Source organism: Urtica dioica, chromosome 1, assembly GCF_054948205.1.
Source record: "Urtica dioica subsp. dioica isolate 48M chromosome 1, U.dioica_male_clone48M_v1_H2, whole genome shotgun sequence".
Classification (NCBI taxonomy): Eukaryota; Viridiplantae; Streptophyta; class Magnoliopsida; order Rosales; family Urticaceae; genus Urtica; species Urtica dioica.
In genome coordinates this window covers 32,417,412-32,561,590 of record NC_142756.1, presented here as the reverse complement: position 1 = coordinate 32,561,590, position 144,179 = coordinate 32,417,412, and positions in this window count along the sequence as shown.

Genomic DNA, 144,179 nt, shown 5'->3' with positions numbered 1-144,179 from the left:
CTTTTCATTAGTGTTGGGGATCGTGGGTTACAAACAACAAGTATAACCCTCCCACTTAGTTTTTGGAGTTGGTTCATCGACTCTTATAAGTTCGGAAACAAATTTCCTAGTTACAGAGCGACAAAGCGGACAACTAGAAGAGAATCCTAGATCGACATGTTCAGAGCAGTATTAGTGCATAAAGGCACAAGGTACATACTCGATCTTTTCCTATTTTCTATTCCGGGAAAGTGCGTGAGGGAAGTGTGAACTTCAACTCACTCGAACACTTGAAAGTTTGAGATTACACATCTTTTTATTTTTAGGCTTGTCTACAAAGAGACCTCCCACTCAAATTTTCAAGAGCATATAGATTTTGAACATATGTGATATAGATATAGTTTTGAAAACATTTTGAAAACTTATTTGATTTGGATGACAAAATATTTTCAAGTTTGAAAGTGTAAACGGTTTTTCAAAATTAAAACTAGTTTTGTAAAAACTCAATTTCAATTAATCTTTCAAAAATCAAAACTTTTTAATCTTACACAACATGTTTATAATCTTATGAAAAACATTTTTGCTCCAGAAAATTTTCTCATTAGAGTTCTATAACTCATGGTAGTGGGGTTTGAAAATCCGGATTTCTAAAAAACTGGAGTTTCATACAGCCGCGCACCTCGGAGTAAAATCGCCATATCTGGCGGCTCCGATGTCTAACCAGAGAGTACAGACAGAGCTTTAATTTGATTCAAGAATCATTAAATTTCGATTTCTAACCAGAGAGTTATGCCGCTTTCAATGCGGGTTTACTCCAGCTCGAAGAAAAAGAAATAATTAAAGCTTGGTCCTTTTTAGGTGCGAAAAAGAATGGAGTGTAACGGAACGTTTTATGAAGGTTGTTAAAGCTTTTATTTGTGTTTTATTAGCAAGGTAATAACAAGGCATATAACACGATTCAAGTAAAAATAAGAAACTACCAAGATAACAAAACTAGTCACAAAATTTTACTCGAAAAATCTCAAACCTTTAAAACACGTTTTTCAATATAAAAAATTAAAAACTTTTAGAACTGATTCTAATGTGTTTTAAAAACATCCCAAAATCATAGAAAAACAACATGGTTTTTAATTTAAAGACATGAGCAATAAATTAAAAAAAAATCTAAGATAACAATTCTAACTTGTCACAAAATTAGTAAACTTTCGAAAACGATTTTCAAGCTCATATTTTTAAATACATGTACATGCTAATCTTTGACCATAGCTCTGATACCATTTGTTGGAATTGATCTAGGGTTTAAGAAAAAGATTAAACGCTTCGGGAAGCGGTGGAATTTTAAAAAATTTCTTTACAAGTAAAAACAGTTTTTACTAACCTAGACAAAGAGCAAGTACATGTAATTAAAAACCAATATGAGCTAAGAGTTTACTAACCTTTCTTGAAGCTTGAACTTTGAAGAAGCTTTTGGAAAGTTTGCAACGCTCGTCTCCCCTCGTAGCACGTCTCTCTTTCTTTCTTCGGCACCTCGAGCAACCACGAAAGTTTCTATCACTAAATCACTCGAAAAGAAGGAATCAGTGAGTGGGCACTTTTAAACACTACGACTTAAGAACGAGTCTCGAAGTCGCAGAGCTAAACACTAGGTCGAGTGAGGACCTAGGTGCCAAGACAAGAAAAAATCGAAAATAAACTAGAGAGAGAGAGAGAGGATTTTCGGCCATAATGTCTAGAGAGAGAGAGTCTCTCAATCTCTAACTTGTGTGGAATGAATGGAATGAGAAGAATGAGGCTCCTATTTATAGGAGAGGTCTTACCTTCAATAAGGTAGTTTCCTCTTCTATAGAATATCACATATTCATGAGCAAAATAACCCTTATTTCTTATTCCATTTGGGCGCCCAAGGCAGCCTCCTAGAAGGCTAGGATATGTTTCCTTTTTTGTTCCTTGGCTTGCCTATTATTCTCTTGGCCGAAATACCTTGTGCATCCTTATGCTAATTTGTTTCCTCTTTTTTTTTTGGCAAGTATCTAAATACATTTATGCACAAAATAATTTCCCTTTCTCTTTGGGTAGTGGGCGCCTATTATGTCTAGAAAAAGGCTTCTAGAATTTTCTTCACTTGTTCATGACAACATAAGAAAAGGCCCATTTAGAATTTTCAATAAAATTCTTATGAAATGAAATTAATTCACAAGGCCCAATGATCAAGTCATGGCCGAGTGACATTAAGTCATCAAATGAACTTGTCAAAAAATTTCTTGACATTCATTTCATCCTTTGTCTCAAAAGACAAAAATACCCTTTTAACTATTTTTGTTCTTGTTTTGATTTAGCTTCAGGTTTAACTATTCCTATCGATGTGATTCGTGTCAGTGACCTCATGGACCCAAATGAACAAAGCTTGAGCTAAACACTTGGACTCAAAAGTTCACAAACCTTTTCCAAGTTTAGCTTAATGCCAACTGACTCCACTAAAGAGCTGACACTGAAAATCTCTCGGTTCAAATGAATTTATTTTCTACTCAAGAATTCGACCTAATTATGATGAGCGGATCCACTGAATATTATCTATGTTTACCCTTCATGAATGTCATCAGCTAGTCGGGATTTACTAAATTACTATTTTACCCTTCTAGCTGTTATTTCCTCAACTCCTTTGTCGCTTGTGAATAAGTTAGAAACAATGTATTGACGAGGAGCTAACAAGTCATATTGTTTCATCCAAAAGGGTCAGGACTCAATTTGGACACTGGCCAGTTCATTTATTCACACTCCAAGGAACAAAGCATGAGGTGACATACATTGCATTTCAGCAATCTTGTACATGAATTCCATATCTATGAGAACTTCACAAAGTTACTCATGAGCTTGTTTCCCATGTTGATGATCCCGAGGTTGACCCTACCTGCCCTCTCCCAAATTTTGGGGGGGCGGTCAAGGGTCCCTTTGAGGAACTCGACGGGATTCCCATCTTTGTCGAGGAAGACTCTGGCGCGGCCGACCAATGGCTCGCGGAGTTGGAGACCGATGCCGCGGCGATCGCCGAGCTAGTGGGGCCCGGGAGCGGCCCACCTACCAGGTGCGGCCCCGAAGGGGAGGACGAGGGGTCCGAGGGCCCGCGTTCGTCAAGGTTGGTGATCAACCTGGTTTCCCGCGAGGCGTCCTTTGACGCCCCCCTGCTCAAGCAGTGGGGTGAAGCGGTGATGAGTGCCGAGCTCCCTCGGGCGTCTAACTTGGATGCCTCGGGTGTCGAGCTTGCGATTGTGCCGTCCGAATCTTTCTTGGACGAGATTTACTCCGATGATCCCCAAGGGTCGGGCTCGGAGGCTCATGAGGAGGACCCGGAGGCTCCTCCCGCGAGGGGGAAGAAGAAACATGATGGCGAGGTGTTGGCGACGGCATGGCCGGCCCTTGAGTCAGTGGAGGCTTCGGGCTACACTTACGCCCGATCATTGGAGAGGACTCGTTTGTACGGAGTAGGCGACTCTGTCGCCCCCGTCGGCTTAGACTGCAAGGGAATCGATGCTGCGAGCACGCTCACTTCCCGAGTCTTCAGCACGCTTCGGGAGGCGTATAACATCTCTCCCTTGGTGGGGTTGCTTAGATCTGCTCCCGAGGCCAGGCCTTCCCGCCCGAGGGACGGGTATGCGGCCGTGACGATCGGGAGTCTTGTCTGCGGGTTGCGTCTCCTGTTCCCCGCAATCGTCCAGGAGATCCTGACCCGGCTAGGGGTCCATGCATGTCAGATGAGCCTGGTGTTCTATCACCTATTGGCTACATGTTTCATGTAGTGGCACTGCCAGACGCAGCGTGCCATGACCGTAGACGACTTCCGTAACCTGGTCGCCGTCTTCCCGGCGCCGGGGCAGCCGGGATTTCATATGGCCCGTGCTCGGGGCAACGTGAGGCTGGTCGAAGATTGTGACCCGCCTATCCGCCGGGCGTGGGTGTGGGTCACCTCGGACGCTTTCGGTGAGGCGCCCCTTCACTTTGGTCGCATGGCCGACTTTCCAGCGGACGAGGGGGTAGCGGAGCTCCCCTTTGTGAGAGAAATATCGGGGATGTCGGAAGCCCGCAAGGCTGGCGAGCGGTTCCGTTCCCCCGAGCTGATGGCGCTCACCGGGTGGTTCCCGCCCTTTGCTCCGGGCACCGAGGAGGCACTCCGGGCGAGCAGGCCCCCGAGTCCCGAGGCTCAATCAGTCGCTCCTGCTTCCCGAGGTATCTTTATGGTTTTGTAAAACTTGTTGTTTTGACAGGAACCTGACCTTTGTCGTTTTGTTTTGTGTAGCTGCAAGGAGGCGAGCTAGGAGGCAGGCCCTCGCTTCTCGGGACCCCGAGTCAATGGCAGAGATTCTCTCTAGGGTCGCTGACCGCAAGGCAAAGGGAGAGCTCGTCGAGACTATCGGTCTAGTCGAACCGGAGTCTCGGGCTTCTTTGAAGAGGGCATCGACATCGGCACCTCCCGATGAGCGTTCCGAACCCAAGAGGGCGAACTCGGCGGTGGAGCTGGAGGCGATAGAGGCCCGAGGGGACTGTTTTTGCCACCTCGAGGGATCCCCACTATCCTGGTGGAAGGGCGTGCTGTCGAAGGGCGACATCGCCTTCTTCCAGGCGGGAGTTACCGACACTCAGAGGGTCAGTACTTGTTTTTATTGTAAGTGTAGGTTTTTAGTTTTAACCTTTGCTTCTTTGTCGTCGCAGGCGTATGCAAGGGCCGTGCGAAGCGACAGGATTTTGCATGATTTCATTCGGCGCTTAGGGCCATCCCAGGAGGAACTCGCCCGGACAAAGGCTAGGTTGGCTCAGGTAGAGCGAGGTTCGCATTCGGGGGCGGAGACCGAGACGCTTCGATACCAGCTCCGTGAGGCCAGGGTGGAACTCTAGATCGCACAAGGCCAGTGCGACGGAGCTCAACTATCAGTGGCCAAGATGGCGGGCGAGCTCATCGAAGAGCGGCGAGCTTGCGATGTGGCGACCCGATCAGCGGAGATTTTTCGCACTGAGGTTACCGACCTTCGGAGGCAGCTGGACTCTCGATCCGACGCCTTGGAGACGTCGCACCGCCCGCTTACTTCGAGCGAGGCGGCGCGAGTTAGGGCGGAGCGCGAGCGCGACTCTCTGGCGGAGGAAAACGCTCGACTCTCGTCCCAGATTGCTGAAGCGGAGCGGAGAGCGTCCGACTTGCAGGATGACTACGACATAGGGACCGAGGAAGCCCGTCGTGCCGGAGCAGTGGAATGTCAAGACACGACCGCGGCCGAGAACGAGGCCCGAGGGGTCACTTTTGACTTCTTCGACACCTTGTTCCCTCTGTTGGACGAGGGTGCTCCTTGAGCCGAGATGGCTTTCTTTTTCCGCGCGTATGTTTAGCGCTTTGTTCTTTTCTTCCCATTTCTAGGATTTTATTTTTCACGCACTTTTGTTCAGCACGTGTTTATCAGAGCCGTGGCTCTTTTTATTTATGAGACATTTTTGTTGCTTTCATGTTGAATGCATATCTCATTTTTTGAGCACTTTTTTACTCGCATGTACCTTCTTTGTGGGCTTACCGTGGCCCAGTGACTTCGCTTCGTGCCTTTCGGCAATCAAAGAGGTCGTACCGGGTAGTCCCCGGGCGCTTTGCATCCGTGCCATTGGCGACTGGACGTGTAAGTCGCGCCGGGTTGGGCCGACGTCTTTTGGAGCCCGTACTTTTAAGCGACCGAGCTCGCCGGGTTAGGCCGGCGTTTTCGAGCTCGCGCTGTTTGAGCGACCGAGCTCGCCGGGTTAGGTCGGCGTCTTTGAGCTCGCGCTGTTTGAGCGACCGAGCTTGCCGGGTTAGGCCGGCGTCTTCGAGCTCGCACTGTTTGAGCGACCGAGCTCGCCGGGTTTGGCCGGCGTCTTTGGGTTCGTGCCCTGAAGCAAGCGAACGCGCTTTGCGTCGGGTTTAGGCCGACATCTTTTTAGTGTTCGCGCCCTAGAGCGTCGGAACATAGGTGCGCCGGGTTAGGCCGGCGTCTTTTTAGGTGCTCGCGCCCTTGAGCGTCGGAACATAGATGCGCCGGGTTAGGCCAGCGTCTTTTTAGGTGTTCGCGCCCTTGAGCGTCGGAACATAGGTGCGCCAGGTTAGGCCGGCGTCTTTTTAGGTGTTCGCCCCCTTGAGCGTCAGAACATAGGTGCGCCGGGTTAGGCCGGCGTCTTTTTGGGCTCGCTCACCCTGGAGTGAGCGAACGCGGGTGCGTCGGGTTAGGCCGACGTCTTTTGGGCTCGCTCACCCTGGGGTGAGCGAACGCGGTTGCGCCGGGTTAGGCCGGCGTTTTTTACTCAAACCACATGCGCCGGGTTAGGCCGGCGTCTTTTGGTGTTCGTGCCCTGAGGCTAGCGAACCTTAGTTTGGCTCAAATCTGGCCTTTTTTCGGGTTTGAGGCAGCGCCTTTACGCGACTTACATGCGTCTCGGAAGACGTCTTTCACCTGCGCCTTTACGCGTCTTACGGCACGCCGGGAAGGCCGACGTTTTACTCGAACTCGTATGCACGAAGGGCCGTCGGGATCCGAGCTTCATAAGTTTGTGCCCCCGTGGGGGACTTAGGCCTTGTGCTTCGGGTTAGGCCGACGTCTTTTGGGCCTGCTCACCCTGGGGTGAGCGAACGCGGTTACGCCGGGTTAGGCCGGCGTCTTTTGTTCTTTTGAAGACTCGGCACGAGGAGTATCAATAGACTCGTAGACTCGGGGCTCGACTCGAAGGGCGAGCTCGATTCGAGGAGAGAGCTAGACTCAAGGAGCGAGCTCGAATTGAGGGGCGAGCTCGACTCGAGGAGCGAGCTCGATCCGAGGAGCGAGCTCGACTCTTGGAGATGCGTAGGTTTGGCGCGAGGAGTGCCAGCCGACTTTGCGGACTCGGAGCCCGTCCCGAGGAGCGAGCTTGACTCGAGGGGCGAACTGGACTCAAGTAGGGAGGTCGTCTTGAGGAGCGAGCTCGATTTGAGAAGCGAACTTGAGCTCGACTTAAGGAGCGAACTCGACTTGAGGAGCGAACTTGAGCTCGAGGAGCGAGCTCGACTCGAAGAGTGAACTTGAGCTCGACTCAAGGAGCGAACTCGACTTGAGGAGCGAACTTGAGCTCGACTCAAGGAGCGAACTCGACTTGAGGAGCGAACTACGCTCGAGGAGCGAGATAGACTGGAGGAGCGAGCTCGACTCGAAGAGCGAACTTGAGCTCGACTCAAGGAGCGAACTCGACTTGAGGAGCGAACTTGAGCTCGAGGAGCGAGCTCGAGCTCGACTGCAGGAGTGAGCTCGACTCGAAGAGCGAACTTGAGCTCGACTCAACGAGCGAACCAGACTTGAGGAGCGAACTTGAGCTTGACTCAAGGAGCGAACTCGACTTGAGGAGCGATCCTGAGCTCGACTCAAGAAGCGAACTTGACTTGAGGAGCGAGCTGCGCTCGAGGAGCGAGCTCGACTGGAGGAGCGAGCTCGACTCGAAGAGCGAACTTGAGCTCGACTCAAGGAGCGAACTCGACTTGAGGATCAAACTTGAGCTCGAGGAGCGAGCTCGACTGGAGGAGCGAGCTCGACTCGAAGAGCAAACTTGAGCTCGAATCAAGGAGCGAACTCGACTTGAGGAGCGAACTGGGCTCGAGGAGCGAGCTCGACTGGAGGAGCGAGCTCGAGTCGAAGAGCGAACTTGAGCTCGACTCAAGGAGTTAACTCGACTTGAGGAGCGAACTTGAGATCGACTCAAGGAGCGAACTCGACTTGAGGATCGAACTTAAGCTCGACTCAAGGAGCGAACTCGACTTGAGGAGCGAACTGCGCTCGAGGAGCGAGCTTGACTGGAGGAGCGAGCTCGACTCGAAGAGCGAACTTGAGCTCGACTCAAGGAGCGAACTCGACTTGAGGAGCGAACTTGAGCTCGAGGAGCGAGCTCGACTCGAAGAGCGAGCTTGAGCTCGACTCAAGGAGCGAACTCGACTTGAGGAGCGAACTTGAGCTCGACTCAAGGAGCGAACTCGACTTGAGGAGCGATCCTGAGCTCGACTCAAGGAGCGAACTCGACTTGAGGAGCGAACTTGAGCTCGAGGAGCGAGCTCGACTGGAGGAGCGAGCTCGACTCGAAGAGCGAACTTGAGCTCGACTCAAGGAGTGAACTCGACTTGAGGAGCGAACTTGAGCTCGAGGAGCGAGCTCGAGCTCGACTGGAGGAGCGAGCTCGACTCAAGGAGCGAACTGGGCTCGAGGAGCGAGCTCGACTCGATGCCGGCCTCGTTGACCTTACTCTGGTGAGCGACCGAGCCCGCCGAGTCAGGTCGACCTAAGCCTCATCCCGGAAGTGGGGAGCTCAAGGTTTTTACCTCTTTTTTTTTTTTTTTTTTTGGCCGTGAATTCTTGTATGTCTCAGGACCCCTTAGCCCCCCAAGTTTTTAGTTTACAGGCCGTGCCATGATGACTAAAAACTTTTTTTTTTAAAGTGGGTAAAAGAGACCGCAAACTTTATTTTTTATTGATTATTGCTAACAGGTAACATCCTTGAACAGTGGCACATAGGCCTTTATTGAATAAGGGAAAACAGAGCAATAATGGGGGGACTTGATCACTGGTGGTACAGCCTCAAGTGTTCGGCGTTCCACGGGTGCCGGATTGGAGTTCCGTCCGTGTGCTCGATGTAGTAGGTCCCGTCGTGTATGACTTGTCGGACTCTATACGGTCCTTCCCAATTTGGGCCTAGGACTCCGGTGCCTTGCACTTGTGTGTTCTAGAACACGCGTCTGAGTACAAGGCTGCCGACGGCGAAGATCCGCCTTTTGACTTTGGCGTTGTAATATCTCTCGACCTTTCGTTTTTGTGCAGCGAGTCTGGTGAGAGCCTCGGATCTTTTCTCGTCGATTAGATCCAGTTCGAGGCGCATGGCTTCCTCATTTTATTTTTCGTTGAAAGTGTCAACCCGATAGGTGGGGACTTCCATTTCCACGGGGACCACCGCCTCAACCCCAAAAGCTAGGGAGAAGGGGGTCTCTCCGGTGGCGTTTCGAACGGTCGTTCGATAGGCCCATAGGATGAAAGGCAGTTCTTCAGCCCAGGCGCCTTTTTTGGATTCGAGCTTTTTCTTGAGGTTGCTCTTAATTGTCTTGTTGACGGCTTCCACCTGGCCATTAGCCTGTGGATGTCGTGGGGATGAGAATGTCTTGCTTATCCCTAGTTGGGCGCAGATCTCTCTAACCCTCGCGTTGTCGAACTGCGCGCCGTTATCGGTCACGATTGACGCGGGGATGCCGTGGCGGCATATTATGGACTTCCAGATGAAGTTCGTAGTGTTGGCCTCGGTGATCCTGGCCAGAGGCTCGGCTTCGACCCACTTAGTGAAGTAGTCGCTAGCGACGATGGTGTATTCGTATTGCCTCGGGGCTTTGGGAAGCTTGCCGATAATGTCTACGCCTCATTTTGCGAAGGGGCGTGGAACAACGATGCTACTTAGGGGAGATGGCGGCTGTCGTGGAACGTTGGAGAAACGTTGACACTTGTCGCACTTTCTCGCCCAGTCGTAGGCGTCTTTTTTCATCGTTGGCCAGAAATAGCCTTGTCGAAGCGCTTTGAGCGCGAGGGACCTTCCAGCGGCGTGGTTTCCGCAGACGCCTTCATGGATCTCGCGGAGGACCTTGGTCGATTCGACGCTGTTGAGACATCGGAGCAGCGGAGTTGAATACCCGCGCTTGTATAAGGCTTCGCTTCTCAACACGTATTTGGATGCGAGGGCTTTTAGCCTTTCGGCTTCTTTGCGGTCTTCGGGAAGTACCCCTCTTCGCAAGAAGTCCGTGAGCGGGGTCATCCAAGTTGGATGAGTGGCGCTCTCAATCGTTCCCACCTCGTCACGTGAGACGGATGGTCGCGAGAGAGACTCGATTGGGATGGTTCCCAACCCGTCTTCGGCGATACCGGATCCGAGGCGAGCTAAGGCGTCAGCCTCGGAGTTCTCTTCTCGTGGGATCTGGATGATCTCGAACCAAGAGAAGGCATCTAGCTTGGCATTTGTCTTTGCCAAGTAGGCGATCATGTTAGGTTCTTTGGCAACGTAGTCGCCTTTAACCTGATTTACGATTAACTGCAAGTCACAGTGTATTCGTAAATTTCGTACGTTGAGCTTTTGAGCGAGCTCTAGCCCTACGATGAGGGCTTCGTACTCGGCCTCATTGTTGGAGGCCTGGAATCCGTAGTGGAGGGCGTAGCGTAACTTTTTCCGGTCGGGGTTTGTCAAAATCACGCCGGCGCCTGCTCCTTGGGCATTAGATGCTCCGTCTACGTGTAGTTCCCAGATGGGACCCGTAGGGTCGACCTTTCTCTTTCGAGCCGACAAGTCGTCGGTCGAGCCGTCTTCTGCTCTTCCCATGTCGGGAGTGTAGGAGAATTGTGCCACGAAATCAGCTAAGGCTTGAGCCTTTATTGCCGGCCTCGGATGAAACTCAATCCCGTACTCGCTCAATTTTTGGGACCAGATCGCCATGCGAGTCGATGTTCCGTTTTGAAGAGCCTTACCGATTGGGTGTCCGGTCCGGACAACGATTGGGTGAGCTTGGAAGTATGGGCGTAGCTTTTTGGGAGCTATGAGGAGAGAAAGAGGGAGCTTCTCTATCTCTGTATAACGCGTTTCGGCGTCAAGTAGGGCTTTGCTTATGTAGAAGATGGGCCATTGAGCCCTATCTTCTTCACGGATCAGCACAGCGCTCACAGCTCGTTCGGAGACGGCGAGGTAGATGTAAAGCGTCTCGCCTTCTTTTGGCTTGGAGAGGAACGGAGGTTTCCCGAAGTAGGCCTTCATTTCTTGGAAGGCCTTTTCGCACTCGTCCGTCCATTCAAAGCCGTCCGTCTTCTTAATTGATTGGAAGAACGGTTGACACTTGTCGGTTGCTTTGGCCACAAAACGCGCTAGGGCGGCAATCCGACCGGTCAGACTTTGGACTTCCTTGACACGTCGCGGGGACTTCATGTCAAGGAGTGCCTTGATTTTCTCGGGGTTCGCTTCGATACCTCGACAGCTAACTATGTAGCCAAGGAACTTCCCGGACTCGACCCCGAACACACATTTGTTGGGGTTGAGCTTCATTTTGTACCGGCGGAGGATTAAGAACATCTCCCTCAGGTTGTCTACGTGGTTGGTGGCCAACAGGCTTTTAACGAGCATGTCGTCCACGTATACTCCCATAGTCTTTCCGAGTAGGTCGGCGAAGATCCGGTTTACCAATCGTTAGTAAGTAGCTCCTGCATTCTTAAGGCCGAAAGGCATGACCTTGTAGCAGTAGAGGTCGCGATCAGTGACAAAGGCTGTCTTGATCTGATCGGGCTCATGCATTCGTATCTGGTTATAGCCTGAGTAGGCGTCCATGAAACTTAGGAGTTCATGTCCTACCGTGGCGTCGACCAGTTGTTCGATGCGTGGCAGTAGAAAGCAATCTTTCGGGCAGGCTTTATTAAGATCTTTGTAATCTATGCAAATACGCCACTTCCCGTTGGGCTTTTTGACCATGACCACATTGGCCACCCACTTTGGGTACTTGGCTTCTCGGATGAAACCAGCGGAGAGAAGTTTTTCTACTTCCTCGTTTATTGCAAGGTATCGTTCGGGGTTGAACGCACGTCTAGCTTGTACCTTTTCAGCGATGGTTTCATCGTCATTCAATCGGTGCACAATCACATCGGGGTCTATGCCGGGCATGTCTGCATGTGTCCATGCAAAGACATCCTTAAACTCCCGAAGGAAGGACGCGAGTTGAGTTTTGATGGCGAGAGGGAGTTGTGCACCGATCTTTACTACCTGGTCAGGTTTAGCTTCGTCGAGAACGATCGAAGTGAGATCATCGGGGGTGTCAACTTTCAACCTCTCGATATCGTCGCGGGGGTCTAATTCCCCGAGTTGCCGTGCGTCTTTTTGATCACACGGGTAGTCGTCTTCCAATTGGTAGATCGTGTTAACCCTTTTTTCAGCAGGCTTGTCGTCCACGCCTTGGACGTAGCATATCCTCGCCTGGGTCTGATCACCGGCCATGACGCCAATTCCCTCTTCGGTGGGGAATTTCACTAGCAGGTGATAAGTGGACGTGATAGCCCTTAGTCTGTTCAACGTGGGTCGCCCAATGATAACATTGTAGGGCGACTCCTGGTCGACCACAAGAAAGGGGACCATGTGAACGACTTCGATGCCTCCGGCAGTTCCGAAGGTGACTGGTAAATCAATGATTCCTTCAGTCATGACCTTTTTCTCTTGTGAACCCAAACAGGGGCGTCCGAGTTGGGACAGGGCGGAGCCCCCCGAGCTTCATGCGCTCGAGGGTGGTCTTAAAGATTATATCGAATGCGCTGTCGTTATCAATAAGAACTCTTTTTACCAAATTGTTGGCCACCTGGGCCTTGAGGACTATAGTGTCATTGTGCGGGTGCACAACTCGCTTGGCCTCTTCATTGGTGAATTGTATCGTCTCATAAGGTACGGACGGAGGTTCCTCGTAGGTGAGGTTAACCTGCCCGGCAAGGCCTTCATGGGAGGCAGCTCTGAGGAGCTTTTTCCTTTGCCGGGCCGAGTCCCCGTCTTGCAAGCCACCTAGTATGGTGGTGACGACGTGGAGTTACGCATCAGCCGAAGCTGTGACCACCGTGCGGTCGGTGTTTGGGTTGGTCCCTCCACCCTTTTCAGGCTGTGGCCTGTTGTCGGTGGGGGCTACCGCTCCTACCAAGCGAAGGACAAACTCTTTGAGTTCTCCCTTCTTGATTAATGTCTCAATTTGTTTCCTAAGATGGAAGAACTGAGCGATCGTGTGACCGTAATCCTGGTGGAACTCGCAATAGCGGGACCGGTCGCGAGACGCGGGGTTGCCTCTTATTGGAGCCGGAGCGACGAACTTGTCACGCGCCACAGCGTAAATTTGCTCTACCGGGGCGTTCAAGGGGGTGTAACCCGAGTAGTCTCTAAACTTGCTCGCAAGACGCGGCTTTTGAGACGTAGGGGGTCGGCTATCGGAAGCCTGACCTCCTTTGTTTATCCTCTTACGGGGATTGCCAGGCTCGTTGCCGGACTCGTCCCGACGGTGGGAGCTTTTGTTGCTGTTCCTGCGGCCGTCGAGGTAATCTTCTACCCCCATAAAGGTTTTGGCTCGGTTCATCAACTCGGCCATCGTAGAAGGGACTCTGCCGATGACGGACTTTAGGAAGTCTCCAGTGCGTAAGCCCTCGATGATGGCTGTAATTGCGTCACTATTGTCAAAGCGGTCGACCTTGTTCGATTCTGTGGTGAATCGAGTGAGATACTGTCTCAAGTACTCGTTATTCTCTTGCCTGATTGACCATAAGTACATCTTGGTCTTCTTTTGGACCATGGATGTAGCAAATCGTGCCAGGAACATGTCCTTCAGGTCTTTGAACGATTGGACGCTCCCCGGTCCTAAATTCTTAAACCACTCGAAACCGGGTCCGGTGAGGGTAAAACTAAAAGCTTGGCATAGAGCCCCAGGTGAGACGCCCTGCATCGTCATCCAAGTTTCGTAATGTTGGATGTGATACGTGGGATCAGATTTCCCATTGTATGGAAGGAGATTAGGGAGTTTGAAGTTTCCCGTGCACACCTCAGCAAGGATTTGGGCGGAGAAGGGAGAGGAATGTTCTTCCATGACCCCGTATGTATCACCGGCCAAGCCGCCTTCGCGCAGGTCACGCACCTCGTTACAAAGATTGTGAATCATGGTGACGACGTCGAGGCCAGTGTTGGGGGTCGCTCCTTGTTCAGGAGGAGTCACCTGTCGCCTTTCATTCGACCCTTGATCCGTGCGAGGGTCCCCATTGATTGGGGCCGTAGGGTTATATCCCTTACGAGCGCTCAGCCTCTCCCGGAGGTCTTCGCCACAGTTGTTCCGTTGGGCCATAAGTCGATCTCTAAGATCCGGCCCGGCGGTATGAGGGTGAAAGCTGTTGGAATCGATCTAGGGTTTAAGAAAAAGTTTAACGCTTCGTTAAGCGGCGGAATTTTAAAAATTTTCTTTTTAAGTAAAACTAGTTTTTACTAACCTAGACAAGAGCATGTACATGTAAATAAAAACTAATATGAGCTATTAAAGTTACTAACCTTTCTTGAAGCTTGAACCTTGTAGAAGCTTTTGGAAAGTTGCAACGCTCGTCTCCCCTCGCAGCACGTCTCTCTTTCTTTCCTCGGCACCTCGAGCAACCACGAAAGTTTCTATCACTAAATCACTCGAAAAGAAGGAATCAGTGAATGGGCACTTTTAAACACTACGACTTAAGAACAAGTCTCGAAGTCGTAGAGCTAAACACTAGGTCGAGTGAGGACCTAGGTGCCAAGACAAGAAAAATCGAAAATATAAACTAGAGAGAGAGAGAGGAAGGGGCGGCCAAGTCTAGAGAGAGAAGCTCTCAATCTCTAAAACTTTGGATGAATGAATTGTGAGAAAAAGGGGCTCCTATTTATAGGAGATGTCTCACCTTCTATAAGGTAGTTTCCTCTTCTATAGAATATCACATATTCATGAGCCAATTTCCTCTTTTCCCACTTGAGATGCTCGGCCAAGGATGCCTTCTAGAAGGCTTGGATTTGTTTCCATTTTTGTTCCTTGCCTTGCCTTGTTCTCTCTTGGCCGATTACCCTAAAGCATCCTCATGCAAATTTGTTTCCTCTTTTTCTTTTGGCAAGTATCTTGATACATTTATGCACAAAATATTCTCTCTTGGTTGGGTATGTTGGGCGCCTATGTCCTTCTAGAATGGGCTTCTAGAAGCTTTTCCATTTGTTCTTGACAACATGAAAAAGGCCCAATAAGAATTTTCAATAAAATTCTTATGAAATGAAATTAATTCACAAGGCCCAATGATCAAGTCATGGCCGAGTGAAACATGTCATAAAATGACCTTGTCAAAAATTTATTGACATTCATTTCATCATTTGTCTCAAAAGACAAAAATACCCTTTTCACTATTTTCGTTCTTGTTTTGACTTAGCTTCCAGTTTAACTATTCCTATCGATGTGATTCGTGACAGTGACCTCATGGACCCAAATGTACAAAGCTTTAGCTAAACACTTGGACTCAAAAGTTCACAAACCTTTTCCAAGTTTAGCTTAATGCCAACTGACTCCACTAAAGAGCTGACACTGAAAATCTCTCGGTTCAAATGAATTTATTTTCTACTCAAGAATTCGACCTAATTATGATGAGCGGATCCACTGAATATTATCTATGTTTACCCTTCATGAATGTCATCAGCTAGTCGGGATTTACTAAATTACCATTTTACCCTTCTAGCTGTTATTTCCTCAACTCCTTTGTCGCTTGTGAATAAGTTAGAAACAATGTATTGACGAGGAGCTAACAAGTCACATTGTTTCATCCAAAAGAGTCAGGACTCAATTTGGACACTGGCCAGATCATTTATTCACACTCCAAGGAACAAAGCATGAGGTGACATACATTGCATTTCAGCAATCTTGTACATGAATTCCATATCTATGAGAACTTCACAAAGTTACTCATGACAGACTCACAACTTAGTACTTCACCAATAGGCCTTGTTCGGAATCACATAGTGAGTCCAAACTTTGACTTTCTCAAATGAGAATACTAAGGTGTGAAATGGCATGTCTCATTTCAGGATTAAGGTAAGCATGATGCAATTCATACATAGTGACTTCGAGACATAAGAGGTTAAATGGTTTGTTCTTATATTGTCTCTAGAAGTGCACTGGTCAATTCAGTATCTTCGGAAGATACCTAGAAGAACTATAGAGTCCCAAAACTCTCAATGCCTCATAACCAGACATCATATATTCTTCTAACAATCATACTGAGGTCAATAGTCCTTTGACCCTAAGATTGCGAATATATCGTTTTAAGCAAACTACGAAGAGTTTGTTCATGCAAATCTACATTTGTCTCTTCGTAAGTTGTTAAGTTTGTTTATGGACTAAAAGACTATGGTTTTATCATAAAGCTTCAGACAAGGAAGATTGAATGAACGTTTCAACTTTATTAATGAATGAATAGGCAATTACAAGCAAGAGTCTTCATGAGACTTTATTACATCAAATGTTCAAAATAAAGACTATAACTCTTCTTGTGGGCACCATTGACAACAAACTCCCACTTGACTCAAAGAAGGTGTGTGTAGTCCTTCATGCCTAATCCCTCACGATGTTGGTCGAAGACCTTGTTCGCTAGGCCCTTGGTGAATGGATCTGCGAGGTTGTCCACCGTTGAGATCTTCTTCACTTCCACGTCTCCGCGCTGCACGATCTCTCGAATCAAATGGTATTTCCTCTCAATATGCTTAGAGCGCTTATGGCTTCTAGGTTCCTTTGAGTTAGCGACAGCCCCACTATTATCACAATAAAGGGTCATTGGCTCGTCGACGTTTGGAACAATTTCCAAATACTTAAGGAACTTTCTAAGCCATACAGCCTCTTTGGATGCTTCACAAGCAGCCACATATTCTGCTTCCATTGTGGAGTCAGCAATGCAAGATTGCTTAATACTTCTCCACAAAACAGCTCCACCATTAAGGATGAACACAGATCCCGAAGTGGATTTCCTGGAATCCTTATCCGCTTGAAAATCGGAGTCGGTATATCCCGTCATAGTCAGGTCAGTACCTAAGTATGTAAGCATCAAGTTCCTAGTTCTTCGAAGATACTTAAGAACATGCTTAACAACAATCCAGTGCTCGGGTCCAGGGTTGGATTGGAAACGGCTAACTACGCCAACGGCGAAACAGATGTCAGGTCTAGTGCGAAGCATAGCATACATAAGGCTTCCTACGGCAGAGGCGTAAGGAATTTTCCTCATGTCTTCAATCTCTTGTGCAGTCTTGGGAGACTGGTCCTTAGAGAGTGAAACTCCATGCCTAAAGGGTGTTTGACCCCTCTTGCAGTCTTGCATCGAGAAGCGATCCATCACCTTATCAATATAAGATGCTTGAGAGAGCGACAGGGTCCAGTTTTTCCTATCTCGAAAGATTTGGATCCCCAGAATGTACGCGGCTTCTCCTAGATCCTTCATATCGAATTGCTTTGCTAGCCAGACCTTAACCTCAGATAACTTACCCACGTCATTACCAATGAGTAGTATATCATCGACATATAGTACCAGAAACACAACTTTGCCTTCGTGTATTAACTTGTAAACACAAGGCTCATCTATTGACTGTTCAAAGCCGAAGCTCTTTACAGTTTCATCGAATCTAATATTCCATGACCTAGATGCTTGCTTTAGTCCATAAATGGAGTTAAGCAACTCACAAACCTTGGTCTCTTGACCTTTATCCACGAAACCGTCTGGTTGAGCCTTGTAAATGCGCTCGTCAGGATTGCCATTCAGAAAGGCTGTCTTGACATCCATTTGCCAGATCTCATAATCGAGAGCTGCAGCTATGGATAGGAGTATGCGGATGGATTTAAGCATCGCGACTGGCGAGAAGGTTTCTTCATAGTCAATCCCTTCTTGTTGGGTATAACCCTTCGCCACAAGTCGTGCTTTGAACGTCTCGACGTTCCCATCAGGACCCCTTTTCTTCTTGTATATCCACTTACACCCTACGGTTTTAATCCCTTCAGGAAGGTCTACAAGTTTCCAGACTTTGTTGACATACATCGAGTGCATTTCAACTTTCATGGCGTCAAGCCAAAGGTTTGATTCAGAACAAGCCATCGCTTGGCTATAGGAAACAGGGTCATCCATGTCGGAGACGGCTACAAGAGAGTCTCCATAAGACATGTACCTGTCAGGCTTTTGAGTAGCCCTCCCACTACGTCTAAGTACTACTTGACGAGATTCTGATGAGTTAGGTTGTGTTTCAGTTGGGGTAAGAACAGTTCTTACAGATGAGGTAGAAGCTTCCTCACCCAACTTTTCTTCAAGCACAATTTTGCTTCTAGGTTTCGCATCCTTCATAAAGTCATCCTCAAGGAAACGAGCATTCGTGCTAACGAAAGTCTTATCGTCCTCGGGACTATAGAAAGTAAAACCTTTGGTTTCCTTCGGATATCCTACAAACAGGCACAATTCTGACCTACTAGCCAACTTGCTAGTCTTTTGCCTCAGCACGTGTGCAGGGCAACCCCAAATTCGGATGCGGCCAAGATTCACTTTACGGCCAGTCCATCGTTCATAAGGAGTACCAGGAACCGTCTTGGACGGAACTTGGTTCAGAATGTAGGCGGCTGTTTCGAGGGCATATCCCCAAAAGGAAAGCGGGAGTGATGAGTAACTCATCATCGATCTAACCATCTCCATAAGAGTTCGGTTTCTTCTCTCTGACACTCCGTTTTGTTGAGGTGTGCCAGGTGCGGTAAGCTGAGAAGCGATACCTTCTTCTTTAAGAAAGTCATCGAACTCTCCAGACATATACTCACCACCTCGATCAGATCGAAGGGTTTTGATCACTTTGCCAGTTTGCTTTTCCACTACAGTCCTAAAGACCTTAAATACGTTAAAGGTCTCGGATTTGTGTTTAAGCAAATAGACAAACCCATATCTTGAGTAATCATCAGTGAAGGTACGAAGTATTCGTATCCTCCACGTGCCTGTTGGTTGAGCGGACCACATACATCAGAATGTATTAGTTCCAGCAACTCAGTGGCTCTTCGACCCTTATCGGAGAAAGGTCGCTTAGTCATTTTTCCTTCTATGCAGGATTCACAAGTAGGTAGTGAACCTATTGCAGAGGCTTGGAGTGGACCATCCCTCACAAGTCTCTTAATCCTATCTAGACTGATATGACCAAGTCTTAAGTGCCAGAGGTATGTTGATTTTGTTAGATCGGAGGATTCAGAAAGTTTGATCCTCTTTGGCTCCCTAATTAGATCGTTATCTATTTCGGTGTCTAAAAGAGAAGGTTGAGTGGGATAGATGTAAAAAAGACCATTCTTCATACATGCATCAGTGACGAAAGAATTAGAAAAAGAAATACGAATTCCATTCTTTATAAACTTTAAATAATAATCTTGCTCGAAAAGTTGAGCAACAGATACTAGGTTTTTCCCAAAGGAAGGACCATAATAAACATTATTCAAATTTAAAGTTCGATCTTCAAAAGATAGCGTCACGGATCCCACAGCCTTCGCAGACACCACGCTCTCATCACCCCACTTGAAGCAGAAGTCGCCATCCTCTAAGCTTTTGCTTTTCCTAAAACCAGTCAAGGAGCAGCAAATATGATTAGTAGCAGCGGAGTCAATAATCCACGATGATACATTATCAGCTACTAAACAGGCTTCAGTAACAAGTACAATACCTTTTGCTTTGGTTTTGAGGTAGGCAGGACAGTCCCTACGCCAGTGACCAGGCTCGTTGCAGTGGTGGCACTTGTCGTTAGACTTGTCCACCTTTGGAGCCTTTGGCGCCTTCTTCTTCGTGTGAACCTTAGGTCGGTTCTTCTTCTCGGCGTTGCGAGGTCTCTTCTTAGATCCAGAGGTGGAGGCAGTAGCATCTACTTCTCCTTGAGCCCTCTTTTTCTTAGTGAGTGCCTCAGCGGTTTGAAGTTCCTTCATGAGCTCGGTAACAGTGTACTCTAGCTTGTTCATGGAATAATTCAATTTGAAGGTATCAAAGGTTTCGGGGAGAGTTTCCAAGATCATATCTATTTTAGTCTCCCCATCAATCTCAGATCCAAGAATCTCCATCTCGTTGAGATAGCTAATGATCAGCATCATATGATCTCTAACGGGAGTTCCAGCCTTCATACGACAGTTCATGAATTGTCGGACCGCTTGTTGCCTAGCTTGACGTCCTTGCCCTCCAAACATCTCATGGAGATTGTAGACCATATCGGTGGCAGTTTCATAATCACGATGTTGTTGTTGCAACACATTGTCCATCGATGCCAAAATATAGCATCTCGCAATCTCATCGGATCGAAGCCAGGCTGCCAGGACGTCTTTCTCCTCTTGCGTCGAATCATCATTCGTTTGAGGACAGGGGGTGGTGAGAACCCATTTGTGCTTGTCGACAGTAAGGACTATGTCGAGGTTACGTTTCCAGTCGACGTAATTGTCGCCTTCGAGTTTATTCGAGGAAAGAATTGTAGAGAGAGGGTTGAGAGACATATTGCCTATAAAAGTTGAAACAAGTTTATGATTAGTCTTTGGTTTAGGATTTAAGTTTTATTAAGACTTTTGTAAAATCCAAAGGTGTTATAAACCAAACGATAATTTACTCCCTCAAGAGAAGGCCGCAAAAAATCTCCATTTATAAGTAAATGACACATCATTAATGCTAAGCCAAGATGTCAACACATCTATTTTGACTAGCCACCTTTTAAATTGGTTTGATCACTCACATCCTTTCGCAGAGCCTCAAGGGAGGATACTAGGGATTGAGCCTAAGTGTGCAACCAACCACTTAGTCCAAAAGATCAGCTTTGAAAAACAATCCCCCAAGGGGAGGCCTTGCCATCATTGCATCACTCTCGGACGTAGCTCATTGAGCAATGATCGAAGCAATAACGCCTTGGAGTACTCACATTTAAGTGAGGGTCGCAAGAGCGGCTCTTAGTCCCACGTTATTGCATCTTTCACTAGTGTTGGGGATCACGGGTTACAAACAACGAATATAACCCTCCCACTTAGTTTTTGGAGTTGGTTCATCGACTCTTATAAGTTCGGAAACAAATTTCCTAGTTAGAGAGCAACAGAGCGGACAACTAGAAGAGAATCCTAGATCGACATGTTCAGAGCAATATTAGTGCATAAAGGCACAAGGGACATACTCGATCTTTTCCTATTTTCTATTTCGGGAAAGTGCGTGAGGGAAGTGTGAACTTCAACTCACTCGAACACTTGAAAGTTTGAGATTACACATCCTTTTGTTTTTCGGCTTGTCTACAAGGAGACCTCCCACTCAAATTTTCAAGAGCATATAGATTTTATAGGTGTTTGGGAGCCTTAGAAGGTCCCTTTTTCGTCCATGTGGGACTAGGAATGCGTGTGGCATCAAGTGGAGGCGCACGGCGCGCGCGGCGCACAAAGGGCGGCGCACAACGTGCGGCGCGCGGCGCGCGGCGCAGGGGGCGCGGCGCGCGGGTCACCGGGCGCGGCGCGGGACGCGCGGCGCAGGGTGCCTTGACTGGCGCGGCGCGCTGCTTGCTGCTCGGCTGGCCGGCGCAGCGCGTTGCGTGCGTAGTGGGCGGCTCGTCTTGCCGGGTTCTTGCGGGCCTTCGAATGTCATTCTTCTCATGTGAAATATGAAGCTCTCTACTTGATGAGAGTGACTCGATTCGAGGAGCAAGGCTCGGCCCGGCGAGAGCGACTAACGACTTGATTCGAGGAGTGACTCGAGGATGACTCGAGGCTCGACTCGAAAATGACTCGAGGCTCGACTCGAGGAACAATTAAAGGCTCGACTCGAGGAACCATTCAAGGCTCGACTCAAGGAGCGAAGCTCGACTCGAGGAGATTGACTCAAGGCTCGACTCGAGGAGCGAAGCTCGACTCGAGGAGTCAGGAGTTTGGGCGAGGGCTTGAAGATTTGCCGCTCTTCAGGACCTCCGGCCTGACCATCGGCCCTTTGAGCGACGTGCCTTCTTGGCGTCTCGGGTTTTCCGAAAACGACCGACAACATTAGCCCCCCAAGTTCGTCGTTCGGGAGGCGTCCCAGCGATGAACTTTTTGTTCTTCTAGTTGGGTGTTTGAGGAAAATGTTTCCCGTGCCTTGTGGCTCCGAGGAAAGTTTTTTCCTCTTCTCTTTTTTCTTTCTTTCTTTTTTTTTTTTTTTTTTTTTTTTTTTTTTTAGGGGGTGGCCGCGCGGCGCGCGCCCTGGACGGCGCGGTGCGCGGTCTGTGCTGCACGACCCGCGCGGCGCGCCCCGTGCGCGGGGCTGGTTCGCTTCGCGCGGGAGAACTCCGACTTTTTGGAGTTTCTACTCCGATTTTGCTCCTTGTGGGAGTAGGATTTCGACTCCTACCCCCCTAGAAGTCTATAAATAGACCTCTCCCCTTCCCTTTACTCCTCACTTTATTTTTTCTCTTTTCTTACGCTTGTTTTCTTTTTTTTACGCTTGCATTATGGGTGTCCCTCCCCTTTTCTCAGCTGAGAGTCCCGAGATTGATTTCTCTCTCTTGTTTCAGGGTTCTGAACACGCAGAGGATGATCTCTTCGCGGGATTAAGGGAAGTCCCTCTGCACGTGGAAGAAAATCCAAGCGGAGTAGAGCAGTGGTTGGAGGAAGGCGAGCTGGGTGCGACCGTGCCCGCTGCTCAGCCTCTCGAAGGGTGCGCGCCAACTGGGCGCGGTACAGGCGGGGAGTTTGATCGTCCCGCGTCCGGGGAGCCTGCCCCTCGCCTCGTGATCAACTTAGTTGGCGGGGGGGTCCGCGACAAAGTTCGCCTCGACGTGCCGCAGTCTGACTTGGGCTTTCAAGGCGTGTCGGGAGATGTTACGGACGCGGATGCGGTGACTCCGCTAGAGTCGGTTCTCGACGAGATAGACTGCGTGGACGACTTTGGTCCCGAGTCTGAAGATCCCGGAGGTGAGTCAGAGACATGTCCGGGGGCCGAAGGCCTCGCATCGGAGTGTCCCGAGGTACCGTCGGCAGCTGCCACGGTCGTGTCGGAGGGCAGGGACCCTTCCGTGGAGCCAGGGGATTCTCAGCCCGAGACCCCTGACGCGGAGGCGTTGGTATCGGCGAGGTCGCTTGCCAGGACGGAGTGGTATCCCGAGGAGGGCCTTGCTGCTCCCGAGGACTTCGATTGTTCGGGGGTCGATGCTTCGAGCACGCTTACCTACCGGACATTCGTCGGTCTCCGGGAGGCTTTTGCCATTCCGTCATCCGTGGCGCTTCTCCGTCCTTTAAAGGACGACCGTCCTTTCCGGCCTCGTCGTGGTTTCGCCGCAGTTTCAGTTGCGAGTCTTAACTGCGGGTTGCGGCTGCCGTTTCAACCCATCGTTCAGCAGCTTCTCGCCCGTCTGGGGGTGCACGCATGTCAGATGAGCCCGGCGTTCTACCGCATAGTGGCGATGTGCCATATGGAGTGGCATTGCCAGACCGAGCGGGTGATGACCGTGAGTGATTTTCGCAATCTCATCGCGGTCGTCCCTGCGCCCGGGCAACCCAGTTTCTTTGTGGCCCGCGATCGACGGAATACTAAGCTGATCATCGATTCAGAGAAGTACAATCGACGACCGTGGGTGTGGGTCTCGGCGGAGGCTTTTGGTGACGCGCCGCTCCGGTTCGGCCCCTTGTCCGAGTTTCCTGCTAACGAGGGGGCCGACGATCTCGACTTTGTGAAGGAGATCCGGGGAATGTCGGAGGCTCGGAAAGCCGTTGAACGATTTCGTTCTCCTGAGCTGATGGCTTCCACTGGGTGGTTCCCGCCGTTTCCTCAACGGACCGAGGGTGCCCCGAGTGCCGCATCATCTCTCTCGAGCGGCGATCCTCAAGGTATGTTGGCGTTTCGTACTTTTGCTTTTGTTTTTAGCTCAAGGTTTTGACTTTGTCGCTTTTGCAGTCTCTTCGGCTAGGGCGAGGGCTCGGGCTCGTCTAGCGAAGGCTTCCCGGGACCCGAAGTCGTTGGCGGCGGTTCGTCGTCGGATTGCTGCGCGGGATGGTCGGGAGAAACTCGATACCGATCATCGGGCGGAGAGCGGTCCTCGCGCTTCTTTGAAGCGACCTTCCTCCTCGGCTTTGCCAGACACGTCTTCGGACTCTAAGCGCGTGAATTCGATGGTCGACGTGGAGGCCGCGGAGGTTAGGGGGGAGTGTTCCCTGGGCCTTGCTCAATCTTCGATGAAGATGTGGAAGAGCGTTGTGGCCAGCAGTGACGTGGAGTTCTTTCGTCACGGCGTTTCCGATGCACAGAGAGTGAGTTTCCCTTGCCTCGTTTGCGATGAATCTGTCTTTTGCTAAACTGTCTTTTTGCCTTCTCAGGTGCTTGCTCGAGCGACCCGGGGCGAGAAGATCCTTCACGACCTCATCAGGCGGATGAGTCGCGCCCAGGAGGAGCTTGCTCAAGCGAAGTCTCAGCTGGCTCACGCCGAGCGAGGTTCTCACTCAAAGGCGGAGTTTGCGAGTCTCCGCGAGCAGCTTCAGGAGGCTCGCGTGGAATTGGGAGTTACCCGCGGCAAGTGCGACCGTGCTCAGGCAGCGGTGGCGAAGATGGCTGAGGAGTTAACGACGGAACGTCAAGCCCTTGAAGTGGCGACTCGATCGACGGAGGTCTTCCGGAGCGAAGCGCGGGACCTTCGACGTCAGTTGGAATCGCGCACGGAAGAAGTTGGCATTCTTCAGGGCCAGCTTACATCGAGTGAGGCTGCCCGTGTTCGTGCGGAGCGTAAGCGCGACTCCTTGGCGGAGGAGGTGGTTCGGGTCACTGAGGAGAAAGCCGCGGCGGAGCAGCTTGCGTCCGACCTTCAGGATGACTTTGATGTCGGAGTCAAGGAGGCAAGGCACGCGGCGGCGGTGGAGTGTCGGGACGCCACAGCTGCCGAGAATGTTTCTCGGGGGGTCACCTTCGACTTCTTCGACTCGGTTTTCCCACCACTTGACGGGGCCGACCCTGTGGGCGACGATCCCGCCGAGTGACCGTTTTGTTTCTTTATTTTTCCTGCGCAAATGTTTTAGCGCGTGCTTTTTAGGTTTTTTCCGTTCGGCGCACTTGTCTTAGCGCTTGCTTACTAGGATATTTCCCTTTAGCGCACTTGTCTTAGCGCATGCTTTCTTGGTTTTGAGGCAGTTGCCCCTTTCTTTTATGATGAGTTATTCATTTATTTTTATGAGTGTTTTCGCACATTTATCTTCTATGGCATGCATGGACGGTCACTTGTTTGCGTCAATGATTTTGTCCATCCTTTTGTCTCGGCAGGATACTTTTTCAAACACGCCACTCACTTGGATGGTTTGCGTTCTTAAGTATTTTCAACTGCGAGTCAGCCATGTTACGTAGGTGTGTTACGTGTGCCGGATTGTGCCACGTGGGCGTCTCAAATCGCGCCATGTAGGCATCTTGGGTTGCGCCATGTAAGCGACTTACGTGCGCCATGTAGGCGTCTTAGGTTGCGCCATGTAGGCGTCTTACGGGCTGCGCCTTTACGCGACTTACGTGCGCCATGTAGGCGTCTTAGGTTGCGCCATGTAGGCGTCTTACGGGCTGCGCCTTTACGCGACTTACGTGCGCCATGTAGGCATCTTAGGTTGCGCCATGTAGGCGTCTTACGGGCTGCGCCTTTACGCGACTTACGTGCGCCATGTAGGCGTCTTAGGTTGCGCCATGTAGGCGTCTTACGGGCTGCGCCTTTACGCGACTTACGTGCGCCATGTAGGCGTCTCGGGTTGCGCCATGTAGGCGTCTTACGGGTTGCGCCTTTACGCGACTTACGTGCGCCATGTAGGCGTCTTAGGTTGCGCCATGTAGGCGTCTTACGGGTTGCGCCTTTACGCGACTTACGTGCGCCATGTAGGCGTCTTAGGTTGCGCCATGTAGGCGTCTTACGGGCTGCGCCTTTACGCGACTTACGTGCGCCATGTAGGCGTCTTGGGTTGCGCCATGTAGGCGTCATACGGGCTGCGCCTTTACGCGACTTACGTGCGCCATGTAGGCGTCTTAGGTTGCGCCATGTAGGCGTCTTACGGGCTGCGCCTTTACGCGACTTACGTGCGCCATGTAGGCGTCTTAGGTTGCGCCATGTAGGCGTCTTACGGGTTGCGCCTTTACGCGACTTACGTGCGCCATGTAGGCGTCTTAGGTTGCGCCATGTAGGCGTCTTACGGGTTGCGCCTTTACGCGACTTACGTGCGCCATGTAGGCGTCTTAGGTTGCGCCATGTAGGCGTCTTACGGCTTGCGCCTTTACGCGACTTACGTGCGCCATGTAGGCGTCTTAGGTTGCGCCATGTAGGCGTCTTACGGGCTGCGCCTTTACGCGACTTACGTGCGCCATGTAGGCGTCTTAGGTTGCGCCATGTAGGCGTCTTACGGGCTGCGCCTTTACGCGACTTACGTGTGCCATGTAGGCGTCTTAGGTTGCGCCATGTAGGCGTCTTACGGGCTGCGCCTTTACGCGACTTACGTGCGCCATGTAGGCGTCTTACGATTTTTTTTTTGGTGGAGCGTGTTCTTTTGAGAGTTTCCTTACCATAGCTAGCCCCCCCAAGTTTTTTGGGTTATAAGTTAATTGTTCATAACCAGAAAACTTGCATAAAACGAAATTGAAATGGAAAACTTGAGTTTTATTACTTTTGCGAAAAAAAACTTGCGAGAAAATTTAAATCCTAAAACATTGGCTCGTAGGCCTTATTGAAAATGGAAATAAAAGCGATAAAAAAGCGGGGGACGCTAGCTACTGATAGTACTGCCTCAAGTGCTCCGCGTTCCACGGGTGGCGAATCGGAGTCCCGTCCGTGTGCTCGATGTAATATGTCCCGTCGTGAATGACTTTGCGGACTCTGTAAGGGCCTTCCCAGTTTGGGCCTAGGACGCCGGCGCCTTGGACTTGTGTGTTTTGGAATACCCGTCTGAGGACGAGGCTTCCGACGGCAAAGGTTCGCCTTTTGATTTTGGAGTTGTAGTATTTTTCGACCTTGCGCTTCTGTGCGGCGAGGCGTCGGAATGCTTCCGCCCTCTTTTCGTCGATCAGGTCCAACTCAAGGCGCATGGCCTCGTTGTTTTCCGCTTCGTCGAACGTGTCGACTCGGAACGTGGGTATCTCGGTTTCAATTGGAACCACGGCCTCGACCCCATATGCAAGGGAGAATGGCGTCTCGCCGGTGGCGTTACGCGCGGTTGTCCTATACGCCCATAGGACGAATGGTAATTCATCGGCCCAGGCGCCTTTCTTGTCTTCGAGCTTCTTTTTCAGGTTGCTCTTGATAGTCTTGTTGACTGCCTCGACTTGGCCGTTGGCCTGAGGATGTCGCGGCGAGGAGAAGGTCTTGCTGATCTTCAGTTGATCGCAGATATCTCTTACTCGCGCGTTGTCAAATTGTGCCCCGTTGTCGGTCACAATCGAGGCGGGGATACCGTGCCTGCATATGATGTTCTTCCAGATGAAGTTCGTCGTGTTTGCTTCAGTTATTCTGGCAAGCGGCTCGGCCTCTACCCACTTAGTGAAGTAGTCGATGGCGATAATGGCGTACTCGTATTGCCTTGGCGCTCTAGGGAGCTTGCCAATGATGTCCACGCCCCACTTAGCAAAGGGACGTGGGACAACGATGCTGCTTAACGGGGTCGGGGGCTGTCGCGGAATTTCCGCGAAGCGCTGGCATTTATCGCAACGCCTTGCCCATTCGCAAGCATCTCGCTTCATGGAAGGCCAGAAATAGCCCTGCTTAAGCGCTTTGAGCGCAAGGGAAGTTCCAGCGGCGTGGTTTCCGCAGATGCCCTCATGGATTTCGCGGAGGACCTTGGTCGACTCAACGCTATCGAGGCATCGGAGCAGCGGTGTCGAGTAACCGCGCTTATAGAGCGTGCCCTCTCGGAGCGTGTATTTGGATGCTAAGGCCCTCAGTTTATCGGCTTCCTTGCGGTCTTCGGGGAGTTCCCCTCTTCGCAAAAACTCGACAATTGAGTCCATCCAAGTGGGCTGAGATGCCACTTCTATGATCCCGACTTCATCTCGGGAGACGGACGGTCGTGGGAGAGATTCAATGGGCACAGTCCCCAATCCGTCTTCGTTGATGCCAGATCCGAGGCGAGCAAGCGCATCAGCCTCCGAATTTTGTTCTCTCGGGATTTGGTGAATCTCGAACCAAGAGAAGGCCTCGAGTTTGGAGTTCGTCTTAGCCAGGTATGCGACCATGTTGGGCTCCTTGGCGATGTAATCTCCCTTAACCTGGTTTACGATCAACTGCGAGTCGCAGTGTATTCGCAGGTTATGGGAGCCGAGCTTCTGTGCTAGCTCTATCCCTACAATGAGCGCTTCGTATTCAGCTTCATTGTTGGAGGCTTGGAAGCCGTAGTGGAGGGCATATCGCAGCTTTTCCCCATCGGGGTTAATTAGGATTATTCCGGCGCCAGCCCCCCGAGCATTAGATGCTCCGTCTACGTATAACTCCCAGATGGGACCCGTTGGGTCTACCTTCCTTTTCCGAGTTAGCTCGTTATCGTTTAAGTCAGTTTCCGCTCTTCCCATATCGGGAGCGTAGGAGAATTCTGCCACGAAGTCGGCTAAGGCCTGCCCCTTTATAGCCGTTCTTGGGTGGAACTCAATCCCGTACTCGCTCAATTCTTGGGACCAGATCGCCATGCGAGTCGACGTTCCCTTTTGAAGAGCTTTACCGATTGGATGCTCAGTTCGCACCGCGATTGGGTGAGCTTGGAAGTACGGTCGTAGCTTCTTAGCTGCCGTTACGAGAGCCAGAGAAAGTTTCTCAATCTCGGTATAGCGTGTTTCCGCGTCGAGTAAGGCCTTGCTTACGTAGTAGATTGGCCATTGGACCTTGTTCTCTTCGCGGACAAGGACGGCGCTTACAGCTCTTTCAGAGACGGCGAGATACACGTACAGCGTCTCGCCCTCTTTTGGTTTAGAGAGGAATGGTGGGGACCCAAAGTAAGCCTTCATTTCTTGGAAGGCACTTTCGCATTCGTCCGTCCACTCAAAGCCGTCCGTCTTCTTCAGAGCTTTGAAGAACGGTTGACACTTGTCGGTGGCTTTAGACACGAAGCGTGTCAGAGCGGCAATCCGACCGGTCAGGCTTTGCACTTCTTTGACTCGTCTTGGCGACTTCATTTCAAGGAGTGCCTTGATTTTTTCCGGGTTCGCTTCTATGCCTCGTCGGCTGACGATATAACCGAGGAACTTTCCGGATTCAACCCCGAATACGCATTTGTTGGGGTTGAGCTTCATTTTATATCGGCGGAGGATTGTGAACATCTCCCTAAGGTCGCGTACGTGATTAGTTGCCAGCAGGCTTTTAACGAGCATGTCGTCCACGTATACTTCCATTGTCTTGCCGATTTGATCGGCGAAGATCCGATTTACCAAGCGTTGGTATGTTGCTCCCGCGTTCTTAAGGCCGAAAGGCATGACCTTGTAACAGTAGAGACCTCGATCAGTGACAAAGGTTGTCTTAATTTGATCGGGCTCGTGCATTCGAATTTGGTTGTAGCCTGAATAGGCGTCCATGAAGCTTAGGAGTTCATGGCCGGCCGTGGCGTCCACCAGTTGTTCGATGCGCGGGAGTGGAAAGCAATCCTTAGGGCAGGCTTTGTTAAGATCTTTGTAGTCTATACAAATTCGCCACTTCCCGTTGGGCTTTTTTACCATTACCACGTTGGCGACCCACTTGGGGTACTTAGCCTCTCGAATGAAGTTTGCGGTGAGGAGTTTCTCGACCTCTTCATTTATGGCCAGGTATCGTTCTGGGTTGAACGTTCGTCTAGCCTGCACTTTTTCGGCGACCTTTGGGTCATCGTTCAGTCGGTGCACTATTACCTCGGGATCGATTCCGGGCATGTCCGCATGAGTCCATGCAAAAACATCCTTGAACTCCCTAAGGAAGGCGGTAAGCTGAGTTTTGATGGCGAGTGGAAGTCGGGTGCCGATTTTTACAACTTGATCAGGCTTCGACTCGTCCAGGACGATTGGCACAAGATCATCGGAGGTTTCCACTTTGAGTCTTTCGATTTCATCACGGGGGTCAAGTTCTCCGAACTTCCTTGCATCCCTTAGGTTGCATGGGTAATCGTCTTCCAGTTGGAAGATTGTGTTGACCGCTTTTCCCGCGGACTTGCCATCAACTCCTTGCACGTAGCATATTCTGGCTTGGGATTGGTCTCCAGCCATGATGCCAATTCCCCCTTCGGTGGGGAACTTCACCAGTAGGTGATACGTGGAAGTGATTGCCCTTAGCCGGTTCAACGTGGGTCGCCCGATGATTAAGTTGTAGGGCGACTCTTGATCGACCACTAGGAATGGGACCATGTGAACGGCTTCGATTCCTCCAGGGGTCCCAAAGGTGACCGGCAGGTCGATGATGCCCTCGGTCATAACCTTTTCCCCAGTGAACCCAAACAATGGCGTTTGGGTCGGAGTCGGGCGCAGCCCCCCGAGCTTCATGCGCTCTAGGGTGGACTTGAAGATTATGTCGGCAGCGCTGCCGTTATCGATGAGAACCCTTTTCACCAAGTTATTGGCCACTTGGGCTTTGAGCACGATCGCGTCATTGTGCGGATGCACAACTCGCTTGGCCTCTTCATTGGTGAAATACATCATCTCGTGAGGCACGGACGGAGGTTTTTCATATGTGAAGTTGACGTGCATAGCAGCGTCTTCCTGAGACACGGCCCTAAGGAATTTCTTCCGTTGACGGGCTGAATCCCCATCTTGTGGACCTCCCAGTATGGTGGTTACCACGTGCAGTTGTGGGTTGGCGTTGGCAGTAGCCGGGGTTTGGTTGGCAGAGGCGGCCGCTCCTCCTCCTTGACCAGACTGCTGTCTGTTCGCGGTGGGGCCCGCAGCGCCAATCATGCGCAACACGAACTCCTTCAGCTCGCCCCGTTGGATCAGAGCCTCGATTTGCCTTTTGAGGTTGTAGCATTCCGAGGTCAAATGACCATATTCCCGATGGAACTCACAATACCGGGACCGATCGCGAGTTGCGGGGTCCTTCTTCATTGGAGCCGGGGGCGTGAACTTGTCACGTGCCAGAGCCAAGATCCTTTCCGGCGCCGTGTTCAGCGGCGTGAACGACGAGTACCCTTTGAAATTTTCCGCAAGTCGCGGTTTCTGAGGTACGGGGGGTTGGTTGCTAGAAACCTGGTTCCCCTTGTTTCGCCTCTTACGAGGTTCGTTCTGCTCGCGGATAGGTTCTTCTCGACGGCGAGAGCTTTGAGTAGTGCTCTTGCGTCCGTCGAGGTAATCTTCGACTCCCATGAAGGTCTTAGCTCGAGTCATTAACTCGGCCATGGTGGAAGGGACACGGCCGACGACAGACTTGAGGAAGTCACTCGTGCGCAAGCCTTCTATGATAGCGGCGATCGCGTCACGGTCGTCAAAGCGGTCGACCTTGTTTGACTCTTCTGTGAATCGGGCGAGGTATCGTCTAAGAGACTCGCCACTCTCTTGCCTGATTGACCACAGGTACATCTTGGTCTTCTTTTGGACCATAGACGTAGCGAACCGTGCCAGGAACATGTCCTTCAGGTCTTTGAACGAGTGGATGCTTCCTGGTCTTAAGTTTTTGAACCACTCAAAGCCGGGTCCGGCGAGGGTCAAACTAAAGGCTTGGCACATGGCAGCAGGAGAAACACCCTGCATCGTCATCCAGGTTTCATAGTGCTGGATGTGGTAAGCAGGATCTGCTTTACCATCATAGGGAGCGAGGTTCGGGAGCTTGAAATTCCCCGTACAAACCTCAGCCAATATCTGAGTAGTGAAAGGCGATGAGTTCTCCTCAACGACTCCGTAGGCACTTCCACCTATTCCGTATTCTCGGAGATCTCGTACCTCATTTCGAAGGTTGTGGATCATAGTGACCACATCGAGACCGGTCGTTGGAGTAACCCCTTGATCGGGAGGAGTCACCTGCAGCCTCTCGTTAGACCCCTGTCCTGCGCGACGGTTCCCGTTAGTTGGGGCTGCCAGCGGGATGTTGGGTCTAGAGCTTAGTCGCTCTCTCAGATCATTGCCACGCCCAATGCGTTGAGCAGTGAGGTGGTCCCTAAGATCAGGGCTGGCCGTATGGAGGCGCCGGCTCTGCTTGCGGCGGTGCGCTCTCCGCGCGCCCTGACTTTCCGTAGCATTCTCCCTCGGACCTAGTCGGTCGAGGGCCGAACGTCGGGAATTCCCCTCTTGAGAAGCTACCAGCGCATCGCCTATTCGGGGTAAGGGATTCGACGGACCGGCTTCAAACACGGCGGGGAGTCCCCCGTCCTTCGTGAGAGAAGTCTCGACATCCTCCGAGTCACCAGTATCCTCATAATCAGGGTCGCGGCTTTCCTCGTTGAGGTTCTCAGGATCCCCGTTGGGGATCGTCGTGTCACGCATAGGTTGCTTCGCAGCCAGTCGGCTGTGGTACCTTGCGTTTTTCGCCTTCAGTCGGCGGATACTCTCCTCTAACTCCACGATGCGGTTGTCCCTGCTATCAGGAGATGGAGATGGTGAGCGGGTCGAGCTCTCTTCGTGGAGCGACTCTTCGTCACCATGCGCTCGGGAGCGCAAGAAGTATTTCTTGGTCTTAGCGACGTTTTCGGGGTTGTTTGCGCCCTCAGAACGTACGGGTGGTTGGCTACTCATCGTTTCTCAAGTTCGAGAAAGTTGAGTTCGCAGAAGAAAAGAAGATGAATAGAAGGGATTTCGGGCTGAATAGGTCGGGAAGTGCCCCTCCTTCTAGCGCCAAAATGTTGTCGCACGAAAATGAACAACTATTTAAAACCTCGGGCGGTTCGATCCAAGGCCGGACCAAGTGATCGCACCCGGGCCAAGAGTGTGAACTCGATAGTCTCGAGCTAGGGTTCTCTCCGATCAACCCGCCTCTCGGGAGAGGTAGGGGGTGAGGAGGATGAGTGACCGTGCCTTGGTTGTCGGCTGCCTACGTACCCGTGCGTGGGATCAGGTCAGAACGTAGTTCAAGCGTGTGTGACGCAGTATGAGGCGTGGAACCTTGGTGAAGAGGCGTGCTCGACGAAGGAAACGGGGCGCGAGAAGTCCTCGGCAGCGTCTCAGAACTTCGGAGATCGCGTACGCGTCTAGCGTGTTAGACGCGCAAGGGTAGCTCTAGTTGAGAACCCTAGGGCCGTGCTTGAGCACCGGAGAACGTTCGGTCAAAGGGAGCGACGTCCGGGAAGTTCCCGTGAGTGCTTCGGGACCTTTGAGAACGAGGGAGAGAGAAGAGAACCTGCTTCAGGCCAAATATGGCATCCAGAGAAGCAGAGAAATCGAACGTGTCGATAAGAGATGAAGAGAATTATTGGATATTTTTGGATATCTTGGGATGGCTTTCCCCTCAATGAGAGAGGGTATTTATAGGTGTTTGGGAGCCTTAGAAGGTCCCTTTTTCGTCCATGTGGGACTAGGAATGCGTGTGGCATCAAGTGGAGGCGCACGGCGCGCGCGGCGCACAAAGGGCGGCGCACAACGCGCGGCGCGTGGCGCGCGGCGCAGGGGGCGCGGCGCGCGGGTCACCGGGCGCGGCGCGGGACGCGCGGCGCAGGACGCGCGGCGCAGGGTGCCTTGACTGGCGCGGCGCGCTGCTTGCTGCTCGGCTGGCCGGCGCAGCGCGTTGCGTGCGTAGTGGGCGGCTCGTCTTGCCGGGTTCTTGCGGGCCTTCGAATGTCATTCTTCTCATGTGAAATATGAAGCTCTCTACTTGATGAGAGTGACTCGATTCGAGGAGCAAGGCTCGGCCCGGCGAGAGCGACTAACGACTTGATTCGAGGAGTGACTCGAGGATGACTCGAGGCTCGACTCGAAAATGACTCGAGGCTCGACTCGAGGAACAATTAAAGGCTCGACTCGAGGAACCATTCAAGGTTCGACTCAAGGAGCGAAGCTCGACTCGAGGAGATTGACTCAAGGCTCGACTCGAGGAGCGAAGCTCGACTCGAGGAGTCAGGAGTTTGGGCGAGGGCTTGAAGATTTGCCGCTCTTCAGGACCTCCGGCCTGACCATCGGCCCTTTGAGCGACGTGCCTTCTTGGCGTCTCGGGTTTTCCGAAAACGACCGACAACATTTATTACATCAAATGTTCAAAATAAAGACTACAACTCTTCTTGTGGGCACCATTGACAACAAAAGCTTCGAGCAACGCGCCTTACTCGCCGAGTCGTTGTACCTTCCCTGACATTGCCTCTTTGACCGAGTCGGTCATGGGCTGAACGTCGGGAGGTCTCCTCTTGAGAGGAGACCGGTATTGCTTTCGTTTTTGACGGACCAGCTTCGATCTCAACAGGGAGTTCCCCGTCCTTGGTGAGAGAAGTCTCGATGACCGCCGAAATTTCCAAGCCTTCATAGTCGGGGTCATAATCATGTCCCTCGTCCATGAGGTCCTCAGATTCCCCGTGGGGGGCGCCGTGTGCAGGTGCCTTGCCCGCCAGTTGGCGGTGGTACCTTGCATTGGCTATCTTCAGCTGGCGGATTTTCTCTTCCATTTCAAGGATGCGGTCGTCCCGACTGTCCTGAAGAGGAGGGGGCGAGGGAGTGGGGCTCTCGTCGTTGAGAGACTCCTCATCGCCTTGCGCTCGGGAGCGCAGGAAGTATTTCTTCACCGCGGTTGCGTTTTCGGGGTTGTTCACGCCCTCAGAACGAACAGGTGGCTGACCACTCATGTCTTTCTTGAGTCGAGAAGAAAGGGGTCGAGCTGTAGAAGGGATTTCGGGCTGTGTAAGTCGGGAAGTCCCCTCCTTCTAGCGCCAAAATGTTGTCGCACAAAAATGAACAACGATTAAATACCTCGGGCAGTTCGATCCAACGCCGGACCATGTGATCGCGCCCGGGCCAAAAATGGGAGCTCGTAGACCGAGCTGCACCCTCCAAACCCTGAGGTGTGTTTTGGGGGGTGTGACCGTGCCAAAGATTGGTTGCCTACGTACCCTTTAGTCGGGATCAGGTCAGAACGTAGTTCAATTTGTGTGGGGAGGCTATCTTGGGCTCGGAGGCTTTGTGAATCCAAGGCTTTAGAGTAGGACCCGGCTCGTAGCTTCTAGTGAAGACTTTAGAGGGGTCGCATGCTCGTAGCTCGGAGTTCTAGCTCAAGGGCCAAGAAGCAGGAGGGCAGTATATACTGCAGAGGCTCAGGTCGCAGAAGAGGAGCGCGCTCTCTCGTGGAGGGGGGTCCTTGACTTTCTGAGCCGAGGGAGGAGGAGTGCGTATTCTTGGAATGTCACAAGAGCACGAGAGAGGTACTGTTCTTGAAGAAGTATGTATTCTTCAAAAATGTATCAATTCTCAGGGCTGAATCAGCGTGTTGTCTTTTTCCCCTAAGGGGGGGGGGTATTTAAAGTGTTTGAGGGGAGGCCTTGGGCCGGCCCCTTGAGGCCCACCGGGTGGCCGGGAGCGAGGCGCACGAGGCCTTACGCCTAAGAGGGTGCAGGGCGCGTGGGACATGTCGCCTGGACGGGCGCGGGGCGTGCCAGGCACGGGACTCGGCCGGGCGCGGCGTGCCTGGCAGCGGGCGTGCCCGGCCGAGGTGGCCGAGCTGGCGAAGGCGCTCGACCGAGGTGGCCGAGCTGGCGGGGACACCCGGTTGAGGCAGCAGGGGCGCTCGGCCGGGGTGCCGAGGTGCGCGCAGGCCGGGAGGCCAGGGTGCGCGGGAGCGCGCGCGCAGGCCGGGAGGTCGGGGCGTAGGAGTGCGCGCGAGCCAGGCGAGATAGGGCGCGCTGAGGCCCATTGGGCCGGGGGCCTCAGGGCCGGGGGAGCAGGAGTGCGCGCGCGGGCCGTGCCGGGCCGTGGGTGCGTCGGGGCGCTCGGGCCTGGTGGGCCGGGGCCCGTTGGGCTTCCGGCCGGCAAAGCCCGGCCGGCCTTGAATCGTTTTTGAATTTCCGGTGTCCCGAAAACGACCGGTAACACATTGCTCTGATACCATTTGTTGGAATTGATCTACGGTTTAAGAAAAAGTTTAATGCTTCGGTAAACGGTAGAATTTTAAAAATTTCTTTAACTAGTAAAACGTTTTTACTAACCAAGACAAAGAGCAAGTACATGTAAATAAAAACTAATATGAGCATTAAAGATTACTAACCTTTTTAGAAGCTTGAACATTGAGAAGCTTTTGGAAAGTTGCAACGTCGTCTCCCTCGCAGCACGTCTCTCTTTCTTTCCTCTCCAACTCGAGCAACCATGAAAGTTTCTATCACTAAATCACTCGAGAGAAAAAGGAATTCGTGTGTGGGCACTTTTAAACAGTACGACTTAAGAACAAGTCTTGAAGTCGAAGAGCTAAAACACTATGTCAAATGAGGACCTGGGTGCCAATACCCAAAACGAAATTGAATAGACAGAGAGAGAGAGAGGAGTCGGCATAGCTAGAGAGAGAAGCTCTCAAATCTCTAAAACTTGGATGAATCAAATGTGAAGAATAAGGCTCCTATTTATAGGAGAGGTCTCACCTTCAACAAGGTAGTTTCCTCTTCTATAGAATATCACATATTCATGAGCAAATATTGCCTCCTTCCCACTTATGTCACACGGCCAAGGCAGCCTTATGCATGCATGGGAAATTTGTTTCCTCTTTTTCTTTTGGCAAGTATCTTGATACATTTATGCACAAAATATTCTCTCTTTTCTCTTAGGTAGTAGACGCCCATATGCTCTCTAGAAGGGGCTTCTAGAAGCTCCTTCATTTGTTCATGACAACATGAAAAAGGCCCATTAAGAATTTTCAATAAAATTCTTATGAAATGAAATTAATCCACAAGGCCCAATAAAAATGACCATGTCAAAAAAAATTTATTGACATTCATTTCATCCTATGTCTCAAAAGACAAAAATACCATTTTGACAATTTTCACAAAACTTGTCTCGTTCTTGTTTTGACTTAGCTTCTAGTTTAACTATTCCTACTCGATGTGATTTGTGACAGTGACCTCATGGATCCAAATGAACAAAGCTTGAGCTAAACACTTGGACTCAAACGTTCACAAACCTTTTCCAAGTTTAGCTTAATGTCAACTGACTCCACTAAAGAGTTGACACTGAAAATCTCTCGGTTCAAATGAATTTATTTTCTACTCAAGAACTCAACCAAATTATGATGAGCGGATCCACTGAATATTATCTATGTTTACCCTTCATGAATATCATCATCTAGTCAAAATTTACGAAATTACCATTTTACCCTTCTAGTTGTTATTTCCTCAACTCCTTTGTCGCTTGTGAATAAGTTAGAAACAACATATTGACGAGGAGCTAACAAGTCACATTGTTTCATCCAAAAGAGTCAGGACTCAATTTCGACACTGGCCAATTCATTTATTCACATTCCAAGGAACAAAGCATGAGGTGATATACATTGCATTTCAGCAATCTTGTACATGAATTCCATATCTATGAGAACTTCACAAAGTTACTCATGACATTCTCACAACTTAGTAATTCACAAATAGGCCCTGTTCAGAATGACATAGTGAGTCCGAACTCTGACTTTCTCAAATGAGAATACGTAAGCTGTGAAATGGCATGTCTCATTTCATGATTAAGGTAAGCACGATGCAATTCATACGTAGTGACTTCGAGACATAAGAGGTTAAATGGTTTGTTCTTATTTTGTCTCTAGAAGTGCACTGGTCAATTCAGTACCTTCGGAAGATACCTAGAAGAACTATAGAGTCTCCAACTCTCAATGCCCCATAACCAGACATCATAGATTCTCCTAACAATCGTACTGATGTCAATAGTCCTTTGACCCTTAGATTGCAAATATATCGTTTTAAGCAAACTACGAAGAGTTTGTTCATGCAAATCTACATTTGTCTCTTTGTAAGTTGTTAAGTTTGTTTATGGACTAAAGACTAATGTTTTATCATAAAGCTTCAAACAGACAAGGAGGAATGAATGAACGTTTCAACTTTTTATTAGTGTGTAAGCAATTACAAGCAAGAGTCTTCATGAGACTTTATTACATCAAATGTACAAAATAAAGACTACAACTCTTCTTGTGGGCACCATTGACGACATCTACTTGGCTGCAAGCCGTTTTCTACTCCGATTGATCCAAATCACAAGCTCCAAAAAGAAGAAGAAGATGTTCCAGCTAATAAAGGGAGATATCAACGACTTGTTGGAAAACTGATTTACCAAGCTCACACTCGGCCTGATATTGCTTAAGATGTGAGCTTGGTTAGTCAATTTATGCACAATCCTTTAGAAAAACATCTCGAGGCAGTCTATAGAATCCTACACTACCTCAAAGGAAGTCCAGGAAATTGTCTACTCTTTACTAAAAATCATAGCAGACAAGTTGAGGTCTTCAGTGACGCTGATTGGGGAGTAAACTCAGACGACCGAAGATCTACCTCAGCCTATTGCACGTTCATTTCGGGAAATCTTGTGACATGGAGGACAAAGAAGCAGCATGTGATCTCTAGAAGCAGTGCTGAATCAGAATTTAGAGCTATGGCTCAAGGATTATGCGAAGTGATGTGGTTGAGAGGCATCCTGGAAGAATTGAAGATTGGGTTCGAAGCTCCTATGCAACTGTTTTTTGACAACAAATCAGCAATCAGCATTGCACACAATCCAGTCCCGCATGAACGAACTAAGCACGTGGAGATTGATCGTCATTTCATCAAGGAGAAGTTTGAGAGAGGAGAATTTTGCATACCATTTGTTCCAACAACGGAACAACTCGCAGATGTTCTTCCCAAAGGACTCTATCGTCAAAAGTTTGAAGAACTCATTAGCAAGTTGGGCATGATAGATATCTTTGCACCAACTTGAGGGGGAGCGTTAGTCGGTAGAGAATTAATTGTTACTCAGTAGATAATTAGTTGCGTCTAATTTACGAATTAGTTTTAATTATATTATTTGATTTTATTCTGTTTTAACTGTAGCAAATTTTATAGCTTTATTTTAGGAAGTAGTTAACCTAATTGTATTCTATATATTGCCGATTAATGAAAGTATGGAATTCATTCCGCTCAATACTTTTCTTTTAAATTTTTTTAAGACTTGTACGTGTTCGTACCGAAGAAATAGTACGAAATAAAATCCAATAATTATTTTTAACGAGTCTTGAATAAATTAAACAAATAATCCGAAATCATACAAACCGAAAATTCCAAATTAATAAACCAAAATTAAATTCCCGAACATCTTTTAATTAAATAATTAACAATTATTTAAAGCAAATCCAAATCATTAGATTTACGATCTAACTCGAGAGTATTAAATGCTAGAAAGCGATTGACGAACTCACGAGCTAGATCGGGATCTTCTCTTTTTCTGAATTTTATAACTTCCAACTACAAGGCGTTTGGTTCCGCCGAATCTCACTTGTCCCGACTCGATCTGTAAATAAGCTGCAAAGTTCAGAAAATGGGACTCGAGTCAATTTCACAATCCAAACGCAGACTCAAATCCTAAAACCAGATTCTCGATCTCACTTCGAGATCCAAGAAATTCCCGACACTCCGACACTAAACGGCGAACCATAATCCTCAATCAAACAAACCAAATAATTTCCAAACCAAAACCGGACGCGAAACACCAATATTCAAACAAATCAAATTCAAACCACCACTCAAATAATTTTAAGTTCCGTCCAAAATGGTTCCTGGTACTTCTTATGAACGATGGACTGGCCGTAAAGTAAATCTTGGCTGCATCAAAATTTGGGGTTGCCCTGCACACGTGCTGAGGCAAAAGACTAGCAAGTTGGCTAGTAGGTCAGAATTGTGTCTGTTCGTTGGATATCCAAAGGAAACCAAAGGTTTTACTTTCTATAGTCCCGAGGACGATAAGACTTTCGTTAGCACGAATGCTCGTTTCCTTGAGTATGACATTATGAAGGATGCAAAACCTAGAAGCAAAATTGTGCTTGAAGAAAAGTTGGGTGAGGAAGCTTCTACCTCATCTGTAAGAACTGTTCTTAACCCAACTAAAACACAACCTAACTCATCAGAATCTCTTCAAGTAGTATTTTGACGTAGTGAGAGGGCTATTGAAAAGCCTGACAGGTACATGTCCTATGGAGACTCTCTCGTAGCCGTCTCTGACATGGATGACCCTGTTTCCTATAGCCAAGCAATGGGTTGTTCTGAATCAAACCTTTGGCTTGACGCCATGAAAGTTGAAATGCACTCGATGTATTTCAACAAATTCTTGAAACTTATAGACCTTCCCGAAATGTACTCCTATCCATAGCTGCAGCTCTCGACTATGAGATCTGGCAAATGGACGTCAAGACAGCCTTCTTGAACGACAATATTGACGAGCGCATTTACATGGCTCAACCAGACGGTTTCGTGGAAGAAGGTCAAGAGATGTAAAGAGCTTTGGCTTTGAGCAGTCAATAGATGAGCCGTGCGTTTACAAGTTAATGCACGAAGGTAAAGTTGTGTTTCTGGTACTATATATCGATGATATATTACTCATAGGTAATGATGTGGGTAAGTTATCTGAGGTTAAGGTCTGGCTGGCAAAGAAATTCGATATGAAGGATCTAGGAGAAGCCGCATACATTCTAGGGATACAAATCTTTCGAGATAGGAAGAACCGGACTCTGTCCTTCTCTCAAGCATCTTATATTGATAAGGTGATGGATCGCTTCTCGATGCAAGACTCCAAGAAGGGACAAACACCCTTTAGGCATGGAGTCTCACTCTCTAAGGACCAGTCTCCCAAGACTGCACAAGAGATGGAGGACATGAGAAAAATTCCTTACGCCTTAACCGTAGGAAGTCTCATGTATGGTATGCTTTGCACTAGACCTGACATATGTTTTGCCGTTGGCGTAGTTAGCCGTTTCCAATCCAACCCTGGACCCGAGCACTGGATTGTTGTTAAGCATGTTCTTAAGTATCTTCGAAGAACTAGGAACTTGATGTTTACATACTCAGGTACTGACCTGACTATGACGGGATATACCGACTCCGATTTTCAAGCGGATAAGGATACCGGGAAATCCACTTCGGGAGCTGTTGTGTTGAGGAGTATAAAGCCATCTTGCATTGCTGACTCCACAATAGAAGCAGAATATGTGGCTGCTTGTGAAGCATCCAAAGAGGCTGTATGGCTTAGAAAATTCCTTAAGTATTTGGAAGTTGTTCCAAACGTCGACGAGCCCATGACCCTTTATCGTGATAATAGTGGGGCTGTCGCTAACTCAAAGGAACCATGAAGCCATAAGCGCTCTAAACATATTGAGAGGAAATACCATTTGATTCGAGAGATCGTGCAGCGCGGAGACGTGGAAGTGAAGAAGATCTCAACGGTCGACAACCTGGCAGATCAATTCACCAAGGCCCTAGCGAACAAGGTCTTCGACCAACATCGAGAGGGATTAGGCATGAAGGACTACACACATCTTCTATGAGTCAAGTGGGAGTTTGTTGTCAATGGTGCCCAGAAGAAGAGTTGTAGTCTTTATTTTGTACATTTGATGTAATAAAGTCTCACGAAGACTCTTGGTTGTAATTGCTTATTCACTAACAAAAAGTTGAAACGTTCATTCATTCTTCCTTGTCTGTTTGAAGCTTTATGATAAAACATTAGTCTTTAGTCCATAAACAAACTTAACAACTTACGAAGAGACAAATGTAGATTTGCATGAACAAACTCTTCGTAGGTTGCTTAAAATGATATATTCGCATTCTTAGGGTCAAAGGACTATTGACCTCAGTACGATTCTTAGGAGAATCTATGATGTCTGGTTATGGGGCATTGAGAGTTGGAGACACTATAGTTCTTCTAGGTATCTTTCGAAGATACTGAATTGACCAGTGCACTTCTAGAGACAATATAAGAACAAACCATTTAACCTCTTATGTCTGGAAGTCACTACGTATGAATTGCATCATTCTTACCTTAATCCTTAAATGAGACATGCCATTTCACAGCTTACGTATTCTCATTTGAGAAAGTCAGAGTTCGGACTCACTATGTGATTATGGAACAGGACCTATTTGTGAAGTACTAAGTTGTGAAGATGTCATGAGTAATTTGTGAAGTTCTCATAGATATGGAATTCATGTACAAGATTGCTGAAATGCAATGTATATCACCTCATGCTTTGTTCCTTGGAATGTGAATAAATGAACTGACCAGTGTCCAAATTGTGTGTTGACTCTTTTGGATGAAACAATGTGACTTGTTAGCTCCTCGTCAATACATTGTTTCTAACTTATTCACAAGCGACAAAGGAGTTGAGGAAATAACAGCTAGAAGGGTAAAATGGTAATTTAGTAAATCCCAACTAGCTGATGACATTCATGAAGGGTAAACATAGGTAATATTCAGTGGATCCGCTCATCATAATTAGGTTGAATACTTGAGTAGAAAATAAATTCATTTGAAACGAGAGATTTTCAGTGTCAACTCTTTAGTGGAGTCAGTTGTCATTAAGCTAAACTTGGAAAAGGTTTGTGAACTTTTGAGTCCAAGTATTTAGCTCAAGCTTTGTTCATTTGGATCCATGAGGTCACTGTCACAAATCATATCGAGTAGGAATAGTTAAACTAGAAGCTAAGTCATAACAAGAACGAGACAAGTTTTACGAAAATTGCCAAAATGGTATTTTTGTCTTTTAGGACATTGGACGAAATGAATGTCAATAAATTTTTTGACATTGTCATACGATGATAAATTGATTTAAAAAAAACCACTCGGCCATGTTAAAGAATTTGGGCCTTGATGATTAATTTCATTTCATGGAATTTTACTTGAAAATTCTTAATGGGCTTTTCTTATATTGTCATGAACAAAAAAAGAAACATCTAGATGCATGTTCTAGAAGGCCAATGTCGTGCATACCCTAGAGAGAAAGAGGAATTTATTTTGTGCATTGATGTATGAAGATACTTGCCAAAAGAAAAAAGAATAAACAAATTTCCTATACACGGAAAGAGGATTTCGGCCAAATGGGTCAAGGGAGAAGCAAGATAAATGAGGAAACAAATCCAAGGACTTGCTCCTATAACTTGCACGTCCAAGATAGAGAAAGGGAAGCCAATATTTGCTCATGAATATGTGATATTCTATAGTAGAGGAAACTACCTTGTTGAAGGTAATCCCTCCCCTATAAATAGAGGACTCATTCTCATTGTTTTCTCATCCCACATAAGTTAGAGATTGAGAGCTTCTCTTTATAGACATTTTGGCCGCCCATCCTCTATCTCTCTCTAAGTTCTTTTCGTTTTTGTTTTGACACGTAGGTCCAAATTTGACCTAGTGTTTTAGCTATTCGACTTTGAGACTTGTTTTCGAGTCGTCGTGTTTAAAAGTGCTCACTCACTAATTCCTTTTTTCTCGAGTGATTCTTGTGATAGAAACTTTCGTGGTTGCTCGAGTTGGCGAGGAAAAAAGAGAGACGTGTTGCGAGGGGAGACGAACGTTGCAACTTTCCAAAAGCTTCTCAACGTTCATGCTTCTAAAAAGGTTAGTAAATTTATAATTCTCATAATGATTTTTATTTGCGTGTACTTGCTCTTTGTCTAGGTTAGTAAAATCGTTTTACTTGTCAAAAGAAAATTTTTAAAATTCCGCCGGTTACTAAAGCGTTAAACTTTTTCTTAAACCCTAGATCAATTCCAACACGATCAACGACCCGGCCGATAACGCTGTGATCCAGCCAGACGGCAATACAACGGCCCGGTCGGCCGTCCTCCTCGCTCTGCGCACACGACGCCACACTTATAAATAGAGACCCCGGCTCTATTTCCAATGTTATCCGAATTTGAGTCCCGAAACGTTGTCGAACCCCTGAGTCACTCGTTTCACTCATCTTTGTCGTCTAAACACCCTAACCCCTTATCTCTCACCTCAATCCAAATAATGTTGAGGGTCAGAGAGGTAAACAGAGGCAACCCTCTGTTTCCCCTTTGTAGTTCATCGTTTCCCTTTCCTACAAGATCGACGAAGAACAAAAAGGACAATTACAACTAGGAAGAACTGGGGATACCGAGTTCAGGATGCTTAGGATCGAACGCGATCACTTGGTCTTGCCTTGGGTTGAACCGTTTGAAGCCTCTAAATCATTGTCCATAAATAAGCGACAAAAAACTGTTTTATATATTATTGGTTTGAAAAATTGAAGACTTATATGGATAAGACAGTAGAGGCGTATCGAGAAGAATGGTACCAAATGATGTTATACTCTATGAACACGCAAGCCAAAACATCAAATGTATAGTGAATATGATTTAGGTTAACGTTTATTCATTTTAAACACGTTGAATTTAGTTTGGTACATTTAGGTTCGGATATTCTGTCCAACTAGAAGTACGAATTTTAGAATTTGATTTTGGAACTATTGAAAGAGTTAATAGAATTGTTTGAACATTTAATGGTATGTTTGTGTTCGGATTTTGATATACATAGACATGCGCAAGAAATTTTGTTAATATTCAAATTGAATATTAAAAACAATACATTACATGGTGCTTATATATAAATGTCGTTAAAACTGAACAACCACGAGCATGCCACGTCAGAGAAGAATTGACGGCACTTGTCTATAAACTCTGTCTAAATGAATAGACTGCGTTTATCTGTAAACGCCGTTAAAACTCACGAGTCCCAAATCCTATGTGGCATGACTTTAAACTGCTTTTTTAGGCACCGTCTAATAGTTTTAATGTCATGTGTTACGACGCCACCTAAAAAGCGCTTTCAATCAATCATTTTGTAGTAGTGCTACGAAGGGAAAAAAAAAGCCTTTTTGTAATCCACCTTCTGTAAAAGTTATTAATCAATGACTACATTGTCTCTAAAAATGTATATTAATAATTAAAAAGTAAAAGCTTGAAGTAAGACTCATCGTAGTCTGGACGACCATATCCGTAAAAAGCTCAAAGTTAGACTTCTCGTGGTCTGAACAAGTTCAACATAACAAAAATCTTAATGTCAGAACCCTCGTGGTCCAAATAATCTAAACATAGAAATATAAAAGTCAGACCCCTCGCACTTTGGAAGAGCACATTTCCTAAAACACTAAAAGTAAGACCTCTCGTGGTACGGACGAGCTCAACATAGCCAAAAAATCAAAGTCAGACCCCTTGTTGCTGGACATGAACGACTTTATAAGAATCAAAATCAGACCCATTGCGGTCTGGACGAGCGTATCCCCATATGCACAAAGTAAGGCCTCCCATGGTCCAGACAAGCTCAACGTTGCCGAAAGCTTAAAATCAGACCTCCGCGGTGTGAACGAGAACATCAACAAAAGCTCAAAGACAGACCTCTCGCAATTCGGATAGGCATAGTTCTAAAAGGAACACAAAGAAAAAAACCCCCTCAGAACTAACAAGTTTCCTGCACGACAAGTCGCGCACAAACTAGGGTATTAATGTTATGTTGTAATTTTTACGAGGTAAAAACAACACCTTAAAAGCAAAAATGACATGAGACTATTTTGAAAAATTCCAAAACCAAAAGATGCTCCCACCAAAGTTCCTAAAACCAGAAGATCCAAAATGTGAAGTACAAAAGATCCTCCCACCAAATGACCTAAAACCATAAGAGTCTTCCGCCAAAATGCCAAGATCAAAGGATCCTCCCACCAAATGACCTAAGACTAGAAGATCATTCTGTCAAAATACCAAGATCAAATGATCCTCCCATCAAAAGACCTAAAACCAATGATCATTCCACCAAAATGATAAGACCACTCCCTCCGTTAAATGTCTCAAAATCATAGGGTTCCTCTGCCAAAGTTCCCAAACTAGAGGATCCTCCTCCAGAACCCTAAAAAATCGGAGGATTTCTCCCCTAGAACTACCAAATGAGTAAATTTCCTCTATAACCCTCAAAATCAAAGGATCCCTCTTCCAGAATTTCAAAACCGGAGGATTCCTCTGCCATCTTTTCGACTAAGTGGGGCCCACACTCAAACCTCTATAAATACCTTCATTTATCACAATTTTGAGGTAAATCATTCTCTACCTAGGCAAAACTATGCCAAAATCATTTCTCACACTGTCTTTCTACAATCTCACTCTAAGCTCAAATATGAAAGACAAAGACCTCCAACCTCACATTTACACTTATAACTAATGTTAAACGTCAGAGCGCGCATCGGAAAAAAAAACCCTCCGCTCCTTACTAGCTTATTTTCTCTTGCTTTTCTTAGGTGAATGAAAACGAAGACCCATCCATTTGATGAGTGAAGGAAGTAAAGAGAGACGACCACCATCCGATCCCCTTCCCTATGAACTCGCCATGACTTTGGCGTTTCGAGTTCTAACCCAAATTAACTATAGTCCAAGTGATTCGGATGAAAGCGATGCATAGCTCAAGTCACAATCTAAAACCACCAAGAATTGATTTGGATGACAAAACGCGATCCATGTGTCAAGATCCTGCACAACCACAAGTCATGCAAATGCAATCCGAAAATCATGTTACCATTAAGTATGATAATTCAAGGTTTGTATAGTATACTAATTTAATTGACGATTTAAATTAAGTTGCTATTCATATTGTGGTTTCTTAGCAATTTTTTTAGTAAATTTTTAGGTTTTCTTCTTTTTGCAGGTAATATGTAATTATATATGATCTCATTTGTCATGTTCAGTGTATTTTATTAGTTTTGATAGGTATTATTCTTGTTTGTTCGAGCAAATATGTTGAATATATTATAATGTTAATATTAGGATATACACTGAAGTGAATTAAATGTTATATGTCAGTTAATTTAGTTTACATGTTCGTGTACAATAAGTGTGGTCTATGTTATCAGCCCGTCGAGGTCCGACGACGCGATCGACGTTTCGGGCGGCCGGACAAGCTCACCCGGCCAATGGCCGGCTCAATTCACTCGGCCATTGGCCGGCCCAAACAATTCACTCGGCCAATAGCCGAGTGAGCCCTCAGCTGGCCCATCATGCTCACTCGGCCAATGGCCGAGTGAATCTCAGCCGGCCCATCGAGTTCGCTCGGCCATTGGCCGAGTAAATCTCAGCCGGCCCATCGAGATTCACTCGGCCAATGGCCGAGTGAGCCCTCAGCCGGCCCATCGTGCTCACTTGGCAAATGGCCGAGTGAATCTCAGCCGGCCCATTGAGATTCACTCGGCCAATGGCCGAGTGAGCCCTCAGCCGGCCCACTAGGTTCACTCGGCCAATGGCCGAGTGAATCCCCTGACGGCCCAACCAATTCACTCGGCCAAGGGCCGAGTGAAGCCACCTGCCGGCCCAGCACTTCACTCGGCCATTGGCCGAGTGAATCTCCCTCGGCGGCCAGCATTTCATTCGGCCATCGTGTGGTCTATGTTATCAGCCCGTCGAGGTCCGACGACGCGATCGACGTTTCGGGCGGCCGGACAAGCTCACCCAGCCAATGGCCAGCTCAATTCACTCGGCCATTGGCCGGCCCAAACAATTCACTCAGCCAATGGCCGAGTGAGCCCTCAGCTGGCCCACCATGCTCACTCGGCCAATGGCCGAGTGAATCTCAGCAGGCCCATCGAGTTCGCTCGGCCATTGGCCGAGTGAATCTCAGCCGGCCCATCGAGATTCACTCGGCCAATGGCCGAGTGAGCCCTCAGCCGGCCCATCGTGCTCACTTGGCAAATGGCCAAGTGAATCTCAGCCGGCCCATTGAGATTCACTCGGCCAATGGCCGAGTGAGCCCTCAGCCGGCCCACAAGGTTCACTCGGCCAATGGCCGAGTGAATCCCCTGACGGCCCAACCAATTCACTCGGCCAAGGGCCGAGTGAAGCCACCTGCCGGGCCAGCACTTCACTCGGCCATTGGCCGAGTGAATTTCCCTCGGCTGCCAGCATTTCATTCGGCCATCGGCCGGCCGAGTCTCACTCGGCCTATGGCCGACTCAACCTCACTCGGCCAAGGGACCCTCAAAACGTCCCTTGGTCGCCTATAAATACCGGGGTCTCTCCCTCGGTCCAGGTAATCCAATTTTGAGCCCCGAAACGCCGTCGAATTCATAACTCACTCGTTTCACTCATCTTTGGCCTCTAAACACTCAAACCCTCTACAATCTACCTGAACGCTACTAATGTTGAGCGTCAGAGAGGTAAACAAAGGCAACCCCTTTGTTTCCCCTTTGTAGTTCATGTGTTCTCTATTGCTTCTCAGGTATCGAGACGAGGTGAACACCAACCACGGCTAAGGGAAGACTCGGGATACCAAGTCCGACACGCTCGAACCGAAGCGAGATCACTTGGTCCAGCCTTGGGTCTAACCGCTTTCGGTTCCTAAATCGTTGTCCGAAAATGAGCGACAACATTTTGGCGCTAGAAGGAGGGGACCACCGACCTTAGCGCGCTCTCCCTACCATTCCTCACCTTCACTACATCTATGACTCTCGAAACATGAGTCACATTCATACGACCTCTGCGGGCACTCGAGCGACGAGCTCGAGGTACGGTCTCCGAAGTCTCGCTCACCGTCTTGAAGGGCAACCTCGTGATATAGAGAGCCAGCCCCAAGACCCAGCGAGCGACCCCGAGGCCGCGCTCCGAGAGGACACGGCCCGGCGGCTTTAGACCGTCCCGGCATCGGCGGCTCGCTCATCGCCAATCTCCTCGGCTACGACGTCGAGGATAGGTCCGCCCGAGATGACTCCGACCCCGACTATGTGGGGGAGTCAAGGACCGATGAGGCAACACCAAGCCTCGCCCCGTCGCGGTCCGAGAGGGCGAACGGCGACTTGGCCGGACCACCACGGCAGCAGGCATGCTCATATTCCCGGGGACTCGCCCCTTCGGTTTCAAGAGGCGGCCGGACACGGCCCCTCGCCGAGGAGAGAGCGACTCTGGTGGACGATGGGGCCGATAGCCGAAGCGCTCGCCGAACGGTCCGACCAAGGGTGACCTCGCCCCGCCGGGCGACGAGCGTGGACCTTAGAGAACGCCTGAAGGTGTAGAGAAATTCCCGAGGGGAGGATCTCCGCCAAAGGCCCAATTCTCGAAGGGACGCTCTCCCCGCCGTGACTCTCGGCCGACCTCAAGCCAACGCCGGGGACCAAGCGTCCAATGAGCGCCAACAGGCGACTCACGCGGTCCCGGTGGTCAGCCCATCTAACGGGCTTGACATGGTCATGATGATTCAAAGCCACCAAAACCAAATCATCGAGATGAGGGAATCGGGGAGGCAAAGGCCTTACGGAGGGATCTAGGAGTCGTCCATTCCCCCTTACAACGGGCGGACGGACCCGAACTTCCACGTCCAACACTATGAGACGTGGATGACAATGCAAGGACAGTCGGACGCGACTCTCTGTCAAGCCTTCAGCCTGACCCTTACAGGGACGCGATTCGAATTGTTCCGAAGTTTGAGACCGGGGAGCATCTCGTCCTTCCGGGCTCTACGAGAGGCTTTCCTTGCGCGATTCGCCACTCTCGTGGCGCAAAAGAAATCAAAGACCCATCTCCTCTCCATCCGGCAAGGTAGAGACGAGACATTGAGACAATACCTCGCTTGCTTCACCGAGGAGTCTCACAAGGTCGAAGGTTTCGACGACAAGGATGCCATCACGGCAATCACCGAGGGGGTTCGCACGAGCGACTTCCTCAAGTCTATTGTTGGAAAAGTCCCGCGAGACATGGCGGAGCTAATGTCGAGAGCCCGCACGTATATGGGAATCAAGGACTATCTCGATGGCCGAGACGGCCGAAAGTCAGGGGGACAGAGTAGTCGCCGCCGCGACGACCAAGATGGAGATCGCCCCGACCCTTGAAAGAGGAGGAACAAGGGAGGCCAGGCCCCTAACGGTCGCTCCCTCCCCGGGCCGAGACCATCGCATGTCGATAGCTTCCGAAAGTTCTCGACATTCACCCCCCTGAATACCCCACAAGAGCGGATCCTGGCTCTGCACCGAGACAAGCTAGGAAGTCCGGGGAATCCTAATCGAGAATGGAAGCTCCGCTGATATAATCTTCAAGTCGGCGCTGGACAGGATGAAACTATCCGGAATGAGACCGACCCCGATCTCGACTCCACTCTTCGGCTTCTCCGGGGAGAGAGTCATGACGGAGGGAACCATCGACCTCCCGGTAACCTTCCGGACACCAGGGGGGCTCGAGGTCACCCACATCGTGTCGTTCCTGGTCGTGGACCAGCCCTCAGCTTACAACATCATAATCGGCCGCCCGACCCTCAACCGATTGAAGGCCATTACGTCCACTTACCACCTGATGATGAAATTCCCGACTAACAAGGGAATAGCCATGATGTTGGGAGACCAATCGATGGGAAGAATGTGCTACATTCAAGGCATGGACGGGAAAGAAAAGGGAAAGATGGTGAGCACCATCTTCCAGCTCGGGGATGTTGGAATCGATCTAGGGTTTGAGAAAATAATTAACGCTTCGGTAAGCGGCGGAATTTTAAAAATTTTCTTTTACAAGTAAAACAGTTTTTACTAACCTAGACAAGTGCAAGTACATGTAATTAAAAACCAATATGTGCTAGAAGTTTACTAACCTTTCTTGAAGCTTGAACTTTGAAGAAGCTTGTGGAAAGTTTGCAACGCTCGTCTCCCCTCGCAGCACGTCTCTCTTTCTTTCCTCGGCACCTCGAGCAACCACGAAAGTTTCTATCACTAAATCACTCGAAAAGAAGGAATTAGTGAGTGGGCACTTTTAAACACTACGACTTAAGAACGAGTCTCGAAGTCGCAGAGCTAAACACTAGGTCGAGTGAGGACCTAGGTGCCAAAGCAAGAAAAATCGAAAATATAAACTAGAGAGAGAGAGAGGAAGGGGCGGCCAAGTCTAGAGAGAGAAGCTCTCAATCTCTAAAACTTTTTATGAATCAATTGTGAGAAAAAGGGGCTCCTATTTATAGGAGAGGTCTCACCTTCTATAAGGTAGTTTCCTCTTCTATAGAATATCACATATTCATGAGCCAATTACCTCTTTTCCCAATTGAGATGCTCGGCCAAGGATGCCTTCTAGAAGGCTTGGATTTGTTTCCATTTTTGTTCCTTGCCTTGCCTTGTTCTCTCTTGGCCGATTACCCTAAAGCATCCTCATGCAAATTTGTTTCCTCTTTTTCTTTTGGCAAGTATCTTGATACATTTATGCACAAAATATTCTCTCTTGGTTGGGTATGTTGGGCGCCTATGTCCTTCTAGAATGGGCTTCTAGAAGCTTTTCCATTTGTTCATGACAACATGAAAAAGGCCCAATAAGAATTTTCAATAAAATTCTTATGAAATGAAATTAATTCACAAGGCCCAATGATCAAGTCATGGCCGAGTGAAACATGTCATAAAATGACCTTGTCAAAAATTTATTGACATTCATTTCATCGTTTGTCTCAAAAGACAAAAATACCCTTTTCACTATTTTCGTTCTTGTTTTGACTTAGCTTCCAGTTTAACTATTCCTATCGATGTGATTCGTGACAGTGACCTCATGGACCCAAATGAACAAAGCTTTAGCTAAACACTTGGACTCAAAAGTTCACAAACCTTTTCCAAGTTTAGCTTAATGCCAACTGACTCCACTAAAGAGCTGACACTGAAAATCTCTCGGTTCAAATGAATTTATTTTCTACTCAAGAATTCACCTAATTGTAATGAGCGGATCCACTGAATTTTATCTATGTTTACCCTTCATGAATGTCATCAGCTAGTCGGGATTTACTAAATTACCATTTTACCCTTCTAGCTGTTATTTCCTCAACTCCTTTGTCGCTTGTGAATAAGTTAGAAACAATGTATTGACGAGGAGCTAACAAGTCACATTGTTTCATCCAAAAGAGTCAGGACTCAATTTGGACACTGGCCAGTTCATTTATTCACACTCCAAGGAACAAAGCATGAGGTGACATACATTGCATTTCAGCAATCTTGTACATGAATTCCATATCTATGAGAACTTCACAAAGTTACTCATGACAGACTCACAACTTAGTACTTCACCAATAGGCCTTGTTCGGAATCACATAGTGAGTCCGAACTTTGACTTTCTCAAATGAGAATACTAAGGTGTGAAATGGCATGTCTCATTTCAGGATTAAGGTAAGCATGATGCAATTCATACATAGTGACTTCGAGACATAAGAGGTTAAATGGTTTGTTCTTATATTGTCTCTAGAAGTGCACTGGTCAATTCAGTACCTTCGGAAGATACCTAGAAGAACTATAGAGTCTCCAACTCTCAATGCCTCATAACCAGACATCATAGATTCTTCTAACAATCATACTGAGGTCAATAGTCCTTTGACCCTAAGATTGCGAATATATCGTTTTAAGCAAACTACGAAGAGTTTGTTCATGCAAATCTACATTTGTCTCTTCGTAAGTTGTTAAGTATGTTTACGGACTAAAAGACTAAGGTTTTATCATAAAGCTTCAGAGAAGGAAGATTGAATGAACGTTTCAACTTTATTAATGAATAGATAGGCAATTACAAGCAAGAGTCTTCATGAGACTTTATTACATCAAATGTACAAAATAAAGACTACAACTCTTCTTGTGGGCACCATTGACAACAAACTCCCACTTGACTCAAAGAAGGTGTGTGTAGTCCTTCATGCGTAATCCCTCACGATGTTGGTCGAAGACCTTGTTCGCTAGGGCCTTGGTGAATGGATCTGCGAGGTTGTCCACCGTTGAGATCTTCTTCACTTCCACGTCTCCGCGCTGCACGATCTCTCGAATCAAATGGTATTTCCTCTCAATATGCTTAGAGCGCTTATGGCTTCTAGGTTCCTTTGAGTTTGCGACAGCCCCACTATTATCACAATTAAGGGTCATGGGCTCGTCGACGTTTGGAACAACTTCCAAATACTTAAGGAATTTTCTAAGCCATACAGCCTCTTTGGATGCTTCACAAGCAGCCACATATTCTGCTTCCATTGTGGAGTCAGCAATGCAAGATTGCTTAATACTTCTCCACACAACAGCTCCACCATTAAGGATGAACACAGATCCCGAAGTGGATTTCCTGGAATCCTTATCCGCTTGAAAATCGGAGTCGGTATATCCCGTCATAGTCAGGTCAGTACCTGAGTATGTAAGCATCAAGTTCCTAGTTCTTCGAAGATACTTAAGAACATGCTTAACAGCAGTCCAGTGCTCGGGTCCAGGGTTGGATTGGAAACGGCTAACTACGCCAACGGCGAAACAAATGTCAGGTCTAGTGCAAAGCATAGCATACATAAGGCTTCCTACGGCAGAGGCGTAAGGAATTTTCCTCATGTCTTCAATCTCTTGTGCAGTCTTGGGAGACTGGTCTTTAGAGAGTGAAACTCCATGCCTAAAGGGTGTTTGACCCCTCTTGCAGTCTTGCATCGAGAAGCGATCCATCACCTTATCAATATAAGATGCTTGAGAGAGCGACAGGGTCCGGTTTTTCCTATCTCGAAAGATTTGGATTCCCAGAATGTATGCGGCTTCTCCTAGATCCTTCATATCGAATTGCTTTGCCAGCCAGACCTTAACCTCAGATAACTTACCCACGTCATTACCAATGAGTAGTATATCATCGACATATAGTACCAGAAACACAACTTTGCCTTCGTGTATTAACTTGTAAACACAAGGCTCATCTATTGACTGTTCAAAGCCGAAGCTCTTTACAGTTTCATCGAATCTAATATTCCATGACCTAGATGCTTGCTTTAGTCCATAAATGGATTTAAGCAACTCACAAACCTTGGTCTCTTGACCTTTATCCACGAAACCGTCTGGTTGAGCCATGTAAATGCGCTCGTCAAGATTGCCATTCAGAAAGGCTGTCTTGACATCCATTTGCCAGATCTCATAATCGAGAGCTGCAGCTATGGATAGGAGTATGCGGATGGATTTAAGCATCGCGACTGGCGAGAAGGTTTCTTCATAGTCAATCCCTTCTTGTTGGGTATAACCCTTCGCCACAAGTCGTGCTTTGAACGTCTCGACGTTCCCATCAGGACCCCTTTTCTTCTTGTATATCCACTTACACCCTACGGGTTTAATCCCTTCAGGAAGGTCTACAAGTTTCCAGACTTTGTTGACATACATCGAGTGCATTTCAACTTTCATGGCGTCAAGCCAAAGGTTTGATTCAGAACAAGCCATCGCTTGGCTATAGGAAACAGGGTCATCCATGTCGGAGACGGCTACAAGAGAGTCTCCATAAGACATGTACCTGTCAGGCTTTTGAGTAGCCCTCCCACTACGTCGAAGTACTACTTGACGAGATTCTGATGAGTTAGGTTGTGTTTCAGTTGGGGTAAGAACAGTTCTTACAGATGAGGTAGAAGCTTCCTCACCCAACTTTTCTTCAAGCACAATTTTGCTTCTAGGTTTCGCATCCTTCATAAAGTCCTCCTCAAGGAAACGAGCATTCGTGCTAACGAAAGTCTTATCGTCCTCGGGACTATAGAAAGTAAAACCTTTGGTTTCCTTCGGATATCCTACAAACAGGCACAATTCTGACCTACTAGCCAACTTGCTAGTCTTTTGCCTCAGCACGTGTGCAGGGCAACCCCAAATTCGGATGCGGCCAAGATTCACTTTACGGCCAGTCCATCGTTCATAAGGAGTACCGGGAACCGTTTTGGACGGAACTTGGTTCAGAATGTAGGCGGCTGTTTTGAGGGCATATCCCCAAAAGGAAAGCGGGAGTGATGAGTAACTCATCATCGATCTAACCATCTCCATAAGAGTTCGGTTTCTTCTCTCTGACACTCCGTTTTGTTGAGGTGTGCCAGGTGCGGTAAGCTGAGAAGCGATACCTTCTTCTTTAAGAAAGTCATCGAACTCTCCAGACATATACTCACCACCTCGATCAGATCGAAGGGTTTTGATCACTTTGCCAGTTTGCTTTTCCACTAAAGCCCTAAAGACCTTAAATACGTTAAAGGTCTCGGATTTGTGTTTAAGCAAATAGACAAACCCATATCTTGAGTAATCATCAGTGAAGGTAACGAAGTATTCGTATCCTCCACGTGCCTGTTGGTTGAGCGGACCACATACATCAGAATGTATTAGTTCCAGCAAGTCAGTGGCTCTTCGACCCTTATCGGAGAAAGGTCGCTTAGTCATTTTTCCTTCTATGCAGGATTCACAAGTAGGTAGTGAACCTATTGCAGAGGCTTGGAGTGGACCATCCCTCACAAGTCTCTTAATCCTATCTAGACTGATATGACCAAGTCTTAAGTGCCAGAGGTATGTTGATTTTGTTAGATCGGAGGATTCAGAAAGTTTGATCCTCTTTGGCTCCCTAATTAGATCGTTATCTATTTCGGTGTCTAAAAGAGAAGGTTGAGTGGGATAGATGTAAAAAAGACCATTCTTCATACATGCATCAGTGACGAAAGAATTAGAAAAAGAAATACGAATTCCATTCTTTATAAACTTTAAATAATAATCTTGCTCGAAAAGTTGAGCAACAGATACTAGGTTTTTCCCAAAGGAAGGAACATAATACACATTATTCAAATTTAAAGTTCGATCTTCAAAAGATAGCGTCACGGATCCCACAGCCTTCGCAGACACCACGCTCTCATCACCCCACTTGAAGCAGAAGTCGCCATCCTCTAAGCTTTTGCTTTTCCTAAAACCAGTCAAGGAGCAGCAAATATGGTTAGTAGCAGCGGAGTCAATAATCCACGATGATACATTATCAGCTACTAAACAGGCTTCAGTAACAAGTACAATACCTTTTGCTTTGGTTTTGAGGTAGGCGGGACAGTTCCTACGCCAGTGACCAGGCTCGTTGCAGTGGTGGCACTTGTCTTTAGACTTGTCCACCTTCGGAGCCTTTGGCGCCTTCTTCTTCGTTTGAACCTTAGGTTGGTTCTTCTTCTCGGCATTGCGAGGTCTCTTCTTAGATCCAGAGGTGGAGGCAGTAGCATGTACTTCTCCTTGAGCCCTCTTTTTCTTAGTGAGTGCCTCAGCGGTTTGAAGTTCCTTCATGAGCTCGGTAACAGTGTACTCTAGCTTGTTCATGGAATAATTCAACTTGAAGGTATCAAAGGTTTCGGGGAGAGTTTCCAAGATCATATCTATTTTAGTCTCCCCATCAATCTCAGATCCAAGAATCTCCATCTCGTTGAGATAGCTAATGATCAGCATCATATGATCTCTAACGGGAGTTCCAGCCTTCATACGACAGTTCATGAATTGTCGGACCGCTTGTTGCCTAGCTTGACGTCCTTGCCCTCCAAACATCTCATGGAGATCGTAGAGCATATCGGTGGCAGTTTCGTAATCACGATGTTGTTGTTGCAACACATTGTTCATCGATGCCAAAATATAGCATCTCGCAATCTCATTGGATCGAAGCCAGGCCGCCAGGACGTCTTTCTCCTCTTGTGTCGAATCATCATTCGTTTGAGGACAGGGGGTGGTGAGAACCCATTTGTGCTTGTCGACAGTAAGGACTATGTCGAGGTTACGTTTCCAGTCGACGTAATTGTCGCCTTCGAGTTTATTCGAGGAAAGAATTGTAGAGAGAGGGTTGAGAGACATATTGCCTATAAAAGTTGAAACAAGTTTATGATTAGTCTTTGGTTTAGGATTTAAGTTTCATTAAGACTTTTGTAAAATCCAAAGGTGTTATAAACCAAACGATAATTTACTCCCTCAAGAGAAGGCCGCAAAAAATCTCCATTTATAAGTAAATGACACATCATTAATGCTAAGCCAAGATGTCAATACATCTATTTTGACTAGCCACCTTTTAAATTGGTTTGATCACTCACATCCTTTCGCAGAGCCTCAAGGGAGGATACTAGGGATTGAGCCTAAGTGTGCAACCAACCACTTAGTCCAAAAGATCAGCTTTGAAAAACAATCCCCCAAGGGGAGGCCTTGCTATCATTGCATCACTCTCGGACGTAGCTCATTGAGCAATGATCGAAGCAATAACGCCTTGGAGTACTCACATTTAAGTGAGGGTCGCAAGAGCGGCTCTTAGTCCCACGTTATTGCATCTTTCATTAGTGTTGGGGATCGTGGGTTACAAACAACGAATATAACCCTCCCACTTAGTTTTTGGAGTTGGTTCATCGACTCTTAGAAGTTCGGAAACAAATTTCCTAGTTAGAGAGCGACAGAGCGGACAACTAGAAGAGAATCCTAGATCGACATGTTCAGAGCAGTATTAGTGCATAAAGGCACAAGGTACATACTCGATCTTTTCCTATTTTCTTTTTATTTTTCGGCTTGTCTACAAGGAGACCTCCCATTCAAATTTTCAAGAGCATATAGATTTTGAACATATGTGATATAGATATAGTTTTGAAAACATTTTGAAAATTTATTTGATTTGGATGACAAAATATTTTCAAGTTTGAAAGTGAAAACGGTTTTTCAAAATTCAAACTAGTTTTGTAAAAATTCAATTTCAATTAAACTTTCAAAAATCAAAACATTTTAATCTTACACATCATGTTTATAATCATATGAAAAACATTTTTGCTCAAGAAAGTTTTCTCATTAGAGTTCTATAACTCATGATAGTGGGGTTTGAAAATCCGGATTTCTAAAAAACTGGAGTTTCAGACAGCCGCGCACCTCGGAGTAAAATCGCCATATCTGGCGGCTCCGATGTCCTTTTCATCCAAAACCGGTGGCATTGGACAGAGGACAGACAGAGCTTTAAGTTGATTCAAGAATCATTAAATTTCGATTTCCGAGCAGAGAGTTATGCCACTTTTAATGCGGGTTTACTCCAGCTCGAAGAAAAAGAAATAAATTAAAACTTTGGTCCTTTTTAGGTGCGAAAAAGAATCAAGTGTAACGGAACGTTTTAAGATGTTGTTTAAAGCTTTTATTTGTGTTTTATTAGCAGGGTAATAACATAGAATAAAAGAAATACCAACAAGCATAAAACGAATACGGTAAATAAAAGAAACTAGAAAGACAAAGTAACTAGTCACAAAATTTACCGAAAATTCTCAAACCTTTAAAACACGTTTTTCAATATAAAAAATTAAAAACTTTTAGAACTGATTCTAATGTGTTTTAAAAACATCCCAAACTCATAGAAAATCAACATGCTTTTTAATTTAAAGACAAGAGCATTAAATTAAAAAAAAATCTAAGATTACAATTCTAACTTGTCACAAAATTAGTAAACTTTCGAAAACGATTTTGAAGCTCATAATTTTAAAAACATGTACATGCATATCTTTGACCATAGCTCTGATACCATTTGTTGGAATCGATCTAGGGTTTGAGAAAATAATTAACGCTTCGGTAAGCGGCGGAATTTTAAAAATTTTCTTTTACAAGTAAAACAGTTTTTACTAACCTAGACAAGTGCAAGTACATGTAATTAAAAACCAATATGAGCTAGAAGTTTACTAACCTTTCTTGAAGCTTGAACTTTGAAGAAGCTTGTGGAAAGTTTGCAACGCTCGTCTCCCCTCGCAGCACGTCTCTCTTTCTTTCCTCGGCACCTCGAGCAACCACGAAAGTTTCTATCACTAAATCACTCGAAAAGAAGGAATTAGTGAGTGGGCACTTTTAAACACTACGACTTAAGAACGAGTCTCGAAGTCGCAGAGCTAAACACTAGGTCGAGTGAGGACCTAGGTGCCAAAGCAAGAAAAATCGAAAATATAAACTAGAGAGAGAGAGAGGAAGGGGCGGCCAAGTCTAGAGAGAGAAGCTCTCAATCTCTAAAACTTTTTATGAATCAATTGTGAGAAAAAGGGGCTCCTATTTATAGGAGAGGTCTCACCTTCTATAAGGTAGTTTCCTCTTCTATAGAATATCACATATTCATGAGCCAATTACCTCTTTTCCCACTTGAGATGCTCGGCCAAGGATGCATTCTAGAAGGCTTAGATTTGTTTCCATTTTTGTTCCTTGCCTTGCCTTGTTCTCTCTTGGCCGATTACCCTAAAGCATCCTCATGCAAATTTATTTCCTCTTTTTCTTTTGGCAAGTATCTTGATACATTTATGCACAAAATATTCTCTCTTGGTTGGGTATGTTGGGCGCCTATGTCCTTCTAGAATGGGCTTCTAGACGCTTTTCCATTTGTTCATGACAACATGAAAAAGGCCCAATAAGAATTTTCAATAAAATTCTTATGAAATGAAATTAATTCACAAGGCCCAATGATCAAGTCATGGCCGAGTGAAACATGTCATAAAATGACCTTGTCAAAAATTTATTGACATTCATTTCATCGTTTGTCTCAAAAGACAAAAATACCCTTTTCACTATTTTCGTTCTTGTTTTGACTTAGCTTCCAGTTTAACTATTCCTATCGATGTGATTCGTGACAGTGACCTCATGGACCCAAATGAACAAAGCTTTAGCTAAACACTTGGACTCAAAAGTTCACAAACCTTTTCCAAGTTTAGCTTAATGCCAACTGACTCCACTAAAGAGCTGACACTGAAAATCTCTCGGTTCAAATGAATTTATTTTCTACTCAAGAATTCACCTAATTGTAATGAGCGGATCCACTGAATTTTATCTATGTTTACCCTTCATGAATGTCATCAGCTAGTCGGGATTTACTAAATTACCATTTTACCCTTCTAGCTGTTATTTCCTCAACTCCTTTGTCGCTTGTGAATAAGTTAGAAACAATGTATTGACGAGGAGCTAACAAGTCACATTGTTTCATCCAAAAGAGTCAGGACTCAATTTGGACACTGGCCAGTTCATTTATTCACACTCCAAGGAACAAAGCATGAGGTGACATACATTGCATTTCAGCAATCTTGTACATGAATTCCATATCTATGAGAACTTCACAAAGTTACTCATGACAGACTCACAACTTAGTACTTCACCAATAGGCCTTGTTCGGAATCACATAGTGAGTCCGAACTTTGACTTTCTCAAATGAGAATACTAAGGTGTGAAATGGCATGTCTCATTTCAGGATTAAGGTAAGCATGATGCAATTCATACATAGTGACTTCGAGACATAAGAGGTTAAATGGTTTGTTCTTATATTGTCTCTAGAAGTGCACTGGTCAATTCAGTTCCTTCGGAAGATACCTAGAAGAACTATAGAGTCTCCAACTCTCAATGCCTCATAACTAGACATCATAGATTCTTCTAACAATCATACTGAGGTCAATAGTCCTTTGACCCTAAGATTGCGAATATATCGTTTTAAGCAAACTACGAAGAGTTTGTTCATGCAAATCTATATTTGTCTCTTCGTAAGTTGTTAAGTTTGTTTATGGACTAAAAGACTAAGGTTTTATCATAAAGCTTCAGACAAGGAAGATTGAATGAACGTTTCAACTTTATTAATGAATAGATAGGCAATTACAAGCAAGAGTCTTCATGAGACTTTATTACATCAAATGTACAAAATAAAGACTACAACTCTTCTTGTGGGCACCATTGACAACAGGGGACAAGCTCCCATGCGAGATAGAGGAAGGAGGCACCTTCGGAGAGCTAGACCAAAGGGACGATGTCAAGCGTCGAAAGGTGGAGACACCGGACGACCTCGTTCCCGTCGTGTTGGACGACGCCAAGCCTGACCAAGTAGTCAAGGTAGGCGCCCAACTCCCGTCCGAGGTCCGAACACAACTCGCTGCCTTCCTCTGCGAGTTCAAAGATGTCTTTGCGTGGACACACGCCGACATGCCGGGGATCGACCCCGAGATAATGGTTCACCGCCTCAACGACGACAAGAGAGTGACTGAGCGCGTTCAACCGCGACGGGCGTTCAGCGGAGAGAGGTACCAGGCCATTGGTGAAGAGGTTGACAAACTTCTCACCGCCGACTTCATTAGGGAGGCGGAGCACCCCAGGTGGGTGTCCAACGAGGTGATGGTCAAGAAGCCAAAGGGGAAGTGACGGATCTGCATCGACTACAAAGATCTCAACAAAGCCTGCCCGAAAGACAGCTTCCCTCTCCCGAGGATCGAGCAACTTGTGGACGCCACGGCGGGCCACGAATTGTTGAGCTTCATGGATGCCTACTCAGGCTACAATCAGATCCGCATGCACGGGCCAGATCAGATCAAGACAACCTTTGTTATGAACCGCGGACTCTATTGCTACAAGGTCATGCCCTTCGGCCTCAAAAACGCAGGAGCAACGTATCAAAGGCTGGTGAACCGAATGTTCGCCAGTAAAATTGGCAAAACTATGGAGGTCTACATGGATGATATGCTTGTCAAAAGCCTTAAGGCCCACGACCGAGTTCGAGACCTTAGGGAGATGTTCACGATCCTACGACGCTACAAGATGAAGCTCAACCCCAACAAGTGCGCTTTTAGGGTCTAGTCCGGAAAATTCTTGGGCTACATGGTTAGCCGCCGTGGGATCGAGGCTAACCCTGAGAAGATTAGGGCGATCTTAGAGATGAGGTCGCCGCAAAAAGTGAAAGAAGTTCGAAGTTTGACGGGAAGGATCGCTGCCCTGACGCGATTCGTTTCCAAGGCCACCGATAGGTGCCAACCGTTTTTTAAGGCGTTGAAGAAAACCGACGGGTTTGTGTGGACGGAGGAGTGCGAGGAAGCGTTTCGCGAAATGAAAGCCTATTTCACCTCCCCCCCGTTCCTCGCAAAGCCGAAAGATGGCGAGACCTTGTACATTTACCTCGCGGTTTCCGATAGGGTCGTGAGCGCGGTCCTCATACGCGAAGAAGACAAGGTGCAGTGGCCAGTCTATTGTTGGAATCGATCTAGGGTTTAAGAAAATAATTAACGCTTCGTAAGCGGCGGAATTTTAAAAATTTTCTTGTACAAGTAAAAACAGTTTTTTACTAACCTAGACAAAGAGCAAGTACATATAAATAAAAACTATTATGAGCTAAGAAGTTTACTAACCTTTCTTGAAGCTTGAACTTTGAGAAGCTTTTGGAAAGTTTGCAACGCTCGTCTCCCCTCGCAGCACGTCTCTCTTTCTTTCCTCGGCACCTCGAGCAACCACGAAAGTTTCTATCACTAAATCACTCGAAATAAAGGAATCAGTGAGTGGGCACTTTTAAACACTACGACTTAAGAACGAGTCTTGAAGTCGCAGAGCTAAACTCTAGGTCAAATGAGGACCTAGGTGCCAAAACAATAAAATGAAATTGACTAGAGAGAGAGAGGAGAGGGGCGGCCACAAGTTCTAGAGAGAGAGACTCTCAATCTCTAACTTATGTGGAATGAATGAAATGAGAAGAATAAGGCTCCTATTTATAGGAGAGGCTTTACCTTCAATAAGGTAGTTTCCTCTTCTTTAGAGTATCAAATATTCATGAGGAAATAATCCATATTTCCTTTTCTCATTTTGGGCGTGTAAGCCTTGCCATCTAGAAGCAAATTTGTTTCCTATTTTGCTTGCCTTGGCCGCCCATGTCATACTCTCCTATAGGAAATTTGTTTCCTCTTTTTCTTTTGGCAAGTATCTTCATACATTAATGCACAAAATAAACTCTCTTTCACACTAAGGGCTGCACGAAATTTGGTCTCCCATTCACTTGGGTTGGACTTCCAAAAGCCTTCTAGAAAGGCTTTCTAGGTTTTCTTTTAATTGTTCATGACAACATAAGAAAAGCCCATTAAGAATTTTCTAGTAAAATTCTATGAAATGAAATTAATTCACAAGGCCCAATAAACATGTTATGGCCGTGTGATATAATATGTCATCATATGACATTGTCAAAAAATTTATTGACATTCATTTCATGCCATGTCCAAAAAGACAAAATTACCCTTTCGACAATTTTCGTTATTGTTTTGACTTAGCTTCCAGTTTAACTATTCCTAATCGATGTGATTCGTGACAGTGACCTCATGGACCCAAATGAATAAAGCTTGAGCTAAACACTTGGACTCAAAAATTCACAAACCTTTTCCAAGTTTAGCTTAATGCAGACTGACTCCACTAAAGAGTTGACACTGAAAATCTCTCGGTTCAAATGAATTTATTTTCTACTCAAGAATTCAACCTAATTATGATGAGCGAATCCGCTGAATATTATCTGTGTTTACCCTTCATGAATATCATCAGCTAGTCAGGTTTTACAAAATTACCATTTTACCCTTCTAGCTGTTATTTCCTCAACTCCTTTGTCGCTTGTGAATAAGTTAGAAACAATGTATTGACGAGGAGCTAACAAGTCACATTGTTTCATCCAAAAAAGTCAGGACTCAATTTGGACAGTGGCCAGTTCATTTATTCACACTCCAAGGAACAAAGCATGAGGTGATATACATTGCATTTCAGCAATCTTGTACATGAATTCCATATCTATGAGAACTTCACAAAGTTACTCATGACATTCTCACAACTTAGTACTTCACCAATAGGCCTTGTTCGGAATCACATAGTGAGTCCGAACTCTGACTTTCTCAAATGAGAATACTAAGGTGTGAAATGACATGTCTCATTTCAGGATTAAGGTAAGCACGATGCAATTCATACGTAGTGACTTCGAGACATAAGAGGTTAAATGGTTTGTTCTTATCTTATCTCTAGAAGTGCACTGGTCAATTCAGTACCTTCGGAAGATACCTAGAAGAACCATAGAGTTTCCAACTCTCAATGCCTCATAACTAGACATCATAGATTCTTCTAACAATCATACTGAGGTCAATAGTCCTTTGACCCTTAGATTGCGAATATATCGTTTTAAGCAAACTACGAAGAGTTTGTTCATGCAAATCTACATTTGTTTCTTCGTAAGTTGTTTAGTTTGTTTATGGACTAAAGACTAATGTTTTATCATAAAGATTCAAACAGACACGGAAGAATGAATGAACGTTTCAACTTTTTATTAATGAATAAGCAATTACAAGCAAGAGTCTTCATGACACTTTATTACATCAAATGTGCGATATAAAGATTACAACTCTTCTTGTGGGCACCATTGACAACATCTATTACGTTAGCAAGGCGCTCCTCGACGCCGAGACCCGATACCCGGAAATCGAGAGATTGTCCCTCGCCCTTGTCATGAGTACGAGAAAACTGCGACCCTACTTCAAAGTGCACCCCATCGTGGTACGCACAGGACATCCCATCAAGAAGGCCCTGCAAAAAGGGACCTCCTCTCGAATGGCCATATGGTCCCAGGAGTTGGGCGAGTACGGGGAAGAGTTTCAACCGAGAACCGCCATCAAGGGCCAAGCCCTCGCCGACTTCATAGCCGAATTCACAATCGCACCCTCAACTGACGAGGATGAAAAAGACAACGAGAACAAGGAAGACAAGGAGAACGACCACAGCGAGTCGTCGAAGAAGAGGACCAACAGCCCGATAGAGCTGGTCTGGGACTTGCACGTAGATGGCACGTCAAACGCCCGGGGGGCTGGCGCCGGCGTCGTGCTCACAAATCCCGATAGGGAAAAATTGAGATACGCCCTGCGGTTCGAGTTCAAGGCTTCCAACAACGAGGCGAAGTACGAGGCTCTAATCGTTGGCTTGGAGCTAGCGAACAAGCTAGGCGTCCAAAACCTGCGCATCCACTGCGACTCGCAGTTGATTGTGAATGAGGTTAAGGGCGACTACGCCGCTAAAGAGCCAAACATGATCGCGTACTTGTCAAAGACCCAGAGGAATCTAGAGGCCCTGTCTTGGTTCGAGATCGTCCAAGTTCCCCGAGAGGCGAACATCGAGGCCGACGCCCTGGCACGCCTTGCATCTGGCATGGACGAGAAGGGAGAAGGCAGCGTTCCGATTGAAGTATTGACTCGACCCTACATCTCGACGGGCGACGTAGGTGTGGTAGACGAAACTCCGCCCCCCTCATGGATAACGCCGCTCGTGGAATTTCTCAAACGAGGAGTCGTCCCCGAAGACAAAGAAGAGGCAAGAAAGCTGAGAAGCTTGGCACCGAAAATACACAATGAGGGAGGACAACCTGTTCAAGAGAGGCTACTCTATGCCCATTCTCCGCTGCTTGACCGAATTCGAGGCGAAGAAAGCGCTCCGCGAGGTGCATGAAGGAGTGTGTGGGAACCACGCCGCTGGACAATCTTTGGCACTAAAGCTGTTGAGGCTCGGATATTTTTGGCCTACCTTGAAAAAGGAGTCCCATGAGTTGGCCAAAAAATGCGACAAATGTCTAAGATTCGCCCACATCCTGCGCCAAGCGCCGGCCCCGTTATGCCCAATCACCGTTCCGCGACCCTTCGTGAAATGGGGAATCGACCTCATCGGTGAGCTACCCATGGCCCCGAGGCAATACAAGCACGCGATCGTGGCAATCGACGGTTGTCAATGGTGCCGACAAGAAGAGTAGTAGTGTCTATTTTTGTACATTTGATGTAATAAAGTCTCATGAAGACTCTTGCTTGTAATTGCTTATTCATTAATAAAAAGTTGAAACGTTCATTCAATATTCCTTGTCTGAAGCTTTATGATAAAACCTTAGTCTTTTAGTCCATAAACAAACATAACAACTTACGAAGAGACAAATGTAGATTTGCATGAACAAACTCTTCGTAGTTTGCTTAAAACGATATATTCGCAATGTTAGGGTCAAAGGACTATTGACCTCAGTACGATTGTTAGAAGAATCTATGATGTCTGGTTATGAGGCATTGAGAGTTGGAGACTCTATAGTTCTTCTAGGTATCTTCCGAAGGTACTGAATTGACCAGTGCACTTCTAGAGACAAGATAAGAACAAACCATTTAACCTCTTATGTCTCGAAGTCACTATGTATGAATTGCATCAGGCTTACCTTAATTCTGAAATGAGACATGCCATTTCACAGCTTAGTATTCTCATTTGAGAAAGTCAGAGTTCGGACTCACTATGTGATTCCGAACAGGGCCTATTGGTGAAGTACTAAGTTGTGAGAATGTCATGAGTAACTTTGTGAAGTTCTCATAGATATGGAATTCATGTACAAGATTGCTGAAATGCAATGTATGTCACCTCATGCTTTGTTCCTTGGAGTGTGAATAAATGAACTGGCCAGTGTCCAAATTGAGTCCTGACTCTTTTGGATGAAACAATGTGACTTGTTAGCTCCTCGTCAATACATTGTTTCTAACTTATTCACAAGCGACAAAGGAGTTGAGGAAATAACAGCTAGAAGGGTAAAATGGTAATTTAGTAAATCCCGACTAGCTGATGACATTCATGAAGGGTAAACATAGATAATATTCAGTGGATCCGCTCATCATAATTAGGTTGAATACTTGAGTAGAAAATAAATTCATTTGAACCGAGAGATTTTCAGTGTCAACTCTTTAGTGGAGTCAGTTGGCATTAAGCTAAACTTGGAAAAGGTTTGTGAACTTTTGAGTCCAAGTGTTTAGCTCAAGCTTTGTTCATTTGGGTCCATGAGGTCACTGTCACGAATCACATCGAGTAGGAATAGTTAAATTGGAAGCTAAGTCAAAACAAGAACGAAAATTGTCAAAAGGGTATTTTTGTCTTTTGAGACAAAGGATGAAATGAATATCAATAAATTATTTGACAAGTTCATTTGATGACTTAATGTCACTCGGCCATGACTTGATCATTGGCCTTGTGAATTAATTTCATTTCATAAGAATTTTATTGAAAATTCTTAATGGGCCTTTCTCATATTGTCATGAACAAATGTAGAAGCTTCTAGAAGCTCCTTCTAGATGTGAAATGGGCGCCCAAATACCCAAGAGAAAGAGAGATTATTTTGTGCATAAATGTATCAAGATACTTGCCAAAAGAAAAAGAGGAAACAAATTTCCTCTATGAGGAAAGCATAAGTTCGGCCAACACAAGGGAAAGAGAGAGACAAACTAAATGAGGAAACAAATCCAAGGCTTATTGCAGCACATGTTGGACGTGCAAAGCAAGGGAAAAATAGGAAATAAGATTTCCTCATAAAGGCTTGGAAAATAAGAGGAAACTAGTTCTTTCCAAGGCCAACCCTTCTCCTATAAATAGGACCCTCATTCCTCGCATTCTATTCATTCCACATAAGTTAGATATTGAGAGTCTCTCTCGCTAGAACTTGTGGCCGCCCCTCTCCTCTCTCTCTCTAGTCAATTTCGTTTTATTGTTTTGGCACCTAGGTCCTCATTTGACCTAGAGTTTAGCTCTGCGACTTCAAGACTCGTTCTTAAGTCGTAGTGTTTAAAAGTGCCCACTCACTAATTCCTTTTCTCTCGAGTGATTTAGTGATATAAACTTTCGTGGTTGCTCGAGGTGCCGAGGAAAGAAAGAGGGACGTGCTGCCAGGGGAGACGAGCATTGCAACTTTCTAAGAGCTTCTCAAACATCAAGCTTCAAGAAAGGTTAGTAAACTTCTTAGCTCATAATAGTTTTTAATTACGTGTACTTGCTCTTTTGTCTAGGTTAGTAAAACTTGGTTTTACTTGTAAAAGAAATTTTTTAAAATTCCGCCGCTTACCGAAGCGTTAATTATTTTCTTAAACCCTAGATCGATTCCAACAAATGGTATCAGAGCTATGGTCAAAGATTAGCATGTACATGTATTTAAAAATATGAGCTTGAAAATCGTTTTCAAAAGTTTACTAATTTTGTGACAAGTTAGAATTGTTATCTTAGATTTTTTTTAATTTATTGCTCATGCCTTTAAATTAAAAAACATGTTGATTTTCTATGAGTTTGGGATGTTTTTAAAACACATTAGAATCAGTTCTAAAAGTTTTTAATTTTGTATATTGAAAAACGTGTTTTAAAGGTTTGAGAAATTTCGAGTAAAATTTTGGGACTAGTTATATTGTCTCTCTAGTTTCTTTAATTTACTTGAATCGTTTTATGCATGTTGTTATTTCTTTTATGCCTTGTTATTACCTACTTTAATAAAACACAAATAAAATCTTTAACAACCTTCATAAAACGTTCCGTTACATTCGATTCTTTTTCGCACCTAAAAATGACCAAGCTTTAATTATTTCTTTTTCTTCGAGCTGGAGTAAACCCGCATTAAAAGTGGATAACTCTCTTCTCAGAAATCGAAATTTAATGATTTTTGAATCAAATTAAAGCTCTGTCTGTCCTCTGTCTAATGCCACCGGTTTCGGCTCAAAAGGACATTGGAGCCGCCAGATATGGCGATTTTACTCCGTAGTGCGCGGCTGTGCTGAAACTCCAGTTTTTTAGAAATCCGGATTTTCAAACCCCACTACCATGAGTTATAGAACTCTAATGAGAAAATTTTCTTGACCAAAAATGTTTTTCATATGATTATAAACATGATGTGTAAGATTAAAATATTTTGATTTTTGAAAGTTTAATTGAAATTGAGTTTTTTTTACAAAACTAGTTTGAATTTTGAAAAACCGTTTTCACTTTCAAACTTGAAAATATTTTTTCATCCAAATCAAATAAGTTTTCAAAATGTTTTCAAAACTATATCTATATCACATATGTTCAAAATCTATATGCTCTTGAAAATTTGAGTGGGAGGTCTCTTTGTAGACAAGCCGAAAAATAAAAAAATGTGTAATCTCTCAAACTTTCAAGTGTTCGAGTGAGTTGAAGTTCACACTTCCCTCATGCACTTTCCCGAAATAGAAAATAGGAAAAGATCGAGTATGTACCATGTGCCTTTATGCACTAATACTGCTCTGAACATGTCGATCTAGGATTCTCTTCTAGTTTTTCGCTCTGTCGCTCTCTAACTAGGAAATCTGTTTCCGAACTTATAAGAGTCGATGAACCAACTCCAAAAACTAAGTGGGAGGGTTATACTTGTTGTTTGTAACCCACAATCTCCAACACTAATGAAAAGTGCAAGTGTCGCAAGACTAAGAGTCACCCTCGTGGCCCTCTCTTAAATGAGAGTACTCAAGGGCTCTTTGCTCTGATCATTGCTCAATGAGCTACGTCCGAGAGTGAGACGATGATGGCAAGGCCTCCCCTTGGGGGATTGTTTTTCAAAGTTGACCTTTTGGACTAAGTGGTTGGTTGCACACTTAGACTCAATCCCTAGTAATCCTCCCTCGAGGCCCTGCGAAAGGATGTGAGTGATCAAACCAATTTAAAAGGTGGCTAGTCAAAATTGATGTATTGACATCTTGGCTTAGCATTAATGATGTGTCATTTACTTATAAATGGAGATTTTTTGCAGCCTTCTCTCGAGGGAGTAAATTATCGTTTGGTTTATAACACCTTTGGATTTTATAAAAGTCTTAATAAAACTTAAATCCTAAACCAAAGACTAATCATAAACTTGTTTCAACTTATTTAAGCAACATGTCTCTCAACCATTTCTCAATCATCCTTTCCTCGAACAAACTCGAAAACAAAAACTACGTAGATTCGAAACATAACCTCGACATAATAATTACCGTTAACAAGCACAAATGGGTACTCACCACCCCGTGTCCTCCTCTGACGAATGATGATTCAACTCAAGAGGACAAAGACGCCTTGGCGGCCTGGCTCTGCTCCGATGAGATTGTGAGGTGCTATATCTTAGCATCAATGAACAATGTGTTGCAACAACAACATCGTGACATCGAGACAGCCGCCGACATGCTCACCAATCTCCATGAGATGTTTGGAGGGCAAAGGCGTCAAGCAAGGCAAAAAGCAGTCCGACAATTTATGAACTGTCGCATGAAGGCTAGGACTCTTGTTGGAGACTTTATGATATTGATCATTAGTCATCTGAGTAAAATGAAAATCCTATGATCTGAGATTGATGGGAAGAATGTCATAGATGTGATCTTAGAAACTCTCCCCGCATCTCTTGATACCTCCAAGATGAACTACTCCATTAACAAGCTAAAGTACACTGTTACCAAGCTTATGGAGGAACTTCACACTGCTGTAGGTCTCACTAAGAGAAAGAGGAATCAAGGAGAAGCACATGCTACTGAGCACAAAGCCTCCGCCTCTAGAACTGAGAAGGGACCTTACAAGGCCGATAAAAAGAACTGTCCCGCCTATCTCAAAGCAAAGGAACATAGTATTGTACTAGTTACCGAAGCATACTTAGTAGCTGATAATGTATCAACGTGGATTCTTGACTCTGCTGCTACTAACCATATTTGTTGTTCCTTGAATGGTTTCAAGAAAACCAAAAGCTTAGAGGAAGGCGAGTTCTGTTTCAAATGGGGTGATGGGAGCCTGGTGTCTGCGAAGGCTGTGGGATCCGTGACGCTGTCTTTTGAAGACCGCACTTTAAACTTGAATAATGTTTATTTTGTTCCTACCTTTAGTAAGAACTTAATATCCGTTGCTCGTCTTCTTGAGCAAGATTATTGTTTAAAGTTCATTAAGAATGGAATTCGTGTTTCGTTTCCTGATAATTCTTTTGTCACTGATGCATGTATGAAGAATGCTCTTTTCTACATCTATCCCACTCAACCTTCACTTTTAGACACCGAAATAGATAACGATCTAATTAGGGAGCCAAAGAGGATCAAACTTTCTGAATCCTCCGATCTAACAAAATCAACATACCTCTGGCACTTGGGACTTGGTCATATCAGTCTAGATAGGATTAAGAGACTTGTGAGGGACGGTCCACTCCAAGCCTCTGCAATAGGTTCACTACCTACTTGTGAATCCTGCATAGAAGGAAAAATGACTAAGCGACCTTTCTCCGATAAGGGTCGAAGAGCCACTGAGTTGCTAGAACTAGTACATTCTGATGTATGTGGTCCGCTCAGCTAACAGGCACGTGGAGGATACGAATACTTCGTTACCTTCACTGATGACTACTCGCGATATGGTTTTGTCTATTTGCTCAAACACAAATCCGAGACCTTTAACGTATTTAAGGTCTTTAGGGCTTTAGTGGAAAAGAAAACTGGCAAAGTGATCAAAACCCTTCGATCTGATCGAGGTGGTGAGTATATGTCTGGAGAGTTTGATGACTTTCTTAAAGAAGAAGGTATCGCTTCTCAGCTTACCGCACCTGGCACACCTCAACAAAACAGAGTGTCAGAGAGAAGAAACCGAACTCTTATGGAGATGGTTAGATCTATGATGAGTTACTCATCACTCCCTCTTTCCTTTTGGGGATATGCCCTAAAAACAGCCGCTTATATTCTGAACCAAGTTCCGTCCAAAACGGTTCCTGGTACTCCTTATGAACGATGGACTGGCCGTAAAGTGAATCTTGGCCGCATCAGAATTGTGGATTGCCCTGCACACGTGCTAAGGCAAAAGACTAGCAAGTTGGCTAGTAGGTCAGAATTGTGCTTGATTGTGGGATATCCAAAGGAAACCAAGGGTTTCATCTTCTATAGTCCCGAGGATGATAAGACTTTCGTTAGCACGAATGCTCGTTTCCTTGAGGAGGACTTTATGAAGGACGCAAAACCTAGAAGCAAAATTGTGCTTGAAGAAAAGTTGGGTGAGGAAGCTTCTACGTCATCTGTAAGAACTGTTCTTACCCCAACCGAAACACAACCTAACTCATCAGAATCTCATCAAGTAGTACTTCGACATAGTGGGAGCGCTACTCAAAAGCCTGACAGGTACATGTCTTATGGAGACTCTCTAGTAGCCGTCTCTGACATGGATGATCCTATTTCCTATAGCCAAGCAATGGCTTGTTCTGAATCAAACCTTTGGCTTGACGCCATGAAAGTTGAGATGCACTCGATGTATGTCAACAAAGTCTGGAAACTTGTAGACCTTCCTGAAGGGATTAAACCCGTAGGGTGTAAGTGGATATACAAGAAGAAAAGGGGTCCTGATGGGAACGTCGAGACGTTCAAAGCACGACTTGTGGCGAAGGGTTATACCCAACAAGAAGGGATTGACTATGAAGAAACCTTCTCGCCAGTCGCGATGCTTAAATCCATCCGCATACTCCTATCCATAGCTGCAGTTCTCGACTATGAGATCTGGCAAATGGATGTCAAGACAGCCTTTCTGAATGGCAATCTTGACGAGCGCATTTGAATGGCTCAACCAGACGGTTTCGTGGAAGAAGGTCAAGAGACCAAGGTTTGTGAGTTGCTTAAGTCCATTTATGGATTAAAGCAAGCATCTAGGTCATGGAATATTAGATTCGATGAAACTGTAAAGAGCTTTGGCTTCGAAAAGTCAATAGATGAGCCTTGTTTTTACAAGTTAATACACGAAGGTAAAGTTATGTTTCTGGTACTATATGTCGATGATATACTACTCATTGGTAATGACGTGGGTAAGTTATATGAGGTTAAGGTCTTGCTGGTAAAGCAATTCGATATGAAGGATCTAGGAGAAGCCGCGTACATTCTGGGATCCAAATCTTTTGAGATAGGAAAAACCGGACCCTGTCGCTCTCTCAAGCATCTTATATTGATAAGGTAATGGATCGCTTCTCGATGCAAGACTCCAAAAAGGGCCAAACACCCTTTAGGCATGGAGTTTCACTCTCTAAGGACCAGTCTCCCAAGACTGCACAAGAGATTGAAGACATGCAGAAAATTCCTTACGCCTCTGCCGTAGGAAGCCTCATGTATGCTATGCTTTGCACTAGACCTGACATCTGTTTCGCCGTTGGCATAGTTAGCCGTTTCCAATCCAACCCTGGACCCGAGCACTGGATTGCTGTTAAGCATGTTCTCAAGTATCTTTGAAGAACTAGGAACTTGATGCTTACATATTCAGGTACTGACATGACTATGACGGGATATATCGACTCCGATTTTCAAGCGGATAAGGATTCCAGGAAATCCACTTCGGGATCTATTTTCATCCTTAATGGTGGAGCTGTTGTGTGGAGAAGTATTAAGCAATCTTGCATTGCTGACTCCACAATAGAAGCAGAATATGTGGCTGCTTGTGAAGCATCCAAAGAGGCTGTATGGCTTAGAAAATTCCTTAAGTATTTGGTAGTTGTTCCAAACGTCGGCGAGCCCATGACCCTTTATTGTGATAATAGTGGGGCTGTCGCTAACTCAAAGGAACCTCGAAGCCATAAGTGCTCTAAGCATATTGAGAGGAAATACCATTTGATTCGAGAGATCGCGCAACGCGGAGACGTGGAGGTGAAGTAGATCTCTGGCAGATCTATTCACCAAGGCCCTAGCGAACATGGTCTTCGACCAACTTCGAGAGGGATTAGGCATGTAGGACTATTCACATCTTCTTTGAGTCACGTGGGAGTTCGTTGTCAATGGTGCCCACAAGAAGAGTAGTAGTGTCTATTTTTGTACATTTGATGTAATAAAGTCTCATGAAGACTCTTGCTTGTAATTGCTTATTCATTAATAAAAAGTTGAAACGTTCATTCATTCTTCCGTGTCTGTTTGAGGTTTTATGATAAAACCTTAGTCTTTTATTCCATAAACAAACTTAACAACTTACGAAGAGACAAATGTAGATTTGTATGAACAAACTCTTCGTAGTTTGCTTAAAACGATATATTCGCAATCTTAGGGTCAAAGGACTATTGACCTCAGTACGATTGTTAGAAGAATCTATGATGTCTGGTTATGAGGCATTGAGAGTTGGAGACTCTATAGTTCTTCTAGGTATCTTCCGAAGGTACTGAATTGACCAGTGCACTTCTAGAGACAAGATAAGAAAAAACCATTTAACCTCTTATGTCTCGAAGTCACTATGTATGAATTGCATCATGCTTACCTTAATCCTGAAATGAGACATGCCATTTCACAGCTTAGTATTCTCATTTGAGAAAGTCAGAGTTCGGACTCACTATGTGATTCCGAACAGGGCCTATTGGTGAAGTACTAAGTTGTGAGAATGTCATGAGTAACTTTGTGAAGTTCTCATAGATATGGAATTCATGTACAAGATTGCTGAAATGCAATGTATGTCACCTCATGTTTTGTTCATTGGAGTGTGAATAAATGAACTGGCCAGTGTCCAAATTGATTCCTGACTCTTTTGGATGAAACAATGTGATTTGTTAGCTCCTCGTCAATACATTGTTTCTAACTTATTCACAAGCGACAAAGGAGTTGAGGAAATAACAGCTAGAAGGGTAAAATGGTAATTTAGTAAATCCCAACTAGCTGATGACATTCATGAAGGGTAAACATAGGTAATATTCAGTGGATCCGCTCATCATAATTAGGTTGAATACTTGAGTAGAAAATAAATTCATTTGAACCGAGAGATTTTCAGTGTCAACTCTTTAGTGGAGTCAGTTGGCATTAAGCTAAACTTGGAAAAGGTTTGTGAACTTTTGAGTCCAAGTGTTTAGCTCTAGGTTTGTTCATTTGGGTCCATGAGGTCACTGTCACAAATCACATCGAGTAGGAATAGTTAAATTGGAAGCTAAGTCAAAACAAGAACGAAAATTGTCAAAAGGGTATTTTTGTCTTTTGAGACAAAGGATGAAATGAATATCAATAAATTTTTTGACAAGTTCATTTGATGACTTAATGTCACTCGGCCATGACTTGATCATTGGGCCTTGTGAATTAATTTCATTTCATAAGAATTTTATTGAAAATTCTTAATGGGCTTTTCTCATATTGTCATGAACAAATGTAGAAGCTTCTAGAAGCTCCTTCTAGATGTGAAATGGGCGCCCAAATACCCAAGAGAAAGAGAGATTATTTTGTGCATAAATGTATCAAGATACTTGCCAAAAGAAAAAGAGGAAACAAATTTCCTCTATGAGGAAAGCAGAAGTTCGGCCAACACAAGGGAAAGAGAGAGACAAACTAAATGAGGAAACAAATCCAAGGCTTATTGCAGCACATGTTGGACGTGCAAAGCAAGGGAAAAATAGGAAATAAGATTTCCTCATAAAGGCTTGGAAAATAAGAGGAAACTACTTCTTTCCAAGGCAAACCCTTCTCCTATAAATAGGACCCTCATTCCTCTCATTCTATTCATTCCACATAAGTTAGAGATTGAGAGTCTCTCTCTCTAGAACTTGTGGCCGCCCCTCTCCTCTCTCTCTCTAGTCAATTTCGTTTTATTGTTTTGGCACCTAGGTCCTCATTTGACCTAGAGTTTAGCTTTGCAACTTCAAGACTCGTTCTTAAGTCGTAGTGTTTAAAAGTGCCCACTCACTAATTCCTTTTCTCTCGAGTGATTTAGTGATAGAAACTTTCGTGGTTGCTCGAGGTGCCGAGGAAAGAAAGAGGGACGTGCTGCGAGGGGAGACGAGCATTGCAACTTTCTAAGAGCTTCTCAAAGATCAAGCTTCAAGAAAGGTTAGTAAACTTCTTAGCTCATAATAGTTTTTAATTACGTGTACTTGCTCTTTTGTCTAGGTTAGTAAAACCTGGTTTTACTTGTAAAAGAAAATTTTTAAAATTCCGCCGCTTACCGAAGCGTTAATTATTTTCTTAAACCCTAGATCGATTCCAACATCGACTACTTCACCAAGTGGGTAGAGGCCGAACCGTTGGCAAAGATCACTGAGGCGAACACGACGAGCTTCATCTCGAAGAACATTGTCTGCCGCTTCGGGATCCCCGCGTCAATTGTGACCGACAATGGAAAGCAATTTGACAACACGCGCCTCCGAGAAATGTGCGAACAATTGGGCATTAGCAAGACTTTCTCTTCTCCCCGTCATCCGCAGGCCAACGGTCAAGTCGAGGCGGTCAACAAAACGATCAAAGAGAACTTGAAGAAGAAGCTGGAAGAAAGAAAGGGGGCTTGGGCCGACGAGCTCCCCATGGTTTTGTGGGCATACCGAACCACCGCTCGAAATGCTACCGGCGAAACCCCTTTCGCTCTCGCGTTCGGCGTCGAGGCCGTGGTACCCGTCGAGACCAAGCTGCCAACCCTGCGCATCGAGGAATACAAAGAAGCCGCCAATGACGACGCAATCAGGCTCGAGCTAGACCTCATAGATTAGAAGAGGGCAGACGCGCTCACCCGTCTTGCTGCACAGAAGAGGAAGGTTGAAAAGTACTACAACTCGAAGGTCAAGCTGCGAAAGTTCGCCGACGGAAGCCTCGTCCTTAGAAGGGTGTTCCAAAACACCAAATTACATGGGGGGGGAGTCTTAGTCCCCACTTGGGAAGGTCCGTAGCGCGTGCGCCGAGCCATCCACGACGACACGTACGAGCTCGAGAACTTGGAGGGACTCGTGTTCACACATCCGTGGAACGCGGAGCACCTGTGGCAGTACTACCAATAGAGGCGTTGCTTCCCCGACGTTCATTTATTTTCGTCTTGTTTTCAATTTTAGCAACGAACAATTTTCAATTTCAAGTACGGCCAACGGCCTTGGAATGTAATGTTTAACTATTTCGACATAATGATTGAATTGCATTTCACTTCGAAACTTTTACCCAATTGCATTATAATTTCTAGTCTACTCTACGAGTACACAAGAAACTCAGAGGGCTGATAAGGATAATAGGCACATTTTTCGCGCAATGCACTCGCGCGACTCCACGTTTCACGCGCCGAAGGGTAGAGAAACGTCAACAAATCGGATGCGCGCACCGGACCTCTGACCATCACGCGACGCTCTCGCACGATTAGATGCCCCACGTACCGATAGGTAGTTTGGCGTCGGCCGATCGCATCCGCGTACCAGACTGCCGATCCCGGAAGTCAAAACCCAAAACGTGACATGTGTACCGACAGGTGCCGCGCTCACTGGGAACTGCGTTTACAACAAGCCCGTCCCGACGCATAATGCGCACGCCGATAGCTAGCGTACTCGCCGGAAGATGGGCGCAACAGCCACCCAGCTCGCGCACGCCGATAGGTAGCGAGTCACAAATGGAGGGCAAAGAGTTGCGCCCGCCGGGCGAAACTGGTCTAGCCAGCGCCCGCCGGAAACTTCGCCTCCAGGTGTGGCAGTAAGCCATGCAAACCGGTTACGCTAGATATAGTAAGCCGAGTTCGTAAGACGCGCACTAATTGGATTGCGTGAATCGATTACGCTAAAGCATAGCAAGTCGAGAACATAAGACGCATAACAAATAAGAAAAGCTTTAACCAAAGCAAACAATATCACATAAACAACCAAACAAGAAAAACACACCGAGTGTCAAGCAAAAGAAACATAACAAATATCCGAAAGGAAACGTAATGCGAGCGCTAAACAAATACGCCAAGTTGGCTACTCTGAGCCGAAGTCGATCTGCTCCTCGTCGTCCTCAGGATGGGGGGCCCCCGACCCGTCGGTCGCCTCTCCGTCAAGCAGGTGGTTCGTCGACTGAGCCGCCTCCGCGGGAACATGAGAGAGCGGGTCATCCGCCGGTGGCTCATCGTCCAAAGGAGGGAACATGGCATCGAAAAAGGAAAACGTGGTCCCACGAGACGCCTGGAGTTTCTTCGTCTCCCCTAAGAAGGTGTCAGCCGCCTGCTCCGCCTTCTCCCGGGACACCTGCTCGGCCATACGAAGCGCCTTCTCGGCTGCCGATTCCCCGCGAACTCGCTCCAACTCCTCCTCGAGCGCTTGAAACTCTCGGGCAGTACGGACCCCCGCTAGAGCGGCAGTATGGGCGGCCGCCGCGCTCTCCTTGTCCTTCTCCATGATCTGCATGCGCCGTAACAGGTCTCGGAGAATGCGGTCACTTCGCTCTTGGCGAGCGAGCATCTGTGGGAACAAGTGATATACACATAATCAGAATAAGCATAACAATTACACATGAGACGAGCAAACGAATCATACCTTTCGGGTGTCTCCGATCCCGTTTTGGAAATGCTCGAGGTCGCTCGTCGTCAGCAGACCCTTGAAGTCGCGCAGAGAGGTTTCAAGGATCCCTCGAGAGCACTGGTCCCTCAACTCTGCCGCCTCCGCTAGGAGCATCGAATCCATGTTGTCTGGCACCGCCGATGTGTGGGCGCGCTTGTGGCCGGATGGTGATCCGAAGGAGGTCGACGATGATGGTCGCTTGTTGGAGGAGATCGCCTCGTTCCTCGCCCGCGGTGGCAACCCCCCGTGGCGAGCCTCAACTCGGGGACGGGCCACGGTTGTAGCTTCGGCGATAGGCGCCACTCTCGGCACTTGTGCGCGCGATCGATGTCGTCGGGCCATGGTATCTGCAAAGGAGAAAGTGTGTCGGTCAGTTAGAACATAACGATAAGCATAGACAGTGGAAAACAGCAATAGCACGAAGGCACATATACAGTTAGTACCCCCCGCGTCGGGTGGGGGGCAGACTAACCCCCCGCCTTGGACTCAGGATCCTCCACGGCCTCCGCTCCGGGTCCGGAGCACTGAGGATCTTCGTCAACGGGCACGAACCACCCGGTGGTCGCCATGAGGTCCGGGGACTGAAAAAGCGACCCTTGTCGCCATGAATCTGAACTGCTCCGACCACGATCGCAAGTTCAGAGCTCTCGATACCGTGGTCGGCCGGGAAGTTGGCCGCGGGACCAAAGGTGAGAGGCGCCATCCCGAAGGCAGACTCGGACACCCATATCCAAGGGTAGCGATGCTTAGAGGTTAGCTTGGTAAGGATAGGAAACCGCTTCTTGGGAACGTCGAAGACAGCCACGAGGTTCCTGATATCATCAGCCGTCATGGCCCGGCCCTTCGCTCGATGCAGCATCATGTGGTAGGCGGCCACCATGCGATAGAAGGATGGAGACATCTGAGCCGCGTGAACGTTGAGAAAGACCAGGAGATTCTGGATCGCAGGCTGGAAAGGCAGTCGCAGCCCCGCGCGGAGACTCGCCTCGTGAACGGTGGTGTACCCCTTCTGACGGCGAGTCGGGAGATCATCGGGCAATGGTCGTAGTAACAATCGGCCGGCGGAATGCGAAAGCGTTTTCTCAACCCCCTGAAGCTGGCAAACGAAAGAGAACTCGGGAAGTCAATTACGGAGCAGTCAAAACCACCTCGGACCGCCGAATCCCCAATAGGGTGTAGTCAGGCACGCTCCTCCTCTCGTGCGGTCAAGGAACGCCCCCCAGCCGCCGTCAAATGAGGCAAAGGGAGCTCGCTTGAGCCCTCGGGGTTCGTTGGGATCTCTGGGCCCGCGGCCCTTTCGAAACCAGTCGACCTGGTTCCGGCACCCATGCCTGAGCTGACCAGTTGGGCTCCTTCGCCCGCGCTAGGACTCGCCAGGTGGTCTCCCCCCACGATGGTCGGGCCGACCGGGCATGCTTCTTCGCCCGCGCCCGGGTCGGCCAAAGGCTCCTCCTCACCCGCGCCCGGCCAGGTCAAACGGGCCCCTCCGAGCGCATCCTTCCCGGCGAGCCCATCCGGGGCCCCACATGGAGCGCCCAAAGCCATTGGGCCGGCCCCACGTTCACCCGGCCCAAGTGAGGCGCCTCCCTGCGCGCCCGAGTCCCCCGAGCCACCTAGGCTCGCGCCCGGCCCGTTGGCGCACGCGTCCGGCCCAGCAACGCGGCCTTACCCGCGACCGGATGGGCTCCCCACGCGCAGCCCTAGCCCGCCAGCCCATAGGGCTAGGACGATCAGCGCCTCGGCCGCCGCCCCCCGGCCGGCGTCGCCCGGCCGGCACCCTTCGTCTCCGGCGCCGGCACTCCACCCAGCGACGTCGCCCGCCTCCGGCGAACCCACACCAGCACCCGCGCGCTCTGGCGCGACCAGGCCCAAGCCTCCCGGGCCTCCAGCGCCACCGGCTTCCCCGACACCAGTACCGCCCCAGTCGGGCGCGGCTCCCTCCACACCAACGCTGGCCTCCCTGACGCCGGCGCCGCCCTGGTCGGTCCCCTCTGCGCCTTCGACGTGCGCCCCGGCCGGGCTAGTCGCGCGCGGCCCAGCAAGCACTCCTCCGGGGTTGGGCTCAGCCCAGATGGTGCCGACCCAACCAGGCGCGGCCCCCCCGACGCGGGCGACGGCCTGCACGATGCCACCAACGGCCGGCCTGTCTCCCTCGACTCCAGTTTCATCGGAGACGGCCCCCCCGGCGCTGGGTGGCTCCTCGGCGGTCTCCTGGGTGGCTCCCCTTGCACGTGCGGCCTACCCGGCGTGTCCTTAAACCAGGCCGGCCCCGTGCTGGTCGGCCCGACTTTCCCCGGCGCCTGGCGCCACCCGGCCGGCGTCCCCCTAGCGGCTTGGGCCGTCTCCGGCGCGGTTTTCCTCGTTGCCGTCGCCCAACCACGCCTCTATGGAGGAAAATTCACCCCCCGCCATGTTTTTCGCGTTCTTGCTTGGGATGAACGAGGACGAGGCGTAATAGTTGGTCGAAGGAGATGAAAATTGCTCCCAAAAGTCGTCCAAGTCCACGTTTTGATTCCCGAGGAGGGGAAAGAGGTCGTCCTCAACGGACCCACACCCCGACAGGTGGTTGGTGGGATCCATGAGCACGTGCGAGCGAGGGATGACGCCGGAAAATTAATAAAACAATATTAAAAGAGGAGGAAGGCTTACCGGTGCGAGTTAAAACGGTCCGGCGAAACGGCAAGGGGCGGAGCATACTCGGGGGGCTACGCCCGGCGCCAAACTCGGGGGGCTAATGTTATCGGCCCGTCGAGGTCCGACGACGCGATCGGCGCTTCGGGCGGCCGGACAAGCTCACCCGGCCAATGGCCATTTCATTCGGCCATCGGCCGGCCGAGTCTCACTCGGCCGATGGCCGACTCAACCTCACTCGGCCAAGGGACCCTCAAGACGTCCCTTGGTCGCCTATAAATACCAGGGTCTCTCCCTCGGTCCAGGTGTTATCGGCCCGACGAGGTCCGATGACACGACCGACGTTTCGGGCGGACGGACAAGCTCACCCGGCCAATGGCCGGCCCAGTTCACTCGGCCATTGGCCGACCCAAGCAATTCACTTGGCCAATGGCCGAGTGAGCCCACAGCCGGCCCACCAAGCAATTCACTCGGCCAATGGCCGAGTGAGCCCACAGCCGGCCCTCCATGCTCACTCGGCCAAGGGCCGAATGAGGCCTCAGACGTCCCAACGTGTTCGCTCGGCCAAGGGCCGAGTGAAGTCTCCAGCCGGCCCACCATGCTCACTCGGCCAATGGCCGAGTGAGGCCCCAAGTGGCCCAACATGTTCGTTCGGCCGAAGGCCGAGTGAGGACTCATGCCGGCCCAACAGCTCGCTCGGCCAACCGCCGAGTGAGTCTTCTCTCGGCCCAGACTTTTCATTCGGCCAATGGCCGAATGAAACTCACCCGGCGTCCATTCCTTCACTCGGCCATTGGCCGATTGAATCTCCCTCAGCGGCCAGCATCTCACTCGGCCATCGGCCGGCCGAGCTTCACTCGGCCAATGGCCGACTCAACCTCACTCGGCCAAGGGACCCTCAAAACGTCCCTTGGTCGCCTATAAATACCGGGGTCCCTCCCCTGGTCCAGGTAATCCGAAATTTGAGTACTGAAACGCTGTCAAACTCATACCTCGCTCGTTTCTCTCAAGTCTAGGCCTCTAAACACCTAAACCTCTTATATCCACCTCAATCCTGCTAATGTTGAGCGTCGGAGAGGTAAACAGAGGCAACCCCTCTGTTTCCCCTTTGTAGTTCACACCTTTTTGCATACTTTTCAGCTGCACGGATGAGATAGACAACACCTACGGCTAAGGGACGGCTTGGGAGACCAAGCCCGACACGCTCGAGTCAAGACGAGACCACTTGGTCCGGCCTTGGGTCTGACCGTCTGTGACTACTAAATCGTTGTCCGAAAAACTGCGACAACATTTTGGTGCTAGAGGGAGGGGATCTCTCAACCTTGACGACGCATTCCCTCTACCAGTTTTCTCTCCTTGTTCTCACGACTCTCGAGAGATGAGTCACATTCCCACCATCTCCGCGGGTACCCGAGCGACGAGCTCGAGGTACGGCCTTCGACGCCTCGCACATCGTCTTGAAGGGCAACCTCGTGATAGCGAGAGCCAGCCCCAAGACCCGATGAATGACCCCGAGGCCGAGCTCCGAGAGGACACGGCCCGGCGGCTTGCGGAGCTCCTTGACCGTCCCGGCGTCGACGGTACGCTCATAGCCAATCTCCTCGGCTATGACATTGAAGATAGGTCCTCCCGAGACGACTCTTACCCCGACTATGTGGGGGAGTCAAGGACCGATGAGGCAACGCCTAGCCTTGCCCCTTCGCGGGCCGAGAGGTCTAACGATGCTTTGGCCGGGCCGACCCACCTGGCGCGACAGCAGGCGCGGTCACATTCCCGGGGACTCGCCCCCTCGGTTTCAAGAGGCGGCCGGACACGGCCCCTCGCCGAGGAGAGAGCGACTGTGGTAGATGATGGGGCCGATAGCCGAAGCGCTCGCCAGACGGTTCAACCAAGGGCGACCTCGCCTCGCCCCGCACCAAGCATGGACCTTAGGGAGCGCTTGACGGCGCAGAGAAACTCCCGAGGGGAGGATCTCCGCCAAAGGCTCAACTCTCGGAGGGACGCGCTTCCCGCCGCAACTCTCGGCCGGCCTCAGGCCAATGTCGTGGACCAAGCGTCCAACGAGCGCCAACCGGTGACTCCCGTGGCCCCGACGGTCGGCCCTGCTAACGGGCTTGATATGGTCACGATGATTCAGAGCCTCCAAAATCAAATAATCGAGATGAGGGAGTCAGGGAGGCAAAGGCCGTACGGAGGGATCGAGGAATCGTACTCTCCCTTCGCCGCACAAGTCCTCGCGCAACCTTGCGTGGGAAACTTCAAGTTACCGTCCATTCCCCCCTACGATGAATGGACGGACCCCCACTTCCACGTCCAACACCACGAGACGTGGATGACGATGCAAGGGTAGACAGACGCCACCCTCTTCCAAGCCTTCAGCCTGACCCTCACAGGGTCGGGGTTCGAGTGGTTCCGAAGTTTGAGGCCGGGGAGCATCTCGTCTTTCCGGGCCTTGCGAGAAGCGTTCCTCGCTCGATTCGCCACCCTCGTGGCGCAAAAGAAACCAAAGACCCACCTCCTCTCTATCCGGCAAGGAAGGGACGAGACGTTCAGACAATACCTCGCTCGCTTCACTGAGGAGTCTCACAAGGTCGAAGGGTTCGACGACAGGGACGCCATCACGGCGATCACTGAGGGAGTCCGCACGAAGGACTTCCTCAAGTCTATTGTTGGAAAAGTCCACCGAGACATGGCGGAGGTAATGGCGAGAGCCCGCACGTATATGGGAATCGAGGACTATCTCGGTGGCCGAGATGGTCGAAAGTCAGGAGGACAGGGGAGTCGCCGCCGCGACGATCAAGACGTAGATCGCCCCGACCCTCGAAAGAGGAGGAATAAGGGAAGCCAGGCCCCTAACGGTCGCTCCCTCCCCGGGCCGAGGCCGCCACATGTCGATAGCTTCCGAAAGTTCTCGACATTTACTCCTCTGAACACTTCGCCGGAGCGCATCCTGGCTCTGCACCGAGACAAGCTGGGGAGTCCTACCCCTCTCACGAAGGATCCTGCCAAGAGGGATCAAAGTAAGTACTGTTACTACCATCAAGATCATGGGCATCTGATGTCCGAATGCTATCAACTCAAACGTCAGATCGAGGCCCTGATTCAAGATGGGAAACTGAAAGAATACGTCCTCAGAACTATCGGGACGACCGCGGCACACGGAGGCCGCCCGCGGCAAGAAAAGAAAGGTCCGGGGACGGTGACCGTCACGGACCGCGCGGGAAACGAAGAACCGGAGAGCTCACAACTTCACGTCGTGGGCGCAATCTTGGGCGGCCCGGAGTTCGTAGACTCGGCCACGCAAAGGAAGAAGTACGTGCGCGAAGTTTCCCAAGGGAAAATAGCACACTACATCAACCATACGTACGAGGCCCCTCCTCCGGCCCCGTTCGAATCCATGTTCTTCACCGGCCAAGAAGCGGCACGAGTGCTCCATCCACACAACGACGCGATAGTCGTCTCTGCCCCCGTCGCAAACAACCTCGTCCGGAGAATCCTAATCGACAATGGGAGCTCCGCCGACATAATCTTCAAGTCGGCGTTGGACAGGATGAAGCTATCCGGGATGAGACCGACCCCGATCTCGACCCCGCTCTTCGGCTTCTCCGGGGAGAGGGTCATGACGGAGGGAACTATCGACCTCCCAGTTACCTTCGGTACCCCGGGGGGGCTCGAGGTTACCCACATCGTGTCGTTCCTTGTCGTGGATCAGCCCTCGGCATACAATATCATCATCGGCCGCCCGACTCTCAATCGGTTGAAGGCCATAACGTCCACGTACTATCTGATGATGAAATTCCCGACCGAGAAGGGGATCGCTGTAATGCTGGGAGACCAGTCAATGGAGAGGATGTGCTACATCCAGGGCATGGACGGAAAAGGGAAAGGAATGGTGGTAAGCACCGTCTTCCAGCTCGGGGACAAATTCCCCTGCAAGATAGAGGAAGGAGGCACCTTCGGAGAACTGGACCAAAGGGACGATGTCGAGCGTCGAAAGGTGGAGACACCGGACGACCTCGTTCCCGTCGTGTTGGACGACGCCAGGCCTGACCAAGTGGTCAAAGTAGGCGCCCAACTCCCGTCCGGGATCCGAATCGAGCTCACCGCCTTCCTCCGCGAGCACAAAGATGTCTTTGCATGGACACACGCCGACATGCCGGGGATCGACCCCGAAATAATGGTTCACCGACTCAACGACGACAAGAGAGTAACTGAGCGCGTTCAACCGCGGCGGGCGTTCAGCGGTGAGAGGTACCAGGCCATTGGTGAAGAAGTTGACAAACTTCTCGCCGCCGACTTCATCAGGGAGGCGGAGCACCCCAAGTGGGTGTCCAATGTGGTGATGGTTAAGAAGCCAAACGGGAAGTGGCGGATCTGCATTGATTATAAAGATCTTAACAAAGCTTGCCCGAAAGATAGCTTCCCTCTCCCGAGGATTGAGCAACTCGTGGATGCCACGGCAGGCCACGAGTTGCTGAGTTTCATGGATGCCTACTCAGGCTACAACCAGATCCGCATGCACGAGCCGGATTTGATCAAGACCACCTTTGTTACGAACCGCGGACTTTACTGTTACAAGGTCATGCCCTTTGGCCTCAAAAACGCGGGAGCGACGTATCAAAGGTTGGTGAACCGGATGTTCGCCAATCAAATTGGCAAAACCATGGAGGTCTACGTGGACGATATGCTCGTCAAAAGCCTCAAGGCCCGCGACCACGTTCGAGACCTTAGGGAGATGTTCACGATCCTGCGACGCTACAAGATGAAGCTCAACCCCAACAAGTACGCTTTTGGGGTCGAGGCCGGAAAATTCTTGGGCTATATGGTTAGCCGCCGCGGGATCGAGGCTAACCCCGAGAAGATCAGGGCGATCTTAGAGATGAGGTCGCCGCAGAAGGTGAAGGAAGTTCAAAGCTTGAAGGGAAGGATCGCCGCCCTGGCACGATTCGTTTCCAAGGCCACCGATAGGTGCCAACCATTTTTCAAGGCACTGAAGAAGACCGATGGGTTAGTGTGGACGAGGGAGTGCGAGGAAGCATTCCGCGAAATGAAGGTCTATTTCACCTCCCCCCCGTTCCTCGCGAAGCCAAAGAATGGTGAAACCTTATACATCTACCTCGCGGTCTCCGACAGGGCCGTGAGCGCGGTTCTCATACGCGAAGAAGACAAGGTGCAATGGCCAGTCTATTACGTTAGCAAGGCTCTCCTCGACGCTGAAACTCGATACCCAGAAATTGAGAGATTATCCCTCGCCCTCGTCATGAGCGCAAGAAAACTCCGGCCCTACTTTCAGGCGCACCCCATTGTGGTCCGCACGGGACATCCCATCGAGAAGGCCCTTCAAAAGGGGACCTCCTCTCGAATGGCCATATGGTCCCAAGAGTTGGGCGAGTACGGGGTCGAGTTCCAACCAAGGACCGCCATCAAGGGTCAAGCCCTCGCCGACTTCATAGCCGAGTTCGCAAGCACGCCCTCAATTGACGAGGGAGACAAAGGAGATGAGGACAGAGAAGACAAGGAGGACGACCACAGCGAGTCATCGAAGAAGAGGCCCAACAACTCGATAGAGCCGATCTGGGACTTGCACTTGGATGGCGCGTCAAACGCCCGGGGGGCTGGCACCGGCGTTGTGCTCACAAATCCCGATAGGGAAAAGCTGAGATACGTCCTGCGGTTTGAGTTCAAGGCTTCCAACAACGAGGCAGAGTACGAGGCTCTGATCGTTGGCTTGGAGCTAGCAAACAAGCTAGGCGCCCAAAACCTGCGCATCCACTGCGACTCGCAGTTGATTGTGAACCAGGTTAAGGGCGACTACACCGCAAAAGAGCCACACATGGTCGCATACTTGTCCAAGGCCCAAAAGAACCTGGAGGCCCTGTCGTGGTTCGAGATCGTCCAAGTTCCTCGAGAGGCGAACATTGATGCTGACGCCCTGGCTCGCCTCGTGTCTGGGATAGACAAGGAGGGCGAAGGCAGCGTCCCGATCGAAGTGTTCACCCGACCCTACGTCTCGAGGGGCAACGTAGGGGTAGTTGACGAGACTCCGCCTCCCTCATGGATGACTCCGCTCGTGGAATTCCTTAAGCGAGGAGTCGTCCCCGAAGACAAAGAAGAGGCTAAAAAGCTGAGAAGCTTGGCGCCAAAGTACACAATGAGGGAGGACAACTTGTTCAAGAGAGGCTACTCAATGCCCCTCCTCCGCTGCTTGACCGAGGTCGAGGTGAGGAAAGTGCTCCGCGAGGTGCACGAAGGGGTGTGCGGAAACCACACCACTGGGCAATCGTTGGCATTAAAGCTACTGCGACAAATGCCAAAGGTTCGCTCACATCCCGCGTCAAGCACCGGCCCCATTGTGTCCAATCATTGTGCCGCGACCTTTCGCGAAGTGGGGAATCGACCTCATCGGTGAGCTACCTACGGCCCCGAGGCAATACAAGAACGCGATCGTGGCCATTGATTACTTCACAAAGTGGGTAGAGGCTGAGCCGCTAGCGAAGATCACTGAGGCGAACACGACAAGCTTCATTTGGAAAAGCATCGTCTGCCGCTTCGGGATCCCCGCGTCAATTGTAACCGACAACGGGAAACAGTTCGACAATGCGCGCCTCCGAGAAATGTGCGAACAACTGGGCATTAGCAAGACTTTTTCCTCTCCCCGCCACCCTCAAGCCAACGGCCAGGTCGAGGCGGTTAACAAGACAATCAAAGAGAACTTGAAGAAGAAGCTGGAGGAAAGAAAGGGGGCTTGGGCCGACGAGCTCCCCATGGCCTTATGGGCGTACCGCACCACCGTTCGAAATGCGACCGGCGAAACCCCTTTCGCTCTCGCGTTCGGCGTCGAGGCCGTGGTACCCGTCGAGACCAAGCTACCGACCTTGCGCATCGAGGAGTACGAAGAAGCCACCAACAATGACGCAATCAGGCTCGAGTTAGACCTCATAGACGAGAGGAGGGCGGATGCACTCACCCGGCTTGCTGCACAAAAAGAGGAAGGTCGAGAAGTACTACAATTCCAAGATCAAGCTGCGGAAGTTCGCCGACGGGAGCCTCGTTCTTCGAAGGGTGTTCCAAAACACCAAGGTGCAAGGTGCGGGAGTTCTAGGCCCTACCTAGGAAGACCCGTACCGCGTGCGCCGAGCCATCCACAACGGCACGTACGAGCTCGAGAACCTGGAGGGACTCGTGTTCACGCACCCGTGGAACGCAGAGCACCTTCGGCAATACTACCAATAGATATTCATTCATCCACTTTACGTTTTGTTGTTTTCATGCTATTTTTGATTTTAGCAAAGACAATTTTAAATTTCGAGTTCGGCCAACGGCCTGGGATGTAATTTTTTAACCATTTCAACATTATAATAAATTACATTTCGCTTCAAAGTATTGTATTATAATTTCTAGTCTCCTCTACGAGCACCCAAGAAACTCGGGGGGCTAAGGAGGATAGAATGAGGGTAACAAGCTCATTTACTCCACTCTTCACGCACCAAGAGGTAGCGAAACGTCCACAAATCGGATCCGCGCACCGGACCTCCGACCCCGCACGTCCCTCGTACGACGCTCTCGCACGAGTCAAATCCGTACGCCGAGAGATAGCGAAACGTCGACAAGTTGGATCCGCGCACCGGACCTCCGACCTCGCACACCGATAGGTAGCAAGGCATCGACGGATCACGTCCGCGCACCGGATCGTCGATCCTGGCAGTCAAAACCCAAAACGTGACACGTGTACCGACAAGTACAACGCTCACTAGGAACTGCAAGCTCGTCCCGATACGCACGCCGATAGGTAGAGTACTCGCCGGAAGATGAGCGCAACGGCCGCCCGGCTCGCACACGCCGATAGGCAGCGAGTCACGAAGGGATGGCCGAGAATCGCACCCGCCGGATGAAACTGGTCTAGCCAGCGTCTGTGGGAAACTTCGCCGCCAAATGCGGCAGTAAGCCGTGCAAACCGGTTACGCTAGACATAGTAAGCCGAGTTCGTGAGACACGCATTGTTCAAATTGCGCAAATCGATTACACTAAGCATAGCAAGTCGAGAAAATAAGACGCGTAACGAATAAAAAGGCTTCAATCAAAGCAGGATAATGTTGCACAACCAACCCAACAAGAAAAGCACGAAAGTACGATACATGTCAAGCATAACAAAAATCCGGAAGCAAGCGCTAAACAAGTGCGCGGAAAATCAAACTAAAAAAGACTAGTCTGAGCCGAAGTCTATCTGCTCTTCGTCATCCTCGGGACGAGGAGTGCCCGACCCATCAGCAGCCTCTCCGCCGAGTGGACGGTTCGTCGATTGGGCGGCCTCCGCAGGGTCTTGGGGGTGCGGGTCGTTCACCTCTGGTTCGTCATCAAAACGAGGGAACATGGTATTAAAAAAGGAAAAGGTTCGAGACGCGTTCTCCTTCGCGGTCACGTCTCGGACTCGCCTGGCTGCTTCGTAACGAGCCGCCTCCAACGCCAAGTCCCAATCGTCCTCCAAGTCCGTCTTGGATCGCACGGCGTCTTCCTTCTCCTCGACGAGGGTCTGCATCTCTGCCCGCAAGGTGTCCCTCTCCCTCTCGACCTTAACTCGAGAGATCTCGCTCGCCGATAGTCGAGCGTGGACGATGCTCAGCTCTGCATCCCGGCTTGAGAGTGCCATCTGGAGTTTCTTCGTCTCCCCCAGAAAGGTGTCAGCCGCCTGCTCCGCCTTCTCCCGAGATGCCTGCTCAGCCACACGAAGCGCTTTCTCGGCGCCCAATTCCCCACAAACTCGCTCCAACTCCCCCTCGAACGCCTGAAACTATTGAGCTGTGCGGGCCCCCGCTACGGCGGCAGCATGCGCGGCCGCCGTGCCCGCCTTCTCCTTCTCCATGATCTGCATGCGTCGTAACAAATCTCGGAGAATGCGATCGCTTCGTTCTTGGCGCGCGAGCATCTGCGGAAACAAATGACATGCGGATAATCATGATGGGTGCGACAATCATACATAATACGGGCAAACGAGTCATACCTTTCGAGCATCTCCGATCCCATTCTGGAAATGCTCAAGATCGCTCGTCGTCAGTAGACCCTTGAAATCCCGCAGGGAGGTTTCAAGGATCCCCCGTGAACACTGGTCCCTCAGCTCTGCCGCCTCCGCTAAGAGCATAGAATCCAAGCTGTCTGACATCGTCGATGTATGGGCGCGTTTGTGGCCGGATGGTGACCCAAGGGAAGCCGACGATAATGGTCGCTTGTTGGAGGAGATCGCCTCGTTCCTCGCCCGCGATGGTGACCCCCCGTGGCGGGCATCGGGTGGAGGATGAGCCACGGTCGTAGCGTCGTCGATGGGCGCGACTCTCGGCATTTGTGTGCGCGGTCGATAACGTCGGGCCATGGTACCTGCAGAGAAGAAAGAGCGTCGGTCAGTTAAAGCATAACGATAAGCATAGATAGTGGAAAACAACGATAGAACAATGATGCATATTCAGTTAGTACCCCCGCGTCGGGTGGGGGAGCAGACGAACCCCCCGCTTCGGATTCCGGACCTTCCACGGTCTTCGCTCTGGGCCCAGAGCACTGGGAATCTGCGTCGGCGGGCACGAACCACCCAGTCGTCGCCATAAGGTCCGGGGACTCGAAAAGCGACCCTTGCCGCCTCGAGTCAGGTACCGCTCTGATCACAAGCGCGAGTTCGGAGCTCTCAATGCCGTAGTCGGCCGGAAAGTCGGCCGCGGGGCCGAAGGTGAGAGGTGTCGTCCCAAAGGCAGATTCGGACACCCATACCCAGGGGTAGCGGTATTTTGAGGTCAGCTTGGTGAGAATGGGAAACCGCTTCCGGTCCTGAGCCTTATAGAAGCCGGGTTTCCCGGGGACATCGAAGAGGGACACGAGGTTCCTGATATCGTCGGCCGTCACGGCCCGACCCTTCGCTTGGTGCAGCATCATGTGGCAGGCGGCCACCATGCGGTAAAAGGATGGAGACATCTGGGCCACGTGGACGTTGAGTCGGGCTAGGAGATCCTGGATCACGGGTTGAAAAGGTAATCGCAACCCCCCGCGAAGACTGGTCTCGTGGACGGCGGCGTACCCCTTCCGAGGACGAGTGGGGAGATCTTCAGGCAATGGTCGTAGTAGCGATACGGGTTGCGGGATGCCGAAACGTTTCCTCAAACATCTAAAGCTCGCGAACGAAAGAGAACTCGGGAAGTCGACGCCGGAGCAGTCGAAGCCGTCTCGAATCACTGAATCTCCGATAGGGAATGACGAGGCACGTTCGTCTTCCTGCGCGGTCAAGCTGATTGAGGCGGTCAACGGAGTACGGCGGCTCAACGCCTCGCCCGAGCCCTCGGCGTTAGGGGAAGCCCTCGACCCATGGAGCCCCTCGCGACGATCGTTAGAATGGGTCGCTCGAGCCAGAACGCGCGCGTTCGGCCAGGTCGGGCCCGTTTCCTGTGTGTTAACCGCGGGAGGCGACCCTGTCGGCACGGCCGGCCCGGTCGCAGGCCCGTGACGCACGTCGATCGCTCGAGCCCGGAGGCCGGTCACGCAAAGGGCCGGCCCAAGCGCATCCTCCTCACGGCCCTGGGTCACTGGGTCGGCCAAGGGACCCCCATGAGGTGTGTCCAGCCCAAGCATATGACCCGGCCCATGGGAGGCCAAGTCTCCTTCGCCTAGGCCCGGCCCGTTGGGCCCTAGGGTTTGCAAGGCAGCCAAGATGGCCGCCTCCCCCTCTCCAGCAATGGGCGGCCGACACTCCTCCTCTCCAGCATTGGGCGGCCGGTACTCCTCGTGTCCGGCGCCGCCGCCCCCACCTGCAGCGTCGGCCGCCGCCGGCGGCGCTCCCCCGCCATAAATACGCTCCAGCCCGGCTGGGGCTGACCCGCCTGGACTCCCACGGCCGCCGATCACCTGCAACACAACCCCACCCGAGGGGATGGGGTCCTCCTCGACGCCAGCGCCGCCCCCGGCGGCGTTTCTCCACGCCAGCGCGTCACCACCGGCGTCAGCCCCGCCAGACGCGCCGCCCCAAGGCTCGCCCACTTCCCCAGCGTCCTCCACGACCGGCTCTACCCTCTCTGGGCAAGGGACGTCCCCCCGGGTCTGGGTTCGCCCTAGACGGCGGTCTGGGTTCGCCCCAGACGGCGCCGATCCGGCCAGGCACGGCCTCCTCCTCGCCGGTGTCGGCCTCCTCGGCTCTGTCGGCGTACTCCTACGTCGGGCTCGTCACGCGCGACCCTTCAGGCGTGATCCCGGGGCTGGGTCCAGCGCAGACAGCGCCGACCCGGCCAGGCGCTACTCCCCCGATGTCGGCAGCGGCCTGCGCGGTGCTGCCCGTGGCCGGTGTTGTCGCTGTTTTTCGGACAACTATTTAGGAGCCAAAGACGGTTAGACCCGAGGCCAGACCAAGTGGTCTCGTCTTGACTCGAGCGTGTCGGACCCGGTATCCTGAGTCGTCCCTTAGCTGTGGATGCCCCTTGAGTTCGTCAGAGTACCTGAAAAGGAGTAGAGAACACGTGAACTACAAAGGGGAAACAGGGGGGGTGCCCCTGTTTACCTCTCCGACGCTCAACATTAGTGTGATTGAGGTGGAGTATAGAGGTTTTAGGGGTGTTTAGAGGCCAAAGCTTGAGAGAAACGAGCGAGGTACGAATTCGGCAGCGTTTCAGTGCTCAAGAATGGATTACCTGGACCAAAGGGGGTGCCTTGGTATTTATAGGCGGCCAAGGGGTGGTTTGAAGACCCCTTGGCCGAGTGAGCATGTTTGGGTCGGCCTTGGAGGAGGCTGGGTCGGCCAATGGCCGAGTGAACATGGTGGTGAGGTTCACTCGGCCATTGGCCGAGTGAAGGTCTTGGGCCGGCTGAGGTTCACTCGGCCATTGGCCGAGTGAACTGCTGGAAGGTTCACTCGGCCAATGGCCGAGTGAACTGCTGAGGCAGCTGGGAGGTTCACTCGGCCATTGGCCGAGTGAACTGCTGAGGCAGCTGGGAGGTTCACTCGGCCATTGGCCGAGTGAACTGCTGGAAGGTTCACTCGGCCAATGGCCGAGTGAACTGCTGAGGCAGCTGGGACGTTCACTCGGCCATTGGCCGAGTGAACTGCTGGAAGGTTCACTCGGCCAATGGCCGAGTGAACTGCCTTGGCGGCTGGAGGGTTCACTCGGCCATTGGCCGAGTGAACTGCTGGAAGGTTCACTCGGCCAATGGCCGAGTGAACTGCCTTGGTGGCTGAAGGGTTCACTCGGCCATTGGCTGAGTGAACTGTCCAATGGCCGAGTGGGCCATTTGACCAAGCCAATGGCCGAGTGAGCCATTGACTCGGCCCACGGCTGGGCTTTGACTTGGCCATTGGTTTGGGCCGGCTCCTGGTTGAGTCAGGGTTTCGCCGCCCAAGACCTCGTACTAGCCATGTGGGTCGAAGAGATGCCCTTGTTCCCGTTGGCCCTAGACGGGCCAACAACAGCCGGCCCATCTCCTCCGGCGCCAACAACAACCTTCCAGCAGTTCACTCGGCCAATGGCCGAGTGAACTGCTGAGGCAGCTGGGAGGTTCACTCGGCCATTGGCCGAGTGAACTGCTGAGGCAGCTGGGAGGTTCACTCGGCCATTGGCCGAGTGAACTGCTGGAAGGTTCACTCGGCCAATGGCCGAGTGAACTGCTGAGGCAGCTGGGAGGTTCACTCGGCCATTGGCCGAGTGAACTGCTGGAAGGTTCACTCGGCCAATGGCCGAGTGAACTGCCTTGGCAGCTGGAGGGTTCACTCGGCCATTGGCCGAGTGAACTGCTGGAAGGTTCACTCGGCCAATGGCCGAGTGAACTGCCTTGGTGGCTGAAGGGTTCACTCGGCCATTGGCCGAGTGAACTGTCCAATGGCCGAGTGGGCCATTTGACCCAGCCAATGGCCGAGTGAGCCATTGACTCGGCCCACGGCTGGGCTTTGACTTGGCCATTGGTTTGGGCCGGCTCCTGGTTGAGTCAGGGTTTCGCCGCCCAAGACCTCGTACTAGCCATGTGGGTCGAAGAGATGCCCTTGTTCCCGTTGGCCCTAGACGGGCCAACAACATTAGCCCCCCGAGTTTCCGGTCGAGCGTAGATCGAGTGGAAACTCAAAATCTACGCCTTTATACGGATGCGGGATGAACGCTCTCGGGTCCGTGCCATGAGGAATGGCCTTCGCGCGTCGCGAGGGACGGCCTTTGTGCGTCGCGAGGGATGACTTTTTGTTTCGGGTTGATCGTGCGTGGCTCATTTTCTCGATCTACCAATGAGGGCGTGATCGGTTAGCACGACTTTATTGTGTTGTGCGCGTCTTGTTTTCTCGACTTGCCAATGAGGGCATAATCGATTTTCACGTCTTTGTTGTATTGTGCGCGTCTTACTTTTCTCGACTTGCCAACGAAGGCATAATCGATTTGCACGTCTTTTTTGTTTTGTGCGCGTCTTGTTTTCTCGACCTGCCAACGAAGGCATAATCGATTTGCGCGTCTTTTTCGTATTGTGCGCGTCTTGTTTTCTCGATTTGCCACCGAAGGCATAATCGATTTGCACGTCTTTGTTGTATTGTGCGCGTCTTGTTTTCTCGATTTGCCATCGAAGGCATAATCGATTTGCGCGTCTTTTTCGTATTGTGCGCGTCTTGTTTTCTCGATTTGCCGACGAAGGCATAATCGATTTGCGCGTCTTCGCTGTATTGTGCGCGTCTTACTTTTCTCGACTTGCCAACGAAGGCATAATCGATTTGCACGTCTTCGTTGTATTTTGCGCGTCTTACTTTTCTCGACTTGCCAACGAAGGCATAATCGATTTGCGCGTCTTCATTGTTTGGACGCAGACCTTGAACCCATTTGTAACTCGTTGCCTGTCGGCCGAAGAGCTGGGCGGCGAGCGCGATGCCACATTTGTGTGGCGAGGTTTCCCGTGGACGCTGGCTAGACCAGATACGCCCTGCGGACGCAAGCCTTGAACCCATTTGTAACTCGTTGCCTTTCGGCCGACGAGCTGGGCGGCAAGCGCGATGCCACATTTGTGTGGCGAGGTTTCCCGTGGGCGCTGGCTTGACCAGATACGCCCTGGCGGACGCAAGCCTTGAACCCATTTGTAACTCGTTGCCTTTCGGCCGACGAGCTGGGCGGCGAGCACGATGCCACATTTGTGTGGCGAGGTTTCCCGTGGGCGCTGGCTTGACCAGATACGCCCTGGCGGACGCAAGCCTTGAACCCATTTGTAACTCGTTGCCTTTCGGCCGACGAGCTGGGCGGCGAGCGCGATGCCACATTTGTGTGGCGAGGTTTCCCGTGGGCGCTGGCTTGACCAGATACGCCCTGGCGGACGCAACCCTTGAACCCATTTGTAACTCGTTGCCTTTCGGCCGACGAGCTGGGCGGCGAGCGCGGACTCAAGACTCAACTCGAGGGCTCATGTAGAGCCTGCACGAGGAATAGTTAGTTGACTTGTGGACTTGGGACTCAACTCGAGGACTCATGTAAAGCCTGCACGAGGAGTTTCGTGAAGAGTCGTCGCGAGGAGTATCGGTCGACGTGCGGACTCGTAGCTCGACTCGAGGAATGAATTCATCTCGAGGAGACATGTGAAGAGCCGGCACGAGGAGTATTAGTCGACTCGTGGACTCAAACTCGACTCGAGGAATGAACTCGTCTCGAGGAGATATGAGAAGAGTCGACACGAGGAGTATTAGTCGACTCGTGGACTCAAACTTGACTCGAGGAATGAACTCGTCTCGAGGAGATATGTGAAGAGTCGGCACGAGGAGTATTAGTCGACTCGTGGACTCAAACTCGACTCGAGGAATGAACTCGTCTCGAGGAGATATGTGAAGAGTCGGCAAGAGGAGTATTAGTCGACTCGTGGACTCAAACTCGACTCGAGGAATGAACCCGTCTCGAGGAGATATGTGAAGAGTCGGCACGAGGAGTATTAGTCGACTCGTGGACTCAAACTCGACTCAAGGAATGAACTCGTCTCGAGGAGATATGTGAAGAGTCTCTCTTATTTTCGTTTTTTGAGTTGTTGTTGAGTTGTTTTTTGATTGAGCGTTTTGATTGAGCGTTGGTCCCTGTTAACCCCCCGAGTTTCTTGCGTTTGTGAGACAAAGGTTGAGAAACTCTCGCGTTAGAGGTATACAATAGCATGCGTTCCATTTTTTCATGTGTGAAATAACTCTTTATTGCAATAAGGGGGTCATTACAGTTTGCCATGGCACTTGGCCTTCTTTGAAAAAAGGAAATTACATTTTTGAAATGAAAGTGATCACGAAGCCGATCGAGTTCGGGCGTGAATGTCGAAGTCGCGACCATCATGGCTTGCTAGTAGACGCAACGAATTCCCTGAGATTCCCAACTCGAATTAGGGAATCAATTCGCTTCTTGAGCTGCTTGCATTCGATCGTCACGTGCCCGTGATCTTTGTGGTATTCACAGAATCTGCTTCGATCTCGCTTTGTGGGGTCCTTTGTGAGTGGAGCGGGGCTTCCCAGCTCATCGTGGCGTAAGCTCAGGATCCGGTCGGGCGTTGTGTTGAGCGGGACGAAGGATCGCTTCGGGGCTGGAGAAGGGTGGTCATTAGGGACTTGACCCTTCCGGCGCCGTTTCCTTCGTGACTCGGGACCAACGGCCGGCATCACAAGCGTGGCCGCGCGCTTTTGGTTGGGTGCTTGATCAGTGTTGGGTGGTTGCTGCCCCAAGACGATCGCGGTCTCACGTTGAGCGTCGAGTTTTTCTCTCAAGTCGAACTCGTGATTCTCTCTTTGAGAGTTGAGGCGGTCTCTCAAGTCTCCGGAGGCCGTCCCTATCACCTTTGTTAAGGGCGCGTCACTCGGGCGACGCCTTTGGCGGGGGCCGAGACCATCGACGTTGTCACCTTCACAAGGGTTTTGGACGCGGACGGTGAGCTTGGAGTGTCCCTTTCGGGACCTCGAGACCGAGCGTCCTCGGGTATTGCGCGAGTTTTGACGCCTTGACGTGGTCGCCCGTGGGTGTTCCCTCGAGGACGCGTGCGCGTGCTCATAAGAAAGTTGACGTCTCGGCGCGGCCGCCCGAGGGTGTCCCCTTGGAAGCGTGCGCGTGCGTCCCCTTTCGTGAGCAAGGTGGTCGAGGTCGGTCTCGAGGTTGACGTCGTCGACGTTGTTGGAGTCGAGGAGGTCGGCGATGAGTGCGCCGGTGACGCCGGGGCGGTTTAGGAGCTCGGCGAGCCTCCGAGCCGTGTCCTCTCGGACTGCTGCCTCGGGGTCATTCGCCGGGTCTCGGGGCTGGCTCTCGTTATCACGAGGTTGCCCTTCGAGACGGTGCGCGGAGCCTTTGAGGTCGTGCCTCGAGCTAGTCGCTCGGGCGCCCACGGAGGTGGCGGGGCTACGACTCATCTCTCGAGAGTCGTAGAAGTGAGGAGTAGACTGGTAGAGGGGATGCGTTGCCAAGGTCGAGAGATCCCCTCCTTCTAGCGCCAAAATGTTGTCGCTGTTTTTCGGACAACTATTTAGGAGCCAAAGACGGTTAGACCCGAGGCCGGACCAAGTGGTCTCGTCTTGACTCGAGCGTGTCGGACCCGGTATCCTGAGTCGTCCCTTAGCTGTGGATGCCCCTTGAGTTCGTCAGAGTACCTGAAAAGGAGTAGAGAACACGTGAACTACAAAGGGGAAACAGGGGGGGTGCCCCTGTTTACCTCTCCGACGCTCAACATTAGTGTGATTGAGGTGGAGTATAGAGGTTTTAGGGGTGTTTAGAGGCCAAAGCTTGAGAGAAACGAGCGAGGTACGAATTCGGCAGCGTTTCAGTGCTCAAGAATGGATTACCTGGACCAAAGGGGGTGCCTTGGTATTTATAGGCGGCCAAGGGGTGGTTTGAAGACCCCTTGGCCGAGTGAGCATGTTTGGGTCGGCCTTGGAGGAGGCTGGGTCGGCCAATGGCCGAGTGAACATGGTGGTGAGGTTCACTCGGCCATTGGCCGAGTGAAGGTCTTGGGCCGGCTGAGGTTCACTCGGCCATTGGCCGAGTGAACTGCTGGAAGGTTCACTCGGCCAATGGCCGAGTGAACTGCTGAGGCAGCTGGGAGGTTCACTCGGCCATTGGCCGAGTGAACTGCTGAGGCAGCTGGGAGGTTCACTCGGCCATTGGCCGAGTGAACTGCTGGAAGGTTCACTCGGCCAATGGCCGAGTGAACTGCTGAGGCAGCTGGGACGTTCACTCGGCCATTGGCCGAGTGAACTGCTGGAAGGTTCACTCGGCCAATGGCCGAGTGAACTGCCTTGGCGGCTGGAGGGTTCACTCGGCCATTGGCCGAGTGAACTGCTGGAAGGTTCACTCGGCCAATGGCCGAGTGAACTGCCTTGGTGGCTGAAGGGTTCACTCGGCCATTGGCCGAGTGAACTGTCCAATGGCCGAGTGGGCCATTTGACCAAGCCAATGGCCGAGTGAGCCATTGACTCGGCCCACGGCTGGGCTTTGACTTGGCCATTGGTTTGGGCCGGCTCCTGGTTGAGTCAGGGTTTCGCCGCCCAAGACCTCGTACTAGCCATGTGGGTCGAAGAGATGCCCTTGTTCCCGTTGGCCCTAGACGGGCCAACAACAGCCGGCCCATCTCCTCCGGCGCCAAACTCGACGAAGGCGCCCCTCCCAGCGCTGGGTGGATCGCCGGCGGCTTCCTGAGGGGCCGACCCTGCGCGCGCGACCTCCCCAGCGAGTCCCCCCGCCAAACCAACCTCGCGCTGGTCGGCCCGGCCGTCCTCGGCGCCTAGCGCCATCAGGCCGGCGCTCCCCTGTTGGTTTGGGTAGTCTCCGGCGCGCGTGTCCCCGTCCCCGTCGGCCAACCACGTCTCGATCAAGGAAAAGTCGCCACCCGCCGTATCCACCACGTTCCTGCTCGGGACGAACGAAGACGATGCGTTGTAGCTGGCAGGGGTGGGCGAAAACTGTGCCCAGAAATTATCCGATTCGGCGTCTTGATTCTCGAGAAGAGGGGAGAGGTCGTCCTCAGCGGACCCACACCCCGACAGGTGGTTGGTGGGATCCATGAACACGTGTAACGAGGAAACACGTCGGAAGAAAATAAAATAATATTAAAACAAGGAATGGCTTACCACTTGACGACGAGACGGCCCGGCAAGGTGACGGAGGTCGGGATTTTCTTGAGTTTACCACACGGGCTACGCCCGGCGCCAAACTCGGGGGGCTAATGTTATCGGTCCGACGAGGTCCGATGACGCGACCGACGTTTCGAGCGGACGGACAAGCTCACCCGGCCAATGGCCGGCCCAGTTCACTCGGCCATTGGCCGACCCAAGCAATTCACTCGGCCAATGGCCGAGTGAGCCAGCAGCCGGCCCACCAAGCATTTCACTCGGCCAATGGCCGAGTGAGCCCACAGCCGGCCCTCCATGCTCACTCGGCCAAGGGCCGAATGAGGCCTCAGACGTCCCAACGTGTTCGCTCGGCCAAGGGCCGAGTGAAGTCTCCAGCCGGCCCACCATGCTCACTCGGCCAATGGCCGAGTGAGGCCCCAAGCGGCCCAACATGTTCGTTCGGCCGAAGGCCGAGTGAGGACTCCTGCCGGCCCAACAGCTCGCTCGGCCAACCGCCGAGTGAGTCTTCTCTCGGCCCAGACTTTTCATTCGGCCAATGGCCGAATGAAACTCACCCGGCGTCCATTCCTTCACTCGGCCATTGGCCGAGTGAATCTCCCTCGGCGGCCAGCATCTCACTCGGCCATCGGCCGGCCGAGCCTCACTCGGCCAATGGCCGACTCAACCTCACTCGGCCAAGGGACCCTCAAAACGTCCCTTGGTCGCCTATAAATAATGGGGTCCCTCCCCTGGTCCAGGTAATCCGAAATTTGAGTACTGAAACGCTGTCGAACTCGTACCTCGCTCGTTTCTCTCAAGTCTAGGCCTCTAAACACCTAAACCTCTTATATCCACCTCAATCCTGCTAATGTTGAGCGTCGGAGAGGTAAACAGAGGCAACCCCTCTGTTTCCCCTTTGTAGTTCACACCTTTTTGCATACTTTTCAGCTGCCCGGACGAGATAGACAACACCTACGGCTAAGGGACGGCTTGGGAGACCAAGCCCGACACGCTCGAGTCAAGACGAGACCACTTGGTCCGGCCTTGGGTCTGACCGTCTGTGACTCCTAAATCGTTGTCCGAAAAACTGCGACAACACTAGGTAATCCAATTTTGAGCCCCGAAACGCCGTCAAATTCATAACTCAATCGTTTCACTCATCTTTGGCCTCTAAACACTCAAACCGTCTACAATCTACCTCAACCCTACTAATGTTGAGCGTCGGAGAGGTAAACAGAGGCAACCCCTCTGTTTCCCCTTTGTAGTTCATGTGTTCTCTATTGCTTCTCAGGTATCGAGACGAGGAGAACACCAACCACAGCTAAGGGAAGACTCGGGATACCGAGTCCGACACGCTCGAACCGAAGCGAGATCACTTGGTCCGATCTTGGGTCTAACCGCTTTCGGTTCCTAAATCGTTGTCCGAAAACGAGCGACAACAGTCTATTTACTAGGTTTGTATAATAAATTAATTTATGAAAAGATTCAATTTAATTAATTTTTCAAATTTTTGTTTTGTTACCAATTTTATATATTATTTCGATTTACATTTTATAAATTTTTTTTCAGGTTCATTACAAAATCAAATCGAATAGTTCTGGCTCTTGATTTTTCTTCTAATTCTCGTAACTAAGTTTGAAAAAAATTTAGATCTTTATGGTAAATTAATTTACCAGAAGAGTTAATTTAATTTATTATTCAGCTAATATAGACGGATATTTTTAAGATAATTTTTTTTGGCTAAATTATTTTAAAAGAGGAAAGTGAATTAAAAAAAAATAAAATTATTCAGCTAACTATTCAGCTAATTTTAAAAGTGAGTTAACTATTCAGCTAATTTATTTTATTTTATTTCTTGATAAAATAAAATTCAGTCAAAAGAGGAAAATGAATTAGGCTATTGAGTTAACTCTCCGAAATTTCAAAGGAAAATGGCCGGTTATAATAGTCATTTTATTGTTTTGGACCAAAATATTGAACTCATTGTTTTTGGACACTTTTAGTAGTAAGTTTAGGAGAGATAAATAATTCATACCCGGTTTATCTTTTTTTTTTGTTCATTCAAGTCCCAAACAAAAACTGGCTCAATAAAAATTCTCATATGTCTTGTTTATTGTGCCATGCACAACTCTCTCTCTCTCCTCTCTTTTTTCTCTACGTGTGAAGAACGTTTGAACTTCCTCCATGAGCTGTGTGTCTCTGAAGTGAAGCTCAGCTCTCCGGCCACCTCGTCGTCGTCTAAAAGTGACCTTGTTTCGTTCATGGTCGTCTTGGTCCTCTCTCCTCTCTTTATGTTTCAGGTTTTTCGTTCATCCTCTTCGGGTTTTTGAGTTTATGGGTTTCGGAGAGCATGTTTGTTCAACGTCATCATCGTGCATCTTAAAAGAAAGGTTCTTTTTCGTCGTTCATCTTTGTTTTCATGCGCTTGTTGTCTGGGTTTTAGGTCTGTATATTTCTGGGTTTGTTGGTGCCATTATCCGCCGTCTCTGTGTTGTTTATTTGTGTGGTATTCTTCGTGTTTTTTGACGTTTGAGTTTTTTTTTCGCGCTATTGAATTGTAGACATACATGTCTATAATCTATGAAATTGTAGACATACATGTCTACAGTCTCTGAAATTGAAGACTCTCCCATTATACGTCGTATTGTAATTGTAGACATATAGTTCTACAACTTCAGTTGTTGTAGACATATAAGTCTACAACTTCCAGTGTGGTATATGTATTAGTCTACAACAGCTGAAGGTGTAGACTTGTATGTCTACAATTACATTAATTGTAGGCAATATATCTACAATTGGTGTAATTGTAGATGTACATTTCTACAAATATTTTCATTGTAGACATTTAATTTTTTTCATACACGATAATTACAAAATCAAATATGCGTTTTTCCTATACAGGAATGTCAGAAATATATATATTTATGAAGCAGAGTGGTATATGGGTCGAACCCACAGTATACATCGAGGGAGGAAATTTGGGTATCATGGTGTCGTCTTCGGTGAACTACCCTACTGTGATGCAGATGTTGTTCGCGGAGCTTGGGCTTTCCCCTTCAACTCACATAATTGGTATGAACTACTTGATTGATGGTGCATGTAAAGTTGTTGAGATTAAAGAAAACGGTCAATTGAAAGCTTATTTGTATTTGAGGAAAACGATACCTGACGTCGGAAGATTTCATATGATTTTTGAAATATCCGAAGAGCCGCGGGAATGGCATGAGGCAGGAAGAGAGAGCCTAATTTCTCTAGGATTAAGATCAACTCTTAATGTTGTCGCTCGTTTTCGGACAACTATTTAGGAGCCCAAAGTGGTTAGACCCAAGGCCAGACCAAGTGGTCTCACTTCGGCTCGAGCGTGTCGGGCTTGGTATCCCAAGTAGTCCCTTAGCTGAAGGTGGTGTCTATCTCGTCCAAGCACCTGAAAAGCAAGCAGGAAGGTGTGAACTACAAAGGGGAAACAGAGGGGTTGCCTCTGTTTACCTCTCCAACGCTCAACATTAGTAGGATTGAGTTGGATATAGAGGGTTTAAGTGTTTAGAGGCCGAGACTTGAGAGAAACGAGCGAGGTATGAGTTCGGCAGCGTTTCAGTACTCAAGAATGGATTACCTTTGGAAGAGGGCGGGCCTCTTGTATTTATAGGCGACCAAGGGTGTTGTCAATGGTGCCCACAAGAAGAGTTGTAATCTTTATTTTGTACATTTGATGTAATAAAGTTTCATGAAGACTCTTGCTTGTAATTGCCTATTCATTCATTAATAAAGTTGAAACGTTCATTCATTCTTTCTTTGTTTGAAGCTTTATGATAAAACCTTAGTCTTTTAGTCCATAAACAAACTTAACAACTTACGAAGAGACAAATGTAGATTTGCATGAACAGACTCTTCATAGTTTGCTTAAAATGATATATTCGCAATCTTAGGGTCAAAGGACTATTGACCTCAGTACGATTGTTAGAAGAATCTATGATGTCTGGTTATGAGGCATTGAGAGTTGGAGACTCTATAGTTCTTCTAGGTATCTTCCGAAGGTACTGAATTGACCAGTGCACTTCTAGAGACAAGATAAGAACAAACCATTTAACCTCTTATGTCTCGAAGTCACTATGTATGAATTGCATCATGCTTACCTTAATCCTGAAATGAGACATGTCATTTCACACCTTAGTATTCTCATTTGAGAAAGTCAGAGTTCGGACTCACTATGTAATTCCGAACAGGGCCTATTGGTGAAGTACTAAGTTGTGAGTATGTCATGAGTAACTTTGTGAAGTTCTCATAGATATGGAATTCATGTACAAGATTGCTGAAATGCAATGCATGTCACCTCATGCTTTGTTCCTTGGAGTGTGAATAAATGAACTGGCCAGTGTCCAAATTGAGTCCTGACTCTTTTGGATGAAACAATGTGACTTGTTAGCTCCTCGTCAATACATTGTTTCTAACTTATTCACAAGCGACAAAGGAGTTGAGGAAATAACAGCTAGAAGGGTAAAATGGTAATTTAGTAAATCCCGACTAGCTGATGACATTCATGAAGGGTAAACATAGATAATATTCAGTGGATCCGCTCATCATAATTAGGTCGAATTCTTGAGTAGAAAATAAATTCATTTGAACCGAGAGATTTTCAGTGTCAGCTCTTTAGTGGAGTCAGTTGGCATTAAGCTAAACTTGGAAAAGGTTTGTGAACTTTTGAGTCCAAGTGTTTAGCTCAAGCTTTGTTCATTTGGGTCCATGAGGTCACTGTCACGAATCACATCGATAGGAATAGTTAAACTGGAAGCTAAGTCAAAACAAGAACGAAAATAGTTAAAAGGGTATTTTTGTCTTTTCAGACAAAGGATGAAATGAATATCAATAAATTTTATGACAAGTTCATTTGATGACTTAATGTCACTCGGCCATGACTTGATCATTGGGCCTCGTGAATTAATTTCATTTCATAAGAGTTTTATTGAAAATTCTTAAAGGGCCTTTTCATGTTCTCATGAATAAATGAAGAAGCTTCTAGAATCTCCTTCTAGAGACATGTTGGGCTCCTACCCTATAGAGAAATAGGAGAGTTTATTTTGTGCATAAATGTATTTAGATACTTGCCAAAAGAAGAAGAGGAAACAAATTTGCATAAGGATGCATAAGGGAACTTCGGCCATGTTAAGAGAAAAGGCAAGCCATGAACAAAATTGGAAACAAATCAAGGCTTCTAGAAGCCCTTGTTGGCCGAGTGTCTCAATAGGGAAAAGAGGAAATTGGCTCATGAATATGTGATATTCTATAGAAGAGGAAACTACCTTATTGAAGGTGAGACCTCTCCTATAAATAGGAGCCTCATTTCCTCACATTTCATTCATCCAAGTTTAAGAGATTTGAGAGACTCTCTCTCTAGAACTTTGGCCGAAATCCTCTCTCTCTCTCTCTAGTTTATTTTTTTGATTTTTTGCTTTGGCACCTAGGTCCTCACTTGACCTAGAGTTTAGCTCTGCGACTTCAAGACTCGTTCTTAAGTCGTAGTGTTTAAAAGTGCCCACTCACTAATTCCTTTATTTCAAGTGATTTAGTGATAGAAACTTTCGTGGTTGCTCGAGGTGCCGAGGAAAGAAAGAGAGACGTGCTGCGAGGGGAGACGAGCGTTGCAACTTTCTAAGAGCATCTCAAAGATCAAGCTTCAAGAAAGGTTAGTAAACTTCTTAGCTCATATTAGTTTTTAATTACATGTACTTGCACTTGTCTAGGTTAGTAAAAACCGTTTTTACTTGTAAAAGAAAATTTTTAAAATTCCGCCGCTTCCCGAAGCGTTAATTATTTTCTTAAACCCTAGATCGATTCCAACAAAGGGGTCATTGGGGCACCCCTTGGCCGAGTGAAGCATTAGGCTCGGCCCTTGGTATTTGTCTCGGCCAATGGCCGAGTGAAGAAGCTCGGCCATTGGGATTTGGCTTGGCAAATGGCCGAATGAAGCATTAGACTCGGCCATTGGCATTTGGCTCAGCCAATGGCCGAGGCAAATCAGGCTAATGGCCGAGGATAGCCGAGCTCGGCCTTTGGCCGAGGCTATCGGGCCGATGGCCGAGGATAGCCGAGCTCGGCCTTTGGCCGAGGCTATCGGGCCGATGGCCGAGGATAGCCGAGCTCGGCCTTTGGCCGAGGCTATCGGGCCGATGGCCGAGGATAGCCAAGCTCGGCCTTTGGCCGAGGCTATCGGGCCGATGGCCGAGGATAGCCAAGCTCGGCCTTTGGCCGAGGATAGCAAAGCTCGGTCCATGGCCGAGGATAGCCAAGCTCGGCCTTTGGCCGAGGATAGCCAAGCTCGGCCCATGGCCGAGGATAGCCAGGCTCGGCCTTTGGCCGAGGCTATTGGGCCGAGGGCAGAGGATAGCCAGGCTCGGCCTTTGGCCGAGGCTATTGGGTCGAGGTCGAGCTCATGAGGCCGAGTGGAGATCGATCTCATGAGGCCGAGTGGAGGTCGAGCTCATGAGGCTGAGGTCGAGCTCATGAGGCCGAGGTCGAGCTCATGAGGCCGAGGTTGAGCTCATGAGGCCGAGTGGAGATCTATCTCATGAGGCCGAGTGGAGGTCGAGCTCATAAGGCCGAGGTCGAGCTCATGAGGCCGAGTGGAGGTCGAGCTCACGAAGCCGAGTGGAGGATGAGCCCTGGTGGACCGGTCTTTGGCCTCTCGGCCATGGGACCCCGCGGGCGCCCGCGGGCGCTGTCGACCCGTAACGGGCCGAGAACATTAGCCCCCCGAGTTTGCGGTCGAGCGTAGGTCGAGTGGAAACTCAATGCTTTCGCCGGCGTAGGGACGCGGGACGAACGCTCTGGGGTTTGCGAGCGTGCCGCAAACGGGCTTTTAATGCATCGCGAGGGAAAGCGTCTGTGCATCGCGAGGGACGGCCTTTGTCCATCACGAGGGACGGCTTTATTGTGTCGCGAGGGACGGCTTTATGCGTGTCTTATGTTCTCGACATACTATCGTTGTCGATTCGCACGGTTTTGTCGGTGTGCGTCTTATTTTCTCGACTTACCAGTGAAGCCGTAATCGATTTGCGAGACTCGGGCCTCGTGTGACCGGGTTTCCCGCGGACGCTGGCTAGACTAGATACGTCCGGCGGACGCAAGCCTTTGAAACCTATTTGTGACTCGCTGCCTTTCGGCTCACAAGCTGGGCGGCGAGCGCGGTGCCACATTTGTGTGGCCGGGTTTGCCGTGGACGCTGGCTAGACCAGATACCTCCGGCGGACGCAAGCCTTTGAAACCCATTTGTGACTCGCTGCCTTTCGGCTCACGAGCTTGGCGGCGAGCGCGGTGCCACATTTGTGTGGCCGGGTTTCCCGTGGACGCTGGCTAGACCAGATACGTCCGGCGGACGCAAGCCTTTGAAACCCATTTGTGACTCGCTGCCTTTCGGCTCACGAGCTGGACGGCGAGCGCGGTGCCACTTTTGTGTGGCCAGGTTTCCCGTGGACGCTGGCTAGACCAGATACGTCCGGCGGACGCAAGCCTTTGAAACCCATTTGTAACTCGCTGCCTTTCGGCTCACGAGCTGGGCGGCGAGCGCGGTGCCACATTCGTGTGGCCAGGTTTCACGTGGACGCTGGCTAGACCAGATACGTCCGGCGGACGCAAGCCTTTGAAACCCATTTATGACTCGCTGCCTTTCGGCTCACGAGCTGGGCGGCGAGCGCGGTGCCACATTGATCTGGCCGGGTTTCCCGTGGACGTTGGCTAGACCAGATACGTCCGACAGACGCAAGCCTTTGCAACCCATTTTGTAACTCGCTGCCTTTCGGCTCACAATCTGGGCGGCGAGCGCGGTGCCACATTTGTGTGGCCAGGTTTGCCGTGGACGCTGGCTAGACCAGATACGTCCGGCGGACGCAAGCCTTTGAAACCCATTTGTAACTCGCTGCCTTTCGGCTCACGAGCTGGGCGGCGAGAGCGGTGCCACATTTGTGTGGCCAGGTTTCCCGTGGACGCTGGCTAGACCAGATACGTCCGGTGGACGCAAGCCTTTGAAACCCATTTGTAACTCGCTGTCTTTCGGCTCACGAGCTGGGCGGCGAGCGCGGTGCCACATTCGTGTGGCCAGGTTTCCCGTGGACGCTGGCTAGACCAGATACGTCCGGCGGACGCAAGCCTTTGAAACCCATTTGTGACTCGCTGCCTTTCGGCTCACGAGCTGGGCGGCGAGCGCGGTGCCACTTTTGTGTGGCCATATTTCCCGTGGACGCTGGCTAGACCAGATACGTCCGGCGGACGCAAGCCTTTGAAACCCATTTGTAACTCGCTCCCTTTCGGCTCACGAGCTGGGCGGCGAGCGCGGTGCCACATTCGTGTGGCCAGGTTTCACGTGGACGCTGGCTAGACCAGATACGTCCGGCGGACGCAAGCCTTTGAAACCTATTTGTAACTCGCTGCCTTTTGGCTCACGAGCTGGGCGGCGAGCGCGGTTCCACATTTGTGTGGCCAGGTTTCCCGTGGACGCTGGCTAGACCAGATACGTCCGGCGGACGCAAGCCTTTGAAACCCATTTATGACTCGCTGCCTTTCGGCTCACGAGCTGGGGGGCGAGCGCGGTGCCACATTTGTGTTGCCGGGTTTCCCGTGGACGTTGGCTAGACCAGATACGTCCGACAGACGCAAGCCTTTGCAACCCATTTTGTAACTCGCTGCCTTTCGGCTCACAATCTGGGCGGCGAGCGCGGTGCCACATTTGTGTGGCCAGGTTTGCCGTGGACGCTGGCTAGACCAGATACGTCCGGCGGACGCAAGCCTTTGAAACCCATTTGTAACTCGCTGCCTTTCGGCTCACGAGCTGGGCGGCAAGAGCGGTGCCACATTTGTGTGGCCAGGTTTCCCGTGGACGCTGGCTAGACCAGATACGTCCGGTGGACGCAAGCCTTTGAAACCCATTTGTAACTCGTTGCCTTTCGGCTCACGAGCTGGGCGGCGAGCGTGGTGCCACATTCGTGTGGCCAGGTTTCCCGTGGACGCTGGCTAGACCAGATACGTCCGGCGGACGCAAGCCTTTGAAACCCATTTGTGACTCGCTGCCTTTCGGCTCACAATCTGGGCGGCGAGCGCGGTGTCACATTTGTGTGGCCGGGTTTCCTGTGGACGCTGGCTAGACCAGATACGTCCGGTGTACGCAAGCCTTTGAAACCCATTTGTAACTCGCTGCCTTTCGGCTCACGAGCTGGGCGGCGAGGGCGGTGCCACATTTGTGTGGCCTAGTTTCCCGTGGACGCTGGCTAGACCAGATACGTCCGGCGGACGCAAGCCTTTGAAACCCATTTGTGACTCGCTGCCTTTCGGCTCACAATCTGGGCGGCGAGCGCGGTGCCACATTTGTGTGGCCGGGTTTCCCGTGGACGCTGGTTAGACCAGATACGTCCGGCGGACGCAAGCCTTTGAAACCCATTTGTAACTCGCTGCCTTTCGGCTCACGAGCTGGGCGGCGAGAGCGGTGCCACATTTGTGTGGCCAGGTTTCCCGTGGACGCTGGCTAGACCAGATACGTCCGGCGGACGCAAGCCTTTGAAACCCATTTGTAACTCGCTGCCTTTCGGCTCATGAGCTGGGCGGCGAGAGCGGTGCCACATTTGTGTGGCCAGGTTTCCCGTGGACGCTGGCTAGACCAGATACGTCCGGCGGACGTAAGTCTTTGAAACCCATTTGTAACTCGCTGCCTTTCTGCTCACGAGCTGGGCGGCGAGCGCGGTGCCACATTTATGTGGCCAGGTTTCCCGTGGACACTGGCTAGACCAGATACGTCTGGCGGACGCAAGCCTTTGAAACCCATTTGTGACTCGCTGCCTTTCGGCTCACGAGCTGGGCGGCGAGGGCGGTGTCACATTTGTGTGGCCTGGTTTCCCGTGGACGCTGGCTAGACCAGATACGTCCGGCGGACGGAAGCCTTTGAAACCCATTTATGACTCGCTGCCTTTTGGCTCACGAGCTGGGCGGCGAGGGCGATGCCACATTTGTCTGGTCGGGTTTCCCGTGGACGCTGGCTAGACCAGATACGTCCGGCGGACGCAAGCCTTTGAAACCCATTTGTGACTCGCTGCCTTTCGGCTCACGAGCTGGGCGGCGAGCGCGGTGCCACTTTTGTGTGGCCAGGTTTCCCGTGGACGCTGGCTAGACCAGATACGTCCGGCGGACGCAAGCCTTTGAAACCCATTTGTAACTCGCTGCCTTTCGGCTCACGAGCTGGGCGGCGAGCGCGGTGCCACATTCGTGTGGCCAGGTTTCACGTGGATGCTGGCTAGACCAGATACGTCCGGCGGACGCAAGCCTTTGAAACCCATTTGTAACTCGCTGCCTTTTGGCTCACGAGCTGGGCGGCGAGCGCGGTGCCACATTTGTGTGGCCAGGTTTCCCGTGGATGCTAGCTAGACCAGATACGTTCGGCGGACGCAAGCCTTTGAAACCCATTTATGACTCGCTGCCTTTCGGCTCACGAGCTGGGCGGCGAGCGTGGTGCCACATTTGTCTGGCCGGGTTTCCAGTGGACGTTGGCTAGACTAGATACGTCCGACGGACGCAAGCCTTTGCAACCCATTTTGTAACTCGCTGCCTTTCGGCTCACAATCTGGGCGGCGAGCGCGGTGCCACATTTGTGTGGCCAGGTTTCCCGTGGACGCTGGCTAGACCAGCTACGTCTGGCGGACGCAAACCTTTCAAACCCATTTGTGACTCGCTGCCTTTCGGGTACGAGCTGGGCGGCGAGGGCGGTGCCACATTTGTGTGGCCTGGTTTCCCGTGGACGCTGGCTAGACCAGACACGTCCGGCGGACGCAAGCCTTTGAAACCCATTTGTGACTCGCTGCCTTTCGGCTCACAATCTGGGCGGCGAGCGCGGTGCCACATTTGTGTGGCCGGGTTTCCCGTGGACGCTGGCTAGACCAGATACGTCCGGCGGACGCAAGCATTTGAAACCCATTTGTAACTCGCTGCCTTTCGGCTCACGAGCTGGGCGGCGAGAGAGGTGCCACATTTGTGTGGCCAGGTTTCCCGTGGACGCTGGCTAGACCAGATACGTCCGGTGGACGCAAGCCTTTGAAACCCATTTGTAACTCGCTGCCTTTCGGCTCACGAGCTGGGCGGCGAGCGCGGTGCCACATTCGTGTGGCCAGGTTTCACGTGGATGCTGGCTAGACCAAATACGTCCGGCGGACGCAAGCCTTTGAAACCCATTTGTAACTCGCTGCCTTTTGGCTCACGAGCTGGGCGGCGAGCGCGGTGCCACATTTGTGTGGCCAGGTTTCCCGTGGACGCTAGCTAGACCAGATACGTTCGGCGGACGCAAGCCTTTGAAGCCCATTTATGACTCGCTGCCTTTCGGCTCACGAGCTGGGCGGCGAGCGTGGTGCCACATTTGTCTGGCCGGGTTTCCCGTGGACGTTGGCTAGACCAGATACGTCCGACGGACGCAAGCATTTGCAACCCATTTTGTAACTCGCTGCCTTTCGGCTCACAATCTGGGCGGCGAGCGCGTTGCCACATTTGTGTTGCCAGGTTTCCCGTGGACGCTGGCTAGACCAGCTACGTCTGGCGGATGCAAACCTTTGAAACCCATTTGTGACTCGCTGCCTTTCGGCTCACGAGCTGGGCGGCGAGGGCGGTGCCACATTTGTGTGGCCTGGTTTCCCGTGGACGCTGGCTAGACCAGATACGTCCGGCGGACGCAAGCCTTTGAAACCCATTTGTGACTCGCTGCCTTTCGGCTCACGAGCTGGGCGGCGAGAGCGGTGCCACATTTGTGTGGCCAGGTTTCCCGTGGATGCTGGCTAGACCAGATACGTCCGGTGGACGCAAGCCTTTGAAACCCATTTGTAACTCGCTGCCTTTCGGCTCACGAGCTGGGCGGCGAGAGCGGTGCCACATTTGTGTGGCCAGGTTTCCCGTGGACGCTAGCTAGACCAGATACGTCCGGCGGACGCAAGCCTTTGAAACCCATTTGTAACTCGCTGCCTTTCGGCTCACGAGCTGGGAGGCGAGAGCGGTGCCACATTTGTGTGGCCAGGTTTCCCGTGGACGCTGGCTAGACCAGATACGTCCGGCGGACGTAAGTCTTTGAAACCCATTTGTAACTCGCTGCCTTTCGGCTCACGAGCTGGGCGGCGAGCGCGGTGCCACATTTATGTGGCCAAGTTTCCCGTGGACACTGGCTAGACCAGATACGTCTGGCGGACGCAAGCCTTTGAAACCCATTTGTGACTCGCTGCCTTTCGGCTCACGAGCTGGGCGGCGAGGGCGGTGCCACATTTGTGTGGCCTGGTTTCCCGTGGACGCTGGCTAGACCAGATACGTCCGGTGGACGCAAGCCTTTGAAACCCATTTGTAACTCGCTGCCTTTCGGCTCACGAGCTGGGCGGCGAGAGCGGTGCCACATTTGTGTGGCCAGGTTTCCCGTGGACGCTGGCTAGACCAGATACGTCCGGCGGATGCAAGCCTTTGAAAGCCATTTATGACTCGCTGCCTTTCGGCTCACGAGCTGGGCGGCGAGGGCGATGCCACATTTGTCTGGTCGGGTTTCCCGTGGACGCTGGCTAGACCAGATACGTCCGGCGGACGCAAGCCTTTGAAACCCATTTGTGACTCGCTGCCTTTCGGCTCACGAGCTGGGCGGCGAGCGCGGTGCCACTTTTGTGTGGCCAGGTTTCCCGTGGACGCTGGCTAGACCAGATACGTCCGGTGGACGCAAGCCTTTGAAACCTATTTGTAACTCGCTGCCTTTCGGCTCACGAGCTGGGCGGCGAGCGCGGTGCCACATTCGTGTGGCCAGGTTTCCCGTGGATGCTGGCTAGACCAGATACGTCCGGCGGACGCAAGCCTTTGAAACCCATTTGTGACTCGCTGCCTTTCGGCTCACGAGCTGGGCGGCGAGCGCGGTGCCACTTTTGTATGGCCAGGTTTCCCGTGGACGCTGGCTAGACCAGATACGTCCGGCGGACGCAAGCCTTTGAAACCCATTTGTAACTCGCTGCCTTTCGGCTCACGAGCTGGGCGGCGAGCGCGGTGCCACATTCGTGTGGCCAGGTTTCACGTGGACGCTGGCTAGACCAGATACGTCCGGCGGACGCAAGCCTTTGAAACCTATTTGTAACTCGCTGCCTTTTGGCTCACGAGCTGGGCGGCGAGCGCGGTGCCACATTTGTGTGGCCTGGTTTCCCGTGGACGCTGGCTAGACCAGATACGTCCGGCGGACGCAAGCCTTTGAAACCCATTTGTGACTCGCTGCCTTTCGGCTCACAATCTGGGCGGCGAGCGCGGTGCCACATTTGTGTGGCCAGGTTTGCCGTGGACGCTGGCTAGACCAGATACGTCCGGCGGACGCAAGCCTTTGAAACCCATTTGTGACTCGCTGCCTTTCGGCTCACAATCTGGGCGGCGAGCGCGGTGCCACATTTGTGTGGCCGGGTTTCCCGTGGACGCTGGCTAGACCAGATACGTCCGGCGGACGCAAGCCTTTGAAACCCATTTGTATCTCGCTGCCTTTCGGCTCACGAGCTGGGCGGCGAGAGAGGTGCCACATTTGTGTGGCCAGGTTTCCCGTGGACGCTGGCTAGACCAGATACGTCCGTTGGACGCAAGCCTTTGAAACCCATTTGTAACTCTCTGCCTTTCGGCTCACGAGCTGGGCGGCGAGCGCGGTGCCACATTTGTGTGGCCAGGTTTCACGTGGACGCTGGCTAGACCAGATACGTCCGGCGGACGCAAGCCTTTGAAACCCATTTGTAACTCGCTGCCTATTGGCTCACGAGCTGGACGGCGAGCGCGGTGCCACAAATGTGTGGCCAGGTTTCCCGTGGACGCTAGCTAGACCAGATACGTCCGGCGGACGGAAGCCTTTGAAACCCATTTATGACTCGCTGCCTTTCGGCTCACGAGCTGGGCGGCGAGGGCGATGCCACATTTGTCTGGTCGGGTTTCCCGTGGACGCTGGCTAGACCAGATACGTCCGGCGGACGCAAGCCTTTGAAACCCATTTGTGACTCGCTGCCTTTCGGCTCACGAGCTGGGCGGCGAGCGCGGTGCCACTTTTGTGTGGCCAGGTTTCCCGTGGACGCTGGCTAGACCAGATACGTCCGGCGGACGCAAGCCTTTGAAACCCATTTGTAACTCGCTGCCTTTCGGCTCACGAGCTGGGCGGCGAGCGCGGTGCCACATTCGTGTGGCCAGGTTTCACGTGGATGCTGGCTAGACCAGATACGTCCGGCGGACGCAAGCCTTTGAAACCCATTTGTAACTCGTTGCCTTTTGGCTCACGAGCTGGGCGGCGAGCGCGGTGCCACATTTGTGTGGCCAGGTTTCCCGTGGATGCTAGCTAGACCAGATACGTTCGGCGGACGCAAGCCTTTGAAACCCATTTATGACTCGCTGCCTTTCGGCTCACGAGCTGGGCGGCGAGCGTGGTGCCACATTTGTCTGGCCGGGTTTCCCGTGGACGTTGGCTAGACTAGATACGTCCGACGGACGCAAGCCTTTGCAACCCATTTTGTAACTCGCTGCCTTTCGGCTCACAATCTGGGCGGCGAGCGCGGTGCCACATTTGTGTGGCCAGGTTTCCCGTGGACGCTGGCTAGACCAGCTACGTCTGGCGGACGCAAACCTTTCAAACCCATTTGTGACTCGCTGCCTTTCGGGTACGAGCTGGGCGGCGAGGGCGGTGCCACATTTGTGTGGCCTGGTTTCCCGTGGACGCTGGCTAGACCAGACACGTCCGGCGGACGCAAGCCTTTGAAACCCATTTGTGACTCGCTGCCTTTCGGCTCACAATCTGGGCGGCGAGCGCGGTGCCACATTTGTGTGGCCGGGTTTCCCGTGGACGCTGGCTAGACCAGATACGTCCGGCGGACGCAAGCATTTGAAACCCATTTGTAACTCGCTGCCTTTCGGCTCACGAGCTGGGCGGCGAGAGAGGTGCCACATTTGTGTGGCCACGTTTCCCGTGGACGCTGGCTAGACCAGATACGTCCGGTGGACGCAAGCCTTTGAAACCCATTTGTAACTCGCTGCCTTTCGGCTCACGAGCTGGGCGGCGAGCGCGGTGCCACATTCGTGTGGCCAGGTTTCACGTGGATGCTGGCTAGACCAAATACGTCCGGCGGACGCAAGCCTTTGAAACCCATTTGTAACTCGCTGCCTTTTGGCTCACGAGCTGGGCGGCGAGCGCGGTGCCACATTTGTGTGGCCAGGTTTCCCGTGGACGCTAGCTAGACCAGATACGTTCGGCGGACGCAAGCCTTTGAAGCCCATTTATGACTCGCTGCCTTTCGGCTCACGAGCTGGGCGGCGAGCGTGGTGCCACATTTGTCTGGCCGGGTTTCCCGTGGACGTTGGCTAGACCAGATACGTCCGACGGACGCAAGCATTTGCAACCCATTTTGTAACTCGCTGCCTTTCGGCTCACAATCTGGGCGGCGAGCGCGTTGCCACATTTGTGTGGCCAGGTTTCCCGTGGACGCTGGCTAGACCAGCTACGTCTGGCGGATGCAAACCTTTGAAACCCATTTGTGACTCGCTGCCTTTCGGCTCACGAGCTGGGCGGCGAGGGCGGTGCCACATTTGTGTGGCCTGGTTTCCCGTGGACGCTGGCTAGACCAGATACGTCCGGCGGACGCAAGCCTTTGAAACCCATTTGTGACTCGCTGCCTTTCGGCTCACGAGCTGGGCGGCGAGAGCGGTGCCACATTTGTGTGGCCAGGTTTCCCGTGGATGCTGGCTAGACCAGATACGTCCGGTGGACGCAAGCCTTTGAAACCCATTTGTAACTCGCTGCCTTTCGGCTCACGAGCTGGGCGGCGAGAGCGGTGCCACATTTGTGTGGCCAGGTTTCCCGTGGACGCTAGCTAGACCAGATACGTCCGGCGGACGCAAGCCTTTGAAACCCATTTGTAACTCGCTGCCTTTCGGCTCACGAGCTGGGAGGCGAGAGCGGTGCCACATTTGTGTGGCCAGGTTTCCCGTGGACGCTGGCTAGACCAGATACGTCCGGCGGACGTAAGTCTTTGAAACCCATTTGTAACTCGCTGCCTTTCGGCTCACGAGCTGGGCGGCGAGCGCGGTGCCACATTTATGTGGCCAAGTTTCCCGTGGACACTGGCTAGACCAGATACGTCTGGCGGACGCAAGCCTTTGAAACCCATTTGTGACTCGCTGCCTTTCGGCTCACGAGCTGGGCGGCGAGGGCGGTGCCACATTTGTGTGGCCTGGTTTCCCGTGGACGCTGGCTAGACCAGATACGTCCGGTGGACGCAAGCCTTTGAAACCCATTTGTAACTCGCTGCCTTTCGGCTCACGAGCTGGGCGGCGAGAGCGGTGCCACATTTGTGTGGCCAGGTTTCCCGTGGACGCTGGCTAGACCAGATACGTCCGGCGGATGCAAGCCTTTGAAAGCCATTTATGACTCGCTGCCTTTCGGCTCACGAGCTGGGCGGCGAGGGCGATGCCACATTTGTCTGGTCGGGTTTCCCGTGGACGCTGGCTAGACCAGATACGTCCGGCGGACGCAAGCCTTTGAAACCCATTTGTGACTCGCTGCCTTTCGGCTCACGAGCTGGGCGGCGAGCGCGGTGCCACTTTTGTGTGGCCAGGTTTCCCGTGGACGCTGGCTAGACCAGATACGTCCGGTGGACGCAAGCCTTTGAAACCTATTTGTAACTCGCTGCCTTTCGGCTCACGAGCTGGGCGGCGAGCGCGGTGCCACATTCGTGTGGCCAGGTTTCCCGTGGATGCTGGCTAGACCAGATACGTCCGGCGGACGCAAGCCTTTGAAACCCATTTGTGACTCGCTGCCTTTCGGCTCACGAGCTGGGCGGCGAGCGCGGTGCCACTTTTGTATGGCCAGGTTTCCCGTGGACGCTGGCTAGACCAGATACGTCCGGCGGACGCAAGCCTTTGAAACCCATTTGTAACTCGCTGCCTTTCGGCTCACGAGCTGGGCGGCGAGCGCGGTGCCACATTCGTGTGGCCAGGTTTCACGTGGACGCTGGCTAGACCAGATACGTCCGGCGGACGCAAGCCTTTGAAACCTATTTGTAACTCGCTGCCTTTTGGCTCACGAGCTGGGCGGCGAGCGCGGTGCCACATTTGTGTGGCCTGGTTTCCCGTGGACGCTGGCTAGACCAGATACGTCCGGCGGACGCAAGCCTTTGAAACCCATTTGTGACTCGCTGCCTTTCGGCTCACAATCTGGGCGGCGAGCGCGGTGCCACATTTGTGTGGCCAGGTTTGCCGTGGACGCTGGCTAGACCAGATACGTCCGGCGGACGCAAGCCTTTGAAACCCATTTGTGACTCGCTGCCTTTCGGCTCACAATCTGGGCGGCGAGCGCGGTGCCACATTTGTGTGGCCGGGTTTCCCGTGGACGCTGGCTAGACCAGATACGTCCGGCGGACGCAAGCCTTTGAAACCCATTTGTATCTCGCTGCCTTTCGGCTCACGAGCTGGGCGGCGAGAGAGGTGCCACATTTGTGTGGCCAGGTTTCCCGTGGACGCTGGCTAGACCAGATACGTCCGTTGGACGCAAGCCTTTGAAACCCATTTGTAACTCTCTGCCTTTCGGCTCACGAGCTGGGCGGCGAGCGCGGTGCCACATTTGTGTGGCCAGGTTTCACGTGGACGCTGGCTAGACCAGATACGTCCGGCGGACGCAAGCCTTTGAAACCCATTTGTAACTCGCTGCCTATTGGCTCACGAGCTGGGCGGCGAGCGCGGTGCCACAAATGTGTGGCCAGGTTTCCCGTGGACGCTAGCTAGACCAGATACGTCCGGCGGACGGAAGCCTTTGAAACCCATTTATGACTCGCTGCCTTTCGGCTCACGAGCTGGGCGGCGAGGGCGATGCCACATTTGTCTGGTCGGGTTTCCCGTGGACGCTGGCTAGACCAGATACGTCCGGCGGACGCAAGCCTTTGAAACCCATTTGTGACTCGCTGCCTTTCGGCTCACGAGCTGGGCGGCGAGCGCGGTGCCACTTTTGTGTGGCCAGGTTTCCCGTGGACGCTGGCTAGACCAGATACGTCCGGCGGACGCAAGCCTTTGAAACCCATTTGTAACTCGCTGCCTTTCGGCTCACGAGCTGGGCGGCGAGCGCGGTGCCACATTCGTGTGGCCAGGTTTCACGTGGATGCTGGCTAGACCAGATACGTCCGGCGGACGCAAGCCTTTGAAACCCATTTGTAACTCGCTGCCTTTTGGCTCACGAGCTGGGCGGCGAGCGCGGTGCCACATTTGTGTGGCCAGGTTTCCCGTGGATGCTAGCTAGACCAGATACGTTCGGCGGACGCAAGCCTTTGAAACCCATTTATGACTCGCTGCCTTTCGGCTCACGAGCTGGGCGGCGAGCGTGGTGCCACATTTGTCTGGCCGGGTTTCCCGTGGACGTTGGCTAGACTAGATACGTCCGACGGACGCAAGCCTTTGCAACCCATTTTGTAACTCGCTGCCTTTCGGCTCACAATCTGGGCGGCGAGCGCGGTGCCACATTTGTGTGGCCAGGTTTCCCGTGGACGCTGGCTAGACCAGCTACGTCTAGCGGACGCAAACCTTTCAAACCCATTTGTGACTCGCTGCCTTTCGGGTACGAGCTGGGCGGCGAGGGCGGTGCCACATTTGTGTGGCCTGGTTTCCCGTGGACGCTGGCTAGACCAGACACGTCCGGCGGACGCAAGCCTTTGAAACCCATTTGTGACTCGCTGCCTTTCGGCTCACAATCTGGGCGGCGAGCGCGGTGCCACATTTGTGTGGCCGGGTTTCCCGTGGACGCTGGCTAGACCAGATACGTCCGGCGGACGCAAGCATTTGAAACCCATTTGTAACTCGCTGCCTTTCGGCTCACGAGCTGGGCGGCGAGAGAGGTGCCACATTTGTGTGGCCACGTTTCCCGTGGACGCTGGCTAGACCAGATACGTCCGGTGGACGCAAGCCTTTGAAACCCATTTGTAACTCGCTGCCTTTCGGCTCACGAGCTGGGCGGCGAGCGCGGTGCCACATTCGTGTGGCCAGGTTTCACGTGGATGCTGGCTAGACCAAATACGTCCGGCGGACGCAAGCCTTTGAAACCCATTTGTAACTCGCTGCCTTTTGGCTCACGAGCTGGGCGGCGAGCGCGGTGCCACATTTGTGTGGCCAGGTTTCCCGTGGACGCTAGCTAGACCAGATACGTTCGGCGGACGCAAGCCTTTGAAGCCCATTTATGACTCGCTGCCTTTCGGCTCACGAGCTGGGCGGCGAGCGTGGTGCCACATTTGTCTGGCCGGGTTTCCCGTGGACGTTGGCTAGACCAGATACGTCCGACGGACGCAAGCATTTGCAACCCATTTTGTAACTCGCTGCCTTTCGGCTCACAATCTGGGCGGCGAGCGCGTTGCCACATTTGTGTGGCCAGGTTTCCCGTGGACGCTGGCTAGACCAGCTACGTCTGGCGGATGCAAACCTTTGAAACCCATTTGTGACTCGCTGCCTTTCGGCTCACGAGCTGGGCGGCGAGGGCGGTGCCACATTTGTGTGGCCTGGTTTCCCGTGGACGCTGGCTAGACCAGATACGTCCGGCGGACGCAAGCCTTTGAAACCCATTTGTGACTCGCTGCCTTTCGGCTCACGAGCTGGGCGGCGAGAGCGGTGCCACATTTGTGTGGCCAGGTTTCCCGTGGATGCTGGCTAGACCAGATACGTCCGGTGGACGCAAGCCTTTGAAACCCATTTGTAACTCGCTGCCTTTCGGCTCACGAGCTGGGCGGCGAGAGCGGTGCCACATTTGTGTGGCCAGGTTTCCCGTGGACGCTAGCTAGACCAGATACGTCCGGCGGACGCAAGCCTTTGAAACCCATTTGTAACTCGCTGCCTTTCGGCTCACGAGCTGGGAGGCGAGAGCGGTGCCACATTTGTGTGGCCAGGTTTCCCGTGGACGCTGGCTAGACCAGATACGTCCGGCGGACGTAAGTCTTTGAAACCCATTTGTAACTCGCTGCCTTTCGGCTCACGAGCTGGGCGGCGAGCGCGGTGCCACATTTATGTGGCCAAGTTTCCCGTGGACACTGGCTAGACCAGATACGTCTGGCGGACGCAAGCCTTTGAAACCCATTTGTGACTCGCTGCCTTTCGGCTCACGAGCTGGGCGGCGAGGGCGGTGCCACATTTGTGTGGCCTGGTTTCCCGTGGACGCTGGCTAGACCAGATACGTCCGGTGGACGCAAGCCTTTGAAACCCATTTGTAACTCGCTGCCTTTCGGCTCACGAGCTGGGCGGCGAGAGCGGTGCCACATTTGTGTGGCCAGGTTTCCCGTGGACGCTGGCTAGACCAGATACGTCCGGCGGATGCAAGCCTTTGAAAGCCATTTATGACTCGCTGCCTTTCGGCTCACGAGCTGGGCGGCGAGGGCGATGCCACATTTGTCTGGTCGGGTTTCCCGTGGACGCTGGCTAGACCAGATACGTCCGGCGGACGCAAGCCTTTGAAACCCATTTGTGACTCGCTGCCTTTCGGCTCACGAGCTGGGCGGCGAGCGCGGTGCCACTTTTGTGTGGCCAGGTTTCCCGTGGACGCTGGCTAGACCAGATACGTCCGGTGGACGCAAGCCTTTGAAACCTATTTGTAACTCGCTGCCTTTCGGCTCACGAGCTGGGCGGCGAGCGCGGTGCCACATTCGTGTGGCCAGGTTTCCCGTGGACGCTGGCTAGACCAGATACGTCCGGCGGACGCAAGCCTTTGAAACCCATTTGTGACTCGCTGCCTTTCGGCTCACGAGCTGGGCGGCGAGCGCGGTGCCACTTTTGTATGGCCAGGTTTCCCGTGGACGCTGGCTAGACCAGATACGTCCGGCGGACGCAAGCCTTTGAAACCCATTTGTAACTCGCTGCCTTTCGGCTCACGAGCTGGGCGGCGAGCGCGGTGCCACATTCGTGTGGCCAGGTTTCACGTGGACGCTGGCTAGACCAGATACGTCCGGCGGACGCAAGCCTTTGAAACCTATTTGTAACTCGCTGCCTTTTGGCTCACGAGCTGGGCGGCGAGCGCGGTGCCACATTTGTGTGGCCTGGTTTCCCGTGGACGCTGGCTAGACCAGATACGTCCGGCGGACGCAAGCCTTTGAAACCCATTTGTGACTCGCTGCCTTTCGGCTCACAATCTGGGCGGCGAGCGCGGTGCCACATTTGTGTGGCCAGGTTTCTCGTGGACGCTGGCTAGACCAGATACGTCCGGCGGACGCAAGCCTTTGAAACCCATTTGTGACTCGCTGCCTTTCGGCTCACAATCTGGGCGGCGAGCGCGGTGCCACATTTGTGTGGCCGGGTTTCCCGTGGACGCTGGCTAGACCAGATACGTCCGGCGGACGCAAGCCTTTGAAACCCATTTGTATCTCGCTGCCTTTCGGCTCACGAGCTGGGCGGCGAGAGAGGTGCCACATTTGTGTGGCCAGGTTTCCCGTGGACGCTGGCTAGACCAGATACGTCCGTTGGACGCAAGCCTTTGAAACCCATTTGTAACTCTCTGCCTTTCGGCTCACGAGCTGGGCGGCGAGCGCGGTGCCACATTTGTGTGGCCAGGTTTCACGTGGACGCTGGCTAGACCAGATACGTCCGGCGGACGCAAGCCTTTGAAATCCATTTGTAACTCGCTGCCTATTGGCTCACGAGCTGGGCGGCGAGCGCGGTGCCACAAATGTGTGGCCAGGTTTCCCGTGGACGCTAGCTAGACCAGATACGTCCGGCGTACGCAAGCCTTTGAAACCCATTTATGACTCGCTGCCTTTCGGCTCACGAGCTGGGCGGCGAGCGTGGTGCCACATTTGTCTGGCCGGGTTTCCCGTGGACGTTGGCTAGACCAGATACGTCCGACGGACGCAAGCCTTTGCAACCCATTTTGTAACTCGCTGCCTTTCGGCTCACAATCTGGGCGGCGAGCGCGGTGCCACATTTGTGTGGCCAGGTTTCCCGTGGACGCTGGCTAGACCAGCTACGTCTGGCGGACGCAAACCTTTGAAACCCATTTGTGACTCGCTGCCTTTCGGCTCACGAGCTGGGCGGCGAGGGCGGTGCCACATTTGTGTGGCCTGGTTTCCCGTGGACGCTGGCTAGACCAGATACGTCCGGCGGACGCAAGCCTTTGAAACCCATTTGTGACTCGCTGCCTTTCGGCTCACAATCTGGGCGGCGAGCGCGGTGCCACATTTGTGTGGCCGGGTTTCCCGTGGACGCTGGCTAGACCAGATACGTCCGGCGGACGCAAGCCTTTGAAACCCATTTGTAACTCGCTGCCTTTCGGCTCACGAGCTGGGCGGCGAGAGCGGTGCCACATTTGTGTGGCCAGGTTTCCCGTGGACGCTGGCTAGACCAGCTACGTCCGGTGGACGCAAGCCTTTGAAACCCATTTGTAACTCGCTGCCTTTCGGCTCACGAGCTGGGCGGCGAGAGCGGTGCCACATTTGTGTGGCCAGGTTTCCCGTGGATGCTGGCTAGACCAGATACGTCCGGCGGACGCAAGCCTTTGAAACCCATTTGTAACTCGCTGCCTTTCGGCTCACGAGCTGGGCGGCGAGAGCGGTGCCACATTTGTGTGGCCAGGTTTCCCGTGGACGCTGGCTAGACCAGATACGTCCGGCGGACGTAAGTCTTTGAAACCCATTTGTAACTCGCTGCCTTTCGGCTCACGAGCTGGGCGGCGAGCGCGGTGCCACATTTATGTGGCCAGGTTTCCCGTGGACACTGGCTAGACCAGATACGTCTGGCGGACGCAAGCCTTTGAAACCCATTTGTGACTCGCTGCCTTTCGGCTCACGAGCTGGGCGGCGAGGGCGGTGCCACATTTGTGTGGCCTGGTTTCCCGTGGACGCTGGCTAGACCAGATACGTCCGGCGGACGCAAGCCTTTGAAACCCATTTGTGACTCGCTGCCTTTCGGCTCACAATCTGGGCGGCTAGCGCGGTGCCACATTTGTGTGGCCGGGTTTCCCGTGGACGCTGGCTAGACCAGATACGTCCGGCGGACGCAAGCCTTTGAAACCCATTTGTAACTCGCTGCCTTTCGGCTCACGAGCTGGGCGGCGAGAGCGGTGCCACATTTGTGTCGCCAGGTTTCCCGTGGACGCTGGCTAGACCAGATACGTCCGGCGGACGCAAGCCTTTGAAACCCATTTGTAACTCGCTGCCTTTCGGCTCACGAGCTGGGCGGCGAGAGCGGTGCCACATTTGTGTGGCTAGGTTTCCCGTGGACGCTGGCTAGACCAGATACGTCCGGCGGACGCAAGCCTTTGAAAGCCATTTATGACTCGCTGCCTTTCGGCTCACGAGCTGGGCGGCGAGGGCGATGCCACATTTGTCTGGTCGGGTTTCCCGTGGACACTGGCTAGACCAGATACGTCCGGCGGACGCAAGCCTTTGAAAGCCATTTGTGACTCGCTGCCTTTCGGCTCACGAGCTGGGCGGCGAGCGCGGTGCCACTTTTGTGTGGCCAGGTTTCCCGTGGACGCTGGCTAGACCAGATACGTCCGGTGGACGCACGCCTTTGAAACCCATTTGTAACTCGCTGCCTTTCGGCTCACGAGCTGGGCGGCGAGCGCGGTGCCACATTCGTGTGGCCAGGTTTCCCGTGGACGCTGGCTAGACCAGATACGTCCGGCGGACGCAAGCCTTTGAAACCCATTTGTGACTCGCTGCCTTTCGGCTCACGAGCTGGGCGGCGAGCGCGGTGCCACTTTTGTGTGGCCAGGTTTCCCGTGGACGCTGGCTAGACCAGATACGTCCGGCGGACGCAAGCCTTTGAAACTCATTTGTGACTCGCTGCCTTTCGGCTCACGAGCTGGGCGGCGAGGGCGGTGCCACATTTGTGTGGCCTGGTTTCCCGTGGACGCTGGCTAGACCAGATACGTCCGGCGGACGCAAGCCTTTGAAACCCATTTGTGACTCGCTGCCTTTCGGCTCACAATCTGGGCGGCTAGCGCGGTGCCACATTTGTGTGGCCGGGTTTCCCGTGGACGCTGGCTAGACCAGATACGTCCGGCGGACGCAAGCCTTTGAAACCCATTTGTAACTCGCTGCCTTTCGGCTCACGAGCTGGGCGGCGAGAGCGGTGCCACATTTGTGTCGCCAGGTTTCCCGTGGACGCTGGCTAGACCAGATACGTCCGGCGGACGCAAGCCTTTGAAACCCATTTGTAACTCGCTGCCTTTCGGCTCACGAGCTGGGCGGCGAGAGCGGTGCCACATTTGTGTGGCCAGGTTTCCCGTGGACGCTGGCTAGACCAGATACGTCCGGCGGACGCAAGCCTTTGAAAGCCATTTATGACTCGCTGCCTTTCGGCTCACGAGCTGGGCGGCGAGGGCGATGCCACATTTGTCTGGTCGGGTTTCTCGTGGACACTGGCTAGACCAGATACGTCCGGCGGACGCAAGCCTTTGAAAGCCATTTGTGACTCGCTGCCTTTCGGCTCACGAGCTGGGCGGCGAGCGCGGTGCCACTTTTGTGTGGCCAGGTTTCCCGTGGACGCTGGCTAGACCAGATACGTCCGGTGGATGCAAGCCTTTGAAACCCATTTGTAACTCGCTGCCTTTCGGCTCACGTTCTGGGCGGCGAGCGCGGTGCCACATTCGTGTGGCCAGGTTTCCCGTGGACGCTGGCTAGACCAGATACGTCCGGCGGACGCAAGCCTTTGAAACCCATTTGTGACTCGCTGCCTTTCGGCTCACGAGCTGGGCGGCGAGCGCGGTGCCACTTTTGTGTGGCCAGGTTTCCCGTGGACGCTGGCTAGACCAGATACGTCCGGCGGACGCAAGCCTTTGAAACCCATTTGTAACTCGCTGCCTTTCGGCTCACGAGCTGGGCGGTGAGCGCGGTGCCACATTCGTGTGGCCAGGTTTCACATGGACGCTGGCTAGACCAGATACGTCCGGCGGACGCAAGCCTTTGAAACCTATTTGTAACTCGCTGCCTTTTGGCTCACGAGCTGGGCGGCGAGCGCGGCGCCACATTTGTGTGGCCTGGTTTCCCGTGGACGCTGGCTAGACCAGATACGTCCGGCGGACGCAAGCCTTTGAAACCCATTTGTGACTCGCTGCCTTTCGGCTCACAATCTGGGCGGCGAGCGCGGTGCCACATTTGTGTGGCCAGGTGTCCCGTGGACGCTGGCTAGACCAGATACGTCCGGCGGACGCAAGCCTTTGAAACCCATTTGTAACTCGCTGCCTTTCGGCTCACGAGCTGGGCGGCGAGAGCGGTGCCACATTTGTGTGGCCAGGTTTGCCGTGGACGCTGGCTAGACCAGATACGTCCGGCAGACGCAAGCCTTTGAAACCCATTTGTAACTCGCTGCCTTTCGGCTCACGAGCTGGGCGGCGAGAGCGGTGCCTCATTTGTGTGGCCAGGTTTCCCGTGGACGCTGGCTAGACCAGATACGTCCGGTGGACGCAAGCCTTTGAAACCCATTTGTAACTCGCTGCCTTTCGGCTCACGAGCTGGGCGGCGAGCGCGGTGCCACATTCGTGTGGCCAGGTTTCCCGTGGACGCTGGCTAGACCAGATACGTCCGGCGGACGCAAGCCTTTGAAACCCATTTGTAACTCGCTGCCTTTTGGCTTACGAGCTGGGCGGCGAGCGCGGTGCCACATTTGTGTGGCCAGGTTTCCAGTGGACGCTGGCTAGACCTGATACGTCCGGCGGATGCAAGCCTTTGAAACCCATTTATGACTCGCTGCCTTTCGGCTCACGAGCTGGGCGGCGAGGGCGATGCCACATTTTACTGGTCGGGTTTCCCGTGGACGCTGGCTAGACCAGATACGTCCGGCGGATGCAAGCCTTTGAAACCCATTTGTGACTCGCTGCCTTTCGGCTCACGAGCTGGGCGGCGAGCGCGGTGCCACTCTTGTGTGGCCAGGTTTCCCGTGGACGCTGGCTAGACCAGATACGTCCGGCGGACGCAAGCCTTTGAAACCCATTTGTAACTCGCTGCCTTTCGGCTCACGAGCTGGGCGGCGAGCGCGGTGCCACATTCGTGTGGCCAGGTTTCACGTGGACGCTGGCTAGACCAGATACGTCCGGCGGACGCAAGCCTTTGAAACCCATTTGTAACTCGCTGCCTTTTGGCTCACGAGCTGGGCGGCGAGCGCGGTGCCACATTTGTGTGGCCAGGTTTCCCGTGGACGCTAGCTAGACCAGATACGTCCGGCGGATGCAAGCCTTTGAAACCCATTTATGACTCGCTGCCTTTCGGCTCACGAGTTGGGCGGCGAGCGTGGTGCCACATTTGTCTGGCCGGGTTTCCCGTGGACGTTGGCTAGACCAGATACGTCCGACGGACGCAAGCCTTTGCAACCCATTTTGTAACTCGCTCCCTTTCGGCTCACAATCTGGGCGGCGAGCGCGGTGCCACATTTGTGTGGCCAGGTTTCCCGTGGACGCTGGCTAGACCAGCTACGTCTGGCGGACGCAAGCCTTTGAAACCCATTTGTGACTCGCTGCCTTTCGGCTCACGAGCTGGGCGGCGAGGGCGGTGCCACATTTGTGTGGCCTGGTTTCCCGTGGACGCTGGCTAGACCAGATACGTCCGGCGGACGCAAGCCTTTGAAACCCATTTGTGACTCGCTGCCTTTCGGCTCACAATCTGGGCGGCGAGCGCGGTGCCACATTTGTGTGGCCGGGTTTCCCGTGGACGCTGGCTAGACTAGATACGTCCGGCGGACACAAGCCTTTGAAACCCATTTGTAACTCGCTGCCTTTCGGCTCACGAGCTGGGCGGCGAGAGCGGTGCCACATTTGTGTGCCCAGGTTTCCCGTGGACGCTGGCTAGACCAGATACGTCCGGTGGACGCAAGCCTTTGAAACCCATTTGTAACTCGCTGCCTTTCGGCTCACGAGCTGGGCGGCGAGAGGGGTGCCACATTTGTGTGGCCAGGTTTCCCGTGGACGCTGGCTAGACCAGATACGTCCGGCGGACGCAAGCCTTTGAAACCCATTTGTAACTCGCTGCCTTTCGGCTCACGAGCTGGGCGGCGAGAGCGGTGCCACATTTGTGTGGCCAGGTTTCCCGTGGACGCTGGCTAGACCAGATACGTCCGGCGGACGTAAGTCTTTGAAACCCATTTGTAACTCGCTGCCTTTCGGCTCACGAGCTGGGCGGCGAGCGCGGTGCCACATTTGTGTGGCTAGGTTTCCCGTGGACGCTGGCTAGACCAGATACGTCTGGCGGACGCAAGCCTTTGAAACCCATTTGTGACTCGCTGCCTTTCGGCTCACAATCTGGGCGGCGAGCGCGGTGCCACATTTGTGTGGCCAGGTTTCCTGTGGACGCTGGCTAGACCAGATACGTCCGGCGGACGCAAGCCTTTGAAACCCATTTGTAACTCGCTGCCTTTCGGCTCACGAGCTGGGCGGCGAGGGCGGTGCCACATTTGTGTGGCCAGGTTTCCCGTGGACGCTGGCTAGACCAGATACGTCCGGCGGACGTAAGTCTTTGAAACCCATTTGTAACTCGCTGCCTTTCGGCTCACGAGCTGGGCGGCGAGCGCGGTGCCACATTTGTGTGGCCAGGTTTCCCGTGGACGCTGGCTAGACCAGATACGTCTGGCGGACGCAAGCCTTTGAAACCCATTTGTGACTCGCTACCTTTCGGCTCACGAGCTGGGCGGCGAGGGCGGTGCCACATTTGTGTGGCCTGGTTTCCCGTGGACGCTGGCTAGACCAGATACGTCCGGCGGACGCAAGCCTTTGAAACCCATTTATAACTCGCTGCCTTTCGGGTCACGAGCTGGGCGGCGAGCGCGGTGCCACATTTGTGTGGCCATACCATCTCATGAACATGGCACCATTGGGCGCGTGCATCACGTGACAGGCAAGGTTAGGTGCAGACTTGATTCCCCGACGAGTGTGGCACCTTAGTGCGCTGGTCGCATTTCCGGGTTGGGTCTCTTGGGTCGAGCCTTGTGCCTTTGTGAGTGCGGCGCCCTGGTGCGCGTTTCGCGTTTGGGTACTCTGGTGGCCCATTCTTACTCGGTACCCGACTCGAGGGGTGAACTCGACCCGAGGAGACATGTAGAGTCGACACGAGGAGTAGCTAGTCGACTCGCGGATTCGGTACTTGACTTGAGGATTGGACTCAAATCGAGGTGACATGTAGAGTCGGCACGAGGAGTAGCTTGTCGACTCGTGGACTCGATACTCGACTCGAGGAGTGAACTCAACTCGAGGAGAAACGTAGAGTTGGCACGAGGAGTAGCTTCTTGACTCGTGGACTGGAAACTTAACTCGAGGAGTAATGTAGAGTCGGCACGAGGAGTAGCTTGTCGACTCGTGGACTCGGTACTCGACTCGAGGAGTGATCTCAACTCGAGGAGAAACGTAGAATCGGCACGAGGAGTAGCTTGTCGACTCGTGGACTCGGTACTCGACTCGAGGAGTGAACTCAACTCGAGGAGAAATGTAGAGTCGGCACGAGGAGTTTTCGATCGACTCGTGGACTCGAAACTCAACTCGAGGAATGAACTCAACTCGAGGAGTAATGTAGAGTCATCACGAGGAGTGGCTTGTCGACTCGTGGACTCGGTACTTGATTCGAGGAGTGAACTCAACTAGAGGAGAAGTGTGTAGACCGCCTCTCTCTGGGACCTCCGGCCTAACCATCGGCCCCTTGAGACTTTGTTATGCTTCTATTCTTATTTTGTTTTTTTCTTTTTGAGTTGTTTAGTTGATTGGGTATGGATCCCTGTTAGCCCCCCGAGTTTCTTGTGTTTGTGAGACGAAGACCACGAAACTCTCGTGTTGGAGGTATACAATAGTGTGTGTTGCCATGCATAGGATAGCTCTTTATTGCCAAAAAAGGGGGTCGTTACAGGTTGTCATGGCACTTGGCCTTCTTTGGAAAAAGAAAATTGCATAATTGAAATGAAGTGATTACAAAGTCGAGCGAGTTCGGGCGTGAGTTTAAGGGTCGAGGCTGCGACAATCATGGCTTGCTAGCGTATGCGATGAATTCCTCGAAGTCCCCACCTCGAATTAGGGAGTCAATTCGCTTCCTAAGTTGGTCGCATTCAATTGTTGTGTGCCCGTGATCACGGTGATACTCGCACCGTTTGTTCTTGTCTCGCGTTGCGGGGTTCTTCATCATCGGAGGCGGGGATCCCAGCTTCTCTCTGTGTAGGCTCAGGATCCTGTCGGGTGTCACGCTGAGAGGGACGAAGGACTGCTTCGGGGCTGGACAAGTGTGGTCATTAGGGACTTGACCATTTCTACGCCTCTTCTTTCGCGAGCCGAGACTGGCGGCCGGTGCCGTGAGTGTGGCATCACGCTTTTTGTTGGATGCACGGTCAGCAACGTTGGTTGGTTGGTGTCCCGAGGCAGCCTCTCTCACGGTCTCGCGTCGGGCGTTTAGTTTCTCCCTCAAGTCTCCGTTGGCCGTCCCTATCACCCTCGGCAAGGATACGTCGTTCAAGTGACGTCCTCGATGGGCGCCACGACCTTCGGTGTCGTCGCCCAATCGGAGGCCTTGAACACGAATGGTGAGCTTGGAGCGTCCATTTCTGGACCTTGAGATTGAGCATCCTCGACCGTTGTGCGATCTTTGATGTCTCGATGCGGTCTCTCGAGGATGTCCCCTTGAGAGCGCATGTGTTTGTTCGCTCGACGGTGGATGCCTTAACGCGGTCGCCTGAGGGAGTCTCCTCGAAGGCGTGCGTGCGCGTTCACTTTCGTGAATAGCGCGGTCGAGGTTTGTCTCGCTGGTTCTCGACTTCGCCACATAATTGGGGTCTTTCTCGTCATGGTCGACGTAGTTGTTGGAGTCGAGGAGGTCGGCGATGAGCGCGCCGGTGACGCTGGGACGGTCTAGGAGCTCGGCGAGCCTTCAAGCCGTGTCCTCTAGGACTGCGGCTTCGGGGTCATTCATCGGGTATCGGGGTTGGCTCTCATTATCATGACGTTGCCCTTCAAGATGGCGCGCAGAGCTTTGGAGGTCGTGCCTCGAGCTAGTCGCTCGGGCGCCCACGGAGGTGGCAGGGACATGACTCATCTCTCGAGAGTCGCAGAAGTAGCAGGAAAGAGGAATGGAAGGGAGAGCGTTGCCAAGGTCGGGCGTTCCCTTCCTTCTAGCGCCAAAATGTTGTCGCTCGTTTTTGGACAACTACTTAGGAGCCCAAAGTGGTTAGACACAAGGCCAGACCAAGTGGTCTCACTTCGGCTCGAGCGTGTCAGGCTTGGTATCCCAAGCCGTCCCTTAGCTGTAGGTGGTGTCTATCTCGTCCAAGCACCTGAAAAGAAAGCAGGAAGGTGTGAACTACAAAGGGGAAACAGAGGGGTTGCCTCTGTTTACCGCTCCGACGCTCAACATTAGTAGGATTGAGTTGGATATAGAGGGTTTAATTGTTTAGAGGCCGAGACTTGAGAGAAACGAGCGAGGTATGAGTTCGGCAGCGTTTCAGTACTCAAGAATGGATTACCTTTGGAAGAGGGCGGGCCTCTTGTATTTATAGGCGACCAAGGGGTCATTGGGGCACCCCTTGGCCGAGTGAAGCATTAGGCTCGGCCCTTTGTATTTGTCTCGGCCAATGGCCGAGTGAAGAGGCTCGGCCATTGGCATTTCGCTCGGCCAATGGCCGAATGAAGCATTAGACTCGGCCACTGGCATTTGGCTCGGCCAAACGCCGAGGCAAATCGGGCTGATGGCCGAGGATAGCCGAGCTCGGCCTTTGGTCGAGGCTATCGGGCCGATGGCCGAGGATGGCCGAGCTCGGCCTTTGGCCGAGGCTATCGGGCCGATGACTGAGGATAGCCGAGCTCGGCCTTTGGCCGAGGCTATCGGGCCGATGGCTGAGGATAGCCGAGCTCGGCCTTTGGCCGAGGCTATCGGGCCGATGGCCGAGGATAGCCAAGCTCGGCCTTTGGCCGAGGATAGCCAAGCTCGGCCTTTGGCCGAGGCTATCGGGCTGATGACCGAGGATAGCCAAGCTCGGCCCATGGCTGAGGCTATTGGGCCGAGGGCCGAGGATAACCAGGTTCGGCCTTTGGCCGAGGCTATTGGGCCGAGGTCGAGTTCATGAGGCCGAGTGGAGATCGATCTCATGAGGCCGAGTGGAGGTCGAGCTCATGAGGCTGAGGTCGAGCTCATGAGGCCGAGGTCGAGCTCATGAGCCCGAGGTCGAGCTAATGAGGCCGAGGTCGAGCTCATGAGGCCGAGTGGAGATCGATCTCATGAGGCCGAGTGGAGTTCGAGCTCATAAGGCCGAGGTCGAGCTCCTGAGTGGAGGTCGAGCTCATGAGGCCGAGTGGAGGTCGAGCTCATGAGGCCGAGTGGAGGCTGAGCCCTGGTGGACCGGGCTTTGGCCTCTCGGCCATGGGACCCCGCGGGCGCTCGCGTGCGCTGTCGACTCGGAACGGGCCGACAACATCTAACACAGTTGAGCCAACACAGGGACTAGAGGACATGAATACTTTCTACGAGCCAACGCAAGAATGTAGAGAATCCTCTCATCCACCACCTAGACAGACTCCTCCTACTCCGCCTCCTCGACGTAGAGAGTCCCCTCCTCCACCTCTTCCACGTAAGAAGTCCACTCCCCCTCCTCCTCCGCCTCCTCCACGTAGGCAGTCCGCTCCTCCTCCTCCTCCTCATCCTCCTCATCCAAGTAGCGATGAGCAAGTGCTGGATATCAATTCCCCTGTGACACTCCAGCTTCATGGATTGTTCGCTAGCAAATTGGTCTTGCAAAAACAATTGAGTTTGTATGCCATAAACAAACATTATACGTTTCGGACAAAGTATTCCTCTAAAGAATGTCTCCATGTAGTTTTTCCGGGAGAGCATTGTAAATGGAGTGGTCGAGTAGTTAGAATTCCCAGCACTCCAATTTTTAGGATTAAAAGATTATTATTAGGTTGCCATAATTCAATAATTGTTAGTTTACATGTCCACAAACTACTCCAACTGTAGACATGCAAGTCTACTGTTGACATAAACTGTATACTTGCAAGTCTATAATTGACAACAATTGTAGATATTATAAGTACACAGTTACTGCAACTGTAGACGTCTATCTCTACAATTGTTGTTAATTGTAGACTTATAAGTCTACAGTTTATGAGAGACTTTATTACAATTATACATATAAATCGAAAGTTATTTTGAATTTTGAATTTTCTTATTCAAGTTTGAGAGTTAACATATTTGTCCTATAAATGAAAGACAAGGATAGCATCCTCCAGCCATATCCAAAGTAGTGGGAGAGGTACTAACGTTTGAGAAGCTTGAACGTTGTGAAGCCTTAGGAAGGTTGAAACGTTCGTCTCCCCTCACAGCACGTCTCTCTTCTTTCCTCGGGAACTCGAGTAACCACGAAAGTTTCTATCACAATAATCACTCGAGAAAGAAAGGAATTAGTGCGTGGGAACTTTTAAACACGACGACTGAAGAACAAGTCTCAAAGTCGAAGAGCTAAAACACTAGGTCAAATGTGGACCTAGGTGCCAAAACAAAAACGAAAGAAAACTTAGACAGAGAGAGAGAGGAGATGGGCGGCCAAGCTAGAGAGAGAAGCTTGTTGTCGGTCGTTTTCGGAAAACCCGAGACGCCAAGAAGGCACGCCGTTCTAAGGGCCGATGGTCAGGCCGGAGATCCTGAAGAGCGGTAAGCCTTCCATCACAAGACGACCGTCAAGCCCTCGCCTAAACTCTTGACTCCTTGAGTCGAGCCTAGCCCCTCGAGTTGAGACTTGAGTCGGCTCCTTGAGTCGAGCCTCGCCCCTCGAGTCGAGACTTGATACAGTCTCCTCGAGTCGAGCCTCGCTCCTCAAGTCGAGCCTTGAGTCAGTCTCCTCGAGTTGAGCCTCTCTCCTCGAGTCGAGCCTTGAGTCAGTCTCCTCGAGTCGAGCCTCGCTCCTCGAGTCGAGCCTTGATTCAATCTCCTCGAGTCGAGCCTCGTCCCTCCTGGTCGGGACCGGAGTCAGTCCCCCCGAGGCAAGCCTCGACTCGGATCCTATCCGTTGAATAGATACATTCGTGTCATAAACCTGGAATGCGAAGCCCTCAATAGCTCGACAGGCCCGGAAGGACGACGGTCGTGAAAAGCCCACGAAAACACAGCCCAGTGCGCGCCGCGGGTTGCGCGCTGCGCGTGGCGTGCCACTGCCCCTTGTGCGCCTCCACTTGAAGATGTGCGTGCCCCTAGTCCCACATGGACGACGAAGGACCTTCTTAAGGCCATCAAACACCTATAAAAACCCCCTCTCATTGAGGGGAAGGCCATCCCTTCATCTCCTATCGATGCCCTCGAATTCTCGCTCTCCTCTGCTTCTCTTGATGCCATCTTTGGCCTGAAGCATTCCCACAAGTCTCTCTCATTCTCAGAGGTTCTGAAGCACTCTCGGGGACTTCCCGGACGTCGCTCCCTCTGATTGAACGCCCTCCAATGCTCAGGCACGCTCCTAGGGTTCTCGACTAGAGTCCCCCTACGCGTCTAATTCACTAGACGCGTGCGCGATCTCCGAAGTTCTGAGACGCCGCCGAGGACTTCTCCGCGCCCCGTCTCCTTCGTTGAGTACGCTTCTCCACCAAGGCTCCGCGCCTCACACTGCGTCACACACGCTTGAACTACGTTCTGACCTGATCCCACACACGGGTACGTAAGAAGCCGACACACAAGGCACGGTCATTCCTCCTCCTCACCCCTTCCCTCTTCCGAGAGGCGGGTTGGTCGGAGAAAACGTAGCTCGAGACTTTCGAGTTCACACTTTTGGCCCGGGTGCGACCACTTGGTCCGGCCTTGGATCGAACCGCCCGAGGTATTCAATCGTTGTTCATTTTCGTGCGACAACATTTTGGCGCTAGAAGGAGGGGACTTCCCGACTTGTTCAGCCCGAAATCCCTTCTGTTCATCTTCTTCTTTTCTTCTGCAAACTCAACTTTCTCGAACTTGAGAAAAGATTAGTAGTCAGCCACCCGTACGTTCTGAGGGCATGAACAACCCCTATAACGTCACTGGGACCAAAAAATACTTCTTACGCTCCCGAGCGCATGGTGACGAAGAGTCGCTCCATGAAGAGAGCTCGACCCGCTCACCATCTCCATCTCCGGATAGCAGGGACAACTGCATCATGGAGTTGGAGGAGAATATCCGCCAACTAAAGGCGAGGAACGCAAGGTACCACAGCCGACTGGCTGCAAAGCGACCTGCGCATGACACGGTAATCCCCAACGGGGATCCTGAGAACCTCAACGACCCTGATTACGAGGATACTGGTGATTCGGTGGATATCGAGACTTTTCTGAAGAGGGGAATTCCCGACGTTTAGCCCTCGACCGACTAGGTCAAAGGGAGAATGTTGTGGAAAGTCAGGGCACGCGGAGAGCGCGCCGTCGCAGACGAAGCTTGCGCCTCTGTACGACCAGCCCTGATCTTAGGGACCACCTCTCTGCTCAACGCATTGGGCGTGGCAATGATCTGAGAGAGCGACTGAGCTCTAGACCCAACATCCCGCTGGCAGCCCCAACTAACGGGAATCGCCGCGCAGGGCAAGGGTCTAACGAAAGGCGATAGGTAACTCCTCCCGAACAGGGGGTTACTCCGACGACTGGTCTCGATGTGGTCACTATAATCCACAATCTTCGGAATGAGGTACGAGATCTCCGAGAATACGGAATAGGTTGAAGCATCTATGGGGTCGTTGAGGAGAACTCCTTGCCTTTCACGGCTCAGATATTGGCCGAGATTTGTGCGGGGAATTTCAAACTCCCGAACCTCACTCCCTATGACGGAAAAGCAAATCCTGCTTACCACATCCAAAACTATGAAACCTGGATGACGATGCAGGGTGTCTCTCCTGACGCGATGTGCCAAGCTTTTAGTTTGATCCTCGCCGGACTCGGTTTTGAGTGGTTCAAGAACTTAAGGCCAGGAAGCATCCACTCGTTCAAAGACCTGAAGGACATGTTCCTAGCACAGTTCGCTACGTCTATGGTCCAAAAGAAGACCAAGATGTACCTGCGGTCAATCAGGCAAGAGAGTGGCGAATCTCTTAGACGATACCTCGCCCGATTCACTGAAGAGTCAAACAAGGTCGACCGCTTTGACGACGGTGACGCAATTGCCACTATCATAGAAGGCTTGAGCACAAGTGACTTCCTCAAGTCAGTCGTCGGCCGTGTCCCTTCTACCATGGCCGAGTTAATGACTCGTGCTAAGACCTTCATGGGAGTCGAAGATTACCTCGACGGCCGCAAGAGCAACAATCAAAGCTCTCGTCGTCGAGAAGAACCTACCCACGAGCGAACCTCATAAAAGACGAAACAAGGGAAATCAGGTTTCCAATAACCAATCCCCTGTACCCCAGAAGCCGCGACTTGCGGAAAACTTCAAAGGGTACTCGTCGTTCACACCGTTGAACACGGCGCCGGAACGGATCCTGGCTCTGGCACGTGACAAGTTCACACCCCCGGCTCCAATGAAAAAGGATCCCGCCACTCGCGATCGAACTAGATATTGTGAGTTCCATCGGGAATACGGTTATTTGACCTCGGAAAGCTACAACCTTAAAAGGCAAATCGAGGCTTTGATCCAACGGGGTGAGCTGAAAGAGTTCGTGTTACGCATGATTAGCGCACAGGGCCCCACCATGAACAGACCACAGTTTGGTCAAGGAGGAGGAACAGCCGCTTCTGCCGACCGAACCACGGCTACTCCCAACGCCAATCTACAACTCCACGTGGTGACTACCATATTGGGAGGTCCACAAGATGGAGATTCAGCTCGACAACGGAAGAAATTCCTTAGAGCCGTGGCTCAGGAAGACGCTACTATGCACGTCAACTTTACATATGAAGAACCTCCATCCGCGCCTCACGAGACGATGTATTTCACCAATGAAGAAGCCAAGCGAGTTGTGCATCCACACAATGATGCGATTGTGCTCAAGGCCAAAGTGGCTAATAACTTGGTGAAAAGAGTTCTCATCGACAATGGCAGTGCTGCCGACATAATTTTCAAGTCCACCCTAGAGCGCATGAAGCTCGGGGGGCTGCGCCCGACTCTGACCCAAACACCCTTGTTTGGGTTCACAGGGGAAAAGGTTATGACCGAGGGCATCATCGATCTGCCGGTCACCTTCGGGACCCCTGGAGGCATTTAGGCCGTTCACATGGTCCCATTTCTAGTGGTTGATCAGGAGTCGCCCTATAACTTGATCATTTGGCGACCCACGCTGAACCGACTAAGGGCAATCACTTCCACGTATCACGTACTGGTGAAATTCCCAACCAAAGAGGGAATTGGCATCATGGCCGGAGACCAATCCCAAGCCAGAATATGCTACGTGCAAGGAGTTAATGGTAAATCCGCGCGAAAATTGGTCAACACAATCTTCCAACTGGAAGACGATTACCCATGCGACCTAAGGGATGCAAGGAAGTTCGGGGAACTTGACCCTCGGGATGAGGTCGAAAGACTCAAGGTGGAAACCTCTGATGATCTTGTGCCGATCGTCCTGGACGAGTCTAAGCCTGATCAGGTTGTAAAGGTCGGCATCCAGCTTCCACTCGCCATCAAAACTTAGCTCCCTGCCTTCCTCCGGGAATTCAAGGATGTTTTTGCATGGACTCATACGGACATGCCTGGAATTGATCCCGAGGTAATAGTAGACCGATTGAACGACGACTCGAAGGTCGCCAAAAAGGTGCATGCTGGACGAACGTTCAACCCAGAATGATACCTGGCCATAAATGAAGAGGTCGAGAAACTCCTCGCCGCAAACTTCATCCGGGAGGCTAAGTACCCCAAGTGGGTCGCCAACGTGGTAATGGTGAAAAAGCCTAATGGGAAGTCGCGAATTTGTATAGACTACAAAGATCTTAACAAAGCCTCCCCTAAGGACTGCTTTCCATTCCCACGTATCCAACAACTGGTGGACGCCACGGCTGGCCATGAACTTCTGAACTGCATGGACGCCTATTCGGGCTACAACCAAATTTGAATGCACGAGCCCGATCAAATTAAGATAACCTTTGTCATCGATCGAGGTCTCTACTGTTATAAGCTCATGCCTTTTGGCCTTAAGAGCGCGGGAGCAACGTAGCAGCGGTTGGTAAATCGGATCTTCGCCGATCAAATCGACAAGACCATGGAAGTGTATGTGGACGACATGCTCGTTAAAAGCCTACTGGCAACCAATCACGTACACGACCTAAGGGAGATGTTCACAATCCTCCGCCGATATAAAATAAAACTCAATCCCAACAAGTGCGTGTTCGGGGTTGAATCCGGGAAATTCCTCGGATACATCGTCAGCCGACGAGGGATAGAGGCGAATCCCGAAAAAATCAAGGCACTCCTTGAAATGAAGTCTCCAAGACGAGTCAAAGAGGTGCAAAGCTTGACCGATCGGCTTGCTGCTCTGACACGCTTCGTGTCTAAAGCCACCGACAAGTATCAACCGTTCTTCAAAGCTCTAAAGAAGACGGATGGCTTTGAGTGGACGGACGAATGTGAAAAAGCCTTCCAGGAAATGAAGGCCTACTTTGGGTCCACACCATTCCTCTCTAAACCAAGAGAGGGCGAGATGTTGTACGTATATCTCGCCGTCTCTGAAAGAGCTGTAAGTGTTGTTCTTGTCCGCGAAGAAGACAAGTTCTAATGGCCGGTCTACTACGTGAGCAAAGCCTTACTCAACGCGGAAACGCGCTACACCGAGATAGAGAAACTTTCTCTGGCTCTCGTAACGGCAGCTAAGAAGCTACGCCCGTATTTCCAAGCTCACCCAATCGCGGTGCGAACCGAGCATCCGATCGGTAAAGCTCTTCAAAAGGGAACATCGACTCACATGGCGATCTGGTCCCAAGAATTGAGCGAGTACGGGATTGAGTTCCACCCAAGAACGGCTATAAAGGGGTAGGCCTTAGCCGACTTGGTGGTAGAATTCTCCTATACTCCCGATATGGGAAGAGCGGAAAATGACCTAAACGATGACGCATTAACTCATAAAAGAAAGGTTGACCCGACGGGTCCCATCTGGGAGTTGTACGTAGACGGAGCATCTAATGCTCGGGGGGCTGGGGACGGAATAGTCCTGATTAACCCCGACGGGGAAAATTTACGTTACGCCCTCCACTACCGCTTCCAGGCCTCCAACAATGAAGCCGAATATGAGGCGCTCATTATGGGGATAGAGCTAGCGTAGAAGCTTGGCTCTCATAAACTGCGAATACACTGCGACTAGCAGTTGATCGTGAACCACGTTAAAGGGGATTACACTGCCAAGGAACCTAACATGGTTGCATACCTGGCTATGACAAACTCCAAACTCGATGCTTTCTCTTGGTTCGAGATCCACTAAATCCCGAGAGAAAAAAATTCAGAGGCTGATGCACTTGCTCGCCTTGGATCTGGCATCGATGAAGACGGGCTGTGGACCGTACCCATTGAATTTCTCCCACGGCCATCCGTCTCCCGAGACAAAATCGGAACCATAGAGGTGGCATCTCAGCCCACTTGGATGGACTCAATTGTCGAGTTTTTACGAAGAGGGGAACTTCCTGAAGACTGCAAAGAAGCCGATAAGCTGAGAGCCTTAGCATCGAAATAAACGCTTCGAGAGGGTGTACTCTATAAGCGCGGTTACTCAACATTGTTGCTCTGATGCCTCAATAGCGTTGAGTCGACCAAGGTCCTCCGTGAAATACATGAGGGCATCTGTGGGAACCACGCCGCTCGAACTTCCCTCGCGCTCAAAGCGCTTAAGCAAGGCTATTTCTGGCCTACCATGAAGAGAGATGCTTGCGAATGGGCAAGGCGTTGCGACAAATGCCAACGCTTTGCGGAAATCCCGCGACAACCACCGACCCCATTAAGCAGCATCGTCGTCCCGCGTCCCTTTGCTAAATGGGGCGTGGACATCATTGGCAAGCTCCCTAGAGCGCCAAGGCAATACGAATATGCCATACTCGCCATTGACTACTTCACTAAGTGGGTAGAGTCCGAACCGCTCGCCAGAATAACTGAACCAAACACGACGAGCTTCATCTGGAAAAGCATCATATGCAGGCACGGTATCCCCGCCTCGATTGTGACCGACAATGGCGCACAATTCGACAACGCACGAGTAAGAGATATCTGTGATCAACTAAAGATCATCAAGACCTTCTGCTCGCCGCGTCATCCTCAGGCCAACGGCCAGGACGAAGCAGTCAATAAGACTATCAAGAGCAATCTTGAAAAGAAGCTCGAAGACAGAAAAGGCGCCTGGGCCGAGGAATTGCCATTCGTACTATGGGCTTACAGAACGACCGCGCGAAACGCCACCGGCGAGACGCCATTCTCCCTCGCATATGGGATCGAAGCCGTGGTTCCGATCGAAACCGAGATACCCACGTTCCGAGTCGATACGTTCGACAAAGCAAACAACGATGAGGCCATGCGCCTGGAGTTGGATTTGATAAACGAAAAAAGGACAGAAGCGTTCAGACGCCTCGCCGCACAGAAGCGCAAGGTCGAAAGATACTACAACTCCAAGATCAAAAGGCGAGCCTTTGCCGTCGTAAGCCTTATACTCAGACGAGTTTTCCAGAATACACAAATGCAAGGCGCCAGCGTCCTAGGCCCGAACTGGGAAGGCCCCTATAGTGTCCTAAAAGTCATTCACGTTGGGACATACTACATTGAGCACACAGACGGAACTCCGATTCGCCACCCGTGGAATGCGGAACACTTGAGGCAGTACTACCAGTAGCTAGCGTTCCCCACGTTTTTTAACATTTATTTTCCATTTTCAATAAGGCCTACGAACCAATGTTTTAGGACTTTAAATTTCTCGCAAATGTAATAAAATTCGAGTTTTCCATTTAAAAATTCTTCTTGTGCAAGTTTTCCGGTTAAAAAAAATTAAACTTATAACCCCAAAACTTGGGGAGGCTAGCAACGGTAAGGAAACCCTCAAAAAGAACATGCTCCACCAAAAAATTTCAAGATGCCTACATGGCGCAACCAAGTCGTCTCTCAAGACGCACCTAAGACGCCTACATGGCGCAACCTAAGACGCCTACATGGCGCACTCAAGATGCCTACATGGTGCACATAAGACGCCTACATGGCGCAACCAAGTCGTCTCTCGAGACGCACCTAAGATGCCTACATGGCGTAACCTAAGACGCCTACATGGCACGCCTAAGACGCCTACATGGCGCACCTAAGACGCCTACATGGCGCACGTAAGACGCCTACATGGCGCACCTAAGACGCCTACATGGCGCACGTAAGATGCCTACATGGCGCACCTAAGACGCCTACATGGCGCACGTAAGACGCCTACATGGCGCACCTAAGATGCGTACATGGCGCAACCAAGTCGTCTCTCGATACGCACCTAAGACGCCTACATGGCGCACCTAAGACGCCAACATGGCGCACATAAGACACCTAAATGGCGCAACGAAGTCGTCTCTCTAGACGCACCTAAGACGCCTACATGGTGCAACCTAAGACGCCTACATGGCGCACCTAAGACGCCTACATGGCGCAAGTAAGACGCCTACATGGCACAACCAAATCGTGTCTCGAGACGCACATAAGACGCCTAAATAGCGCACCTAAGACGCCTACATGGCGCATCTAAGACGCCTACATGGCGCACCTAAGACGCCTACATGGCGCACCTAAGACGCCTACATGGCGCACTCAAGACGCCTACATGGCGAACGTACGACGCCTACATGGCGCAACCAAGTCATCTCTCGAGACGCACCTAAGACACCTACATGGCGCACCTAAGACGCCTACATGGTGCACTTAAGTTGCCTACATGGCGCACGTAAGACGCCTACATGGCGCGCGTAAGACGCCTACATGGCGCACCTAAGACGTCTACATGGCACACCTAAGACGCCTACATGACCAACCTAAGATGCCTACATGGCACATCTAAGACGCCTACATGGCGCACTTAAGACGCCTACATGGCGCACCTAAGATGCCTACATGGTGCACCTAAGATGCCTACATGGCGCACCTATGACGCCTATATGGCGCACCTAAGACGCCTCCATGGCGCACGTAAGACGCCTACATGGCGCACCTAAGACGCGTACATGGCGCACCAAATACGCGTACATGGCGCACCTAAGACGCCTACATGGCGCACGTAAAACGCCTACATGGCGCAACCAAATCGTCTCTCGAGACGCACATAAGACGCCTACATAGCGCACCTAAGACGCCTACATGGCGCATCTAAGACGCCTACATGGCGAACCTAAGATGCCTTCATGGCGCACTTAAGACGCCTACATGGCGCACTCAAGACGCCTACATGGCGCAAGTAAGACGCCTACATGGCGCACTCAAGACGCCTACATGGCGGACGTACGACGCCTACATGGCGCAACCAAGTCATCTCTCGAGACGCACCTAAGACACCTACATGGCGCACCTAAGACGCCTACATGGTGCACTTAAGTTGCCTACATGGCGCACGTAAGACGCCTACATGGCGCGCGTAAGACGCCTACATGGCGCACCTAAGACGTCTACATGGCACACCTAAGACGCCTACATGACCAACCTAAGATGCCTACATGGCACATCTAAGACGCCTACATGGCGCACTTAAGACGCCTACATGGCGCACCTAAGATGCCTACATGGTGCACCTAAGATGCCTACATGGCGCACCTATGACGCCTATATGGCGCACCTAAGACGCCTCCATGGCGCACGTAAGACGCCTACATGGCGCACCTAAGACGCGTACATGGCGCACCAAATACGCGTACATGGCGCACCTAAGACGCCTACATGGCGCACGTAAAACGCCTACATGGCGCAACCAAATCGTCTCTCGAGACGCACATAAGACGCCTACATAGCGCACCTAAGACGCCTACATGGCGCATCTAAGACGCCTACATGGCGAACCTAAGATGCCTTCATGGCGCACTTAAGACGCCTACATGGCGCACCTAAGACGCCTACATGGCGAACTCAAGACGCCTACATGGTGCACGTAAGACGCGTACATGGCGCAACCAAGTCGTCTCTCGAGACGCACCTAAGACGCCTACAGGCGCACATAAGACGCCTACATGGTGCACTTAAGACGCCTACATGGCGCACGTAAGACGCCTACATGGCGCACGTAAGAAGCCTACATGGCGCACCTAAGACGTCTACATGGCGTACCTAAGACGCCTACATGACCAACCTAAGATGCCTACATGGCACATCTAAGACGCCTACATGGCGCACTTAAGACGCCTACCTGGCGCACCTAAGACGCCTACATGGCGCACCTAAGACGCCTACATGGGGCACCTAAGATGCCTACATTGCGCACCTATGACGCCTACATGGCGCACGTAAGACGCCTACATGGCGCACCTAAGACGCCTACATGGCGCACGTAAGATGCCTACATGGCGCACGTAAGACGCCTACATGGCGCACGTAAGATGCCTACATGGCGCACCTAAGACGCCTACATGGCGCACGTAAGATGCCTACATGGCGCACGTAAGACGCCTACATGGCGCACCTAAGACGCCTACATGGCGCACGCAAGATGCCTACATGGCGCACGTAAGACGCCTACATGACGCACGTAAGACGCCTACATGGCGCACCTAAGATGCGTACATGGCGCAACCAAGTCGTCTCTCGAGACGCACCTAAGACGCCTACATGGCGCACCTAAGACGCCAACATGGAGCACGTAAGACACCTAAATGGCGCAACGAAGTCGTCTCTCGAGACGCACCTAAGACGCCTACATGGCGCACGTAAGACGCCTACATGGCGGAACCAAATCGTCTCTCGAGACGCACATAAGACGCCTACATAGCGCACCTAAGACGCCTACATGGCGCATCTAAGACGCCTACATGGCGCACCTAAGATGCCTACATGGCACACTTAAAACGCCTACATGGCGCACCTAAGACGCCTACATGGCGCACTCAAGACGCCTTTCATGGCGCACGTAAGACGCCTACATGGCGAAACCAAGTCGTCTCTCGAGACGCACCTAAGACGCCTACATGGCGCACCTAAGACGCCTACATGGTGCACTTAAGACGCCTACATGGCACACGTAAGATGCCTACATGGCGCACCTAAGACGTCTACATGGCGCACCTAAGACGCCTACATGACCAACCTAAGATGCCTACATGGCACATCTAAGACGCCTACATGGCGCACTTAAGACGCCTACCTGGCGCACCTAAGACGCCTACATGGCACACCTAAGACGCCTACATGGGGCACCTAAGATGCCTACATGGCGCACCTATGACGCCTACATGGCGCACGTAAGACGCCTACATGGCGCACCTAAGACGCCTACATGGCGCACGTAAGATGCCTACATGGCGCCTACATGGCGCACGTAAGACGCCTACATGGCGCACCTAAGACGCCTACATGGCGCACGTAAGAGGCCTACATGGCGCACGTAAGACGCCTACATGGCGCACCTAAGACACCTACATGGCGCACGTAAGATGCCTACATGGCGCACGTAAGACGCCTACATGGCGCACGTAAGACGCCTACATGGCGCACCTAAGATGCGTACATGGCGCAACCAAGTCGTCTCTCGAGACGCACCTAAGACGCCTACATGGCGCACCTAAGACGCCAACATGGCGCACGTAAGACACCTAAATGGCGCAACGAAGTCGTCTCTCGAGACGCACCTAAGACGCCTACATGGAGCACGTAAGACGCCTACATGGCGGAACCAAATCGTCTCTCGAGACGCACATAAGACGCCTACATAGCGCACCTAACACGCCTACATGGCGCATCTAAGACGCCTACATGGCGCACCTAAGATGCCTACATGGCACACTTAAAACGCCTACATGGCGCACCTAAGACGCCTACATGGCGTACTCAAGACGCCTTTCATGGCGCACGTAAGACGCCTACATGGCGAAACCAAGTCGTCTCTCGAGACGCACCTAAGACGCCTACATGGCGCACCTAAGACGCCTACATGGTGCACTTAAGACGCCTACATGGCGCACGTAAGATGCCTACATGGCGCACCTAAGACGTCTACATGGCGCACCTAAGACGCCTACATGACCAACCTAAGATGCCTACATGGCACATCTAAGACGCCTACATGGCGCACTTAAGACGCCTACATGGCGCACCTAAGACGCCTACATGGCGCACCTAAGATGCCTACATGGTGCACCTATGACGCCTACATGGCGCACCGAAGACGCCTACATGGCGTACCTAAGACGCGTACATGGCGCACCAAACACGCGTACATGGCGCACCTAAGACGCCTACATGGCGCACGTAAGACGCCTACATGGCGCAACCAAATCGTCTCTCGAGACGCACATAAGACGCCTACATAGCGCACCTAAGACGCCTACATGGCGCATCTAAGACGCCTACATGGCGCACCTAAGATGCCTTCATGGCGCACTTAAGACGCCTACATGGCACACCTAAGACGCCTACATGGCGCACTCAAGACGCCTACATGGTGCACGTAAGACGCCTACATGGCGCAACCAAGTCGTATCTCGAGACGCACCTAAGACGCCTACATGGCTCACCTAAGAGGCCTACATGGTGCACTTAAGACGCATATATGGCGCACGTAAGACGCCTACATGGCGCACGTAAGACGCCTACATGGCGCACCTAAGACGTCTACATGGCGCACCTAAGACGCCTACATGACCAACCTAAGATGCCTACATGGCACATCTAAGACGCCTACATGGCGCACTTAAGACGCCTACATGGCGCACCTAAGACGCCTACATGGCGCACCTAAGATGCCTACATGGCGCACCTATGACGCCTATATGGCGTACCTAAGACGCCTACATGTCGCACCTAAGACGCCTACATGGCGCACCTAAGACGCATACATGGCGCAACCAAGTCGTCTGTCGAGACGCACCTAAGACGCCTACATGGCGCACGTAAGACGCATACATGGCGCACCGAAGTCGTCTCTCGAGACGCACCTAAGACGCCTACATGGTGCAAGGTAACAAAACTAGTCACAAAATTTTACTCGAAAAATTCTGAAACCTTTAAAACACGTTTTTCAATATAAAAAATTAAAAACTTTTAGAACTGATTCTATTGTGTTTTAACATCATCCCAAACTCATAGAAAATCAACATGGTTTTTAATTTAAAGGCATGAGCAATAAATTAAAAAAAAATCTAAGATTACAATTCTAACTTGTCACAAAATTAGTAAACTTTCGAAAACGATTTTCAAGCTCATAATTTAAAAACATGCACATGCATTCCTTTGACCATAGCTCTGATACCATTTGTTGGAATCGATCTAGGGTTTAAGAAAAAGTTTAACGCTTCGTTAAGCGGCGGAATTTTAAAAATTTTCTTTTTAAGTAAAACTAGTTTTTACTAACCTAGACAAGAGCATATGCATGTAAATAAAAACTAATATGAGCTATGGAAGTTACTAACCTTTCTTGAAGCTTGAACCTTGTAGAAGCTTTTGGAAAGTTGCAACGCTCGTCTCCCCTCGCAGCACGTCTCTCTTCCTTTCCTCGGCACCTCGAGCAACCACGAAAGTTTCTATCACTAAATCACTCGAAAAGAAGGAATCAGTGAGTGGGCACTTTTAAACACTACGACATGAGAACGAGTCTCGAAGTCGCAGAGCTAAACACTAGGTCGAGTGAGGACCTAGGTGCCAAGACAAGAAATAATCGAAAATAAACTAGAGAGATAGAGAGAGGATTTTCGGCCACCACAAGGTCTAGAGAGAGAAGCTCTCAATCTCTAACTTATGTGGAATGAGAAAAATGAGAAGAATGAGGCTCCTATTTATAGGAGAGGTCTTACCTTCAATAAGGTAGTTTCCTCTTCTATAGAATATCACATATTCATGAGCCAATTTCCCTTTTTCTTTAATGAGGCACACGGCCAAAGCTTGCCAAGCAAGTCCTTGGATTTGTTTCCTCTTTTATTTGCTTCTCTCTTGACCCTTATGGCCGAAATTCCCTTATGCCATGCATGGGAAATTTGTTTCCTCTTTTTCTTTTGGCAAGTATCTAAATACATTTATGCACAAAATAAACTCTCTTTCCTCTTGGGTAATATGGGCGCCTACACCATCTAGAAAGGGCTTCTAGAAGCTTTTCCATTTTGTTCATGACAACATGAAAAAGGCCCATTAAGAATTTTCAATAAAATTCTTATGAAATGAAATTAATTCACAAGGCCCAATAAACAAGTTATGGCCGAGTGACATTAAGTTATCAAATGAACTTGTCAAAAAATTTATCGACATTCATTTCATCCTTTGTCTCAAAAGACAAAAATACCCTTTTAACTATTTTCGTTCTTGTTTTGACTTAGCTTCCAGTTTAACTATTCCTATCGATGTGATTCGTGACAGTGACCTCATGGACCCAAATGAACAAAGCTTGAGCTAAACACTTGGACTCAAAAGTTCACAAACCTTTTCCAAGTTTAGCTTAATGCCAACTGACTCCACTAAAGAGCTGACACTGAAAATCTCTCGGTTCAAATGAATTTATTTTCTACTCAAGAATTCGACCTAATTATGATGAGCGGATCCACTGAATATTATCTATGCTACCCTTCATGAATGTCATCAGCTAGTCGGGATT